At 43.1% G+C, this 144179-nt stretch overlaps 3 protein-coding genes, 1 long non-coding RNA gene and 2 pseudogenes across 13 annotated transcripts; 3 read left to right on the forward strand and 3 right to left on the reverse strand.

Moving 5' to 3' along the window:
* The first annotated feature begins 496 nt into the window (after positions 1–496).
* Positions 497–6939, forward strand: LOC108349560 (uncharacterized). 7 transcript variants are annotated; one of them, XR_010062981.1, is made up of 4 exons: positions 497–751; positions 2427–2504; positions 3184–3374; positions 6696–6939. It is a non-coding gene; the product is annotated as an uncharacterized LOC108349560 (long non-coding RNA). The 7 variants fall into 7 exon arrangements; XR_010062980.1 differs by lacking the exon at positions 6696–6939 and adding an exon at positions 3548–3804 and having other exon boundaries at positions 500–744; XR_010062979.1 differs by lacking the exon at positions 6696–6939 and adding an exon at positions 3548–3804 and having other exon boundaries at positions 502–935.
* A 1150-nt stretch (positions 6940–8089) lies between these two features.
* Abol1 (ABO, alpha 1-3-N-acetylgalactosaminyltransferase and alpha 1-3-galactosyltransferase like 1) lies at positions 8090–11411 on the reverse strand. 3 transcript variants are annotated; one of them, XR_350245.5, is made up of 2 exons: positions 9981–11411; positions 8090–8168 (listed from the first exon to the last, which is right to left on the reverse strand). XR_350245.5 is itself a non-coding variant. In XM_006228847.5 (2 exons), exons 1-2 carry the CDS (start codon positions 10871–10873, stop codon positions 8109–8111), a joined length of 657 nt encoding a protein of 218 aa, XP_006228909.1. In that variant the 5' UTR covers positions 10874–11397; the 3' UTR covers positions 8090–8108. The 3 variants fall into 3 exon arrangements, 2 of the variants coding, with proteins under 2 accessions (XP_006228909.1, XP_008757480.1); XM_006228847.5 differs by having other exon boundaries at positions 10277–11397; XM_008759258.4 differs by having other exon boundaries at positions 10144–11392.
* Positions 18469–19289, reverse strand: Setl2 (SET-like protein 2; annotated as a pseudogene).
* Znf599l-ps1 (zinc finger protein 599 like, pseudogene 1) lies at positions 22452–52994 on the forward strand (annotated as a pseudogene). The gene is made up of 3 exons (NR_175267.1): positions 22452–22573; positions 45207–45326; positions 52432–52994. The product of NR_175267.1 is annotated as a zinc finger protein 599 like, pseudogene 1 (transcript).
* A 37343-nt stretch (positions 52995–90337) lies between these two features.
* Scgb1b24 (secretoglobin, family 1B, member 24) lies at positions 90338–91488 on the reverse strand. Its single transcript, NM_001170400.1, has 3 exons — positions 91428–91488; positions 91116–91303; positions 90338–90367 (listed from the first exon to the last, which is right to left on the reverse strand). Exons 1-3 carry the CDS (start codon positions 91486–91488, stop codon positions 90338–90340), a joined length of 279 nt encoding a protein of 92 aa, NP_001163871.1.
* A 5521-nt stretch (positions 91489–97009) lies between these two features.
* Scgb2b2 (secretoglobin, family 2B, member 2) lies at positions 97010–99143 on the forward strand. Its single transcript, XM_008759299.3, has 3 exons — positions 97010–97085; positions 97726–97907; positions 98887–99143. Exons 1-3 carry the CDS (start codon positions 97025–97027, stop codon positions 99016–99018), a joined length of 375 nt encoding a protein of 124 aa, XP_008757521.2. The 5' UTR covers positions 97010–97024; the 3' UTR covers positions 99019–99143.
* Positions 99144–144179: the final 45036 nt, after the last annotated feature.

Consider the following 144179-nt stretch of genomic DNA (forward strand, 5'->3'; position numbering starts at 1 on the left):
TAATAAACAAAAAAGATGTTTTAAGGAATGTTGATTAAAACCATATGTACACGGCAAAGGCACTTTTCCTAATGTATGCTGAGCTGACCTCTAAGAATACTCGATTTCGATTTTATCATTTCCACAGAGGAATTTGTCCATAGTACCAGGTTCTACAGTTTGATATGAATATCTTCTTTTAGGGGCAATCATCAATAAAAAAAAAAAAACGTTAGATCAAATGTGTTGTTGTAGCAAAGACATTTTGCATATATTTAAGCACTGACTATGTATAGTTGAGGCAACCGAGCTAGCAGTTACTCCGGCTTCCTGTTCCACACCCGAAGTCCAGAGAGTTAAGATCTTGCAAGAGTCTGCACCCAGCTTGACTGCTGCAATAAACAGATGGCAATCAAAACCAAGGTGACGTGCAGGTGTTCCCCGAGCTGGGGACGTCTGCGGGGGCGGGGGTCGGGTGGAGAGGAGGGTTGGGAAAGCGTAGGAAACAGGCATCGGAACAGAAACAGGAGCCGGAAAAGCGTTTTGTGCGCTTTAGGTGCTCCGAGTGGGAATCTCAGAGCAGTACTCTTGGCCCGGAACTCCTCCACCTTGCCACAGTGGGAACAGTAGAGACAGAGCTCAGGAGCCCAGAGCAGGACATGGAACTGGAACCGGAACAGGAAACACAAACGGAAGCAAACAGTGAAGTCCAACTGCCAAACTCCAGCTTGGTCGCCCAGAGCTGGACTTCCCTGAGTCTTGCAGGTGCAGGGTATGGTCCCGGTGTGATGAGTTGAACCCCACAGCACTCGGAGATTATTCAGATCTGCAGGCTCTGTTGCCTGCCTGCTTGGGAGGGGAGCTTTTTTTCTTCCCACAGACTGTGCCCTAGCCCCACATTCCTCATAACAAAGTCTCAGAGCCAAGTTCATCAAGAGTTCCTGGGTTTTTCCAAGGTTGGACGCTAGTTTCAGCTGAGATTTGACCCAGACCTTCTAACCCAATAGATAGGCATTCCCTGTGTCACCCTTGCCTGTTTTCCATCACTATAACTTTAGGGTTTTCAACTTTTCTTTCAGCAGCATTTTATAATAGGATCAGCGAACTATGGCCTATGGCCGCACGTGTGCTCTATGTGTGTCTTGTGCATGTGTACTTGTGTGTGTATACATGTATAGGTGTGCTTATGTGTGTATGCGTGTGTGGTCTCTCTGTGTGCCCGCCCATGTGTATGCCCAAGCACTTATGTGTAGAGGAAAGTGGTTTACAATGGGTATCATGTTATTTTTCGTACCATTTTTTAGAGACTGTGTTGTCATGGACCCTACCCTGACTGGATAGACTGGCTGGCCAGTGAGGTGCCAGGACCCTCCTCTGCCTCCCAGTGCTAATTTTAGGCTTGTGCAGGGAGTGGATCCCAGAGCTTGCACATGCTAGACAAGCACCTCTTATGTGGGTGTTGGGAATCTGACCTCAGGAACCCATGCTTGCATAGCAAGCACTTTACCCACTGACCCATCTGTCAAGCCCCAAGGATGCTAAATTTCAACAGTTTGCTCAAAGCTCTTTGAGATAAAGAGCTTTACCTCCTAATTGTTATACATGATGAACTATATTATTTTAATTTTTCTAAGTCTACTTTTAATGATGGTTCTTAAATGCACTAACCTCCTCTTTAGCCCATCACCCACCAGAACTGGGTTACTCAAAGGCAGCCATGACCAGCAGGAGGCCCTCCTGGGTGACTTAGAAGCAGCGCCCAGAAAAGTCCCAGTCGGCAAATTGTTCACCTCTGAGAGAGCAGCAAGTGCAGTGTCAGAGACGGCAGTGACCTCTAGAAGGTCTCATAGATCTCACCCTGCCTCCAACATGGCAGGGTGAGAGGCCCCATCTCATGAGGGTCCTAGCTCTTGAGGCCCGATCTTCTCTAAGTTTTGAAATTTCCCTCTCTTCAATATCTTGGTGTGCTTAAGTCCTCAGAAGAAGTAGTTGACATTCCCAAACCCCTTCTTTTCTCCTTATACATTCCTATCAGTTTTGAGACCATCCAATAAGGGATCTTATTTAAAAGTCTTAATCAATCATGTCTTTAACCTTTTAAATAAGAAGGAATCATGGCTCTGTCTCCAAAGGATTGACACAGTTGTTCTGTTTATCATTCCCACTGGTCCTTGTCAAGTGGGGAAAGATTCCAAGGGGCCTTGACTCAAGGAGGTCATACACAGAACTTTTATACCAACATGGGCTGGAGACACGCTCTTCTCTTCTGTGAAGCCCCATCTTTGTAAGCTCCTAAGGTCTTGGGCTCTCTCTCAGTTTTAAGCAAGAATTGCAAAGGTGTAAAGACTTGTAAGATGGGCCAAGACACATGGAGGTGACTGCTTAGGTAGCACATGGTGAAAGCCACTTTGGCCTTCGCTTCTCCTGAGGGGCTGTACCTCTCTCAGGCATGTGCAGACTGTGCCATCGTTCATGTGCAACACCAAGGGAAGGAGAAGGGCGCCCATGTCCACCACACTCACCAGGTAAGCGCGAAGCTTGCCCACAGGGGTAATGCGAACTGTGGGTCAGAGAGTGTGCGTCAGGATTGAGGGGCCATTCAGTGGCAGCAGGGAGACATTTGCCAGAAGCAGAGACCTAGGGATACAGAGTAGATGAGGAAGAAGATGAATGGAGGAGACAAATGAGAGAGCTGTCCCAGAGGGCTGGTGTTTGTGTTGTCTGCTTCCAAGAGTGCAGTAAGATATTAGACGCCCCTTCACAGTCCCAAGTCCAAGGCAAACTGCACTCTTTGAAGGAAGCATGTGTGTGCATGCGTGCATATCTTTGTATGGGTCTCACTGTGCATGTATGTTTATGTGTGTGTGTGTGTGTGTGAGAGAGAGAGAGAGAGAGACAGAGAGACAGAGAGAGAGACAGAGAGAGAGAGACAGAGAGACAGAGAGAGAGTGTGTGTGAGAGAGAGAGACAGAGAGAGAGACAGAGAGAGAGACACAGAGAGAGACAGAGAGTGTGTGAGAGAGAGAGACAGAGAGAGAGAGACAGAGAGAGACAGAGAGAGAGAGAGAGTGTGTGTGTGTGTGTGTGTCTAGAACAAGTGTGCCAGGAAAGGAAGGGAGGGAAAGGGCGTCAAAGCAAAGGGTGAGAGCCCCGTGGCTCAGCCCCCGGATTTCCTAATGCTCATGCTCCTCTTGGTCTTTGCAGAGGGGTAGCACTTGGCGACAGCACAAGATGGCAGATCCCGGGAGCCTGAATAACTATCACCTCCCCACCCCATCATCAGGTCCAAGTACTCCTCAGCGCCTGAAGTCAGAGCCCATGACTCTCTGGGTCTTCTGTCCTGGGATCATCAGAGGTCAGAGCCAGGGCCGAGGCAAGGCTCATAGGAGGTTAAGGTAGGAGAGATGAGGATGGGGCAATGGGTCAGTTCTGGGTCCCACCATTACTGCTCTATCCAGGCAGCTGCCATGGCTGCAGCCAATGAGGCAGTATGCACTGAGGTCCGGGTTCCATTTCTGCTGCCTCCACGGAGGGCACCGCTTAACCATTTACATTCCCTTTCCTGCAGGGTAGCTCAGTACTATCACACATAGGTGCCCCTAGAACCTCCCAAAGTCTGAAGTGTCTTCTCCACGGCTGCCCTAGAAAGGCATAAGTTATGAGCCTGCCTGACCAAGACGTAAAGGATCCTGGACGGAGGCGGGCGCCGTGACGACTTGGTGCCATGATCGACCCAGATGCCATGTTCCACAACAGCCCGGCTGGGTGTTTATCATTGCTTCCTTTAGCAAGTTTAAGTAACTATAAAGAGCGAAATATAAATAATTATTAAGACTCCGAGGCTTGCTTGGGTCACCTGCGTGGCAGCGGCAGGGGCTGGAACTTGAGTTCAGATGCTCTGACCCCGTAGTTTGTACCTTCGCCACCTGACCCGTGGGGTCCCTGTTCCCATCACGCACATTGTCTTTTAAGATTTGTTAGCCGGGCGTGGTGGCACACACCTTTGATCCCAGCGTTTTGGGAGGGTAGAAGCTGTTTATCTCTGTGAGTTTGACACCAGCCTGGTGTAATAGGAAGGTTCAGGGCAGCCAGCCCTCCATCGTGAGACCCTGTCTCAGAAAATATTTTTGCTATGGTTCAAGTGTTGGGTATTACAGCACACAGCTGTAGGCCACACACACAAGCAGAAGGCATTTCTCTGCAAAGGGGGCCTCACAGTGACCAACAGCTGCCTTCTCCCAGGTACCAGACAGAATGATGTGTCTGTGTGTGCTGCATGTACCCCGTTTTAGAAGTGTGTGCTCCATGAGCTCCAGAATTCACTGTAATATTAGACTTACCTTCAGGATCCCCACTGAAGTGGGTCATTTACCAATCTGAAAAGTGTGCATTTCGCACCGGTTACGTGTGGAACTGTCACGGGGCAGGAATGCGCAACTCTCCTGAAAGAAAGCATGTGTCTGAGGCTCACGTTCTTTATCCATTATCATCCTGTCAGGAAGCACGGTAGCACACAGGCAGACATGGTGCTGGAGAAGGGGCTGAGAGTTCTACATCTTGGCAGGCAGCAGGAAGAGACAGTGAGCCAATGGACCTCGCTTGAACTTCCGAAACCTCAAAGCCCACCACCAGAGTGACACACTTCTTCAATGAGATCACACCTCCTAATGGTGCCATGCCCTGTGAGCCAGTAAGGGCTATTTTCATTCAAACTACCACATTCTACTCTCTGGCCCCTGAGAGTCTGTGGCCATATCATAGTGCAAAGTCCATCTGGTCTGACCAAAAGAGTCCCCATGGTCTATCACAGTCTCAACACGGCTTAAAAGTCCAAAGTTCGAAGTCTCTTCTGAGACTCATGCAATGTCTTAACTGTAATCACCTGTAACATCAAATGAAAGCAGATCACATACTTCCGACATGCAGCAGCACATACTGTTCTGAAAGGGAGGAAAGGGAACATACCGAGGAAGTACCAGACCAAAGCAAGATGGCAACCAACTGGGCAAACTCCAAACTCCTTATCTCCGCGTCTGATGTCAGAGCAGACTTCAGATCTCCAACTCCCTTCAGCTTTGTTGACTGCAACATACTTCTGAAGTGGAAACTTAAGGGCTCTTTAGAAAGTCAGTTGTGAGGCTGGAGAGATGGCTTAGTGGTTAAGAGCACTGACTGCTCTTCCAGAGGTCCTGAGTTCAATTCCCAGCAACCACATGGTGGCTCACGACCATCTGTAATGGGATGTGTTTCTGGTGTGTTTGAGGACAGCTATGGTGTACTTATATATAATAAATAAATCTTAAAAAAAAAAAGAAAGTCAGTTTTTGTGGTTTGCCCTGAAGTTACTGTATTTTGATGCTAATTCCACTGCCCCACGTTGGGCGCCATCTGTTGTTGTAAAAATATAAAAATAAAACGGTAATGTTGGTCTTTTACCCTGCTGGGTCTACACCTCGGTGCCCCAAGATATCTGCTAGATATCTTGGCGGAAACACATCCCAGCCACACACTTTCCTACACTCAGACCCTCACAAATTGTAGAATGGTTAAAATTGTACTCAATTTGTATGTTAGTGAAAAGGCTTTTTAACTGGACAAAAAGGGGGAAATGTTGTGGTTTGCCCTGGAATTACTGTATTTTGATGCTAATTCCACTGCCCCAAGGACAGCTGCCTAGTCAAGGACTCAGAATTCAGGTGACTTCACCAGAACCACCTCTCCATTGAATTTGTAAAGTACTGGTGAAGGGCAGGTACAGGATAGGAGGAGGCCTGTCATTGGAGGAGAAGGAAGGATGGGCGGGAGAGAAGTTTGAAGGAAAAGGAGGAGACGAGAAAAGAAAGAGAGACAGGAGGAGAGAGGGGAGAAGCCATGGCAGGTGACATTAAGATTCTGCTCTGTGTATTTACAGGTTGTTATTAATGCTCCTAAGGGATAGATGGTACCGGGCTTTGTATGTTTAAGTGGGCAATTATATCTTACCAATTGGGTCAAAGATTATTGTGTTGTGTGTTCTTTTATGTGAGGGTTTGAGTGTAGAAAAGTGTGTGGCTGGGCTGTGTTTCCGCCAAGATATCTATCAGATATCCTGGGGCACTGAGGTGTAGACCCAACGGGGTAAAAGACCAACATTACCATTTTATTTTTATATTTTTACAACAACAGTCAGTTGTATCATGTGGTGTTTTGCTGGGGCAAACATGTGAAGGAGTGTTTTCCTGAAGCAGACACAAGTGAAAGGATGTTCTGCTGAAGCAGACACAAGTTGAAAGGATGTTCTGCTATTGCAAATACAGGAAAGGACATGGGATGAAGGATTCTTTGCTAACAATATGCATGTATTGGTCCGCCTTACACTGAGTAGTCGAGCTCCATTTCTTGGGACTCCATAGAGAGAAAGGCACCAAAAACCTTCTGGTGGTGTGCTGCAGTTTCTTGAGGATTCTGCAGACTCGGGCTGATTGGCAGAGTGATGTCAGCTGAGACAGACACACGGGCTGAGGCCAGACCCGTAGAGGACACATGATGTTTGGAGGGATAAATAGGACTCAACAGACTGTGAGAGAGACTTGCTTGTAGGGTTAGCTCTGCAATGCTTCCTGGTCTCCCGTCTTCATGTCTTCGCTGATATTCGCTTAGCTGAGAAAGGTACACCAGAGAAATTCTCCTGGTGTCCATGTTGGTCCTGCTGACTTGTATCTGGCTGTCCCTGTTAGGTTATGTCACTGCTGCTGCTATCCGATACTACCAAACTGGACTGCTGGTGTATCCATCAAGTGTCTGCCAGTGGATCGAGCTGCCACTGCTGACCTGTGAACTGAAATGCCGATTTCCTGACAATCAAGATGGGATTTGCTCCAAAGAGCTTTTTCTAAATAGGTCCACTTCCCCTGTATCCTTTCTTCTCTACTGCCTGTGGGTGGTAATGGAGATTAAAGCATTTAAGAACCATCATTAAAAGTAGGGTTTGAAAAAAAATTAAAACTACAGGTGGCACCCCAACTCCACTGACACACTTCAAAAACCACCTCCGGTGACACACTTTCTCCCACAAGGCCACACCCCCTAACAGTGCCAATCCCTCAGAGCCTATGGGGCCCTTTCATTCAAACCACAACAAGGTCCATGTGCCAAATCCATCTACATCCCATTTGTTGCTATCGTTGGGTTTTGGGTCTCATGTTGTTAGGATGAGACAACTGATCTACCTACCATTCAGCAACACCTCCTCTCCCACAGCCCTATTTTGTAATGCCAGCACCCTCTAAATGTTTGTGATGTAATGCATTTGTACACAATGATTCAGAAGAGGCTGGAAAATGCTGTCAAATAGTCTCCTCACAGCTCTGAGTTAACATCACAGCTCGTCACACTAGTGTATTGCACCCATTGCTTTCTGATCATTAAACCAACCCACAAATGTGTTTCTGGCACAAATGTCACGGTAATGTTAAATCTCAGATACTGAATGTTTACTCTCAGGTATGGAACCTTGATATTGCAAATGCACAGACACACACACACACACACACACACACACACGTGCTCACGCACAGGCACATGTACATGCACATACACATGCATATATACACATACATACATGCCACATACACATATACACACATACATGTACACACACACACACACACACACACACACACACACACACACATATATATATATATATGTACCTGTGTACACACACACACAAATGTAGAAAGACTTGAGGTGACTATGCTCTGGAGAATGATAAGAGAAGCAGACAATAGGTAAATATTGCCAAAACATGTGCTATGGTTGACTGTAAATGCCACATGACTACTATGCATATCATTATGCGTATTGCATTATGTCACTTCACCCAACAGTGACAGGGCTGAGAATCATTCTAGCTCTGACTCTGATCCTCAGGCTAGGTCCAACCACACATGTCGCTTCTCACCTTCTCCCAAGATCTCTGTCCAGTCAACACACTCTCTGCACAGCATACAGACCCCAGATACTAAGGGCTGAGTCATGGCTTCTTTGGAGTCTCTATGATAAAGACTTATTTTAGTTACACTTTTAAAAGCAGAACAAAAAATGAAGAAGCCTCAGTTGCAAAGACTCATTACGTCAACAGTTTATTTTCAAAGGGACTCAACATGGAAGCGTATTGATCTTTTTACCATCCAGATGGTGGGTGTGCCCTGGAAGACAGCAAGATGAGCATTAGCATTCGATCTGAGATGCCCCACCTCACTCCGCCTTACCCCATCCCCACAATGCCTGTGTGCTTCAGGCTTGGACTTCAAGGATGCAGATCAGAGGTGGGGCTTTGGGAAAATGATTGGATGCTGAGAGCTCTGATGGATCACTCTAGTGATAAGTTCACGGTGGGGTGGGCTGTTAGAATGTGCTATAGACTTTAGTGTGCAGGGTTTAGTTGGAGGAAGGAGGTCATTGGGTTCCTGTGAGTGATAGTATTTTTCTACAGCCTTGCCCCTTCTCTCTTGGTCTTTGCTTTCTGGTGTCCAGCATCTAATCAGCTCTCCTCTGCCATGACCCACAGCCTTGAAACAATGAGGGCAAGCAATGATGGGATGAAGTCCCCAAGACTGTGAGCCAAGCTAGGTTTTCCAGGTCCTTTGTCAAAGTGACAGAAAGGTAATGAGGATTCGGGGGTCCTCACTGATAGGTGCTGGGGTTCCAAAAGGGCTTGTTAAGCTTGTTAAGGGTTCAGAAGGACAGCCATAGGTTCTTGACTTACATTCTGATTCTGTCCCTAAGATTTGAACACATTTTTTACCTAATAGGCAATGATATATAGAATATTATTTCCATATTCTTTCATGTAGAGAGAACCTCTTATGTACTGTATAAAGATATCACCTGTCAATAAAAAGCCGAGGCAGGAAATATCAGGTGGAGGTTCCAGTAGGGAGGGAGAATTCTGGGATGGTCAGGCATGGGAAGATGTTTGCCTGGCATTCTGAGGAAGGTAGTCACTTGAAACTGGAGGAAAGTTAAGCAGCCACGTGGCAAGGCATAGACTATTTTTTTTCTTTTTTTCAGAGCTGGGGACTGAACCCAGGGCCTTGCGTTTGCTAGGCAAGCGCTCTACCACTGAGCTAAATCCCCAACCCCGGCATAGACTATTTTAAATGGGATAATTGAGCCATGAGCTAGCAGAACTAAGCCAAAGCTATTGGTTTAGGCATTTATTCATACAAAAGAAGTTTCTGAGTCGTTAGTTTGGAGAACATGGGTACAGGTGGGAAAGCCTGCTGTTATACTTCCAAAATTAAAATATCCCCATGAGAAGCACTGCAGGGGAAGTCACATTTCTATAGGCCACATTCTGTTTAAACAGAGTCTTTTCTCTTTGTGGCACTGGGAATTGAACCCAGGGCTCCCACATGCTAAATGTACCTAGGAATTGCATTCTCCGGCCACAAATAGAGACCATGACTTGGAGAAGACAGTGCTTTGCATGTCTACTAAGAAGGGCAGCGCCATGTAAGACCCAACAGGAGAACCTAGAAAGGACACAAACTACACACTGTCTTCTTACAGCTCAACTGCAGGCATTAGGATGGCCCCTGCTGAGACAGAGGATGGCAAAGTCTGAGAAATGGCTCTACTGTGGTCCTGAAGTCCTAACATTTGCTTCAATGAGGAGTGGGGAGGGAATGATCCAGGCCTCGGGGCCTGCTCTGCTGCTGTGACTGGCCACCCTAATGACCAACATCTTTCTAACTTGTTCTTATGTAAGAGTAGGTTCTCACCATTTACATGGAATATATATACCTTACTGTCAGAACATTGTATAGGAACAGAGTCATGGGCAGAGAATTCTGAGTGCCTCTGAGAAGACACAGTATTACAACTCGTAAGCTGAAGTGAACCCTTCTTTCCCCAAGTGGGTCAGTGTTTTATCATAGCAACTTAAAGTGAACTAGGCCAGGTGAGCCCAGGAGTGTTTTCTCTCAATCCATTGGAAATGTGAAGCCCATGCTCACACTAGTAAAACGTGGTCATGACCTTGGGCAGCACTCGAAAAGACTGGACATCCCTGCAACTGACGCTGTCTGAGGTCTCTCTGGAGTCTTGGTTAGGGTCAGCCCAGGGATGGTTGCTGACTCCCACAAGCATTTCCCCATTAGTTGTTTATGCTGCACACACCCAGGAGAGAGGACCTTAGTGGGCTTGTGGTAAAGGAGACAGTTCAAGTAGCTTTCATCACTTCGATGTAATGAGCTTGGTCCATCATCACAGCCTGGTAATGGAACTTGGTGAGCCTGTAAATCTCCAGTACCTTTCCCCCAAAGAAGGCTCCCTCATCCTCAGAAATGTAGGCTTGTGGCTGAGGCTGCCTTTCATAGGCCAAGGATTTTCTCGGGAGTCCAAAGACGAGAGGATGCAGTGTGTCAAACAGGGAGGACAGGACCTTCACACCCACAGTGTGGCAGAAGATGATGTTCACACAGACACAGACCAGGTAGTCCACCTCCTTCACAAAGTGATGCTGGGAAAGATGGCTGATCATCTCCACTCTGCACACATAAGTGTCCAGCTGATGGGCAGAAGCCTGAATTTCCAGAATTACCATCTGCCTCCCCTTACAGGGCTTCAAGGTTGGAAGGCTAGCTGGCTGGCCATTGAAAGGGTAGTACTTTACTCGGTGTCCCTGCATGAAGTATGTCTCAGAGGTTTGCAGGAGCACTTTTAGGAAGGCTATGCATGCTCCTGTGGTGAACACAACTAACCCAATGGAGACATTCTGGAGCCAGAATTGCTGGTTCAAGATTCCAATTTGGAAAGTCCTGTCCCACACAATGGGAGCCAGCCAGGGAGTCTGTATGGCGATGTTTGCCCTGCTGGGAACAATTAATTTCGATGGATAATACAACATCCTGGGCACATTCACTATTTTCAGGAAGTGGTTCTCTAACTGCTATGCTGTCCTTGGCCAGAGTCTATATCTGCTTCTGCTTTCCCAGGATCAGGACAGCATAGGCAAAAAAGGCCAGCATGAGGGCTAGTAGGAAAACAAAGGCCACAGTAAGATGGGAATGATACTTGAATTTCTCAGATTTCTGCACTGGTTGGGTCATGGCTGTTGCTGTCTCCTCCATGGCATAAGGGTAACTTCTTCTGGGTACGATGGGCCCAATCCAAGGTTCTGTACTATCCAAGTCCCCAACACACAGCCTACTCCTCCAGCAGCCCTCCAAACTGCCCAACACTGGCGTGTCAGGCACCACGTGGTTCACATGAAGGAAGTCTCAAAAATGGCAGCAGAGATCCAAAAATGTGAGTTTCTGTTTCTCTGGTGCTCTCACAGACACCACATGGCAGGATTCACTCACCGGATCACAAAGAAGCAGCTGATAGGTCATAGCTCTGGATTCCTGAAACATGCTCAGGAGACTGGCTCAAAGGACATTATCACTGAGCGGGTCAAAAGGAGAGATTGTGATGAAACCAGGGCAGGGTAAGGGTTACGGGGTCTGCCTGGATACAACACAACTCAAACACCGTGCCGCGGAAGATGACAAAATTTGTTGTAAGCAATCAGCTACTGATCCATCCGGGTCACAGAGTAGACTGAGGAGCTGAACTGCACCCCCCACCCCCCCAACCCTTGCAGCCAAAATATTACAGAGCTTTGAAGATCGAAAACTACAAACATTTTTGACAAGATATAATTCTATTTTCCCCACCAATCAGGATTGAGAAATAGGGGCTTTCCTTAGGATCCCGTCTTTGTGCTACACCTAGTCGGTTCTCACTGGTGGTTTATTCAACTTGCTTCGCACACACGTCTTATAAGGATGTCAGGCACACATCTTTCTCTAGCCGAGCAGGATGTCAGCGACCCAGGGAGCTCTTGGGAACATAAACTTTAACCCCTACTCAAAATGGAGGCTCTCTTCAAAGTGGCTTCAGTTTGATTTTTTCTTACATTTTTTAGGGACTTTGGTGTATACAATCACACCTTCTGCAAATAGAGATTCTTGAATTTCTTCCTCTTCTCTTCGTATCACTTTTATTTTCTTATTGTTCCAATTAAGACTGCGTACATATATATTGAATAGGAAGCGAGAGAGTGGACCCCCTTGTCTTATTCTTGACCTTAGTGGAAATAATTTGAGTTTCTTTACATTTAGCATGGGGTTGCCTGTACGTTTGTCTCATATATATGAGTATATTGTTGAAATATATTCCCTCCATTCCTAGTTGGTTTTCTTTTTTTATCATGAAAAGACATTAGATTTTAGCAAAAGCCTCCCCTTCGCCTATTTGAATGCTCCCATGATTTATGCCTTTGAGTTTGTGATGACGCAGGGGGATTGAGCCATCTCTGGAATGATGTGTTCTTGAATTCAGTGCAACACCTTGTGGAGAATTTTGTGTCCTTGTGCATCGTGGAGCTTGTCTGTAATATTCTTTTCATGTTGTGTCTTTGTCTGATGTTGGTATTAGAGCAATACTGGCTTCACGGATTTGAGTTCTCCTTTTCTACTTCATGGAATAACTCAAGATTGATTCGTCTTAGTTCTTCTTCAAAGGCTTGGTAGAATTCAACACTGAACCCAGCTGACCCAGACAATTTGACCTGGGGAAATTTTCACTAAATTTTCATTTCTGTTGTAAGCTACATCTTAGTTATAAGTTCCATGGTAGTTATAAGTTTCCTATCTTGTCTTGGTTTAGCCTTGGTAGTTTGTATACATAAAATCCATTTCTTTTAGATTTTCCAATCTAGCGTGACATATGTTTTTAAGGTGTGTCTTTATGAGCTTTCTAATATTGTTGGTATTATTAATCCCAAGAATGGGAGGAGAAAGACCACCCACCCAAATCATCATGGCCAAATTAATGAAAACAAGCAGTTAATTAAACCGAGCTATTTATTCGTGTGCATGGGCTGCCTCTCCCTGAGGTGGGGTTTGAGAAGTCAGTATTGGATGTGAGGAAGACAAGCTCATGGGGAGGGAAGTTCCAGATGAGGGATTTGGCAGGCAAAATAGGCAGGGTTACAGGAGCAGGGCAAAAAAATTAGTCCTAGTAACCTTTAGAACCAAAGACATGGTTGTAAGGTGTGCATAACAAGATAGAGCAAGTGGGTCACAGGTGGTCTATAACCTTTTAGAACAAAGATAGGTTTACAAGATGGCCTCAAACAACTTTCTGAAACATAGACCTGATTGCCATTCCAAGAACAGGTAGTACAGAACATTTGTAACTAAGGTTACAGGTGGGGCATAGCCCAATCCTTGAGATACAGAGGAATGAACCTAGGTTGTTTGTGCTGTAAGATGACTTTTGGACCTAAGGTGGAGGCAGGCTGGTTCTTCATTGTCTGTGATATTATCCTCTTTTCCTCTCTACAATACTGCATTGGGTCTTCTCTTCCAGTTGCTTGATTTGGATTAGGAGTTTTTCAATCTCGTAACTTTCACCTGTTTATTTGCTGATTTTGTCTGTGGGTTGGGTGACGTGTTTCCAGAGGACATCTTCCAAAGGACTCCATTCTCTCTCCCATCATATGGACCCAGACATCACACATCACTAGGCTTGGTAGTCATATAAAGGGGGGGGGCATGACCACTCCAAGGTATGGCTGATGAGGAGGGTTTTTATTGTACGTATGAGGGCTAGTACAGCCAGGACTGGGCCATGAGACTCGGTGCTGGTGGGGAGGGTGAGAGGAAGAGAAGAGAGAGGAAGCCAAGGAGCCTGAGAGAAAGAACTGTGAATGTGAATGGACAAAATGGCAGGGTCATATAGGAGTGAGAAGCTGGGGAAAGGGATGCTCATGAGCTAGAGTTTGGGGTATGGAGCTGGGCAAGAGGAGCTGAGAGGATCCAGGATGCCAACATGGACTCTGTAACGAGAACTTGTGATGGGGAGAGAACTTGGAAGCCAGCACATGCTCCGGTATGATAATAGGCACCACAGTTAACCATTTTCCCTGGGCTCCTTTGGGACCGGACATTGACAAGTACCTTTGTCTTCTTTCCTAGTTAGGGTTTCTACTGTTGCTATGAAACACCTTGACAATGTGAGGAGGAAAGGGTTTGTTTGCCTTATGGTTCACTGTTCATCACTGAAGGAAGTCAAGACAGGAACTAAAGCAGGCAGGAACCTGGAGGCAGGAGCTGATGCAGGGGTCATAGAAGGGTGCTGCTTAGTGGCTTGCTCTACAGTGGTTTCCTCAGTCTGCTTTCTTATAGAATCCAGAACTATGAGCCCAGGAGTGGCTCCACTCACAATGGGCTAAATCCTTTCCCATCAAGCACTCATTAACAAAATGCCCAACAGGCTTGCCTATGGCTTAGTCATACTGAGACATTTTCTTAATTGGGGTTGCTCCTCTCAGATGACTTTAGCTTGTGTCAAATTGATATAAAACTATCTGGCACAATTGACCCAGGAGTAGATTTGCCACCTTGACAAACACATCATCACTAAACTATTACCCTTTCTTTCTTATTCATCCCCAAGGTCGCACATTCAAAACATAACATTAAAGTCTCATGGTCTTTACAAAGCCAAACACATTAAAAGTTCAGTCTCTTTAAAATATTCAGTCTTCTAAAAGATGTAAAATCTCTGTCAAAAGTTCAAAGCCAGATCACAGTTGTAATTAGATCCAAGTAAAACCAAACTCCCAACAGTGTACATAACATGACATCCAATAACCGGGATCCACTTATAGTCTTTTGGGCTCCTGCAAGGGGCTTGGGCCTCTTCTCCAGTGTAGCTCCCAGCTTGTCTTTAGGCTCTGCCTGGCTCCACTCCACCCCTGCTTCTGTTCTTGGTGGTCATTCCATGGTACTGGACTCTCCAGTGCTTAGGTCCCTGGCTGCAACTGGACTGCGCTTTTACCAGTATTCTTTCCTGGGGTTCTCTTCAGGGACTCCAGCCCTGCCATACAATGCCACGTCTCCACTGCTCTCCATGACACCTTCATGCCTTCACAACCAGAACCATATGAATGACTCTTACGCTGCTAAGTTCAGCTGCCAGCATGAGGTACAACCTTGGCTGCCTCTGGAATACAGTGTGTGTGTGTCGACATTGAGTAAACACTCCAGAACACTTCACCTCAGTGATACCCATCACTTCTTAGTTACAGCTGATTCTTTTTTTTCGGAGCTGGGGACCGAACCCAGGGCCTTGCGCTTGCTAGGCAAGCGCTCTACCACTGAGCTAAATCCCCAACCTCCAGCTGATTCTTAAGCCACAGCAGACCAGCATCTGTTGTTACAGCAAAGCGAACCTTTTACTTTGGGAGATCTGGTGTTTTGATAACCACACCTGATTCTTCAGCTCCAGATGACCAGCCACCACAGAGTCTTCATGCAAAAGGCCTGGCAGAGTCTTTGCTCCCCTCTGTCAAAACTCTTGACAGGACAGCCCACTTGATCACTCGGCACTCAATGGCTCTTCTAGACCCAAGTTCCCAAGACAAAGTGTTGTAGGATATTTGATCACACTGTGAACCCTGAGATTATGAACCGTTTCTCACTGTGGTATGGTTCAGCTCGAGAGCACACCTTTAATCCAAGAGCTAAGTAAAGTCAACTGTAGGTCTAGAGGCTGAATGATCAACCTGCTGAAGGGAGTGGACATAAGGGAAGTGAAAGGAGGGTCTTTGAGTTGGAAGGTATTTAAGACAATGTGAAGAAGAGTCTTTTCTTTCTGGGGCTTTGGTGGAGCCCCACTCCTGGAACCAACTTGTTGTCTAAGCTTCTCTTACCATTCCTCTGATGAGACACCATGACCAAAACAACTTGAGTTAGCTTAGTTAGCTTATACTTCCATAACACTGTTCATCATCGACAGAAATCAGGACAGGAATTCAAACAGGGCAGGAAACTGGGGCTAATGCAGAGGCCATGGAGGGGTGTTGCTTACCTGATTGCTCCTCAGGCCTTTTACAGCCTGCTTTCTTCTAGAACCCAGGACCACCAGCCCAAGGCTGGCCCCACCCACAGTGGGCTGGACCCACGCCTGTCAATCACTAAGACAATGCCCTATAGGCTTGCTTATGGCTGGATCCTATGCAGGCATTTTCTGAATTGAGGTTCCCTCCTCTTAGATGACTGTAGTTTGTGTTGTCAAGGTGACATAAAACTCTTCAGGACACCTTCTGAACCTTTTCACAGACTCCATGTTTATCTTTTCAAGAAACCCTCTTTTCTTTCCATAAACTCTGCATTTTTCCCCTTTTCCATTTCATTCATTTCTGTCTGGATCGTCATCCATGCTGTATATCCGCCACTTTTGAATGCCACTCGTTCTTTTCAAGGCCTTAAATGCACCATTAAGTTACTTAATTGAAATCTGATTAAAAAAAAAACATATTACTTTGCATATTGAGTGTTAAAACTGCATGCATCTCCGTGCACCACTCACGAGCCTGGGGCCTCGGTAGGCCAGACGAAGGTGTCTGATCCCCTGGAATGGGAGTCACAGTGGTTGTGAGCCACCGTGTTACTTGAACCTGGGGCCTCTACAAGAGTAGTCATTGCTCTTAACTGCTGAGGCAGGCCAAACCCTGATTGTTGAACCCATGGGTTTTTGCCATGCTGTGTGTTCATTTTCATTAAATCTTAGTTTTTAAAAATACATTCTTATTATGGTGGGAAACGTGTGCCTCGTTGTGTGTGGGGATCAGAGGCCAGGCTACTGCTGCAGAAGCCCACTCTTCCACCATGTGGGTTGTAGGGATCAACCTCAAGCTGGCAGAGCTGGCAGCATGTGCTTTGACTTACTGACCAGTATTGCATCCTGAGTTTTTAACCCAACTGACCTGGAACAGAGCGGCCACTCTTCAGTGACGGGTTCCTAAGAGGGAAGAGCCAAGGAATCAGAGAAGTTAGAACGGGTGGGCTCAAGAGGTCTTGCCTGAGCTGTGCCTTGTGCCACACAAGCTTAGATGTACAGCACCTTATATTCTACTTTTCAGGGGAGAAATGGGACGAAGTCAGCAGAAACTATCAAACTAGCAGGCGATGGGATGCAGTTACCAGGAAGCTAGTCAGGTAGCGAGTGCTGCTGAAGGAGGACAGCAGCACTCCAGCAGCACACTGAGTACACACACCCTTGGTTCTGATAACCATAGCCTCCAATAGTGGAAAGAGTTGGGTTCTCAGGATCCAACGTCACAGCTCCCCGAGGGCCCTGACCGCAGGCCATTATCAGCTCTGCTGAGCATATCCTGGTTTAGAGAAGGAACTGTGATTCCCCTTTCCCCCCAATACATCAGGGTCTCAGGAAAAGTCCTGCCCTCAGTGTCGTTAGAACGTTTAGTTGGAGAATGAGATCACTAATATTTAGCATTATTATAGAAAGACGTGTATTAATTCCCACTATTTTATCGGCTCTGGAGTATTTGGTGTTCTCCCAATCCTAGTTTGTTTAGTTGCTATGGTAGCATCTAGGCTTATCAATCTCTTCAACCCAAAAACTTCCTTCCAATACCTTTAGAACTGGCTTAGTGATCAAAACTCCTTAAGTCTGTTTTTAGCATGAAATACCTTTATTCCTCCATCTCCGGCTTTCTGGGTATAGTAGCCTAAGTTGGCAGTTGTAGTCTTTCAGAATTTGAAATTTCTCTATGCCCATCTTGGCTTTTTGTTTCTTTGTATACACATTAATTTTATTGTAACAAAGTAACTTGTACACATCAACATTTAGAGCAAGCATCTTTTTCCTTCCAGTGAAAACAGAAAAAGAAAAAAAAAGAAAAAGAAAAAAAATAAAGATAAAAGTTACAACAGAGAATGCCAACTCCAAGTAAAACCCTACAGCTCTACCCTACCCTACTGGTTCTCCCATTGAGTGGCAGGGCTCAAGTCTTCATCAGGAGAGAATTTTATTTTAAGTGTCACCTTAAACGGCAAGGATGTCTGTTAAACATCACAATGAAACATGCCAAAGGAGAAGCCATGTTGTCAGATACCTATCCCCCCCGGGACACCTCAATCCCACCCTTGCTCACTGTCTATGCCCCCCCTTTTTCCTTTTTATTAAACAAGAGAAAGTAGACAGTTACATGTTGGCAAATGCTAACGTCTGTATTCACATAGAGACACAATGTAATCTCTGAGCCCAATATACAGAGAAAAGAAAAAGCTAGAGCTCTATGCACTACTACACAGGGGCCTAGCACCCTCCAGCCTCCAGCAGAGCCAAGGGAACTGGAGGGCTTTTCTTTCTTCCCATAGAGCATGGTGGTGGCGTTGAATCCACAGTTTGAGACAAGGATAAAAATGAATTTAGAACAGAAACGTGAAGATTCTTTTCCTGTTGTATTTTGCTCAAGATATTTTCCCCCAAATTAGTTGAGAACCATGATGTTGAGACCTCAAAAACAGGGCTGAGCACAGAGGGACAGGGAGGAAAGGACTGCAACTCGCTCTCAGGGACTGGAGGAATTTAAATAATGAAAAGGAAATGAAAAAGAAGGTTGGATCCATCGGTCTTCTGTGCTAGTTATCCCCGCCTTTACCCTCCTCTCCTTCCTCCCCTTCCTCCTCATCGTCATCATCTTCATCCTCGTCTCCTTCATCAGTATCTTCCAACCCTTCTTCTTCGTCGTAATCATCATCATCATCTGCCTCTCCTTCTTCATTATCCATATTGGGAAACAAATAGTACTGCAAGGGATTTGGCCAAATATCATCTTTGATGGCCTCTCCTAAGTCGTCAGCATCTGCGTCAGAATGGTCAGTAAACCAGGTAAAGAAGCTCTCTGGCTCTTCGTGCTGCCTCTTCCTGCGGGCCTTAATCTGCGTTTGACTTGAGCGTTTTGTCAAATCCTTTCCAGATTTCCATTTGATTTCGGTGGACTTTGAAGACGGGTCACCGCTCTCATTCAGATGAAATTCTTTGGAGAGAACTTTATTTTCAAAGTAAGGATTTTCATCAAAATAAAAATCTATTCCGTAACCCGATTTAATGTCTTCAAATTCTCTCACTTCAACTCTGGTCAAATAATGCAGGGCCTCCTCGTCTTCCTCCGCAAGGAACGCAGACACTTGTGGATGGTTGATAAATGTTGTTACCCAAAATTTTGGGACTTTGGCGATCAATTCCGACCTCTTCTGAAAAAATGGTTGGCGGAGTTTGTTACATTTTTGTTCTACTTTCAAAACTTCCTCGCTGGCTTGTTCATTAAGTCTGTCTATTTCATTTTGTACTTTACCAATGTGTTCAATTGCTTCTTGCTGTTCTTTTTCTGAGGTCTTGTCGGCCCCGTCGTGATTGGAGTTGAGCTCCTTTTTACTGGCTTTGGCCGTCGGCGCAGACATGGTGCCCTCCTTGGTCCCGGCGGGGAGCAGGGAGGGGGAGCGAAGGGACGGCCAAGGGGGCGGCAGGCGGCTTCCCCTCACGCCTCGCCTCACGCGCGGCGCCCGCTTGCTCTGGCCGCCTCCTTCTGACGCTCACTTGCTTGCCCTCCCTGTGGCTGCTTGGCACTGACGCTGAGGCAGACCCTGGTACGTTGTGGTGAGCCCCTGGCGGGGCTCTCACTGAGGCGGCGGCTGCGGCGGCGGCTCGGCTGGGCTCCTCGACTCCTGGGCTCTTCTCGGTTCCCGTCTTGGCTTTTAAAGTTTCATTTGTGCTATCGGGTGTGATTCTCACAGTTCTGCCTTTGTTGTGAGAGCAGACAGGGATTACTCTGACATGGGTTCAAGCCAATTGGAAGTCCTGGCCAGCACCCACCCTGTGTGGTCGGGACCCCAGGGTTGTCCTGCTCCTTTCTCAGGGTGAAACTCAAGAATCTTATCTTGGGTTGACACACCTCACCAAGAACAGTTAGCCGGGAGTGGAATGATAGAAGCTGAAAGGCAGTATAGTGCACTTAGCGACTTTCCCACAACGTTGTATGCCAAATGGATTAGGACTTTGTTCTCACTTTGGTAGGTGTCGCTCACTGCCTACATGCTGGGTTGCAAGGCCTACACGGCGCTTCCATCATGGCGTCAGCTGAGCTAAGCTCTGGAGACCTATTAAGGCCTGGAGGCCAGTAATGCCCTTTTAGGTGACTTGATGTTCTTCTCTCATACCTTCTAATTCATCCTCTTTGTTTTATATGATTAGTATTTGTCTCCATTGGGGTTACCGCTGCTGCGATGAAACACCATGACCAAGAGCAACCTGGGGAGGGAAGGGTTTATTCCACTCACAGTCCCATAGAACGACAGTTCATCACCCAAAGCCTTGAAGGTGGGACCTCAAAAAGGGCAGGAACTTGGAAGCAGGAGCAGAGGCCATGGGGGTGGGGGAGGTGCTGCTTACTGGCTTGTTCCTCATGGCTTGCTCAGCTTGCTTTCTTATGGAACCCAGGACCCCACACCCCCACACCCCCAGGGGTGGCCACACCCACAATGGACTGGCCCCCCCCCATCAATCACTAGTTAAGAAAATGCTCTACAGATCTTTTCCCTCTTTATAAACTTATTAGTTAAATTATTCATTTATAATCCCATTACAGCTTCTGCTCCTTCCTCTCTTCTCAGTCCCTCCCTCCCACGTGCACCCAGCTCCAGGCAGATCTTTATAGGAGTAATTTTCTCAACTGAGGTTCCCTCCTTTCCAGTGACTCTGTCCTGTCTCCCGTTGATATAAAACTAGCCATACAAATGAAACATGCAAGCTCTCTGGGACATCTTGAAAAAGACCAATTCTGAGAACAGAGAAAAGAAGTATTCCACACTAAGAGATATGAAGTATTTTCAATAAAATCATGGCAGAAAATTTCCAGAATCCATAGAAAGAGAGGCCTGTACAATTACAAGAGACACACAGAACACCAACAAGGCAGAAACACAAAAGCAACCCACATCATAGTCAGGGTCAGGGTCAGGGTCAGGGTCGGGGTCAGTATTTTCTGGTTCTTAGGTCTTTTTTTATCTTAAGAGTTGCACATATGGGCTCACACAGATTTGAAAAAATGTAGCAAGATAATTTTATTCAGAGTACTGATAAAAAGGGTTACATTGTCAAGACTGATAGTGAGCCTCCTGGGTGAGGGTACTCAGGGGCCCGATTATGATGGAAGGATTTATCTTATGAGGTTTATCTTCAGAGGAGGAGGAAGAGGTTTTTGCTAAGGGATGCAGTTCACTAAAGGGTGGGTCTCTATTTTTATGGGTGGATTAGGTCACATGTCCATTTTTGTTTGCAACGTTGAGAAGGAACCACACCACAATGTAGTTGCTTCCCTCTGTCTAGGGCAGCAGCTTTATCCTCAGCTACCCAGGGGCAGACACAACACAAAAGCAGAGTCATAGCCTGTTACACAATTGCCCCTCTAAAGGGAGTAAAGGAACTCGGGCAGCACTGGGTGTGCCAGCATGTTAGTTATTGTGAGCATAAGTGGAAGAAGAGAGGACACGGTGATTCTAGTGGCTAGTGTCAGCATTCTAGAAGGAAGAGAAGGAGAAAACTCTGGATAAAAGCAGCCAGAGTAAAGATAGGTTAATGTCTAATGTCTGACAATCTGTCTCTTGGGAGGCTGAGGCACAGGGATGCTGCAATAGGGGTCAAACTGTGTTCTTTGTGAGGAAAAAGAAAGTGCAAGACAAGATTATGGAGAGAGGAGAGAAGAAAGAAGGAAAGAGAGGTGAAGGACTCAAACCAATGGCTTTGGGGTTGAGCAGAGAGGCTGGGTGGAGACCCAGGATGTGACAACTGACAGGCCTGGTGCCTGCTCACATCTCTACTCTCTGATGTTCCTTTGCCAGTGCCAGTAGGCCCCCAGTGAACAGTCAGTTCTTCACTAATCACCAAGTTTTGAAGAAACCACGGAAGAAGTTTAAAATGTCACAGAGTCAATTGAAAAGGAAGACACAGAGATTGTTGAGACACAGCAAAGGCAGTTAGTTATGGGGGACGTTTACGACCTGTGTGTTTACATTTCAGAGTCGAGAACAAAAAATGATGATGCACATCAAGAACCTATGGGGGAGGGCGGGGGAACAGCCATAGCAGCCATGCACCGAATCAGTAGGTGGGAAGACTTAATGAAGCCGTGCAAAAAATAACGAGATGGAATGAGATCAGAAATACAAAGAATCCGCGTAACAAAGAGCTGGTTCTCTGACAGACTATTTGCCAAAATAACCAAAAGAAAGAGAAGCATTAAATTTATAAAAATTTGAGATCAGATGGAGATGTTATAACTAACACCAATAAAATTCAGCGGATCATTAGGGAACCCTGTCTCGAAAAACCAAATTGAACCAAAACGAGACAAAAAAAAAAAAAACCAAAGCAAAACAAAAAACCCAAAACCAACCAACCAACCAAACAAGACCCCACCACCACCACAACAACAATGAAATCGAACCAAACCAAACTGAACCGAAACAAAAGAAAAACTACATTTCCCAGAAGGCAGAGCGGCAAGCTGGAAAAGAAGCGCCTTCTTGGGGAACCCCGGGGGCGGGACTTCCGACGTTCTGGATCTCATTCTTGCTTCACAGACCATCTTTCCAATGGTTCACCGTTCTGGGCAGAAACAGGCTCCTGTGAATCGAGGGGCGCGAACCAGAAGGACTTCGAGGACAGAGGACCAACTCCCACCTTCTGCGTAAGCCGTGCTCTCCTTCGCGGCTTAGCAGCGCTCCCTGACGCACGCTTCTCCCGGCCTCAGCACCAGTGGTTCCCATGGCGACGCCTGCACCGATGAGTGGAGGTTCCCCGCTGTCTAGCCATCTGCTGGAGGATCTTGGATCCCGGAACTCTAACTCTACAGGAGTTAGTGTCCTGGGATCTGGAAACAGCAGTTTCCTCAGGAGGCTCCTGTGGCCTTGGGCTCCGCGCCTCACCGCTCTTGGCCTTCCTCTTATTAGGTCTGTAATGGAATGTCCGTTATAATTCCCTCCGGAGAGAATTGGACCTGGTGCGTGCGAGGCTTGGGTCTTGTGCTCAGTTGGACCCAGACAGCAACACTGTGGGCAATTTCGGGGGCATCCCTGCGGTGTGCTAATCTGTTCCTTGGGCATTCACTTGCTTCCCTGTAGCCTTGAGATTTCAGAGTCTAGATGTCTGAGGTAGCTTTGAGTTGCTACAAGTAGAAAGCTCCTATGCTGGCAGGAAAAAAGGACTGGGTTTGTCTTCACAGCGTGTTTGGTTTATTCCTGAACAGCGATGAATCCGTTTTCCTGTCAACCCTTTTTTTTTTTTTTAAAAGAAACACTAAATCTTTATTTGTGAGCAAAAGTAGCAATGGACCCCCTACATTAAATTAATTATATATATATATATATATATATATATATATATATATATATATATCAGTTTTTACTGCTATCTTTGTAGAATTATGGAATGAGGAAAAAAGAGGTGACACCATTTGACCAAAATCACAAAAGAGGTGATGCCTAAGTTACGTAGTAAGGACTTTCACTTAAATTCCTAAACCCAGAACAGCAAGGTCTTTTGCAGTTCACCTTAATGATATGTGAATACCATATTCATACCAGCTTACAATGGAATTCATGTATAACTAGCTAATAAAAGGTAAGTTTATTAGAATGACGAAGGCCTGTTTTTCTTTGATTTGGTAGTCATCGAGAACTCTCCCATTTATGAACATTATCAACGAAGACTAGATAACAGCTTTCATATGTCTGACTTTCTTAACTGTACACAAGGATTGTGGAGACAGGCTGCTGCAATAGAGGAAGGTATACCATTCCCTCTCAGCAACAACACACTCAATAGGCTTGTCATGAAGCTTGACCGTGAGACAGTGCACTCCATCTAAGTGGTTCTCATACCATACTCTGAACTTTTTTTTCCCTCCATCTTTATTAAATTGGGTATTTCTTATTTACATTTCAATTGTTATCACCTTTCCCGGTTTCCAGGCAAACATCCCCCTAACTTCTCCCCATCCCCTTCTTTTTTTTTTTTTTTTTTTTTTTTTTTTTTTTTTTTCTTTTTTTTTTTCTTTTTTTTTTTTTTTTTATTAACTTGAGTATTTCTTATATACATTTCGAGTGTTATTCCCTTTCCTGGTTTCCGGGCAAACATCCCCCTCCCCCTTCCCCTTCCTTATGGGTGTTCCCCTCCCAACCCTCCCCCCATTGCCGCCCTCCCCCCATAGACTAGTTCACTGGGGGTTCAGTCTTAGCAGGACCCAGGGCTTCCCCTTCCACTGGTGCTCTTACTAGGATATTCATTGCTACCTATGGGGTCAGAGTCCAGGGTCAGTCCATGTATAGTCTTTAGGTAGTGGCTTAGTCCCTGGAAGCTCTGGTTGCTTGGCATTGTTGTACTTTTGGGGTCTCGAGCCCCTTCAAGCTCTTCCAGTTCTTTCTCTGATTCCTTCAATAGGGGACCTATTCTCAGTTCAGTGGTTTGCTGCTGGCATTCGCCTCTATATTTGATGTATTCTGGCTGTGTCTCTCAGGAGCGATCTACATCCGGCTCCTGTCGGTCTGCACTTCTTTGCTTCATCCATCTTGTCTAATTGGGTGGCTGTATATGTATGGGCCACATGTGGGGCAGGCTCTGAATGGGTGTTCCTTCAGTCTCTGTTTTAATCTTTGCCTCTCCCTTCCCTGCCAAGGGTATTCTTTTTCCTCATTTAAAGAAGGAGTGAAGCATTCACATTTTGATCATCCGTCTTGAGTTTCGTTTGTTCTAGGGATCTAGGGTAATTCTTCCAACCATTTGCCTACGAATTTCATAAACTCGTTGTTTTTGATAGCTGAGTAATATTCCATTGTGTAGATGTACCACATTTTCTGTATCCATTCCTCTGTTGAAGGGCATCTGGGTTCTTTCCATTTTCTGGCTATTATAAATAAGGCTGCGATGAACATAGTGGAGCACGTGTCTCTTTTATATGTTGAGGCATCTTTTGGGTATATGCCCAAGAGAGGTATAGCTGGATCCTCAGGCAGTTCAATGTCCAATTTTCTGAGGAACCTCCAGACTGATTTCCAGAATGGTTTTACCAGTCTGCAATCCCACCAACAATGGAGGAGTGTTCCTCTTTCTCCACATCCTCGCCAGCATCTGCTGTCACCTGAGTTTTTGATCTTAGCCAATCGCACTGGTGTGAGGTGAAATCTCAGGGTTGTTTTGATTTGCATTTCCCTTATGACTAAAGATGTTGAACATTTCTTTAGGTGTTTCTCAGCCATTCGGCATTCCTCAGCTGTGAATTCTTTGTTTAGCTCTGAACCCCATTTTTTAATAGGGTTATTTGTTTCCCTGCGGTCTAACTTCTTGAGTTCTTTGTATATTTTGGAAATAAGGCCTCTATCTGTTGTAGGATTGGTAAAGATCTTTTCCCAATCTGTTGGTTGCCGTTTTGTCCTAACCACAGTGTCCTTTGCCTTACAGAAACTTTGCAGTTTTATGAGATCCCATTTGTCGATTCTTGATCTTAGAGCATAAGCCATTGGTGTTTTGTTCAGGAAATTTTTTCCAGTGCCCATGTGTTCCAGATGCTTCCCTAGTTTTTCTTCTATTAGTTTGAGTGTGTCTGGTTTGATGTGGAGGTCCTTGATCCACTTGGACTTAAGCTTTGTACAGGGTGATAAGGATGGATCGATCTGCATTCTTCTACATGTTGCCCTCCAGTTGAACCAGCACCATTTGCTGAAAATGCTATCTTTTTTCCATTGGATGGTTTTGGCTCCTTTGTCAAAAATCAAGTGACCATAGGTGTGTGGGTTCATTTCTGGGTCTTCAATTCTATTCCATTGGTCTATCTGTCTGTCTCTGTACCAATACCATGCAGTTTTTATCACTATTGCTCTGTAATACTGCTTGAGTTCAGGGATAGTGATTCCCCCTGAAGTCCTTTTATTGTTGAGGATAGCTTTAGCTATCCTGGGTTTTTTGTTATTCCAGATGAATTTGCAAATTGTTCTGTCTAACTCTTTGAAGAATTGGATTGGTATTTTGATGGGGATTGCATTGAATCTGTAGATTGCTTTTGGTAAAATGGCCATTTTTACCATATTAATCCTGCCAATCCATGAGCATGGGAGATCTTTCCATCTTCTGAGGTCTTCTTCAATTTCTTTCCTCAGTGTCTTGAAGTTCTTATTGTACAGATCTTTTACTTGCTTGGTTAAAGTCACACCGAGGTACTTTATATTATTTGGGTCTATTATGAAGGGTGTCCTTTCCCTAATTTCTTTCTCGGCTTGTTTCTCTTTTGTATAGAGGAAGGCAACTGATTTATTTGAGTTAATTTTATACCCAGCCACTTTGCTGAAGTTGTTTATCAGCTTTAGTAGTTCTCTGGTGGAACTTTTGGGATCACTTAAATATACTATCATGTCATCTGCAAATAGTGATATTTTGACCTCTTCTTTTCCGATCTGTATCCCTTTGATCTCCTTTTGTTGTCTGATTGCTCTGGCTAGAACTTCAAGAACTATATTGAATAAGTAGGGAGAGAGTGGGCAGCCTTGTCTAGTCCCTGATTTTAGTGGGATTGCTTCAAGTTTCTCTCCATTTAGTTTAATGTTAGCAACTGGTTTGCTGTATATGGTTTTTACTATGTTTAGGTATGGGCCTTGAATTCCTATTCTTTCCAGGACTTTTATCATGAAGGGGTGTTGAATTTTGTCAAATGCTTTCTCAGCATCTAATGAAATGATCATGTGGTTCTGTTCTTTCAGTTTGTTTATATAATGGATCACGTTGATGGTTTTCCGTATATTAAACCATCCCTGCATGCCTGGGATGAAGCCTACTTGATCATGGTGGATGATTGTTTTGATGTGCTCTTGAATTCGGTTTGCCAGAATTTTATTGAGTATTTTTGCGTCAATATTCATAAGGGAAATTGGTCTGAAGTTCTCTTTCTTTGTTGTGTCTTTGTGTGGTTTAGGTATAAGAGTAATTGTGGCTTCGTAGAAGGAATTCGGTAGGGCTCCATCTGTTTCAATTTTGTGGAATAGTTTGGATAATATTGGTATGAGGTCTTCTATGAAGGTTTGATAGAATTCTGCACTAAACCCGTCTGGACCTGGGCTCTTTTTGGTTGGGAGACCTTTAATGACTGCTTCTATTTCCTTAGGAGTTATGGGGTTGTTTAACTGGTTTATCTGTTCCTGATTTAACTTCGATACCTGGTATCTGTCTAGGAAATTGTCCATTTCCTGAAGATTTTCAAATTTTGTTGAATATAGGTTTTTATAGTAAGATCTGATGATATTTTGAATTTCCTCCGAATCTGTAGTTATGTCTCCCTTTTCATTTCTGATTTTGTTAATTTGGACACACTCTCTGTGTCCTCTCGTTAGTCTGGCTAAGGGTTTATCTATCTTGTTGATTTTCTCAAAGAACCAACTTTTGGTTCTGTTGATTCTTTCTATGGTCCTTTTTGTTTCTACTTGGTTGATTTCAGCTCTGAGTTTGATTATTTCCTGCCTTCTACTCCTCCTGGGTGTATTTGCTTCTTTTTGTTCTAGAGCTTTTAGGTGTGCTGTCAAGCTGCTGACATATGCTCTTTCCTGTTTCTTTCTGCAGGCACTCAGCGCTATGAGTTTTCCTCTTAGCACAGCTTTCATTGTGTCCCATAAGTTTGAGTATGTTGTATCTTCATTTTCATTAAATTCTAAAAAGTTTTTAATTTCTTTCTTTATTTCTTCCTTGACCAGGTTATCATTGAGTAGAGCATTGTTCAATTTCCACGTATATGTGGGCATTCTTCCCTTATTGTTATTGAAGACCAGTTTTAGGCCGTGGTGGTCCGATAGCACGCATGGGATTATTTCTATCTTTCTGTACCTGTTGAGGCCCGTTTTTTGACCAATTATATGGTCAATTTTGGAGAAAGTACCATGAGGAGCTGAGAAGAAGGTATATCCTTTTGCTTTAGGATAGAATGTTCTATAAATATCCGTTAAGTCCATTTGGCTCATGACTTCTCTTAGTCTGTCTACATCACTGTTTAATTTCTGTTTCCATGATCTGTCCATTGATGAGAGTGGGGTGTTGAAATCTCCCACTATTATTGTGTGAGGTGCAATATGTGTTTTGAGCTTTAGTAAGGTTTCTTTTACGTATGTAGGTGCCCTTGTATTTGGGGCATAGATATTCAGGATTGAGAGTTCATCTTGGTTGATTTTTCCTTTGATGAATATGAAGTGTCCTTCCTTATCTTTTTTGATGACTTTTAGTTGAAAATTGATTTTATTTGATATTAGAATGGCTACTCCAGCTTGCTTCTTCTGACCATTTGCTTGGAAAGTTGTTTTCCAGCCTTTCACTCTGAGGTAGTGTCTGTCTTTGTCTCTGAGGTGTGTTTCCTGTAGGCAGCAGAATGCAGGGTCCTCGTTGCGTATCCAGTTTGTTAATCTATGTCTTTTTATTGGGGAGTTGAGGCCATTGATATTGAGAGATATTAAGGAATAGTGATTATTGCTTCCCTTTATATTCATACTTGATGTGAGGTTATGTTTGTGTGCTTTCATTCTCTTTGTTTTGTTGCCAAGACGATTAGTTTCTTGCTTCTTCTAGGGTATAGCTTGCCTCCTTATGTTGGGCTTTACCATTTATTATCCTTTGTAGTGCTGGATTTGTAGAAAGATATTGTGTAAATTTGGTTTTGTCATGGAATATCTTGGTTTCTCCATCAATGTTAATTGAGAGTTTTGCTGGATACAGTAATCTGGGCTGGCATTTGTGTTCTCTTAGGGTCTGTATAACATCAGTCCAGGATCTTCTGGCCTTCATAGTTTCTGGCGAGAAGTCTGGTGTGATTCTGATAGGTCTCCCTTTATATGTTACTTGACCTTTTTCCCTTACTGCTTTTAATATTCTTTCTTTATTTTGTGCGTTTGGTGTTTTGACAATTATGTGACGGGAGGTGTTTCTTTTCTGGTCCAATCTATTTGGAGTTCTGTAGGCTTCCTGTATGTCTATGGGTATCTCTTTTTTTAGGTTAGGGAAGTTTTCTTCTATGATTTTGTTGAAGATATTTACTGGTCCTTTGAGCTGGGAGTCTTCACTCTCTTCTATACCTATTATCCTTAGGTTTGATCTTCTCATTGAGTCCTGGATTTCCTGTATGTTTTGGACCAGTAGCTTTTTCCGCTTTACATTATCTTTGACAGTTGAGTCAATGATTTCTATGGAATCTTCTGCTCCTGAGATTCTCTCTTCCATCTCTTGTATTCTGTTGGTGAAGCTTGTATCTACAGCTCCTTGTCTCTTCTTTTGGTTTTCTATATCCAGGGTTGTTTCCATGTGTTCTTTCTTGATTGCTTCTATATCCATTTTTAATTCCTTCAACTGTTTGATTGTGTTTTCCTGGAATTCTTTCAGGGATTTTTGCGATTCCTCTCTGTAGGCTTTTACTTGTTTATTAATGTTTTCCTGTGCTTCCCTAAGTGTGTTCAGGTCTTTCCTGAAGTCCTCCAGCATCATGATCAAATATGATTTTGAAACTAGATCTTGCTTTTCTGGTGTGTTTGGATATTCCATGTTTGTTTTGGTGGGAGAATTGGGCTCCGATGATGGCATGTAGTCTTGGTTTCTGTTGCTTGGGTTCCTGCGCTTGCCTCTCGCCATCAGATTATCTCTAGTGTTACTTTGTTCTGCTATTTCTGACAGTGGCTAGACTGTCCTATAAGCCTGTGTGTCAGGAGTGCTGTAGACCTGTTTTCCTCTCTTTCAGTCAGTTATGGGGACAGAGTGTTCTGCTTTCGGGCGTGTAGTTTTTCCTCTCTACAGGTCTTCAGCTGTTCCTGTGGGCCTGTGTCTTGAGTTCACCAGGCAGCTTTCTTGCAGCAGAAAATTTGGTCTTACCTGTGGTCCCGAGGCTCAAGTTCGCTCGTGGGGTGCTGCCCAGGGGCTCTCTGCAGCGGCAGCAACCAGGAAGACCTGTGCCGCCCCTTCCGGGAGCTTCAGTGCACCAGGGTTCCAGATGGTCTTTGGCTTTTTCCTCTGGCGTCCGAGATGTGTGTGCAGGGAGCAGTCTCTTCTGGTTTCCCAGGCCTGTCTGCCTCTCTGAAGGTTTAGCTCTCCCTCCCACGGGATTTGGGTGCAGAGAACTGTTTATCCGGTCTGTTTCCTTCAGGGTCCGGCGGTGTCTCTGGCAGGGGTCCTGCCGCTCCTGGGCCCTCCCCCACGGGAGCCCAGAGGCCTTATACAGTTTCCTCTTGGGCCAGGGATGTGGGCAGGGGTGAGCAGTGTTGGTGGTCTCTTCCGCTCTGCAGCCTCAGGAGTGCCCACCTGACCAGGCGGTTGGGTCTCTCTCTCACCGGGTCTGGGAGCAGAGAGCTGCTGCGGGCCGGGATCCGCGGGTGTGGGACTTCCGGTAAACACAGAACGTGCCCGGTTCTAGAGAAATTCTGCTTCCGTGTGTCCCAAGCTCACCAGGCAGCTTTCTTGCAGCAGAAAATTTGGTCTTACCTGTGGTCCCGAGGCTCAAGTTCGCTCGTGGGGTGCTGCCCAGGGGCTCTCTGCAGCGGCAGCAACCAGGAAGACCTGTGCCGCCCCTTCCGGGAGCTTCAGTGCACCAGGGTTCCAGATGGTCTTTGGCTTTTTCCTCTGGCGTCCGAGATGTGTGTGCAGGGAGCAGTCTCTTCTGGTTTCCCAGGCCTGTCTGCCTCTCTGAAGGTTTAGCTCTCCCTCCCACGGGATTTGGGTGCAGAGAACTGTTTATCCGGTCTGTTTCCTTCAGGGTCCGGCGGTGTCTCTGGCAGGGGTCCTGCCGCTCCTGGGCCCTCCCCCACGGGAGCCCAGAGGCCTTATACAGTTTCCTCTTGGGCCAGGGATGTGGGCAGGGGTGAGCAGTGTTGGTGGTCTCTTCCGCTCTGCAGCCTCAGGAGTGCCCACCTGACCAGGCGGTTGGGTCTCTCTCTCACCGGGTCTGGGAGCAGAGAGCTGCTGCGGGCCGGGATCCGCGGGTGTGGGACTTCCGGTAAACACAGAACGTGCCCGGTTCTAGAGAAATTCTGCTTCCGTGTGTCCCAAGCTCACCAGGCAGCTTTCTTGCAGCAGAAAATTTGGTCTTACCTGTGGTCCCGAGGCTCAAGTTCGCTCGTGGGGTGCTGCCCAGGGGCTCTCTGCAGCGGCAGCAACCAGGAAGACCTGTGCCGCCCCTTCCGGGAGCTTCAGTGCACCAGGGTTCCAGATGGTCTTTGGCTTTTTCCTCTGGCGTCCGAGATGTGTGTGCAGGGAGCAGTCTCTTCTAGTTTCCCAGGCCTGTCTGCCTCTCTGAAGGTTTAGCTCTCCCTCCCACGGGATTTGGGTGCAGAGAACTGTTTATCCGGTCTGTTTCCTTCAGGGTCCGGCGGTGTCTCTGGCAGGGGTCCTGCCGCTCCCCATCCCCTTCTATATGGTTGTTCCCCTCCCCATCCTCCTCCCATTACCGCCCTCCCCACAACAATCCCATTCACTGGGGGTTCAGTCTTGGCAGGACCAAGGGCTTCCCCTTACACTGGTGCCCTTACTAGGCTATTCATTGCTACCTATGCAGTTGGAGCCCAGGGTCAGTGTTGTTGTAAAAATATAAAAAATAAAAAAGGTATAGTTGTCTTTTACCCCACTAGGTCCACACCGCGGTGCCCCAAGATATCTGCTAGATATCTTGGTGGAAACACATCCCAGCCTCACACTTTCCTACACTCAAACCCTCACATAAAAGAACACACAACACAATAATCTTTGACCCAATTGGTAAGATATAATTGCCCACTTTAAACATACAAAGCCGGGTACCATCCATCCCTTGAGAATATTAATAACAACCTGTAAATACACAGAGCAGAATCTTAACATCATCTGCCATGGCTTCTCACCCTCTCCCCCTCTCCTGTCTCTCCTTTCTCTCACAGTCTCCTCCTCTTCCTTCAAACTTCTCTCCTGCCCATCTTTCCTTCTCCTCCAATAATAGGCCTCCTTCTATCCTGTACCTGCCCCTCACCTGTGCTTTACAAATTCAATGGGGAGGTGGTTCTGGTGAAGTCACCTGAGTTCTGAGTATGTGACTAGGCAGCTGTCCTTGGGGCAGTGGAATTAGCATCAAAATACAGGGCAAACCACAACAGGTCAGTCCATGAAGGGTCTTTGGGTAGTGGCTTAGTCCCTGGAAGCTCTGGTTAGTTGGCATTGTTGTTCATATGGGGTCTCAAGTCCCTTCAAGCTCTTTCAGTCCTTTCTCTGATTCCTTCAACAGGGGTCCCATTCTCAGTTCAGTGGTTTGCTGCTGGCATTCGCCTATGTATTTGCCATATTCTGGCTGTGTCTCTCAGGAGAGATCTACATCCAGTTCCTGTCAGTCTGCCCTTCTTTGCTTCATCCATCTTATCTAGTTTGGTGACTGTATATGTATGGGCCACATGTGGGGCTAGCTCTGAATGGGTGTTCCTTATGCCTCTGTTCTAAACATTGGCTCCCTATTCCCTGCCAAGGGTATTCTTGTTCCCCTTTTAAAGAAGGAGTGAAGCATTTGCATTTTGGTCATCCTTCTTGAGTTTCATGTGTTCTGTGCATCTATGGTAATTCGAGTATTTGGGCTAATAGCCACTTCTTTTTTTTTTTTTTTAAAGAAGTCACAGAAGTTTATTTATTTACTTTTTTTTTTTTTTTCAGAGCTGAGGACTGAACCCAGGGCCTTGCGCTTGCTAGGCAAGTGCTCTACCACTGAGCTAAATCCCCAACCCCTAATAGCCACTTCTTATCAATGAGTGCATACCATGTGTGTTTTTCTGTGAGTGGGTTACCTCACTCAGGATGATATTTTCCAGTTCCATCCATTTGCCTATGAATTTCATAAAGTCATTGTTTTTAATAGCTGAGTAGTATTCCATTGTGTAGATGTACCACATTTTCTGTATCCATTCCTCTGTTGAAGGGCATCTGGGTTCTTTTTAGCTTCTGGCTATTATAAGTAAGGCTGCTATGAACATAGTGGAGCATGTGTCTTTGTTATATGTTGGAGGATCTTTTGGGTATATGCCTGAGAGAGGTATAGCTGGGTCCTCAGGTAGTTCAATGTCCAATTTTCTGAGGAACCTCCAGACTGATTTCCAGAATGTTGTACCAGTCTGCAATCCCACCAACAATGGAGGAATGTTCCTTTCTCCACATCCTCTCGAGCATTTGCTGTCACCTGGGCTTTTGATCTTGGCCATTCTCACTGGAGTGAGGTGAAATCTCAGGGTTGTTTTGATTTGCATTTCCCTTATGACTAAAGATGTTGAACATTTTTTAGGTGCTTCTCAGCCATTTGGCATTCCTCAAGCTGTGAATTCTTTGTTTAGCTCTGAACCCCATTTTTTAATAGGGTTATTTGTCTCCCTGCAGTCTAACTTCTTGAGTTCTTTGTGTAGTTTGGATATAAGGCCTCTATCTGTTATTGGATTGGGAAAGATCTTATCCCAATTTGTTGGTTGCTGTTTTGTCCTAACCACAGTGTCCTTTGCCTTACAGAAGCTTTGCAGTTTTATGAGATCCCATTTGTCGATTCTTGATCTTAGAGCGTAAGCCATTGGTGTTTTGTTCAGGAAATTTTTTCCAGTGCCCATGTGTTCGAGATGCTGCCCTAGTTTTTCTTCTATTTGAGTGTGTCTGGTTTGATGTGGAGGTCCTTGATCCACTTGGACTTAAGCTTTGTACAGGGTAATAAGCATGGATCGATCTGCATTCTTCTACATGCTGACCTCCAGTTGAACCAGCATCATTTGCTGAAAATGCTATCTTTTTTCCATTGGATGGTTTTGGCTCCTTTGTCAAAAATCAAGTGATCATATGTGTGTGTGGGTTCATTTCTGGGTCTTCAATTCTGTTCCACTGGTCTATCTGTCTGTCTCTGTACCTATTGCTCTGTAATACTGCTTGAGTTCAGGGATAGTGATTCCTGTCTCGACCAACCTCGACCAACAAGGAAAACACGACCAGAGGAGATCTTCTTCGAGCACTTTATTCAGGAACCTTGATACAATCTTCTTCCCCAGGGAACGCCCTACATCAGCTTAAGTACCCAACGCCAACCAACCCCAACGTGCCACGTGGGGCTTGCCAATAGGCTGTCTCTATGAGGAAGCAACCAGGCCAAGCAGGAACAGCCAAATAAGGACTTGTTTTTCACAAGGAGCGCTCACCATCGGGAGGGTGGAAGGCAGAAACCGGCGCCATCTTTGGGGCTCGGGACTTTGCAGCTCCCTACAGATTCCCCTGGAAGTCCTTTTATTGTTGAGGATAGTTTTAGCTATCCTGGGTTTTTTGTTATTCCAGATGAATTTGCAAATTGTTCTGTCTAACTCTTTGAAGAATTGGATTGGTATTTTGAGAATTGGGGATTGCATTGAATCTGTAGATCGCTTTTGGTAAAATGGCCATTTTTACTATATTAATCCTGCCAATCCATGAGCATGGGAGATCTTTCCATCTTCTGAGATCTTCAATTTCTTCTTCAGAGGCTTGAAGTTCTTATCATACAGATCTTTTACTTGGTTAAAGTCACACCGAGGTATTTTATATTATTGGGGATTATTATGAAGGGTGTCATTTCCCTAATTTCTTTCTCGGCTTGTTTCTCTTTTGTGTAGAGGAAGGCTACTGATTTATTTGAGTTAATTTTATACCCAGCCACTTTGCTGAAGGTGTTTATCAGGTTTAGTAGTTCTCTGGTGGAACTTTTGGGATCACTTAAATATACTATCATATCATCTGCAAATAGTGACATCTTGACTTCTTCTTTTCTAATCTGTATCCCTTTGATCTCCCTTTGTTGTCTGATTGCTCTGGCTAGAACTTCAAGAGTTATATTGAATAAGTAGGGAGAGAGTGGGCAGCCTTGTCTAGTCCCTGATTTTAGTGGGATTGCTTCAAGTTTCTCTCCATTTACTTTAATATTAGCTACTGGTTTGCTGTATATGGCTTTTACAATGTTTAGGTATGGGTGTTGAATTACTATTCTTTCCAGGACTTTTATCATGAAGGGGTGTTGAGTTTTGTCAAATGCTTTCTCAGCATCTAATGAAATGATCATGTGGGGTTTTTTTTCTTTTTCTTTTTTTTCGGAGCTGGGGACTGAACCCAGGGCCTTGCATTTGCTAGGCAAACGCTCTACCACTGAGCTAAATCCCCAACCCCTTATCATGTGGTTTTTATATTTCAGTTTGTTTATATAGTGGATTACATTGATGGTTTTCCATATGTTAATCCATCTCTGCATGCCTGGGATGAAGCCTATTTGATCGTGATGGATGATTGTTTTGATGTGCTCTTGGATTCGTTTTGCAAAAATTTTATTGAGTATTTTTGCGTTGATATTCATAAGGGAAATTGGTCTGAAGTTCTCTTTCTTTGTTAGGTCTTTGTGTTTTTTAGGTATAAGAGTAATTGTGGCTTCATAGAAGGAATTCGGTAGTGCTCCATCTGTTTCAATTTTGAGGAATAGTTTGGATAGTATTGGTATGAGGTCTTCTATGGAGGTCTGATAGAATTCTGCACTGAACCCATCTGGACCTGGGCTCTTTTTGGGTGGGAGACTTTTGATGACTTCTTCTATTTCTTTAGAAGTAATGGGGTTGTTTAAATGGTTTATCTGTTCCTGATTTAACTTTGGTACCTGGTATCTGTCTAGGAAATTGTCTATTTCCTGCAGATTTTCAAGTTTTGTTGAATATAGGCTTTTGTAGTAGGATCTGATGATTTTTTGAATTTCCTCTGATTCTGTAGTTATGTCTCCCTTTTCATTTCTGATTTTGTTAATTTTGACACAATCTCTGTGTCCTCTCATTAGTCTGGCTAAGGGTTTATCTATCTTGTTGATTTTCTCAAAGAACCAACTTTTGGTTCTGTTGATTCTTTGTACATTCCTTTTTGTTTCTACTTGGTTGATTTCAGCTCTGAGTTTGATTATTTCCTGCCTTCTACTCCTTCTGGGTGTATTTGCTTCTTTTTGTTCTAGAGCTTTTAGGTGTGCCGTCAAGCTGCTGATATATTTTCTCTCCTGTTTCTTTCTGCAGGCACTCAGAGCTATGAGTTTTCCTCTTAGCACAGCTTTCATTGTGTCCCATAAGTTTGGGTATGTTGTACCTTCATTTTCATTAAATTCTAAGAAGTCTTTAATTTCTTTCTTTATTTCTTCCTTGACCAGGTTATCATTGAGTAGAGCATTGTTCAATTTCCAAGTATATGTGGGCATTCTTCCTTGATTGTTATTGAAGACCAACTTTAGCCTGTGGTGATCTGATAGGATGCATGGGATTATTTCTATCTTTCTGTATCTATTGAGGCCTGTCTTATGACTGATTATATGGTCAGTTTTGGAGAAAGTACCATGAGGTGGTGAGAAGAAGGTATATCCTTTTGTTTTAGGATAGAATGTTCTATAAATATCTGTTGTGTCCATTTGGTTCATGACTTCTCTTAGTTTGTCTATTTCTCTGTTTAATTTCTGTTTCCATGATCTGTCCATTGATGAGAATCTGGTGTTGAAATCTCCTACTATTATTGATTGAGGTGTAATGTGTGCTTTGAGCTTTAGTAAGGTTTCTTTTATGTATGTAGGTGCCCTTGTATTTGGAGCATAGATATTTAGGATTGAGAGTTCATCTTGGTGGATTTTTCCTTTGATGAATATGAAGTGTCCTTCCTTATCTTTTTTGATGACTTTTGGTTGAAAATCGATTTTATTAGATATTAGAATGGCTACTGCAGATTGCTTCTTCAGAACATTTGCTTGGAAAGTTGTTTTCCAGCCTTTTACTCTGAGGTAGTGTCTGTCTTTGTCTCTGAGGTGTGTTTCCTGTAGGCAGCAGAATGCTGGGTCTTCATTGTGTATCCAGTTTGTTAATCTGTTCTTTTTATTGGGGAATTGAGTCCATTGATGTTTAGAGATATTAAGGAATAGATTGCTGCTTCCTGTTATATTCATATTTGGATGTGAGATTATGTTTATGTTTGTCTTCTCTTTGTTTTGTTGCAAGATGATTAGTTTCTTGCTTTTTCTAGGGTATAGCTTTCCTCCTTATGTTGGGCTTTACCATCTATTATCCTTTGTAGGGCTGGATTTGTAGAAAAACATTGTGTATATTTGGTTTTGTTATGGAATATATTTGTTTCTCCATCTATGTTAATTGAGAGTTTTGCTGGATACAGTAACCTGGGCTGGCGTCTGTTTTTTTCTTAGGGTCTGTATGACATCTGCCCAGGATCTTCTGGCTTTCATAGTATCTGGTCAGAATTCTGCTGTAATTCTGATAGGTTTGCCTCTATATGTTACTTGATCTTTTCCCCTTACTGCTTTTAATATTCTTTTGTTGTTTTGACTATTATGTGATAGGAGGAGTTCCTTCTCTGCTTCAGTCTATTTGGAGTTCTGTAGGCTTCTTGTATGTTTATGGGCATCTCTTTCTTTAGGTTAGGCAAGTTTTCTTCTATGATTTTGTTGAAGATATTCACTGGTCCTTTGAGCTGGGAGTCTTCACTCTCTTCTATACCTATTATCCTTAGGTTTGATCTTCTCATTGAGTCCTGGATTTCCTGTATGTTTTGGACCAGTAGCTTTTTCCGTTTTACATTTTCTTTGACTGTTGTGTCGATGATTTCTATGGAATTTTCTGCTCCTGAGATTCTCTCTTCTATCTCTTGTATTCTTTTTGTGATGCTTGTATCTATGGCTCCTTGTCTCTTCCTTTGATTTTCTATATCCAGGGTTGTCTCCCTGTGTGCTTTCTTTATTGCTTCTATTTCCATTTTTAATTCCTTCACCTGTTTGATTGTGTTTTCCTGTAATTCTTTCAGGGATTTTTGTGATTCCTCTCTATAGGCTTCTACTTGTTCATTTGTTTTCCTGCGTTTTTCTAAGGGAGTTCTTTATGTCTTTCTTGAAGTCCTCCATCATCATGATCAAATGTGATTTAAAATCTAGATCTTGCTTTTATAGTGTGTTTGGATATTCAGTGTTTGCTTTGGTGGGAAAATTGGGCTCCGAGGATGCCATGTAGTCTTGGTTTCTGTTGCTTGGGTTCCTGTGCTTGCCTCTTGCCATCAGGTTGTTTCTTGTGTTACCTTGTTCTGCTATTTCTGACAGTGGTTAGACAGTCTTATAGGCCTGTGTGTCAGGAGTGCTGTAGACCTGTTTTCTTGTTTTCTTTCAGCCAGTTATGGGAACAGAATGTTCTGCTTTCGGGTGTGTAGTCTTTCCTGTCTACTGGTCTTCAGCTGTTCCTGTGGGCGTGTGTCCTGAGTCCACCAGGCAGGTCACTTGGAGCAGAAAAGTTGGTCTTACCTCTGGTCCTGGGCCTGAAATTGCTCTTCGGGGGCTGTGTTTCAGCTCTCCGTGAGGGCAGCAACCAGAAGGGCCTGCCCTGCCTTTTCTCAGGTCCCTGTGCACAGGGGGCCCAGATGGCACTAGGTGTTTTCCTCTAGAGTCAGAAATGTGGGCAGAGTGTAGTCTCTTCTGGCTTCCCAGGCGTATCTGCCCCTCTGAAGGTTTAGCTCTCCCTCCCACGGGGTTTGGGTGCAGGGAACTGTTTGATCAGATCCCTTCAGATCCTCAACAATTTTTTTTTAACCTGTAAAAAAATTGTTAAAATATTTGTTAATAATTGTGCTTTTGGAGTGCCCATACGCAGCAGACTCAGCTACTCTCCAGCATGCCAAACTGTTCACTACCAGCAGTATGGTAATGAACCATACCTGCTCATTTTTAAGACTCATGTTTTCTGGTGTGTTCGTGTGTGTGTGTGTGTGTGTGTGTGTGTGTGTGTGTGTACACACATACACATCTACATGGGTGTGTGCCCGTGCAATGTGCACTGGTATACATGTATGTGAGAGCAGGTACACTTTTGTGGGCATGCATAAGCAAGCTCAAGTTTGATACCCAGAGTCATTTGTCAACACTCTTCTATGGTCTCTTCATCAAACTTAGAGCTTGTGGATGTGGCCAGTCTTGCTAATTAACTTGCTCTGGACTTTCCTCTTTCTCCTTTTAAAGCTGGACTCATAGCTCCTTAGGCCCAACCAGAGTTTCCATGGATTTGGGGGCTCTGGACTCTCAGTTACCTGCCATGCATTTTAACTTCTGACCCTTCTTGGGCATCCAGGGCTTGACAACCTTACTTTTCCTCACTTAGCTTGCAGGATTGGATCATTACTGTCTTGCTCTGTTAGCATCTTGAGGGTACAAAGAAGCACAGCTTCCCTGCTGTCATCCATATCAGTCTAAGGAGTTCTCTTAGAGATTTTAGGGACTTCATACTCATGCCAACCCAGGACCTACAACTTCAGTGCTGAAAAGAATTTCAGCATTAACCTGGTTTGAAGCAGAGCTAGGGTTTTAATGAAAACATTTTAATAGAAACTTAAGGTCTAAGGGGCCCTCAAAAATATCAGACACATCAGAAAGCATGGATATAGGTTTCACACACACACACACACACACACACACACACACACACACACACACACACAGAGAGAGAGAGAGAGAGAGAGAGAGAGAGGAGAGACAGAGACACAGAGAGAGACACAGAGAGACACACAGAGAGACAGAGAGAGAGGAGAGAGAGACAGAGATAGAGACACACAGAGAGAGACAGAGACAGAGAATGATGTCATTTATTGTTTTTTGCAAAAGTCATATAGGATTTTGGTGGGGTTGATGTTACTGTTATCAAAGGCTTGCTAATAAATCTAAATGAGATAACTGAGGGATACCTGGTAGTACTACAGTCTATCAGGTGAAAATCTGGTTCACAAGGATACAGGACAATGAGCTAGCTTTACTGTAAACAGAGTTAGTCGATGTGTTTTAGGTTTTGAGGCAGTGGGTAGGGAAAGGAGGGAGGTCCTACCCAAGGTCACACATATATCGGCATTATAGCCTGGCTTATTCCCTTAACATAAAATACTTCTATGTAGGAGGACTAACTGTGCCGAAGGCTTTCACAGCAAGTATCAATTATGCTAAATTCTTTTAATATATTCATGTCATTTTATGTGTATGAATGTTTTGTCTCTGTGTACTTATGTGTACATGTGTATAGTTGGTACCTGTGGAGGCCAGAAGTAGGAATCAGATTCCCTGAAACTGGAGTTACAGTTGTGAAGTGCCATGTGGGTGCTGGGAATTGAACCTGGGTTCTCAGCAAGAACAGCAAGTACTCTTAACCCCTGAGCCCTGTCCTGCATTCTTGATTCTCACCTGGTGAGGAGCTTCAGTCAGACTCTAGGGTAATGAGTGTCTTTCCCTCCCCAAGTCCCTACAATGTTCCTGTAATTATGTCCTGCCTCAGTTTCAGGGTCATTTCAGAAAGTCCTTTCCCAGTTGCTTCATCTGAAGTTTCTCCCAATCTTCCTCATATCACCCCATTTTGTTTAGGAACCCTGATCACCATCTCACTTCATTTAGCACATATATTGAAGCACAACCTCTGCTCTAGTGCTGGAGATCACACCTGCAAGGCAAGTGCTCTGCCACTGTGCTATGCTGCAGGTCTGTAACTTTAATTTTTTTAAAGCCCATTTTTAATAATGGCTCTTAAACGTTTTAACCTCCCTTTTAACCCACCACCCACAGGGTATATGGAGGAAGTGGACCTATTTAGAAAGATTCTTTCTTTGGAGCAACTTGCATCTGTGTTGTCTGGAAATCGGCAGTTCAGTTCACAGGTCAGCATCAACAGCTTGATCCACTCACAAATACTTCACAGATATATCAGCAGTCTAATTTGGTAGAGTCGGCACAGCAAATAGGAATCAGCAGTCATGGTGGCACTACCTAGCAGAGACAGCCAGGCCTCAACCTCAGTGTGAGTCAGCACGAGGGACCAGGAGGGGTGCTAGAAGTGCCTCTTTCAGGGAAGGGAAGATCAGCAAAGACTCAAGACCAACAAGCGTTGCACAGCTAGCTCTATAAACAAGCCAAACTCAGTCTCCATCACTGTCCATTAAGTCCTATTTATACTCTTTCTTTCTTTTTTTCTTTTTAAGATTTATTTATTACATATAAGCACACTGTAATTGTCTTCAGACACACCAGAAGAGGGCATCAAATCCCATTACAGATGGTTGTGAGCCACCGTGTGGTTGCTGGGAATTGAACTCAGGACCTCTGGAAGAGCAGTCAGTGCTCTTAACCACTGAGCCATCTCTCCAGCCCCATACTCTTTCTAAACATTACATGTCCTCCATGGGTCTTGCCTCTGCACATGCATCTGTCTCAGCTGACATCACTCTGCCAATCAGCCCAAATCTTCTGAAGGGGTAAGAAACTGCAGCACACCACCACAAGTTTTTTGGTGTGTTTCTCTCTATGGAGTCTCAACAAATGCCACTCAACTACTCAGTGTAAGGTGGACCAATACATGGTGTGCTGTTAGCAAAGAATCCTGCATCAGGTGTCCTTTCCTCTGTTTTAGCAGAACATTCTTTCACCTGTGTCTGCTTCAGCCAAACATCCCTTCATATGTTTGCCCAGCAAAACACCATCCAACACAACTGACTTTCCAAAGAACCCTTAAGTTTCCACTTCACAGGCCCGTTTGCAACCCTGGAATATGAGTTCCTCCAAAGGGCGGGGTTTGTGTTATTTCTTTAAGAAGTGGTTAGTGAATGAAAGACTCTACCCTCTGAGGCTGCTGTCACCCTCAGATTGAATCTCAACCTGCCACCATGGTTACAGTCTTCAAGTCACAATCCCACTCAGTTCACTTCCTGCCCTCAGGCCAAAGCACCCCAAGCTGTTTACCCCCTTTTGTCACTTTAAACCTGTTGTGTGACACCATTCCTGGAGAGAAGGGAGCAAATGTCTCCTCACCTTACATAGGGAACTGACAATCGACCAAAGTAAAGATAGTACCAAAACCCAACTTGGGGTACCAATAGACTTATTGGAGTTATTTACAGGAACACGGGTAATGGTTACTTACTGGGACACAATTACTGCAGACAGCTGTATCTGTAACCTCACTTTTGACTACTTTGTGGGTTCTTTTTTCTCCCACTCTTCTCCACCCTTTTTCTTCCATCCTTTCAAACCCCTAACACTAGGTAGGAGAGAGAAAGTGGTCAGAGAGAAAGGGGGCAACAATATTGTTAGACTAATTCCTGGTGATTAGGGGTTTTGAGTTCCTTGGACAATTTTTATCTCAGCCTTCAGTATATCTAATTTCTTCTTCTTGACTCTTTGCTCATGACTACTTGATAAACCACAACAAGCAGCAGCCAACACCATCCAACCAGCAACCAGCCAACCAGCCCCTTCCATTGGGACATTTATATACTTCTGAAAAGTCCCCAGAATTCCAAATATCACATCCTGCAGCTAGCAAAGAAACTATCAGCAGCTGGCAAAACCATGCCCCTGCTAGAGCACGAGGCAAATCATAGTCACCTGCTATGAAGCATCCCCATCTCCCACACCTGGGATTAAAATGAAAATACATAATATTTCTGTGTTTTTAAAGAAACCATAATATTTCACATGTCACCACAGCCTACCATAGCATGGGTGACAGCTCCCAAAAGCTGGCAACCCAGGGCACACTGCACTACCTGCAAGCATCTGAACAGTCAGGAGTGTAGCTCTATCAGACATTGATGATCTGAGCCTCTCCAAGGTAGCCTCTCTCAACTGGTCTATGTTTCTTGGCAGACCTTGTAGCTTATGTATGCTTTGCAGAAGAGGAGTAGCACGGATCTAGTCAGTCCCAGGACTTTCTGAAGCCTTTGAGTTGTTTACTTCCTGAGTGTAGGGAGCTTCCCTGCAGTGTGGAGTGTTGTGTCCTGGAGAAAATGTCCACAGCAGTCCTCAGAGCTACTCCTAAGCTGCCCTTTGAATAGATGCTGATTTGCACTTTCCCAGTGTGCTTCATGATTACACAAAACTGTTTCAACAAGTAACCCACAGTAGAGTAGTGAAGCCAATGGGTGATACTCAAAGAACACTTTGCAGGTTTTCACGGGTGAAAATGGGAATGAAGGGATCTTCAGGGATCTTTCCAGGATGAAAAAGTTAGTCTTTATTCAATAAGGCATGAAAGGACCCTGGGCATCATGGGCTTTCATAAGTGTGTTCGTGTTTCTAAGAAAGGTGAGATTGAGTGGCTGGCAGACCCTTACCTATACTTCCTCCTTGCCCAAGACAGACATCATGCTCCAGGTTGCTACCCATGCTCATGGTGCCATGGTGGCCATTGTCCCTTGGTCACTTGGTTACCAGATACTTAAGTAATCTTAGGGAACAGTGTGAATGATGGCTCATTTAAAAATAAAACAAAAAGTGTGAGCCAGTCATGATATCTTAAGTTCCTGTTGCCATGATAGAACCCCATGACCAGAAGCATCTTGGGAAGGAAGGGGTTATGTCACCTTACAGCTTGTATCCATCATCCAGGGAAGTCAGGGTGAGAGCTCAAGGCAGAGACCTGGAGGTAGGAGCTGATGCAGAGACCATGAAGGGGGGCTGCTTATTTGCTTGCTCATTTTGTTTTCTTATATACTCCAGGACCACCTACCCAGGGATAGTAACAAACTGTGGTTGGTTAGGCCCTCCTACATAAGTCATCAATCAAGAAAATGCCCCACAAACTTACCTACAGACTGATTCTATGGAGGCATTTTCTCAGTTGAGGTTCTGTCTTCTAAGATGACTCTAGCCAGCACACATAGTGACTCATGCCTTTAATCCTAGCAATCAGAAGGCAGAGGCAGGTGTGTGTGTGTGTGTGTGTGTTGTTTCACACATTGAAATGTGTGAGTAATGCCTTATTCTGATGTCTTACATCAACTGCTGTACACCTAATTTATGGAGGCAATGTCTCTCAGTTGAATCCAGTGCTTACTTTTCAGCTCATCAAGTTAGCCATCTTGCTTTGGAGATCCTTTGCTATCCAGCATATACATGGGTACTGGGAAACTGAAATCCTGTCTTTATGCCACAAGCTCTTCACCCACAGCCATCTTCCCAAGCTGTTGGAACATGACCCAAAAATGGAGCCATGTGAGGAGATTTCTGAGCTCTTGTGAGAAAACCCCAAGAAACCAAGTCAAGAGTCTTGTGGCTGTGGTTTCTTCAAAACACAGAACTGTTCTTGGAATGTGTTTTGATGTTTCTCCCAGGTATAGCAGATAGGAATGAGTTTACTCCAGCCATTCTTCTATATGCCTCCATGGAAAACTGTTGCAAGTATCTTTTTGCTACCCTGCTTTAGCTCTGGGAAGTGGCTATGCTACCAGCCCCCTCCCAGCTTCCCTCAAATCCATGGATAAAACACACACACACACACACACACACACACACACACACACGAAGTTGTTCATTTTCAACTTGCCTTCTTGGCACAATTGCTGGACACTAATACTCTTAGCTCTGCTCCTTCCACCTGCCCTAACATTAGTCAGTTGAATCTAGTCCTTCCTAAACATCTCTGACCACTGGCCTATAGGTAGTCACAGCCCACTGCTCCTCCTGAGACCCACTTGTTTCTCCTCTTTCCAAAAAATGGTGAACTCCCTCTCTTTCCTTGCTTCTCCCTTTTCCTCCAGGGACCCGGAAGTCCCGCCTGTACCTCCTGCCCAGCAATTAGCCCATGGTTTTCTTTGCTGACAGATCAAGAACCAATTGGGAAACAGGACCTTAGCACCAGCCCAGTCCCTACAGAACATATGTTTTGCCATGGGTGGCATGTCCTTATAATTGTACACTACTAAGGTGACTCAACTCTTTAGAGGATAAATTGTCTGATACTCTGAATAAAGATATTGCATGAAACTTTAGACTGCCTCATTTTTAGGCCCTGCTCTCCCAAGTTCATACATACACACATCCCTGCCTTTAATTACATTTTGCTTTGTTTGTTTGACAGGATTTCTCTGTGTGTAGCCCTGGCTGTTTTAGATACTTTAAGTCAGCTTATGATGGGCTCTAGTCAACAAGCTGTGCCGACCAGTGAGGCTCAGCTGCAGTGATGGTCATGTTTGAATCAGTGTCCTCATACCCTTCCTAAGCCCAGCTCCATGGCCACTGTCTGTTCCTCTACAGTCACACACTGTTTTGTTTCACTTTCCAGTGGCTTCCCACACAGGAGGCTTCTCTCCCACATACCTTTGGATTCCATCAAAGGCACCTCCATCTTGGCCTCCATGCTAGAGTAGGTCCTTAGCAGATGACCAGCAGCTCAGGTCTCGTTTCTGCATTCTTGCCCACAACCAGGGAAGAGGCTCCCATCTTACTTACACATGTTCTACATAGCAATGCAAAAACCCTCTATTTATTATCCCAGGCCTTGATTTCATTTGATGATGTGGCTGTGACCTTCACTGTGGAGGAATGGGAAGATCTGGACCTGGCTCAGAGGACCCTGTACCAGGAAGTGATGATGGAGACCTTCTGCTTTCACTGAGTAAGGATCCATTTCTCTTCTGGTTGCAGAGTTTAAAGCCACCTTTATTGCACCCTCTGTAGGCAACTCTCTGCTGGTTGAGGCCATTGCACAACTCATAGCCTTAGTTACTGTGATAGGACAGCTGTGTGCTTGGTTTCTCAGTATCTACATGGTTATTATGTAAGAAACATAGTCCTCAATACTGTCATTCAATCACGTATTGTTCCACATCTCCAGAGAAGGGAAGGTAACCTGCTAAGCATGATGGAGAGAGATGTCTTCACAGCAGAGCCAATAGGATCAGCCAGGAAAGGAGGTTCTCAAGAGACTAATTCAGGTTGTAATCCAGGGGAGACCAAGGCTTGAGGATCAAAAGCTCAAGGGCAGCTTGGGCTATGTGTAGAGTTCAAGACATAAAGGTTATCCCTCCCTGACCCACAAAAGGACAGCAGGGTTATTCAGACATGTATGAAGGTGCTTGTCCTCAGCACTGCTGGTGTTTGGAAGCAACACAGCCTCAGTTAAGTGACTCCTTTAGCTTCTCTCACTTCCATTAATGACACATATATCCTAAGGCCTGAGCAAAGTGGCCACTTAGTGAGAGTCCTCCACTCTTCACAGCATTGTTGGCTAACCTCTGAAATCACCTCACAGACCCAACTTTGATCAGGGAGTATGAGCTTGCTGACATTCATTTTTAGTGTAACGTTTTAGTAACACCTGCATTAGTAACTGAACTAATACCTCAAATGAGCTTAGAACAGAAGTGGGACCAGTGCCACAGTGTCCCTCATAATAGACAAATCCCAAATATCTTCCACCTTCCTGCATTGCTCTGAGTGGGAATTTATTGAACAGCCAAGGTCTCTCTATCCCACAATGTTCAGGTGGTTTGGTGACTCTGCTAGCCTGTGTCCACAGTAGAGTAAACACAGTGTTGTTTTGTGTTTAATATTGGGAGGAAGGGTACAGGGAACAGCACTCTGGATGTGGGAAACAGCAAAGCAGAGTCCCTGAAGATAGGGAGCTCAATGAAGGGAGAATCAGGGCTCTGCCCTCATGGTCCTGCCCATAAGCTCAGAATGGAAAAATATAAAATATATGGCTCAAGTAATAAAGGGGCACCAGGAAATGAAATGGAGCTGAATCCTGTAGTATTCAGGGACTTATCAAGATGATCAAGATCTTGAGCCTACTTCCTTGTCCTAGCCCAAATTCAAATTGTTGCCTGAGCCAACTTCTGTGTCCTGGCCCAATGTCAAATTCTTGCCAAATTCCTAGAAGGTGGCCCCAAGAGCTCTCCACACCTCCCCCTTTTTTATTTCATAAACAAGATGTTGTCTGTCTTAGGTTGTTCTGACAAGAATGCCTTCATTACCCGTCATGGAATATGCATTATCAAAAGCAACACATTTCTGTCTTAGGTTGGTAAGGCTTGTGCAGAAACTAACCCATTCTGACTGCCAGACTGTTAAATTAATAACTCTGCTGGGAGTCCGTTTTTAATTTTGAGCCATTTATTTTGGCTACAAACATGTTGATATTGTTAAAGGCAGATTTTGTTTCAATGGGCAGAAGTAAAAGTATTCCCAGGACAAGAAGGGCTAGCATGATCAAGGTATTAACAGCAGCTTCATAATAGGATGCAGAACTTTACTTGGAGATGAAGAAAGATGAATCCACATTAATGGTTCTGCCAAAGAATTGCTGTGGGTGCATGAGAAGAGAAGTAGCAAGAATGCAAACAGCCCATAATTGATCATAGTCTATATAATGTATCTGTAGTTGGCAATAGCTTCCTTTACTTTCTGCAAAGCTATTCGTCCCTCATCAGTTAGTTGTCGAGATTAATTAGTATTTGTGTCCCCTTGAGAATATCAAACAGAGGTTTAAGTTCTCTTGTGGTAAGCTTAGGATGAGGTCTTAGCCAATTAACATCTCCTAGCAGCTTTTGAAAATAATTACAAGTTAGTAAATTTTCTTATTTGAATTTTCTATGCTACAATTTGTTTAGGATATGACTGATGTCCTAAATATTGAAAAGGATATTGCCTTTGAATCTTTTCTGGAGTAACAACTAATCCCCCAGCATTTAAAGCTTGTTGTATAAGAGCAAAGGCTTGTAGTAAAACTTCGGAGGGATCAGCTAATAAAATATCATCTATATATTAAATAACATACACAGAAGGATATAAAGTCCTAACTTCTTGTATTGAAGCAACAACAAATTTTTGACATAAAGTAGGCCTATTAGCCATTCTCTGCAGCAAAAAACTTTCCAATATCACTTCATGGGTTCTTTAAAATTACAAGCAGGCTCACTAAATGCAAACCTTTTACAATCATCAGGATTCAGATGAATAGTATAAAAACAATGTTCTAAATCTATGATAATTTTATATGTATCTTTTGGAATGGGAGCCGGGATAGGTAAGCCAGGTTGTAATACTCTTATAAGTTCCATAGTTCCATTATCCTTTTCTAAATCTCCAAGTACCTGATTTTTTTTTCTTATTTATGAATATGGGTGAGTTCCAAGGGGAATTAAAATCTTGAGCTTGTGATTGAGTTGTAAACTGCAGCTGATGGAATAGTGGCAGTCTAACCATACATTTTAAGTTTCTTTTGCATTATCAGAGCATAACCATAAGTTTGGAATGCAAAACTCAATTTTTAACAGTGTAAACAATCCATTGTGTAAAATCAATGCCAAGTGCATTACTTTATGTTACAAAGTTTGGCTGCCAGTTTTTGTATACGAGTACATGATGGTGCAGCTTTTTAATACCTCATTAAAGAGACAGTGTTTTAAATCTTATCTTTTATAAGTCTGGTTTCTAGGATAAGTTTTACTTAAAATATTATCCCAATTTAGAGGTATCTTTAAAGACCTGTTTCCCTGGGTTGGCTCATACCTTGCATTGTTGTCTAGAATGACTCCAACCCTGAGGTACCAGTTTTAAGCTAACTTTCTGTTACCAATGTTACAATTTTTTTCTTCTTTTTCTTTTTTTCTTTTTCTTTTTTCTTTTTTTCAGAGCTGGGGACCGAACCCAGGGCCTTGCGCCTGCTAGGCAAGCGCTCTACCACTGAGCTAAATCCCCAACCCCACAAATTTTTAATCATATCTAATAACTTATAAGCCAATAATCTATAACCAAAACATGCCAAGTAAATTTAAGACCAGTCAGAAATGAACACGAAGTGGCTACACAAATTTACTTATTTAGACCAGACAAAATTTTCATACTATTTTTCTAGCTGTAATTTCAAGGGAGGAGCACCTTATCACCTGCTGAACCCAATAAACACAATCACAGAGATTTTTATATGAAAAACAGCCATTAGCTCCCTTACCATATAAGCTGAGAAGCCACTGGCCCCTTTAAGAGCAGCTTGTGCAAACAATCAGCCCCTGGCAGGGCTTTCCCAGCTGTTTTAGACTCCTAACAACAGGTGCAGGGCTCCAAAGGCAGTTTATCAGTTTTTGTGGTGTCGATTGAGATTGCCTTTTTTTTTTTTAAATTGAGTTAAGACTAAATCAAGTAGTGAACACCCAGCAGATAAAGTTTTACCTGTTTTTTCTTTTGAGCATGAAACCCAAGGCAATAATCAACAACCAAACAAAAACACAGACATAAACTGACAGATATGGACAAGTTGACATGCCAAGGACAGATAATAGACAGGGAAGAGAACCTGATGCGCCACCAAGGGGATCCAGATATCGTAAGGGACCCAGAACCAGAACTAAGCATCCCCCCAATGGGAACCAGAGAGGAAGCAGAATGTCTTGTGACCTCTTCTTTCCATAGGAGAGCTCTGAAACAGCTTATGCTCACAAAATTCCTTCTCTTTCACCAGAGCATCCCAGATAGGCGGGGAGGACTGCTTTTTTGCAACCCATTCTCTCTCTCATGTCTAGGGTCCAAACTACTCTAATCAGGGCCGAAAGACTAAAAACATCTATGAGAATTACCTTCACTCCTCTAGATTTTAGTATAACTCTAAACACATGCACAGAAAGCATTGTATTATTACCTTGTCCATTTTTACAGGGTTTACTCACCACTGGCTCAAATCTCCTTTATTTTCCTTTGCTTGAGTGTCCTTCACTGTATACCTCATACTTGAGCTCTAACATTGAGGCGCCACCTGACCAAGCCAGCTCAGTCAGCCAACAGGTTCTCCAGGGAGGGAGTGAGGATTATAAAGAAAAGACAATTAGATAACACTGTAGCATAACCCCAGACAGTTCCGAAGCTGAAGCAGGTTATTTTTTTTCCAGTCCACTTTTATACCATTCTAAATACATGCAAAGAATAAGGTCAGTTGTAGGTCAAGGAACAAACCAAGGCAATAAAGTCCCATGGTATTCAGGGATTTATCAAGATGATCAAGATCTTGAGCTACTTCCTTGTCCTAGCCCAAAGTAAAATTCTTCCCTGAGCCTACTTCTGTGTCTTGGCCCAATGTCAAATTCCTGCCAAGTTCCTAGAAGGGGGCCCCAAGAGCTCTCCACAGATAGGCATGCAGATCTCTGAGTTCAAGGTCAATCTACAGAGCAAGTTCCAGGACAGCCAAACTTAGGCAGTGAAGGAGCTGGAAAATAAAAAGCTGGTGATAATGTAATAGAACAAGGGGCCCTTGTTCCAGCTCCAGCAAGAGCAGAACTCTGCAACTTTGGCCATGTGGCTCTGGCTTTAGAGTCAAAAATAGAAGGGATTACTGAGACAATTGATGCTAGTTAGCAGAAGCTAAGAATTTAGTGGTGATTAAGAAGAGACCAGCATCACTGAGATGAAATCTCCTGGAAACTGTTTTCTTTGAGCACAAAGAAGTTGTGTTCCAGAGATAGCCAAGGTTATATCTTGTGCTACAGCTGCACTTGGTAATGTGTAAAAATCACCCAGGTGGTACTGCTTTTGAATATGTGAAGGGGTCATGAAGAGCAGTTGAGACTTGGCACCATGAGAAACCAGAGAAGGTCATTGATGGAGGTGCAGCCTCAGTTGTAGTTGATGGCCCAGGACTGCAGGAGCCATGCAAAGAAATTGAAGCTTGGCACCATAAAGAGAGCCCACGAGAGGCTATTGGTGAAGCCTAGTTGCAGTGGAGCACTTAAGTGAATTAGAGATGTCAGTATCATGGGATTATCAAGAACAGCAGCAGCAGTAGATTGGAGTCAGAACCTAGAGTGCTACAGAGAGCAGAGTTGGAGAAATGATGCAAGCCCTTTGGAGGACTTGGTCATGGTGTCTCCTCACACCAATGAAACTCTTTACAGACAGAAGAATCCCAGTCTGATTTTCACAGACACTGGAATAAGAAGCTGTAAAGTTGAAGTTGCCTTGGAGACCCCAAAATGTTAGAGATGCCTGAGCTGTGGGATACCTGCCAAGGAAAGCTGCTAACAGGGAGTGGAACCAGCCCAAGAAAATGAAGTTTGTTGCTGTTGAATGCCAGATGTGCCAGCAGCAGTCAGCTAGTATGAAAGGAGTTGGAGATCTGAAGAGCAATTTGACATCAGACATGGAGATGTGGAGTTTGGAGTTTACCCAGCTGGTTTTCAGTCTTGCTTTGGTCCAATATTTTGGAGTTTATATGGGATTATAGTTAAGAGACTGCATGAACCCCAGAAGAGACTTTGAACTTTGGACTTTTAACATTGTTGAGGCTACTGTAGACTATGGGGACTTTTGAAGTTGGATTAAATGTATTTTGCTTTATGCTGTGGCGAGGTCTGGCCCACATAGACTCATGTGTTTGAACAAGCCTATGTGGGGAGGGGGTGCAAGGAGTGGAATGTGGTGGTTTGAATATGCTTAGCCCAGGGAATGGCTCTATTAGGAGCTGTGGCCTTGTTGGAGGAAGTATGTCATTGTGGGCATGGGCTATAATACCCTTGTCTTATCTGCCTAGAATCCAGTCTTCTCTTACTTGCTTTCAGAACAAGAGGTAGAATACTCAGTTCCTCCAGAACCATATCTGCCTGGACGCTTCCATGTTTCCTGTCATAATGATAATGGACTGAAACTCTGAACCTGCAAGCAAGCCCCAATTAAATGTTCTCCTAGATAAGAGTTGCTATGGTCATGGTATCTCCTCACACCAATGAAACCCTTTACAGACAGAAGAAACCCAGTCTGATTTTCACAGTGGAGGTACTGCTTTATATCTCAACTAGCATTGTGTTAACCAAGTCCTCATAAGCATCTGCAATTGTTTGTAGTTTTGAGGATAGCTATTCTCCTGGGATCAGATGGAATTTTATTGCACTTAGAGAGGCATTTGAGGAAAATTAATGATGTATTTTTAACCTCTTTTCCTTTGGATTCTTACTGTTGTTCCTACTGTCAAGATTTGCCTACATGTTGTGTCATTGACTTTGTGTAGGTACTGTTAGCTTTGTGACTGTTCTGTTCACTTAGTCCCTGATTCCCTGGGGCAGACCTGGTGTGTCTGTCCTTCTTACTCTCCTTCACTTTTTCACCTGCCAGAATCCTGACAGTGAGTGTTCTCGTCCTACCTGTCCCTCTTCATCGCCATAGTTACCAGCTTCTTCTTCACCTTTTGCTTGGTAGCCAGGACTCTCTGGCCAGCCTTTGTACATTATCCTCATTTATACAGCATTCATTTGTATCATTTCCCCCACCCACCCTTCTCTTCTCTTACCTGGTAACTCTTACTCTTCTTACAAATAAGATCACACATCAGTATTTCTGTACTCTCTGCTGATCCAGACCAAGTCAGGGCCAGTCTCTCTCTGTTGTCATAGCATCGTGACACTTCCTTATGCCACATTGAGTGCTCACATTATATCCATTGCTTTGCTCAACTCCACTTTCTGGAACTTGGAGTGACCTCTTTGCTTGTGGTTCTCTCTTCTATATCCCAGCTTTTCTTCCTATGTTTCCACTGAAAGATGTTAAGAGCCCAAGCATTAGCAAAAACAAAAACAAAACACAAACAAAATGTACACACATGGTTTTAAGACACAAATGGATGTAATAATAAAGAGCCTTCAGGGGCAACATTTTCTTCTTTTGCTACAGTGGGGTTTGTTTGGTTCTCTTTGCATCACTAGTAAATCACTAACACGTTCTTGCTGGATTTCCTTTAGGTGACGAAGCAAAATTGGATGATGCCTCAAAATCCACTGCTTCTAAGTTGACTTTTTACCTCCAAGAACAACTGTCACAGAGATCCTCAGAGGACTCCAGGTTAGGGCAGATCAAGGAGAAAGAAACATGGTCAGAAATACAAAATGGGAACACAAGGACAACAGACTCCTCCAAAGAGACATTCCCTGGAAAGCTGAGGCAAAAACATGGTACTTTGGAGACAGATAATAGTTTCTGTTTACAGGTCTTACAGGAGCAAACTACTCCATAGGATTCTGCTCATGAACACAATTCCCAAGAACCAGAAAAAGAGCATGTGGTCAATACAGGGAGCAGCCATTATCCATGTGAAAAATGTGGGAAAGTGTTTAGGAATAATTGGGCCTTTGTATGGCATCAGCAGGTTCATGCTGGAATAAAGCTCTCTGAATGTAAGAAGTGTGGGAAGATCTGTCGGTACATGGCCGACTTTATTCAGCATATGAGGATTCATATGAGGGAGAAACCACACCAGTGCATGGAGTGCGGGAAGGCCTTCAAACGCAGCTCTCACCTCACTGAGCACCAGCAGATACACACTGGTGACAAACCCTATGAGTGCATCGAATGAGGGAGAGCCTTCTCCCATCGCTCCACATTCATCCAGCACAAGATGACCCACTCGGCAGAAAAGCCTTTCCTCTGCAAAGACTGTGGGAAAGCTTTTTTCTTTTCCTTTTTTTTTTTTCGGAGCTGGGGACTGAACCCAGGGCCTTGCGCTTGCTAGGCAAGTGCTCTACCACTGAGCTAAATCCCCAACCCATGTGGGAAAGCTTTTTACTACAGCTCTTCCTTTGCACAGCATACGAGGATTCACACTGGGAAGCAGCTGTATGAGTGCAGCCAGTGTAGTAAGGCCTTTACACACTCCTCCACTTTTGTGAAACATAAGAGACCCACACTGGGGAGAAGCCCTACGTGTGCAAGGACTGTGGCAAGGCCTTCATGCACCACTCCACGTTTCTCCACCACAACATGACTCACACTGGAGAAAAGCCCTTTGTGTGCAAAGAATGTGGAAGGCTTTCTGTGTCAATTCCTCCTTCACTCAGCATATGAGGGTCCACACTGGGGAGAAGCCATACGAGTGCAGTGAGTGTGGGAAGGCCTTTGCCCAGCGATCAACGTTCATCAGGCATCAGAGGACACACACTGGAGAAAGACCCTTTGAGTGAAAGAGTTCGGAAGGGCCTTTTGTGATATGTCTTCTCTAATCCAGCATGTGCGGCTTCACACTGGCGAGAAACCCTATGAGTGCAATGAGTGTGGCAAGGCTTTCACCCACCACTCTGTCTTCCTCTGACACACTCAAACCCACAGTGGTGTGAAACCCCTGGAGTGCAAAGAGTGTGCAAAAGCCTTTTACTATAGCTTTTCCTTCATCCGGCACATGAGAAAGAAGTCGTATGTGTGTAGAGAATGTGGGAAAGCCTTCACACAGCCTGCAAATTTCCTTCAGCACAGTAGGATCCATACAGAGGAGAAACCCTTTGAATGCACAGTGTGTGAGAAGGCCTTTTATGACACCTTTGCCTTAGTTAGGCACATGAGAACTCACACAGGACACAAGCCCTTTGAGTGCAGTGACTGTGAGAAAACATTTAGCGACAACTCATCCTTCCTTCAGCACCGAAAGATCCATTCCAGGGCTTAAAAGATACATGGCAGTCTTTTGCAGGTGTGTTCACCTCAGTCCACTTGAACAAGCACACACTAGCAAAATACTTCTAAGTGTTACTATCAGGGAAGATCTAGTGGCTGAAGAAATAACTTAGTTTCTGGAAATTCATACTAAAGAGACACACATGATTGCCATCTCTATAATAGCTTCTTGTCGCAGGTCACCATGTGTCATCTGAACAATTATATATTAGACATCAGCCCAGCCTAAGTTTTGCACATGATCTGAGAATCATGGAGTAAAACCCAGTTGTATTATGTTTAGGTCAAATGTCAGCAACAACCATCCTTTTACTTATACTGCAAATCTACCTCAGATATTTTAAGGCATCAAGGGGCAGTAGAGACAGAGGACAAAAGTGAAAAAAAGCTTGCAAGACTTCTCTCTGAGTTCCCTGTGAAGCAATGAAAATCTGTCATTGAATCATGATGGGAGATTTAAAAGACCTCCACTGTTATGTCTCCACACTCCCACAGTGCTTCACTATTAAAGGCACTGTGCCAGTTTTTTCTTTTTGAATATTTTTTTTTGAGACAGCATTTCTCTGTGTAGCCCTGGCTGTCCTGGAACTCACTCTGTAGACCAAGCTGGCCTTGAACTCACAGATCTGCCAGCCTATGCCTCCTGAGTGCTGAGATTAAAGGTGTGTGGCACTACTTCCATACATTAATAAAAAATTTTCATACAATATATTTAAATCACATTATTTCCCCTTTTCCAAACATTTTTTTCTTCTGTGGTTTTGGTTACATACAGTTTGGGGATTTTGTTTGTTTGTGTGCCACTGTGAACTTGTGGAAGTCAGATGACAATTGTCAGGAAATTGAACTTGAACCATCATACTTGGGTGTCAGTATGATTACCCCAAGCCATGTCACTGGCCATCCTGCCAGCATTTATTATAAGTACACCCTGTTTTGTGCCCTTGAGAAGTTCAAGTAATGTGACAATAAAAAAAAGACCCATTCATAAATACATATATCTTAATATTTGCAGTGAATTGTTGTTATAGGTGGTAGTTCTGGTTTTTGAATTTATGACACACCCGATTCAGTATGGAACCATTGTTGCTAGGGAAAATCGAGGTTGCATCCTGCTTTTGTTTTGTTTTGTTTTTTGAGACAGGGTTTATCTGTGTAACTCTGACTGTCCTGGACCTTGCTCTGTAGTTGGGATTAAAGACCATGTCCCACCACCACCCAACTGAGGCTGTATGCTTTGCTTATACACCTCAGCCAATAAATACATAAGCCTTTTCTTTCAAGCTCATCCTACTAGTATATACATGTTAGTAATTTATAATTGCTGTCTTTATAATAAAGATAATTGTGCTTGATGTAATGGACCCAAGTGTATCATGTGCTATATACACGCATGGTCAGTACATATGTTTGGCGTTTATGAACAGGAAACTGTACTGGTTACAAGGTTATACTGTACAATACAGCCACACAAATATACTCTTGAAACTCAGAGCCAAAGCGAATAACTCAGGTTAAAACTCTAATTTATTGGAGCTGCAGGGTGTGTGGTTGGAAAGTGTTGCATGTGATTAAACCTCTTTCCCTTGGCTTGCTTTAAGAGAGGGGACCATACTGGTACATAAAAGAAAGATAGTTGGGAGAATGTCACATTCATGTGCTTTAGGAACTTGTTGGCACTTGTGGAGAGTGTCATCTATTTTCCTTTACTAGCTTGAAAATGACCAGCCATGTCTGTCTGGCTTTTCCCCTCAAATGTTGTGTGTGGTCAATCATATGGGAGACAGGTTGGGGTCACAGTTTGGGGCTGCATTCAGTCATGGGGTTTTATTTTTTTCCTATATGGAAAGGTAGCTAAGACAGCATCCCATGCTGATCTAACACCTTAGCTGCTGTGAGAGGAAGGACTCATGGACTCAGGCTTGGTTTGACTTCTGTACTTTACTTTCTATCCCATCCAGGTCTTTGCTAGTGGATTCTTGTACTTTCTCTGCTCAAAGGCCTTCTTCTGCATGCTGCTGACATCTTGTAGGGCGCCCTCCTGTGGTGAACAACGGTACTGCGCATGCGCGGGTTTTGCACCTGGCATCAGTTGGCTGGTAATATGCTAATGAGGGGGCGGTACCATGCTAATGAGGTGATTCGTGCTCCGCCAATCCCTGAAGGACAATTAGCATAGCCACAGCCTGCTGTGTATATAAGGAAAGTGCTTTTGCTGCTCGAAGTCCCCGTATCAGCAAAGAGGTGGTCCTGCAATAAAGGCTGTTGAGAAGAATCCGACCGTGTTGCGTCTTCCTTGCCAGACAAGGTGGGCGCAACAACTGGTGGCCCGTAAGGGGAACCGAGGACATTCTCGTGGATTCAGAACTTATTCTAATTCAGGACGGCGATGTCGGTAAATTCCCGGATAAGGGACGATAAAGTTCTCTGGAGGTAAGCAGAGATGATGAAAGAAAGTTCCCGGATAAGGGACGTTAAGGTTCTCTGGAGGTAAGCAGAGAAGATGAAAGCGTTGGTATAGAGGCGGAAAGGTTTGTGAACTATGGCAATGTTGTTTCCAATGGATCCTTTGTGGGTAGGGCTTGTAATTTTGTTTCTTTTTCTCTTTGTGTGGGATAGAGAAGCCACAGAGGGCAGGCTTAAAGCTTACACCTGGAAATCTGGAGAGTTTTTTTGCATTACTGCAGCCATTGTTACTGTTAATAGCAGTTTCTGCCACCGCAGCCATTGCTGTGGCCATATCCCTTACCTCTGTAGTACAGACTGCGGTAGCTGTACGTAATTTATCCACAGGTGTTGCAGAAGCTTAAGATGTTCAGGGTAATATTAATAGTCAGTTGAAAGCGGGAATTTTGCTGCTGTATCAAAGGGTCGATTTGCTCCAGGAACAAGTGGATATTATGATGGGTGTGACTTTGAGTTTTATGGTTATATTATTACTCTGGGAGAGAGTACAAGATACAAGCTTTTCTGGTTTCAGACTAAGGAACACAGTATTTTCAGAGAAAGATTTTGTCTTTGTGCTTGTAAAAGGTGTGATTAGGCTCTGGAAACCTCACAGAGTCATACTGAACAGATTTGATAGAGGTAGACTGCCTGAAAAATTTATTCAGGAGCAGCGAACCAAAAGTAAAGTTCGCGATAGCAGGGAACCGAAAGCAAAGTTCGCAGTAACAGCGAACCGAAAGTAAGTTTGAGGTAGTAGCGAACCAAAAGTAAAGTTCGCGGTAGCAGCGAACCGAAAGTAGCAAGACGTGCAGTGAATTTAGCCGTAGCAGCGTAGAAAGTTTTTGTCAAGGGGACTTCACAGTCTCATCCAATTTTTCTGGCTCTTCAAGAGCTGTTTGAGTGAAAGAAACTAAAAATAAAAAGGAGCACCATAGAGAGATTTTTGAGCGAATGCGATGCCATTGCACCCTGGTTCGCAGCATCTGGTAATCTTACTGTGGCAAGTTGGGAAAATTTAGGGAAAGACCTTGACTTTGCCTGGGAACAGGGGACTCTAAGACCTGGGGTCTGTCCAGTGTGGCGCTTAGTGCGTAGTTGCCTTGAGGATCAAAAATGTTGTCAGGTAGCTATAGAGAAGGGGCAAGTTGCCCTAAGAAATGCTTCAAGAGGAGAGGTCAGAAAAGCAGGGAAGCACAAAGGAGACAGATTCAGAAAACACAGATACAGAGGAGGAAACAGACGAAACAGATTCAGAGGAAGAGTTACAAGAGTTGATAGATCAAATTCGGAAACAGTCTCTAAGGAATAGACAGAAGAAGAAAAGGAAAAAGTCTAAAATGGTGGGGGAACTTCCTGGGCGGTTCCCTTCGGCTCCTCCTCCCTGCAATGTTGTAGAGGGAGGAAGTAGAAATTTGGGTAGTAATTTTGCCCTTAAGTGTGGAAGGCAGAACTACATCTGGCCTATCCTGTCTTGAGCAATGTACCCATTTGGCATCTGGCCTTCTATTAGCTAATCAAAGGATAGATTTAGTTCAAGAACAAATTGAATCACTGTATCATATGACGCAGCTGTCCTGCGTTTCCTCCTTTAGAGTTTATACATTATTCCTTTGAGAGCTAACTTTTCTCAGCATTCTCAACAGAGCAAAGAAATCTCGAATTATCTGAAGGGAAACTGGTCCATGAAAGCAGAGCAACTATCGAGACACTTGCTGATGCAGATTGCTGTCCTCAACAGCACTAGGTTGGATCCCATCACAGTTGAAGATTTTGCCTCATGGATTACCAATGCTTTCTCCCTTTTTAAGGAGTGGGCGGGCATGTTTGCCTGGGGAGCTATTGTCCTCCTGGGATGCGGAGTAGGTCTCTGGCTTATTGGCCGTTTAAAAAGAGAACATGCCAGACACAAAGTGGTTGTTTACCAGGCTATGACTGCCATTAAAAAGGGTCCTTCTCCCAACATATGGCTGGCCTCTTTGAAAGATTAAGAGTTCGCCCTAGATCATTTTTGTCACTGTCATGTGGAGTCATTGTATCCAGAGACAGGCAACTTTCCTTGAGCTCAGACCAACCTAAGACATGGGGCCCGGTGGCGATAGGGTAACCCTATGACGGGTAAGGCCGAGTTTGGATGAGAAAGACCTAAGACAGGAGCAATGACAAGATTGACGTGAGACCCAGATCTAGACCAGTAATTTTATTAAACAAAAAAGGGGGAGATGTAGGGCACCCTCCTGTGGTGAACAACGGTACTGCGCATGCGCAGGTTTTGCACCTGGCATCAGTTGGCCGACAATATGCTAATGAGGGGGCGGTACCATGCTAATGAGGTGATTCGTGCTCCGCCAATCCCTGAAGGACAATTAGCATAGCCACAGCCTGCTGTGTATATAAGGAAAGCACTTTTGCTGCTTGAAGTCCCTGTATCAGCAAAGAGGTGGTCCTGCAATAAAGGCTGTTGAGAAGAATCTGACTGTGTTGCGTCTTCCTTGCCGGACGAGGTGAGCGTGACAACATCTTTCTGCTTAATTATGAGTGGTGTGCCATCTGATAATCGTTGAGTTTCCTGCAACTCTTTAAACAGCTCTCATGTAGTATAGGCACACATTTTCCAGTAGTCAGGTGTATTTGCTTAACAGTGACCCAAGGTGCCACAACTCAGAATATTTCATACAGTGACTATCTTCTATTAGTCTGATATGGTGGGCTTGGGTTGGTGTTGAGAGTCTGGCTATAAAGTTTCCTCATGGTGAAGCATCTTGCAAACTTATAACCGATGAAGAAATTGGATAATAAATACTGAATTAGAAGTAATGAAAACACCTTAGTTGAGCTGTGAATTTTCATATCTTGGTGACCATGGAATTGAGCACCATTCAACCTGAAAGGCAGGGTTTTTGCCTTGGAGCTAGCACTCAGTGTGAGTAGGGCAGCTTTCAGAACAATGCCACAGACTTTCTAAGATCACCTGCCCTTTTTTGATTTCTTAGATTTACAAGTAACTGACTTTAAAGATCAAGGCTTCCTTTTTTATATGCCCAGGAATTTGAGATTCCTTATACTTATAGAGAGTTGCCTTTAAAATTACCTTTGGTACTGCCTGACACAAGAACAATGTGTGGTTCTTCGGACATGGAAGTGGAGGACATTTTAAGAGTGAATAAACGGTATCATAAGACACAATACTTGAGTCTGCAGCACTGGGAAACAAGCTTCCCTCACTTCCTGCCTCTCTACATTCCTTCACCCTAAATGTTAAAAGGGCAGGGTTGTCTGACATTTAGGAAACACATACAGCAAGTGACGAGCTCTTGACTTCCGGCTCCACATCCAACTGAGTAACCAAACAATTGATGGAGTGTCTCATTCCTGGAACAAAAGGCTATACAAGGACTGTTTTACTCCCCTTTCCTCCCATTCGTCTACTGGAATATGAAGTAATTACTATAAGGTAGTGATTGAACAACTCCAGAGGCTGATCTCTGGAATTCTTCATGTATATAAATCAGAGAAACTGAATAGGTTAAAAAAAAGTCTTTCAGTCACTTACAGGCTTCATGCGGCCTGCAAAGATCCTCTCTGATAGGGAAGGGTTTGAGTTATCACTGTTCTTCAGATGTGAAGACATGTGGACAGAACCTCTCATTAAATATGCTTTTCATGCTTGGCTTTATTTTTTTAAAAACTAATGGGCTTTATGACATTTTCATATGTGCAAAGAAGATGTACTTTATTCATGCCTACTAGTCATTGTCCTCTCAAAATGTCACTATCTGTGTAGCCTTTCTAAACTTTTCCTTTTGTGTCTTTTATTCCTGTGAGAGAACTCATGACGCTCATCATTTTGTAGTCATAACTGGCAGTTAGTCAGAAGGTATCTTAGGGTTTTATTGCTGTGAAGAGACACCATGACCACAGCAAATCTTATAAAGGAAAACATTTAATTGTGGCTGGCTTGCATTCCTGTCCTGGAAAATGTGACCACATTCCTCCCATAGGATTGTGATCAGTGGTCACATAGATCAGTAGAGTTCTCCATGCTAATGAGGTATCTAGATGGGGCCCTAGCCAATAAGCTTCACCTCCCAGACATTCCTTCCTGCAAAAGGTATTTAGTCTCTGGTCCACTCTGAGGAAGTGATATGCACCCATTTTCCATGATGAAAAAAATCAATGAATAGTTTGGAAGCAAGGACTGTTTCTCTCATCAAGAACCACTGTGAGGAGCTCCCAGGAAGCCTTTGTCTATAGAGTCACACTGTCTAAATTTCTTGCAGAAGGCCCCTCCACACTCCCAGACAATTGCTAAGCTAAGGACATTTGTTGGTGAGATAAAGTTCTTCCCCCTGACCCCTGGCTTGTCCCCAGCCTGCAGGCTTCTTCCATTCCAAACTCCCTGGGACTTCCAGTAGTGTCTGAATGTCCATGAGTTTGGGAACCCTGGCCCCAGGCTCCTCAGGTCCATGGGCCCCCTTCGTTTCTGACTCTCCACAGTTTCCATCTGTAGCTGAATGCCCAGGCATCAGAGAACCCCAGCTTTGACCTCATACTGCATTGATTCTCATCTGAGTGGAGGTCCACATCTTAGGCTGTGTTCTCCCACCCCGAGTGGTGTTATTAGCACTTCCAACAGGCCCAGCACCCATTGGTGGTGCAGAGTAAATGCAGTCTAGTGTTCTGCATTTCATCTGCTCAGTGGAGTTCCCACACTCCAGTGGTGAGGCCAAACTCCCACGCACCCATCTGTTACATGAGCAGCAGGAAACTCAACATAGAGAAGAGGATACCAGCCCCTGGGTTTCCCCCTCTATTTGTTAGAAAAACAAAAAACAACAAAGGACAAAATAGGGAAAATGGAGGACATTAACACATTTAAGACAGATGGATGGAATACCTCAAAACATGGGTCTGTTATAGCCTGGAATTCTTTTCCCCTTCGTTTGTTTTTTTTTTTTTTTTGTTTTTAATCTAAGGTATGGTCTATAATAGAAATTGATTTAAAAGATTCCTTTTTAATTTTATTTTTTAGATCATCCCCTTGAATCAACAGGAAAGGTTTGCTATCACAGTCCTACTTACAATAATGCTGATTCTGTAAACAGACATCAGTGCCTTCACAGGGAATGTTGAGTAGTTCAAATTCATGTTGATATTTTTGTGCAGCAATCATTAGAAATTATTTATAGGTGATTTTGTAATTCCATTATTTATCATTACCGAGGTTTACCAACAATCACACAGAACAGACAGTTGTAGAAAAATCTATTCACACCTTAAAAGAAATGCTTATAAAACAAAATGGAAGGATAAAGTCCTCCAGGGACACACCAAATAGTGCTCTGCTAACTTTAAAAGTTTTTGAATGTTAACGAGAAAGGAACAACAGTGTGGAGAGACAATGGGTTATAGAAAAGACTGTGGAATTAAAGCATTCTATAAGGATGTGTCAACATCAGAATGAAATTCCTCAAACGTTTTGTACTGGGGACACAAATGTGTTTACGTTTCTTCAGGAAATGAAAAGCTGTGGATGCCATCAAAGCTGATAAAAAGTAGAACTGAGCAGGGGAGGGCTCCTTGAAAAGCTTGGCCACTAAACCAAAAGAGTGCTTATTTCAGTGAAAATGTCTCTGTTTATAATTTCTTGCTAAACACAAGACAATGGGTTAAAACAGGAAGAAGAAAACATATAGAGATTTTCAGAATTCTTGGTTTCCTTAAAAAACACAGAAATAATATGGGAATTTTCAATCCTAGGTGTAGGATATGGGGCTGCTTCAGATTTTCCACAGCAGCTGACTATGATTTGCCTCGTGCTCTAGCAAGGGCATGACTTTGCCAGCCACAGATAGTTTCTGTGATTTGTAGACTTTGGAATTCTGGGGACCTTTTAGGGTGATCTTCAGAGAAAGGAAAGCCCTTTACCTGCCTATGAACACTGACACTACTTCATTTTTTGGGGTAGATAAAGCCTGACACTTAACTTATTTATAATTTGTTATAATTATTTTATAACATAATATTATAGCATAGTGTAATATAAATTATAATATACTTTATACGTATATTTAACACATATACATGTTGTAGTGGGTTTGGCCTAATGCTGCTTGTATTCTAATGTTAATTTGGGTCCCCAATACTGCTTACGCAAGTTTCGGCAGGTAGCTTCTGGGAATCTGCTTCCATTTGGTTCTGATTGGTAAATAAAAGTGCCAACAGCTAATAGTTGGGAAGGACAGATCAAGGCCAGGTTTTGGAATTTTAGCCTGTGACCAGGAGAGAGGAAAATGGAGAAGAGATCCACCATGCTGGTAGAGTGTGGAGGAGAGAAGAGATGCCACACCTGAGAATAGTGCAGGACAGAGAGGAATGGCTGCCATAGCAGAGAGGCAGGAAAGCATGGCCCATAGTGCAGCCTAGCTGGGCAGTCCTCTGGGTTCAGAGCAGCCAACATAGAATATAAAGTTTAGTAAGTAATAACTCAGGATTATTGGCAGCATATGGATTAACCACATGGAGGTTAGGTGTGGCCCAGCTATTTAGCTGATTAAGCCATATTAAAATATAAAGTCTGTATGTGTGTGTCTTTCATTTGAAACTTAAACCACTGAGGTAGGTATGGAAACCACCACTGAGATTTATTTATTAAATATTTATTTCAATGTTTTATTTAACTCTCGGGCCAGAAATGTAGCTATATGAAGTGCTTGTCTATCATGCATAAGGCCCTGGGTTTAATGATCAGCACTGCACAAAACTGTAATGGTGTCATACACTTGAATAACCAGCACTTGTGGGTGGAGATAGGAAGATCAGAAGTTCAAAGCCATCCTCAGCCATAGCAATTTTGAAACCATGCTGGGCAACATAACAACTTGTCTTTAAAAAATAGTAATTCTTATAAAGCTCACTTTAAGAAGTTGAAGAGATGGACTATTTGTTAAGAGCACTGGCTGCTCTTTTAGGACCCAGGTTGAGCCCCAGCTCCCACACAGCAGCTCACAACCTGCTTTGATAAAGTTGACATAGTACATCATAATGCATCATACATAATTGTGACACCCCCTGCCCTCAGGGATCATAGGCCACTGAGCTTGAATGAATAGACGGCCTGGATAGAAGTCCACACAACTATTGCCACCCCATATTTAATAAAGAGGCCCAAAGTACACATTGGAGTAAAGACAGCCTCTTCAAAAGGGTCATTTTCTTTATTAATGATTGGTATGGGTGAACCCAGCCCCCTGTGGGTAGTACCGCCCTTGGGCAGGTGGTTCTAGGCTGTCTGTAAAAGCAGGATGAACAAGACCCAAGGAGCAAGCCATTTGCTATCTTTCCTCCACGGTCTCTGCTTCAATTCTTCCCCCTACTTCCTTTACCTGAAGGTGAGCTAGCTGTAAGGTGAAATAAATCCGTTAACCCCAAGTTGCTTTTGGTCATGTTTATATCACTGTAATAGGAAGAAAACTAAGATTAAAGTATATCTCACAAATTGGGAATCCCTTTGACTTCGACTTCACTCATTGTTGAAATAGATATGGAGCCTGGACCATTCCAAGGATGGGTTTTTTTAAACAGGGTAGCATTCACTTGGGTTGATGACTGAACAAGATAATGCTAGTCATATTCAGCACCCTAACTCTTGTGATGTAAGGCCTGTTGTCAAACCAAATCCTTCATTGGTTCCACGTGGCATTAGAACAACAACAACAACAACAACAACAACAACAACAAAGGACATGGATGCGCCAAGGGCAGGAGCTCAGAGACCACAGAGGAACAAAGCCTGTTGGATTGCTCCTTTTGGCTTGCTCAACTTTCTTTCTTATACACCCCAGGGCCACATGGATGAATAGCACTGCCCACAGTGGGCTGGGCCCTCCCACACCAACTGTCAATTAAGGAATTGCCTGCCCCACAAAACAATGATGGAGACGTTTCCTCCATTCATGTCCACTCTCCTTAGGTGATTCTGGAATGTGTCAAATTGACACCTGAATCTATGACACCGCCCTCCGATGAAACTTTGTCAGACACGAAGGCACCCTACCTCCTGTTACTGTTGCCAATCAATTTCTTCTCTAACTGACCCAGCTTTGGTAGCTGCAACAGCACGAGTTCCTCCCTACCTGTCCCACTGTTCTGGATTCCTGAATGAAAGACCTACACACGCAGCCTTTTATTTTAGATATGCCTTAAACAGCTCATTGGTTGGGCCACTCCAAACCTCTGGGTGTCAACACACTCCTTCTGTATTCCCGATTTATTACTAAAATACATACTCCATTTCTGTTGCCCTAGACCAAGTTGGGGGGGCCCTGGGGCTGCTCTTCCCCAGCTCTTTCATGTTGGCCGTCTGTCTGTCCTTTACTTCTCAGCTGTGGCAGCTATGCCTTTCATGGCACGGCAGCTAACTCCTTCTCCTTCTCAATCCCTTGTGGGGAAATCCTAAAAGTCTCACCTCTGTTGCCCTGCACAGCCATTGGCCACTGGCAACTTTATTTATCAATCTAATCGAATTGGGAGCAGGGTCCCCCAGCATTTTACATGTAATAGTGTATGCATGTAATTTTGAGCAACAAATTAACATGAATAGAATTAGACCAAATCTACAATGTTTCTCCCTCTTTCACCCATTAAAAAGGCCTTTTCTCTCAGATATGCATTGAACATAGTTATAAGAGTTCTATAAACTATAAGGTATAATATATACTAATAACGTCTAATCTATCAATTTTGTCAAGTTAGGTACATCATTCCACCTTCTTCCTAACTTAAAGAGTGTGCAATTCTAGACCTGAATTATGATTTGGTTTTAACCTGCATTACTATCTAAAAACCATCCTTTCAAGATCACCTTCCTTAATGCTAAACAACTTAAATGTGATTATGAGATTAAAACTAGTTTTCAACATGGTCAGAGATCCAAGAGTGAATTAAACATTACCTGAGTATATACGAAGCACAGAAACATAGCTTCCAAAACTGAACCAATTTTCAGACAGCAGACTACCTGGACAGTCTCCCATTCCTTGAAACATTGGAAGATCTGTTTCAACCTTTTGGCCCAGAACCATCTGAAAGACCTTTAACAAAGCAGGGATTATGAAGGACTGCTTACCCTGAATTGGCAGAGCTAAGCTGTCAAGTATCCCTCATCATGTGCCATTTCCTGGATAGTATTTTTTGTCTGTAAATGAATTAGGGCAATATCTTCTTTGCTCTGTGAAAGGGGTACTGTCAGGAGCAGACATGTCTTCTAGTCAAAAATTCTATTAATAGTGAAATCATTTTAAATGTCATATTTCTGATGTTTTTGAAGACTGTCTGTCTATATAAAGTATATCTGAACTGTTAAACCCTGACTACTCTCAGCCATTTCTAATTGAATAATATTGAAAACACTTCATTATAATTAAATCAGATCTAATATAGCCATGAGTTCACTAACTGGACCTTAACTTGCATTACTTAATCATTCTAAACAGTCTGTGACAGCAGCTGTAAAAGGACTGGGTCTAATCCTTGCATTCTTTTTCTTTTTTTCTTTTTTTAAACATTTTTTATTTTTTATTTTATTTTATTTTAAATTTTTATTAGAGTTATTTCTTTACTTACATTTCAAACGCTTGCTAGGCAAGCGCTCTACCACTGAGCTAAATCCCCAACCCCTATTTCTTACATTTCAAATGTTATTCCCCTACCCGGTTTCCTGTCCATAGGCCCCCAGCCGCTCCCCTCCCCCTCCCCCATACTGGTATTCCTCCCATCCATCCCCCTTACTGGCCCCCTCCTATTCCCCTGCACTGGGGGTCCAACCTTGGTAGGACCAAGGACTTCCCCTTCCACTGGTGCCCCAACAAGGTTATTTTCTGCTACATATGCAGTTGGAGCCCAGGGTCAGTCCATGTATAGTCTTTCAGTAGTGGTTTAGTCCCTGGAAGCTCTGGCTGGTTGGCATTGTTGTTCTTATGGGATTGCAAGCTCCTTCAACTCTTTCAATACTTCCTCTAATTCCCTCCAAGAGGTCCTGTTCTCAGTTCAGTGGTTTGCTGCTAACCTTCAAGCAGTATTACAGAGCAATAGTGATAAAAAGTGTATGGTATTGGTACAGAGGCAGGCAGATAGATCAGTGGAACAGAATTGAAGACTCAGAAATGAACCCACACACCTATGGTCAGTTGATCTTTGACAAAGGAGCTAAAATTCTTGCATTCTTAAATGAGTTGCATTGGGCACAATATCTATCTTAGAGTAACAAAATTAATTTTAAACTTTGAATCAATATACAAATATTTACACCAATGAAAACCTTAAACCTGTATCAATATATAAATTCTGTACCAATGTAAGAAATTATAACTTCAATTTTACATCAGTTATAAAGATTTCTACAAATGTAAGATTATGGCTATGAAATTCTTTGTTTAAGAATAAAATTAATGGGTTGGGGATTTAGCTCAGTGGTAGAGCGCTTGCCTAGCAAGTGCAAGGCCCTGGGTTCGGTCCCCAGCTCTGAAAAAAAAAAGAAAAGAAAAGAAAAAAAAAGAATATAATTAATAATCCAGCCTATATATCTAAGTTCTTATAATATTATTCTATTCCCCTTTCAACCTCCTTCCTTTTACCTAGGAAAGAAAGGATAGAGAAGAGGAAGGAAATCTAGAAACCCCCAAGTTAAACTCTCCATTAAGTTTCCTCCTTGTTCAGAATTATGATCATTTCTAAATTATCCTGTAAAATGACAACCTATTTATAATTTGATTTATAAAATAACCATAATCAGACACCCAAACCCAAGAAATAGGGATGACGAGTCTCCATGGCTTCTTCCTGTTGAATGGGGTGATGATAAGAAAATATATATGGTTTTTTTAAAAGAGTTGGGAGGGGTAGGAAAATTGGAAAAAATCAGTTAGACTTAAGAAAGCTAGCTTTAGTATCTGTTGTCCAGTCTCTGTCTGCTTAGAAAGCTCAGGACTTGACTGAAGCTCTGACTGGATCTGTCTGAAAGGCTGCATGCACCAAGGTCATCAGGAATGGCCAGCTATTCCTGAAGCTGTTCTGGGAACAAGTCTCTGCAAACAGCTTCGGGAGGCAGGGAGCTGGAACAGCAGGTCATTTCAGCATCCTTGAGGATGAATCTTGTCAGCTGCACATTCTGCAACAGAAGAGTCTTAACAACCAACATTTTAGTACTATTAAGATATTCGTATGGATTGCGCAAGGTGCACAGGTCAGTTAAGGATGAGTTTTGTTTCTCGTTTGCGTAGGTGAGAGACAACTATCCTTTTTTAGGAGTCAATTTGATCAATAACCAATTGTAATAAATCTTTATGCCATGTGAAGGATGGCATGGTGAATCTTAATGACAACCAACACTGTTTATTGTTTAATCTTAGCTGAAGCTTTGTCTAGAGACATTTTTATGTCTAAGCCAGTTACAGGGCTGTTCCCATGCGGACGAATCAGCACATGGCTACATTTACCTGGCTTGTTTGATCTTCTCGAATTTTTCTTGTATGTAGGAAGATCTTCAGGGGGACTTCCCCTATCATATCTGATCCATATCACTTTGGAAGGGATCCAAAGCCTTTTCTTCTTTCCCATTATCACAAATACAGAGCCTCTCTCCCAAAATAGCATGTCCTTGGTCCAGTAACCCAGAATCATCAAAGGTATAGATTGATTCAAGTTGGCGGCTTCCTTTCTATTTAGGCCTGCTTTATTTTGACCTCTGTCACAGTGGATTTTAAATACCATAACCATCAAATTTATAACCACCCACATTTTGATCATTAAAACAATTCGAAGCAATTAAAGCAATCTAAACAGTTATCACTCCCTGTTGAGACAGTGCCCCTTTACTATCCCCTGCATTGTCCATATACAAGATCAAAGCAAACATTTCTACTATCTCTCTGAGATAAGGTTTTTCTCCCTAACCCCTGCCCTGCCCTACATGAGATGAAGGGCCTCAATTCATTTATTCATCTATGCATACTTAAATTCTCCTTTCTGTTGTGATTAATATCTCTATGGGAATATATATATATATACATATATATACATATATATGTATATGTATATATCACCTTTCTCTTTATGAGTTAAATTAATATCCTTTCTTATTTAACTTCAATTAAATTCCCTTCTACTTAGTGTATAAGCCTATTTCCAGGCTATTAATTTGTCATACCAGGCTAAGCAATCCCAGTATTCTCATGGAGACGATGTTCAAAGAACCCAGCTATCTGCAGTGGCATAGACTTTTCAAATTTCCTTGAAAGCAATTACCATTATTTCACCTTTCCATCCTTAACAGCAATTAAATCAATTTTAACTCATTCTCCCTTCTGTGGAGAGTAATATCTCATTTCTATTATTTGTTGAGATAGGGTTTCTCTCCATCTCCCCGCCTTTGTTTCTTACATCTGAGATAATTTCTTTACTTCATGTATACTTAATAGTGCTTAAACAATTACCACAATATCACTCTTCTATCCTTAAAACAGTGCAGTTTTCCTTTATTCCTACCTTATGCAGGCCTGCTATCTTCAGCCTGCCTTTTCCCAGCAGGGGCTCTCAGCATCCACAGCTTAATGGCCCCTCAGGAGCCCAGAACACAAGAGAGCTGAATCCTTAGCCTGCCAGCCATTTCCCTGAGTTGCCCTAGTGTGTCCTAAACTTAACCCTAAAATCATGCAGGCCAAACTAGCGTGAACTTCTATCCTAGTTCCAAACCTGTGTGGTTTGGGGCGGAACCACATGGCTCAGGTCAGCTTGGCCTAGAAACAAATTCTTCTTGTCTCTTAATCTCAAAGGGAAGGCATGTGTATGCTATTCAGGAATCTCCAATTAATTTTTAAACGTGAGTACAAACCCAACGTGTTGGACACAATCTGCTGCTGATGTCAATTAATCTTTTCTCTAATTGACCTGGCAGCAGCAGCCTGAGTTCCTCACTACCTGCCCCAATGTTCTGGATTCTGGAAAGAAAGACACACACACACACACAGACACACACACATTGCCTTACATTTTAATATGCCTTAAACAGCTCAATGTTGGTCCACTTCCAAACCTCCATGTTGCTAACACACCCCTCTGATATTCTCAAGTTATTACTTACTAAAATCTATATTCCATTTTTGTTGCCCTAGACCCAGTGTGTGTGTGTGTGTGTGTGTGTGTGTGTGTGTGTGTGTGTGTGTCTGAGGAAGGGTAGTTGGTAGAAATCTTAGATTTTTGTGACTTTGTTTTAGTTTTTCTCTCTTCCCTATCCAGTGCAAAAGAGGTGGGTGTCACATAATAGCTGCCTTGGTTTTCTTTTGTCCATGAAAAACGTCTTAATTACTGGTGCTTTCTCTCTTAAGGCTCCAAATTTAAGATCTGATTTTCTTTTGTTGTTGTCATTATTGCTGTCTTTTGTTGTTGTTGTTGTTATTGTGAGACAGGATGTCACTACCTAGCCCTGGCTGTCTTGGAACTCCCTCTGAAGATCAGGCTGGCCTCAAACTCAGAGAGCTCCTCATACTTCAGTCTCCTGAGTGTTGGGGTGAAGGCCATGCCCAACCATGCTTAGGCCTGTAAATTGTTTGGTTCTCTAGGGGCAGTGGGACCTGGGAGAATGGAGCTGAGAAATCAGATGGACCAAAGTCTCATGCAATAGCCAACATTATCAGAGCATTAGATAATTTACTAGGGTTAAGAAGAGCCATGAGCATTGTGCACAAACACAGGGGTGAGCTGTGTGGTGCTAAAACATAGTTTTCCATAGAGGCATATAAACTAATAACAATATTCAGTTGTAATGAACAATCTGAAGTAAACTCACTCCTATTTGTTACACCTGGGGTGGGCATAGAAGTACAATCTAAGAACAATTCAATTCTATGTTTTGGAAGAAACTAAGGTCATAAGATTCTTGTCTTCTTTTTTTCTGGGGTTTTCTCATACTCACTACACGACTCTATTCTTGGACTGTGTTCTGATGTATATATATATATATATATATATATTTCAGAAATCTTAGATTTTTGTGGCTTTGTTTTAGTTTTTCTCTTTTTTTCATATATATTATGTCAATAATGTGAAGTTATTTTTACAAAAGTACAGTTAAGCAAAAATATTGCTTCCTTCCCTTTTCAGTTTTTGAGACAGGGTTTCTTTTTGTTTTTCTATTGTATTTATTTATTTATTTTCTTTCTTTCTTTCTTTCTTCCTTTCTTCTTTTCCATCTTTATTAAATTGGGTATTTCTTTTGTTTTAATATTTATTTATTAGTTTTATGTATGTGAGTACACTATCACTGTCTTCAGACACACCAGAAGAGGGCATCAGATCCCATTACAGATGGTTGTGAGTCACCATGTGGTTGCTGGGAATTGAACTCAGGACCTCAGGAAGAGCAGTCAGTGCTCTTAACCACTGAGTCATCTCCCCAGCCCAAGTTGGGTATTTCTTATTTACATTTCAAATGTTATTCCCTTTCCTGGTTTCCAGGCCAACATCCCCCTAACCCCTCCCCTCCCCTTCTATATGGGTCTTCCCCTCCCCATTCTCCCCCCCATTACCGCCCTCCCCCAAGAATCCCATTCACTGGGGGTCCAGCCTTGGCAGGACCAAGGACTTCCCATTCCACTGGTGCTCTTACTAGAATATTCATTGCTACCTATGCAGTTGGAGCCCAGGGTCAGTCCATGTATAGTCTTTGGGTAGTGGCTTAGTCCCTGGAAGCTCTGGTTGGTTGGCATTGTTGTTCATATGGGGTCTCAAGCCCATTCAAGCTCTTTCAGTCCTTTCTCTGATTCCTTCAACGGGGGTTCTGTTTTCAGTTCAGTAGTTTGCTGCTGGCATTCGTCTCTGTATTTGCCGTATTCTGGCTGTGTCTCTCAGGAGAGATCTACATCTAGTTCCTGTCAGCCTGCACTTTTTGCTTCATCCATCTTATCTAGTTTGGTGGCTGTATATGTATGAGCCACATGTGGGGCAGGCTCTGAATGGGCATTCCTTCAGCCTCTGTTCTAAACTTTGCCTCCTTATTCCCTCCTAAGGGTATTCTTGTTCCCCTTTTAAAGAAGGAGTGAAGCATTCACATTTTGATCATCCTTCCTGAGTTTCATGTGTTCATCTAGGGTAATTCGAGCATTTGGGCTAATATCCACTTATCAATGAGTGCATACCATGTGTGTTTTTCTGTGATTGGGTTACCTCACTCAGGATGATATTTTCCAGCTCCATCCATTTGCCTATGAATTTCATAAAGTCATTGTTTTTGATAGCTGAGTAGTATTCCATTGTGTAGATGTACCACATTTTCTGTATCTGTTCCTCTGTTGAAGGGCATCTGTGTTCTTTCCAGCTTCTGGCTATTATAAATAAGGCTGCTATAAACATAGTGGAGTCCCAACCCAAGCCACAAGGACACCACAAAGACTGAGTGATGACAGCCCTGACACCTTCTGGAGCATGTTGGTCCAGTTCTTTCAGGCCATCAATGCCTTCAGACCCAAGTTATGCTGGCTATGCTATGAGATAAGAAACCACTAACGAAAGACTATACATGGACTGACCCAGGGCTCCAACTGCATATGTAGCAGAAAATAGCCTTGTTGTGGTACCAGTGTAAGGGGAAGCCTTTGGTCCTGCCAAGGTTGGACCCCCAGTGCAGGGGAATATGGGGGGCAGTAAGGGGGATATATGGGGAGAATACCAGTATGGGGGAGGGGGAGGGGAGAGGCTGGAAGCCTATGGACAGGAAACCGGGTAGGGGAATAACATTTGAAATGTAAGAAATAGGGGTTGGGGATTTAGCTCAGTGGAAGAGCACTTGCTAGGCCCTGGGTTCAGTCCCCAGCTCTGAAAAAAAAAAGAAATGTAAGAAATATATCTAATAAAAAAATACAGCCTGTACAAATGTAACTTCCCCCTGTCATGCTTCTCCTGGGATGTTTTAATTTGGAAGCACGTGGGCCTAATGTTCTGCACATCATTGCCTATTAGATCAAAGTTGTGTTAAAATTTTAGGGACAGGAGAATGAGAAGGTGAGTCAAGGACCTATCGCTGTGCTTCTGAGAGAATTGAGAAGCCCTGAGAGGTGGAACCCCAGCACCTATCAGGGAAGGCCCCAGAAACCTCATTATCTTTCTATCATTTCTACAAAGTACCAAGAAAAACCAACTTATTTTAGCAGAGTCTTGGGGACTTCATCCCATGATTGCTTGGCCCCATTGTTTCAGGGCTGTGGGTCATGGCAGAGGAGAGCTGATTAGATGCTGGACAACAGGAGGAAAAGACCAAAAGAGAAGGGGCAAGGCTGTGGAAAAATACCATCACTCACAGGAACCCAGTGACCTCCTTCTTCCAACTAAACCCTGCACACTAAAGTCTATAGCACATTCTAACAGCCCACCCCACCGTGAACTTATCACTAGAGTGATCCATCAGAGCTCTCAGCATCCAATCATTTTCCCAAAGCCCCACCTCTGATCTGCATCCTTGAAGTCCAAGCCTGAAGCACACAGGCATTGTGGGGATGGGGTAAGGCGGAGTGAGGTGGGGCATCTCAGATCGAATGCTAATGCTCTTCTTGCTGTCTTCCAGGGCACACCCACCATCTGGATGGTAAAAAGATCAATACGCTTCCATGTTGAGTCCCTTTGAAAATAAACTGTTGACGTAATGAGTCTTTGCAACTGAGGCTTCTTCATTTTTTGTTCTGCTTTTAAAAGTGTAACTAAAATAAGTCTTTATCATAGAGATTCCAAAGAAGCCATGACTCAGCCCTTCGTATCTGGGGTCTGTATGCTGTGCAGAGTGTGTGTGTTGACTGGACAGAGATCTTGGGAGAAGGTGAGAAGCGACATGTGTGGTTGGACCTAGCCTGAGGATCAGAGTCAGAGCTAGTATGATTCTCAGCCCTGTCACTGTTGGGTGAAGTGACATAATGCAATGCGCATAATGATATGCATAGTAGTCATGTGGCATTTACAGTCAACCATAGCACATGTTTTGGCAATATTTACCTATTGTCTGCTTCTCTTACCATTCTCCAGAGCATAGTCACCCCTATTCTCTCTCTCTCTCTCTCTCTCTCTCTCTCTCTCTCTCTCTGTGTGTGTGTGTGTGTGTGTGTGTGTGTGTGTGTGTGCTTGCAATGTCAAGTTCCATACCTGAGAGAAAACATTCAGTATTTGTCTTTCTGACCAAGCCAGCTCAGTCAGTCAACAGGTACTCCAGGAAGGGAATGAGGATTAAAAGGAAAAAGGCAATTAGGCAACACTGTCTAATTGATCCCAGTCAGTTCTGAGGCTGAAGCAGGTTCATTTTTTTTCTAGTCTGCTTTTGTACCATTTTAATTATGTGCAAGTAATAAGGTCAGTTCAGATTAAGGAACTAAAAAGGCAATAAACACAAATAATCAAGGAACAAATAAGGCAATGAACAAAGTTCTGTGATCACTGTTACTAGAGGCTTATCAGGATGACCAAGATATCTGAGCCTACTGCCCTGTTCTGGTCCAATGTCAAATTCTTGCCTGAAGCCTACTTCTTTGTCCTGGTCCAATGTCAAATTCCTGCCAAGTTTCTAGAAGCATCCCCAAAGCTCTCCACAGCACACTCCTTTTTATTTTATAAATAAGACTGTGTCTTAGGTTGTTCTGACAAGAATGCCTGACTTACCCGTCATGTAATATGCATTATCAAAAGCAATGCATTTCTGTCTTAGGTTGGTAAGGGTCTGTGCTGAAACTTGCCCATTTCTGACTGCCAGTCTGATAAATTAATAACTCTGCTTGGGGTCCATTTTTAGTTTTGAGCCATGTATTTTGGCTGCCAACATGTTGATATTGTTAAGGGCAAGTTTTGTCACAATGGGCAGGAGTAAAAGTATTCCCAGGACAAGAAGGGCTAGCATGACCAAGCTATGTATGCCATTCTTGAAGCTCAACCGAGGTGGAAATGCTGACCTCAGGCGATGAATAATTTTATCACCAGTATCCACAGCGTCAAAGCTCAGCGGAGCAACAGTCTTTAAATTAATAATCTTGTTATGCAACGTTAAACATCCAGAGAGGTGTTAGAATTATTCAAAATACTCTGCAAGTGTCTTTGAATTTTTTCCCAATTACAATAACTGACATTGCAAAATTTAAAAGTGACACAAATTCATTGGTCTTTAGGATGACACTCAAGATGGCTTCTTACTCTTAAACTCTGAACCTCCTCTCCAATAATTTGAATAGTATGATAAAAGAGCATCAATCCATTGTTCCAAACACTTATCTAAATCCACTTGACTACCCAGAACATCAGTAACATTTTTTTTTTTTGCTAAATGATTAACAAAGTAGCCCTCTTAACTTCTTGTGTCAAAGCAATTATAGAAGCAGTGGTGCTAGCTATTAATGTAATCGAAGCTGCTGTACCAGCAATAATCAAGCCCACTACCCTCTTCTGCTTGTAGCCTGACTCATTTCTTCTAGTATATTCAAGATTTTCTTTCAGAATAACAAGGTCCTGTAATCCTCACAGTCAATAGAACAAAAGTTGGTTGATAGATCATCATAACAGATGTTGGAAGCTTTTGGTGTCACTTATAGAAATTTGGCATTTGTCTTTGGGCTCAGACAAGGACGTGGGCTCAGATAAGAATATTAGAAAGAGTGATCACTGGGATTTACTACTTTGCCTAATTACTACCTTGTGTAATCCTTTTTCTTACTACTTTACTTAATTCCTATCTTGTGAGATTTTCCTTGTTTACTACTTCGCTTGATTACTTTGTCTTTTTTTTTTTTTTTTTTTTTTGGAGCTGGGGACCGAACCCGGGGCCTTGCGCTTCCTAGGTAAGCGCTCTACCACTGAGCTAAATCCCCAGCCCCGATTACTTTGTCTTTGATCTAAGAATTGACCCTGTGTTTTGGATATATCTGGAATGATATAAAAACAGGCTGGGGAGAGATAAAGCTGCTTCAGCCTCAGTATGGGCTGGAGTCATGGTACAGTTTTGTCTGTTTTTCTTTTTCAATCCCCACTCCCTTGCTTGAGACTCTGTTGACTGACTGAGCTGGCTTGGTCAAACAGACATGCCAGATTTCAATACACTAACATAATTGGGAAACATGCAATCAATACAACTTACATTAAATACTGTAGAAGAAACAAAAGTAATTTTAACATGACCAATTAGTGAAAGATTAGGAGCTTTAACAATGCATTAACATTTGCTCAAAATCCAGATCCTTTCCCAATTTTAATCCACTGCACACATATCATAAAGCTGCAGCTCACTTCCTGATGTCTCTGACAGTGTCCAGAGCCAGTACTCCAAATGTTCACTGTCTTTTCTCTTTTTCCAATATTGGATTGTTTTCCAGAACAGTCCATGATTGAGTCAGAATAACTGGTCACATTAAAGGAAAGAGATGGGTCTTTATGGCTTCTCTATTTGATTAATGTTTTGAAGGCAGTTTACACAGTCTCCATGGTCTCTGTCCCACAAGGTCTAAATGCGTGAGGCAAGGCAGCTTGTCCAGTCTGGGATATAGGTAAGCAAAGTGGGTCAGGAACATATATCCAATACACCTTCCCTGTCATCATTGTCAGGGCCCTCAGCAAGCTCACAATCAGCATCATTCTTTGTCCCGGCATTAGCATCACCAATCACTCTGGCAGCTGGCATGGTCCTTCAGGATCCTGCATAAAAAAACACAAGCATGCCTTCTTCCCCATATTAGTACCTGATTGGGACCATACCATATGCTAGTAAGTAGGCATTTCCGTTTCACTGAATCATATGTAGTGGAAGTGTGAGGATGCCAAAAACACTCAGCAGCTGAATGTCCATGAACATCCAAATTTTAAAAAATTTAAATAAAAAGAGCACGATTTAAATAGTTTTGTGGTGTATGGGGATATAATTTCACTTTTTTGTTTTAGGAAGATATTGTTTTAAAGCTCCATGGGTCTGTTCCACAATACCTTGTCCTTGAGGATTATAGGGCATCCCAGTAATATGGGTAATATTAAATTGTCGACAAAGTGTCTGAAATACTTGATTGCAATAGCCAGTTCCATTATCTGTTTTAATTTGATTTGGAACATTCCATATAGAAAAATAACATAGCAATGGCTAATTACATTTTTAGTTGCTTCTCCTGTAAAAGCAGTTGCAACCACAAAGCCTGAGAAAAAAATCAATAGTCACATGTACATATTTTAATTTTCCAAAATCAGAAATGTGAGTAGCATCCATTTGACCCATTTGCTATAATCACTTAGGTACAAGTCCTTGAGGATTAACACCATTTATGTGTTGTTGTAAAAATATAAAAAATAAAGTATCAGTCTTTTATCCCCACTAGGTTTGGCACCTCAGTGCCCCAAGATATCTGCTGGATATCTTAATTCTCAGTCAGCAAAGCATCTCCCCTGCTCTGCTCCGTCCCATATCACAATGCCGAAGGCCTCTTTCTGAGCCTGGCAGCAATATCTCTATCTATCTAGTTCCCAAGGCAGGTTTCTATGCCAGAAGCACACATTCCAACTCAGTGGTGGCCTAGATTAGCCACCACACACTTTCTTACACTTAAATCACTACACGAAAGAACACACAACACAATAACCTTTGGCCCAATTGATAAGATATAATTGCCCACTTAAACATACAAAACCCAATACACATCCATCCCTTAAAAACATTTGTAACACTCTGTAAAGGTACAGCATGGAATCTTAACGTCACCTGATATATTGTCCCATCATGGCTTCTCTCCCTTTCCCTCCTGTCTCTTCCTCCTTTCCACTCCAGTCTCCTCCTCTTCCTTCAAACTCCTCTCTCGCCCATCCTTCCTTCTCCTCCCATGACAGGCTTCCTTCTATCCTGTACCTGCCCCTCACCTGTATTTTACAAATTCAATGGGGAGAAGGTTCTGGTGAAGTCACCTGATTCCTGAGTACTGACTAGGCAGTGGTCCTAGGGGCAGTGGAATTAGCATCAAAATACAGATAACTCCAGGGCAAACCACAACAATTATGTAGTAGGGGGGGGGGAAATTGAGGACATTCAGGACAAGTCTTTACCATTTGTTGTGCACGGTCTTTAGGAATACCAAATTGTTGTCTCAAGCTATTACTATTTTGAGGATGTAAAGTCTGAGATTGTTTGGCCAATTGTTCCCGCGTAAGGCCTATAATCTGCCTGGTATGCAAATCTGCTGTGGCATTGCCCTCACTAAGGAGTTGGGGCAATCCCTTGCGGGTTCTTAAATGTCCTAAAAAGCAAGGAACGGTATGTTCTCTTAAATTTAGTTGTAGTTGCATACATAATTTTAAAATTTGAGAATTAGCATTATATAAAAAAGGGACAATTTCAAGCAACTGTAAACCATGAGCTATATATTGGCTATTAGTATACAAAGTAAAAGCTTGATTTTTCAGCATTTCAAAAACAGCAGCTACAGCACATAGTTCAATTATCTGTGCGGAAGCAGCAGGAAGCTCAAGAGAATGAACATGTGATCCAATTACATACGCTGGCTTCCCATTAGAGGATCCGTCTGTAAATACAGTAGGCACATTTTCTATGGGCTGCATGAACAAATTTACAGGACATACAAAAGCATGCATAGAGGCCAATTTTAGCAACTTGTCTTTAGGGTAATGATTATCAATTTTGCCTGAAAATTTTGCACATACAATAGGCCAAATATCAGTATTCCTGCAATAACCAATTTAATTGCTGTTTGGAGTAAGGTATAAACATTTCTCAAAATACTTTCATGACTCTATCCTACAATTCTGTATTAACACAGCAACAGCTTCATAATAAGTTGTTAAAACTACTTGGAGACAAAGAACGATGAATCCAAAGAACTGCTGTGGGTGCATGAGAGGTTGCAATAACACAAACAGCCAACTGATGATTCATAGTCTATTTAATGTAACTGTTGTTGGCTAGTAGCTTCCTTACTTTCTGCAAAGCTATGTTCCCTCATCAGTTAATTGTTGAGGGCGATTAGGATTTGTTCCCCCTTGAGAATAGCAAACAGAGGTTAAAGTTCTCCTGTGGTAAGCTTAAGAAGATGAGGTCTTAGCTAATTAACATCTAAGAACTTTTGAAAATCATTTAAAGTAAGTTAACTTATCTTTTCTTATTTCAATTTTCTGTGCCACAATTTGTTTAGGATATAACTGATGTGCCAAACATTGAAAAGGATATTGGCTTTGACTCTTTTCTGGAGCAACAACGAATCTCCAAGATTTTAAAGCTTTTTGTGTAGGAGCAAAGGTACATCTACACAATGGAATATTACTCAGCTATCAAAAACAATGACTTTATGAAATTCATAGGCAAATGGATGGAACTGGAAAATATCCTGAGTGAGGTAACCCAATCACAGAAAAACACACATGGTATGCACTCATTGATAAGTGGATATTAGCCCAAATGCTCGAATTACCCTAGATGCACAGAATACATGAAACTCAAGGATAACCAAAATGCAAATGCTTCTTTAAAAATGCACTCCTTCTTTAAAAGGGGAACAAGAATACCCTTGGCAGGGATTAGGGAGGCAAAGTTTATAACAGAGACAGAAGGAACACCCATTCAGAGCCTGGCCCACATGTGGCCCATAAATATACAGCCACCCAATTAGATAAAATGGATGAAGCAAAGAAGTGCAGACCGACAGGAACCGGATGTAGATCTCTCCTGAGAGACACAGCCAGAATACAGCAAATACAGAGGCGAATGCCAGTAGCAAACCACTGAACTGAGAACAGGACCCCCGTTGAAGGAATCAGAGAAAGGACTGGAAGAGCTTGAAGGGGCTCGAGACCCCATATGAACAACAATGCCAACCAACCAGAACTTTCAGGGACTGAGCCACTACCCAAAGACTAACCCTGGGCTCCAACCTCATAGGTAGCAATGAATAGCCTAGTAAGAGCACCAGTGGAAGGGGAAGCCCTTGGTCCTGCCAAGACTGAACCCCCAGTGAAGGTGATTGTTTGGGGGAAGGTGGTAATGGGGGGAGGATGGGGAGGGGAACAACCATAGAGAAGGGGGGGAGGGGTTAGGGGGATGCTGGCCCGGAAAACGGGAATAACAATCGAAATGTAAATAAGAAATACTCAAGTTAATAAAGATGGGAAAAAAAACTCCTTCAGAATGATCAGCTAATTAAAGTATCATTCATATAATGAAAAATATACACAGAAGGATGCAAAGTCCTAACTTCTTATATTGAAGCAGCAACAGACTTTTGACACACTGTAGGGCTAATGACCATTCCTTGAGGTAAAACTTTCCAATGACATCGCTTCATGGGTTCTTTAAAATTACAAGCAAGCTCACTAAATGCAAACCTCCCACAGTCACCAGGATGCAAAGGAACAGTGTATAAAAACAACCTTCCAAATCCATAACAATTCTATATGTATTTCTTGGAACGGCAACTCGAGTAGGTAAGCCAGGCTGCAATGGCCCCCACAGGTCCCATAGCCTCATTAACCCTTCGCAAATCCTGCAACAGTCTCCACCTGCCCAACCCCTCCTCCTAATTACAAGTATGTGTGAGTTAGAACCCTGAGCCTGGGATCGAACTGTAAACTCCAGCCCATGAACATTGGCAGTTCAACCACAATCTTCAAGTTTCCCTTGCAACACCAGAGCACAACCACAACTTTGGAAAGGAAAACTCAACCTCCAACGAACAATCCAGTCTCTCCAAAATCAGCATGACACCCATGCTACAAAGTTTGGCTGCCAGTTCCTGCACATGAACACATGATGGTGGAGGCTCCAATATCTCACCAACGAGACACTGCCTTAAATCCTACATTTTATAAGTCTGGTTTCTAGGGTAAGAATTATGTAAATTATAATCCAGTTTAGAGGTATCTTTAGAGACCTGTTTCCCTGGGTTGGCTCAGGCCATATGTTGCTGTTCTGGATGACTCCAATCCTTAGTTACCAGGTTTAAGTCAACTTCCTGTTACCAATATTACAAAAATTTTAATCATACCCAATAATTTATAAGCCAACAACATATAACCAAGACATGCAGAACATATTTATAGTTTTAAAACCGGTCAAATAAAATTGAAGTAGCAACACACATTCACTTATTTAGACCAAGCAAAATTGTCTACTTTTTCTAGCTGTAATTCCAAGAGAGGAGCACCTTGTCACTTGCTGAACCCAATAGTCAGTCACCGAGGTTTTTTGTTTTTGTTCTTGTTTTTTTTTAAGATACAGCCATCAGCCTCCTTAACATAGGCGCCAAGAAGCTGCTAGAGAGGCTTTAAAATCAGCTCCTGGCAGGGCTTCTCCACCTGTGCTAGACTCCTAGCCACAGGGGCAGGGCTCCAAAAGGCAATTTGGACTGATGGTTTGATAGTTTGTTTGTTGTTGCGAAGAGTTAAAACTAATCTAAGGAAGAACAACCAGCAGATAAAGTTTTAACTGTTATTTTCTTTTGAACAGGAAGCACAAGGCAATGAACAATCATGAAGCAAAGCAAAAACATGGACATAAGCTGACAGATGTGGACAGATTGGTGTGCCAAGGACACACAATAGACAGGGAGGGAAGAGAGCTAGATGTCCTGAAGGGACTCAGATCTCTTACCTAAGGAACACAGGACCAGAACTAAACATTTCTCCAGTAGGAGTGAGAGAGGAAGCAGGATGTTTCACAGCCTTCTCCTGTCCCTAGGAGACCTCTGGTACAGCTTAAGTTAATTTTCCTTCTCTTTCACCAAACCATCCCCAGATAGTCAGGGAGGACTGCTTTTCTCAAACCCAACCTCTCTCCCGTCTAGGGTGTAAACTGTCTCTAGTCAGGCCCAAAAGACTGAAATCTGTTGTGGTTTACCCTGGAGTTATCTGTATTTTGATGCTAATTCCACTGCCCCAAGGACAGCTGCCTAGTCACATACTCAGGACTCAGGTGACTTCACCAGAACCTTCTCCCCACTGAATTTGCAAAATACAGGTGAGGGGCAGGTACAGGATAGAAGGAGGCCTGTCTTTGAAGGAGAAGGAAGGATGGGTGGGAGAGAAGTTTGAAGGGAGAGGAGGAGATGGAGAGGGAGAGGAACAGAAAAGGAGGAGAGGAGAGGGAGAGAGAGAAGCTGTAGCAGGACAATATGGCGGGTGACGTTAAGATTCCATGCTGCACCTTTACAGGTTGTTACAAATGTTCTTAAGGGATGGGTGGTACTGGGCTTCGTATGTTTAGGTGGGCAATTATATCTTATCAATTGGGTCAAAGGTTATTGTGTTCTGTGCTCTTTCATGTGTAGATTTAAGTGTAGTGGAGTGTGGGTCGGCTGGTCTGGGCCAACACGGAATTGGAATGTGTGCTTCTGGCAAGATATCCAGCAGATATCTTGGGACACTGTGGTATGGACCTAGTGGGATAAAAGACACCTATACTTCTTTATTTTTATATTTTTACAACAACAGAAATCAAATATGAGAGTTATCTTTACTTCTTTAGATTTTAGCATAACTCTAAACACATACACAAAGAACACTTTACCATTACCTTGTCCCTTCTTTACAAGGTTTATTCACCCCCAGCCCAAATCTTTCATACTTTCCTTTGCACGTGCTTCTAATTGCTGAGGCATCCATCACTATATCCCACTTACTGGGGCTCCAACACTGAGGCACCATCTGACCAAGACAGCTCAGTCAATCAACAGGTTCTTCAGGACAAGAGTGAGGATGAAAAATAAAAAAAGACAATTAGACAATACTGTAGCATGACCTCAGCCAGTCCTGAGGCTGAAGCAGGTTTATTTTTTCCCAGTCTTCTTTTATACCACTTTAATTATGTGCAAGTAATAAGGTCAGTTCTAGGTTAAGGATCAAACAAGGAAATACACACAAATAATCAAGGAACAAGCAAGGCAATAAACAAATTTCTGTGATCACTGTTTCTAGGGGCTTATTGGGACAACCAAGATATCTTGAAAGACTTCCGGAGAGGACCTTTCCCTCAGGAGGAGACCCCAAGCGCCCAATGACCGAGCCAAGGCCACTCGGATGCAATCAGCAAGAGGGTTTATTGGAAAACACAGGTACCTGTGGGCACACAGTCTCTTCGGAGGACTTGCACGCCCAGCAGCTCCAGCATGGGGCTTTTATAGGGTTTGGGGAAGCAGAAGCGGGCGTACAGAAGCAGATGCATAGCTACGGGGATTGGTGGATTTAAACGAGGCATATAGACATGTTCACATATGATTGGTTATTTCACATGATGAGGTAATAAGGTATAGCTACACACATTGGCAGGTTTGAATCATATTCGAATGAGGTTGTAACATGGTAAAAGAGTACGTGCGGGCTGGGACGTCCTGAATGTCGGGGGCTAGGGGCTTATCCCTTCCTGCCAGATCCGGTACTCCTAGTCTGTTCTGTATTCCTTTCCTTTTATGGTCTGTTAGTTTTAACGGTGACTCGGCCCTAGGTATCTGGGCGTGCCTGGGCTCCTTCAAGCCTGTTGCAGCTCTGAGTTAAGACTCATGGGGTGGGTCTTTCAATCTGAGCCTATTTTCCTGTCCCATCCCAAAGCCAGATTCTTGCCTGAAACATACACCTTTGTTCTAGTCCCAAATCAGATTCCTGCCCGAGCTTACTTCTACGTCCTGGCCCAAGGTCAAATTCCTGCCAAGTTTCTAGAAGCGTGCCCCAAAAGCTCTCCACATTTTTTTGAGTCTGACATATGCACTGGTAAAGCATGGCATGCATATGTAATAGACTTTTGTATAATCATAAAGAAGAAAAATTTCTGGTTTGCAGGAAATGGGTGAGAGTAGAGAACACACTGAATCTGGAAAGCTGTTTTATCTGTCTAGGCTGGTGACTCATTTGTAAAGAAGGCTTTTGCAGTTTTGTCTTTATTATTCCTTAATTTATCTTAATGTATGGGTGTTTTTCCTGCATGTATGGAGTTACACCATTTGATGCTGGGTGCCTGTGGAGGTCAGAAGGAGCCATCAGATTCCCAGGAACTGGAGTTACAGTTGGATTAGTATATGTTGCTCTGCTAATTAAGGTAAAAAAAAAACTATCAATTTCTGGATGACATTCTGGGGCTTGGTGCAAGATGGAGGACTCCCTTCATTGGCAGGGCTTCCCCTTCTCTGACCTTGTCTGGGGGATTCAAACCTCACCCATACCTCTACTTGTTGAATACCACATAACCATGGTTAAGATTGCAAGTTCAACTTCCTTCTGATAAGAACTTATTCAGCTGGCAACTGAGATTCCTGAAATTATTCTCCATGCTATTGAAAGACGCCCAGAGCGGGGAGACCCTCACTCAAGTCCAGGATGGTGCAACCTCCCCAAGAACTCACGTGAGACTGTCCTTGCTGTAATAAACATGAGGTTTATTGATAGGAACCAGTGCACTGGGGTCGAGACTCATATCCCACGCAGGGGCAGTGGAGTTCGACCCCGAGAGGCGGGGAGAAAGGGTATTTAAAGGAAGAAGCCACAACCCAACGGGGCAGGGATGGCGTCATTGGAAAATCACTAGGAGAAGCTTCCTTTCTCTCAAGATTGCTTAACTTTATGGTCCGCTAGTTCCTAGAAGCTTCCTGCTTCTCAAGGTTGTTCTCTAAGATTTTAATCTAACTTTATGGTCAGCTAGTTTCTGGAAGAAGCTTCCTCTTATCTTTACTAGGTCGGGATCACCTATCTAAGGGCCTTATCTTAAACCCTTTTATCTGGATCCTCTGAGAGCAGGCTCAAGAAATGTGACCCTTTACTTACAGGTAGAGGGCAGGGTCTGGAATTTGAGGTATTTAGGGTTTCTTAGGGGTGAGACAGCATTCCTAAACTTCTGACTTTTTGGCTGTATTTTTTATTCTTTTGCTATGAGGCATTTTAGTACCTTCAGCCTTTCCCCATCCTGGAAGTTTCTGCCCCCTCTCTTCTAAAACTATATGTAAGCCTTAAATCATCCCAAAGAATGTTGATCTATATCCCAGTAGCTGGTCCTGGTATTTTTTTCATTACCAAACATACTCACAGGGCATCTGAACACCTCAGTCTGTCACATCTGTTTCTTTTACCCTCATGGACCAATATCAGCCTAAATCCCCAAGGGCCAAGAGAACCAAAATAATATATTATGTATTTTGTCGCATTTTGTCACCTTTATCACAGCAGGTTGTGCGATGCCATGTGGGAATTGGGACTGAGCCTGGGTCCTCTAAAGCAACACCTAGTGCTGTTATCCATGAATCCATCTCTTTAACTCCACAAAACGAACTTTTTAAGAATTACTAACTTTTTAAAGACAAGTTGTTATGTTGCCCAGGGTGGTTTCAAAATTGCTATGGCTGAGGATGACTTTTGTTGTTGTAAAATATAAAAAATAAAAAAAGTATCAGTCTTTTATCCTCCACTAGGTCCAGTTGATTTAGTTGATTTCTGTTGTAAAAATATAAAAAATAAGAAAGTATAGGTATCTTTTATCCCTCTAGGTCCACACCTCAGTGCCTCAAGATATCTGCTGGAAATCTTGCCAGAAGCACACATTCCAATTCTGTGCCAGCCCAGACCAGCCAACCCACACTCCATTACACTTAAATCTACACATGAAAGAACACACAACACAATAACCTTTGATCCAATTGATAAGATATAGTTGCCCACTTAAACATACAAAGCCCAGTACCATCCATCCTTTAAGAACATTAATAACAACCTGTAAATACACAGAGTGGAATCTTAACGTCACCTGCCATATTGTCCTGCCTCGACTTCTCTCCCTCTCTCCTCCTTTTCCGTTCCAGTCTCCTCCTTTTCCCTCAAACTTCTCTCCTGCCCATCCTTCCTTCTCATCCAATGACAGGCCTTCTTCTATCTTGTACCTGCCTAACCTGTGACATCATCCCACAGGCTTTGAACTCCCGATCTTCCTATCTCCACCTCCAAGTGCTGATTACTCAGGCGTGTGCCACCATCACAGTTTTGTGCACTGCTGAGCGTCAAATCCTGGGTCTTGTGCATGCTAGTCAAGCACTCTATCCACATAGCTATATGTCTAGCCCAAGAGTTAAATTACATATATATGTTTAATACATTTATATAATAAAATATGTTCCAATTTATTTTATATTATAGTTAAATTTTATATATATGTATGTGTGTGTGTGTGTGTGTGTGTGTGTGTGTGTGTGTGTGTGTGTGTTCGTATATATATGGAGCTTCAGTATTTATCTGCCCCAAACCACAGAGTAGTGCAAAAATGTTCTTAGGCATTTTGGGGCTTTCCTTTTTCTGAAGGCTGCCCAACAATTCAGGGGGTTCTAGCTTGACTCATCTCAATAACCATCAATATACACGTGGCATTTGCCATTTTCTTCTGCTTCCTGAGAATGCATCTCAGCATCATGGCTGCTTTTGCAGAGGTGGAGGAGAACTCATAGGGCTAAAGCTTGCCCAGCGACAGTAGAGCTCTAGCAATGGATTCTTTCTGGCAGAGGATGAGGTCTATGGAAAAAGATCTGATCCTCCTAAGGTGACTTTCAAGACATTTAAGAAAAAATATAAATCTTCTTGTAGGATGTGGCAACAGAAGCTACAGTGGAACACCAGGACTTTCTCCAGATGTGGCTTCAATGCCTCATGTCTCCTTGAAACTTTCCATACAAAGTCACCTCTAATGCAGCAGTGTTAGGAGATGGGACTTTTGGGAGATGATAGGGGCCCACTGTAGTTTTCATTAACTCCTTGTGGGTTCTTTCTTCTACTCTTCTCTACCTCTTTTCTTTCACCATTTCAACCTGCTAAGACTAGATAAGAGTTTTTTTTAAATGTAGCATAGAGGGGAGAGGAAAGAGATCCTTGGATAAAGTCAGGAGTCAGAAAGGGGACAACATTATCATTAGACTACTTCCTGCTGATTTGGGCATTGAGTTCCTTGGGGCAAATTTGATCTTTGCTGTCAGGATATCTAATTTCTTCTTGTTGTTTCTATTTCATGCATAACTACTTAACAAACCATGACCAAAAACAACCAACCAACAACCCATCTCAGGGTCATAGCATTTATAGAGCTCTAAAAAGTTCCCAGAATTCTACACATCACAAATTACAGAAACTATCTGCAGCTGGTAAAATTATGCCCGTGCTAGAGCGTGAGACAAATCATAATCAGCTGCTGTAGAAAATCTGAAGCCCTCCCCGATATCCTAGTGCTTTGATTAAAACAAATCCATAGTCCCATAATACTTCTGTGTTCTTAAAGAAACCAAAATTCCAAAATTCTCCCATCTCCCTGTATCTGTTTTAAGTCATTAATTGTGCTGTATTTAGCAGGAAATTATAAATAGAAACATTTTCACTGAAATAGGCACTTTTTTGGTTTCCTGGCCAAGATTTTCAGGACACCTCCCCTGCTCAATTCTAGTCTTTATGAGTTTTGATTGTATCCAAATTGTTTTCATTTCCTGAAGAGATATAAACAAATATCTATCACCAGTGCAAACCTTTTGAGGTATTCCATTCTCATGTTGAAACATCCTTGCAGTATATATGATGATTTAATTCACAGCCTTTTTTGTAACTCATAGTCTCTAGGCTGCTGTCTTACCTTTCCCATTAACACTCAAAAAATGTAAAGCCATCAGAGCACTTTCAGAAAGGAGAGAGCAGAGTGGATGGACCCTTTTGTTTTCCCATTTCAGCCATGTTTTGTTTCTGAGACACCCATCTCCATTTCCACCAGCATTTTTCCAGTTGCATAATTATTCCCACAATCTTTTTTGACATAGATTTAGGAAGAAGAAAAAGAAAAAACAAACGAACAATCAAAAACAAAATCACTCTGGGAGCAGTAGTTGTGGCTGCAATAAATTTTTAATGGCGTCTTGAAAAAAAAAATCCATCCCTTCATCCCATGCTTCTTTATCTACTGCAGTTAAAGCCTCACTTACCTTTCTGCCTTAGCTCCATGGTGGGCACCACGTGTAGCTGTTTTTTTTTGCTACTTTCTGGGTTCTTCTTTATTTCACTCTTTCCGTTTCATCTTCTTCCACTGTTTCAACGCCATAACAGTAGATAAGAGGAAAAAATAGGAGAGAGAAAAGAAGATATCCCCAAATAAAGTCGGGGTTTTGAAATGTGATGATATTATAGTTTGCCTACTTCCTGCTGCTTGTGAGTGTCATGTTCCTTGAAGCAAGTTTTTCTTTGTGGCACAAGTCTGAGCTCTTACTATATTTCCTGGTCTTAAACAGTCCTTGGTGCCAAGTGAGTATCATCTGTGGACTCTACGTTCATAACTCTGATAAAACTGTAGTAAGCTTGATCAAGATATTAAAAGAGGAGCTGAGCAAAGGAGTGAATTACTTTAATCCCAACACTCATCAGATAGATGCACGTGTATCTTAGTGAGTTCAAGGCCAACCTGATCTACACAGCAAGTTCAAGGCTAGCCAAGACTAAATAGTGAAACTGTATCTCAAAAGAAGAAAGAAAAGAGAAAAACAGACAGGGAGAAACAAGAAAAAGAAGAAGAAAGAGGAGAAAGAAGAAGAGGGGGAGGAAGAAGAAGAAGAAATTTGAATGGGTGAGTCATGGTAGTTCATTTCTTAAATCCTAGAACAAAGGGACAGAGAAGGCAGCTCTCTCTACCTTTGAGCCTAGCCCATATAGTGAGATCCTGCCTCAAACAAAACAAAGAAAAGTTTGAAATGGGAAGCATCAAATAACATCAGGAGTGAAAGCAGGAGCCTCATTGCAATCTCAACAGTCAAAGAATAGCAAGTGAGTATATATACCTTTCTGTGGTGGAAATGAACACAGGCCAATCAAGTGCATAAGAACAATATTTCACTAGTATTAAAGTCTCTCAATGAGTGAAGAGAGGAAGTTTCCCTCTTAATTGTCTCTGGGAGGCGAGAGTTACCTCATCCCACAATACACTTATATGTAGATGAGTACCTTTATGAAATTATACACAAAAGGCCATTAGGATTTTAGAACATCCCAGCTAACCAAGTAGAGCTGTGCCTGATATGGAGAAGATCTGAGCTTTTTGAATCTGCAGAAAGAAGCATAGGAGAATAGTCTCCTGTGTCCCACATGTGTATCAGGGAGAGTTAAGTCACAATATCTTCAGATCACCCTTAGCTCACAGAAGGCAGGAGACATTCTTAAGAAGCAAGCTCTGGCTAGACAGTGCTAAGTTGGAGGCCTGGGTCACAGACATAAGGTCTCAGTCTATACCAGATGGCCTCCTAGTGTAATGTTTGGTTTGAATCTGGTTTCCTGTGTTTCCTAAGAGTTCCTCTGCTGGAAACTTAGTTCCAATCGTAGGATCTCAAGATATGAGATGATGGAAAAGCAGGAGACAACCAGAAGGTGATTAGGTCTCAGGTGTTGCCCTTGGAAGGGACAAATGCTATGGACTGGCTCAGAAGGTCCCTTTGTATGAGAGCTGGAGACCAACCATACACTGACTTGGCCACGAGAGCGGTGCCATTTTCTGTCTCCATGCTGGTGAGTGGGCTCTCGATAAAGGCTAAAAAATGAGGGTGCAGGACTTTGAACCTGAAGCCTTCAAAATGATGAGAATTTTTTATATATATACTCATCCTTGGTTATTTTATCACAACCTTATGTAAAAGAATAGTACACTTTACTCTTTTCAGAGCATACCCTAGTGTGAGAGAGTCTACAGCACACCTTGGGGCTTCCATAAACCCCTTCATCATGATATCTATATCTGTATCTGTATCTGTATCTGTATCTGTATCTGTATCTGTATCTGTATCTATCTATCTATCTATCTATCTATCTATCTATCTATCTATCTATCTATCTTCTTCTTGGTTTGCCTGGTGTTGTGAAGCCTGGGATCCATGTAAGGACATGGATCATTGATGGTGCAGTAAGGACCATGACCTGAGGACTGGCCACAGGGCAACTATTTGACAACTGGTGTAGGAAAGAACTTCGAGCCATGGCCACAGAGCAGAGCCACAGGACAGGTCCTGAAGTTCTAGGACCCTGAGTGCCTACTCTTTGTAACACCTGATGGGGAGGTAACTGGGTTCAGAACGGGGTAGCTGATATTAGGATAAACTGAGTTCTGGCTCAGGCCAGGTCCCACATAGAGTTCCAGGTTGAACTGTTCTCTGTGAGGGGCAGGAAGCCTCATGAAAGCCTCGGAGGAAGGTAGTTTTATTTTTGTCTCCTAGATAGGACACAGAGGCCCAGAGAAGTTTTGTGATACACACACATTGACGAATTGGCACATGTCCTAAACCCTGAGGAGCAGGGACAGATTCTGCTACTTAGAGCCTGTGTGGTCCTCAGCAGACCCTCGGTCTCCCTGGCCCTACTCCGTTCCATGATGCTGGGGAGTTCAGTCTGGGAGGTCATGTATGTGCCCTGGGGACCCTGTCTGATGATGGTGACAGAGACTCCGGTGTAGTGACTATGGTCTCTTAGCATTCTCCAATGCATTCTGCAGGGCATTTTGGCAGCCACACAACTGATCAGTGGCACATCAATGTCCCACTGATTGTCTCTGCAATATCCTTCAACCCCATCAGACGCAAGCTTGAATCCAAAAATCCAGGCTCTGCTGTGAATTGCAAGGCTTTTATTGTTGGATTCCTGTTTTTAGACACCTGGGGGGAAGGAGTAGCGATTGCTGCATCTATGCAGAGAAGCTGGTAAGAGGCTTCCTTGTGGTCAAAGACGTACCCATCAACACAAGGGGTTGGCTTTTACTTTTTCCTGCAAAGAGAAAGTGAAGTGAGGCCACAGAGGGCCCTCATGGCCCACTGACCAGGCATAGGGACACCTCCTGGGAGGACCTGCAGCCAGTTTGTAATTGCTCATGGGTCTGACCAGGACCAGGAAGCCTTGTCCCCAGCCGGTTGAGACAAGCTTTGTAAAGAGCCTCAGTCAGAGGGGAGGAGCCACCTTGTGGGACACCATAGGTACAAGTGGGACAGAATGGGGAGGAGCTGACAGGGCTCCAGGTGAGCCTGTGGACAGCTGGGACCCCACAAGGGAACTGACTCCTGTCACATGATCATGGTGACCCTCAGATATCTGCAGCTGAGGCAATGACTTATCCAACCAGTTAAAGGGACAAGGGCAAGGGGGTTCATTTTACTTCTCCCCTTAGATGTCCCAGGCCTGGCATCCACACAGTGGCCTTGGAGGTGAAGAGAACAAGGACACACATGAGTGTTTTGTCACTTGAAAAGTTAGGATAAAAGCCCGAGGCTGGAGAAGGGTGCCAGGCCCTGTGCCTGTGTGACTAGACTTGGGAGTCTGGGCCAGAAAGGCTGATGGAGGGTCCACTCCGGCTGGGATCTACTCTAGCTTGGCTGAGCTCAGGCAGCCTGAGAGTCCCTTCCTGCCCCATCCTCCTGACATCCTCAATCAGGTGTGTCCCATTTCTGGGTTCACAGAGAAGCTTCAGTGTTGGGGAGAAGCACAAGCCCCGCCCCTCGCCAGACACACAGGGACTCACGATGACAGCAGCTGCGTTTTGCTTGTCTTCGTCTGTCAAGGTGCTATCGACACATTGCTTGATGCTTTCAGTACTTTCCAATACTTCAGGGTCATCTTCGTATTCTGCCACATAGTCAACATACTCTTCCGGGGTCCCGAACAGAAATAGGCCAACATCCTTTTCTATAACTGGGCAAATGCCACAGTCTGGAACAGAAAGACAAGGCGACCCTCCCTTGAAAGACATGCATCAGAACTCTCTTCCCCTCAGGAGAGAGGGTGAGAGAGCCCAGAGGGCCTGTATCCCTGACCCCCACACAGTAATACCCACCTCCCCCTGAAGTGAGGAGCAGGGCAGCCCCGAGCAGCACCAGAGCACCAGCGAGCTTCATGGTAATGGTGTCAGGTGCTCCTGCCTAGCTTGGTCCCCTTTTATAACTGCTCTGGGAAGCTCAGTGGTCAGGGAGGGGCCCTGTGTGAGCCTCTCCAGTCTCCTCCCAGGACATGTCCTGGAACATCCTGAGGCTGTGTGTTTGTGTCAGGGGGAGGTGTGTATTTTGGCAAGAGGATAAGATCTTGGCCAACAACCTGGCGCAGGTTGGTCCCCTTCTTAGTGAGTTTCTTAAGGTCAACATGTCATGTGATGGCCAAAGGAAAAGATGACTAGAGCAAGGGTCAAGTGACCCTTAATCAGACCTCCAGAGTGAGGCTTTGTCACCCTGTCTCACTGGGGACCTCAATGTTTAGTTACAAGCCTTACTCATAGTCAGTGCCTAAACAAGCCAGACCTCAGATCACTGACCATTGTGCTGCCCTGTCTGTATCCCTACACCTGTCTTTCATTTGCTTTGTGGCTTCTCTTGAACCAATCTCTTCAACCCAACCTTCTACTGTTGTAGGCATCCTTCAGCCTGACCCTTTTCTGCTAGGCAAGCGCTCTTCCACTGAGCTAAATCCCCAATCCCGTGACCCTTTTCTGTTGTTTGTTGTTTTTTATTTGTTTGTCTGGTTTTAGTTTTGACGTAGGGCCTCTCTATACAGCCCTGCCTGTCCTGGAACTCTTTAGACCAGGTTATCCTTGACTCAAAGAGGTCTTTGTGCCTCTCTCCCATGTGAGTGCTGGAATTCAAGGCATGTACTGCCACATCTGCCTAAATTTGACCTCCTAAACCGCTGATTGGGTTTTTTTTTTTTTTTCGTTTTGTTTTTGAGATAGGCTCTTGCCCAGGTTAGTCTTGAGTTCATAACTCTGCCGAGAAAGGAGTGTGTGTGTGTGTGTGTGTGTGTGTGTGTGTGTGTGTCTGTGTGTGTCTGTGTGTGTCTGTGTGTGTCTGTGTGGTGGATCCAGGTCTCCTAAGGACTGTTAACATCTGTTAGCATTGACCAGGTATAGCGACTTTCACCTTCGATCCCAACTCTTAGAAGGGAGAGCCATGTTAATTTCTGTGAGTTAGAGGTCAGCCTACACAGAGAGTTGCAGGCCATCCAGAATTACAGGAGAGCCTGTTAGTAATCCTCATTAATGTGTTCATTAAGTTCACATTGCATGTACCTCCTGTTCATTGTCTCATGACTAAGCAAGGATGTTTCACTTCAGAGGGGCCTGGTCCCTTAGGTGGCCACTGCCAGAGAATGCATTGTTGATTTACCTAATTTCACTACTTGTGAAAGAGTCGGTGTGATGGCCATTTTGAACATTCCACAGCTACCCTGGAAAAACTATAGTCCAATCTCAGCTGGTTACCCCAGTTCCTGAATGTTTAGTGTCAGTCCATCTGTGCCAGTGTGTCTAGTCGAGTTTTGTTACCACAGAATTTTAGATGACTCTTCAACCATCACTACCTGGGACAGAGGGGGAGCATCCCCCACTGCTGGGGTGCAGCAGAGGGATTGTTAGAAAGGGTGCTGAAAGGCAAGACCGTGGTAGTCTCCATGCCACTCCCACCTATGGAAACAGACTGTTTAGGCCCTTTCCCTCAGCCAGAAGTCACACTCAAGCTGTCTACCAAGGTCTTGCCATTTAAGTCTCATGAAAGACTTCTCTTGAGAGCTCTTTTGTCCTCCTTTCAGAAGTTTGGGCCAAACAGTCAGTCAGTGATGGAGGAGAATGAAGACAGCAGAGTAAAGCCTGAGGGGTTCTGATGGCTGAGGTGTCAGCAGGTTGAGCTGTGAAACAGGCCTAGAGCTTCTTTGCAGTGTGGTAGCTGAAGCATTTGACAGGGTCAGGGCAGGAGACAGTAGGGGCATGGAATGAAGAGAGGGCAGATGCAGACTCTGAGGAAGCATAGAAGGGATCCGGAGGACAGAAAGTTTAGGCCCTGTTTGCCAGAGGAGATCCAGGGAGCTGTGGAGACTTTGGAGACTCCACCAGGGCCTAGAGCCACCTCACTGCAGAGTGGCAGCGAGGCTCAGCTTCCCGTCCATGTTGTGGAGAAGGCTGAGGTAGGCATCTGGGTCCCATGCTAATGTGAGGACTGCTCTCCAGAGGGTACCTCTGCTGCCTCTAACACCTGCCCACTGTTGGGCTTGGTCTCCTGCTGCTGTGTATTCAATGCTAAGTACTGGACCCCAGACCTGGAAGTCCCTCCCCCAAGTCCAGATTCTGTGGTAAACTGGTAAGCCAATTCTCACATACATCAAATGCTGCTTTGTAAACTTTGCTCATCTTATTCTCTGACTGATTAAATAAATGAGGGAGAAGGGAGGTAGGGTGGGCTTGGATCACTGGACAGGGGTCATAGGTAGGAACCAGTAGGAGAGAGAAGAGGGAAGAGGAGGAGAAAGTAGATGGAGAGAGAATGAGGCCGACATGATGCCTGATGGCTCATGAGCTCGTGGCCCAGAAAGTGGACCAGGAGGACAGGATGATGGAGCAGAAATAGTCCTTGTTGTGACCTAAACAGCAAGTAACTTGGGGCCTATAGATTGGCTGTAAGTTGGAATAGCTGAAAACCTGCCCAATCTAGGCTTACAGCTCTTCGAATAAAATTCCAGCCTTTGTGCTTTTTATAGAGGCTAGCTAAGATATATACTTCCTTTACAGCCAGCCTGTGCTAGCTGCTGCCACACAGGAAGTGCAAATAAGGAAGCCAAAGCCAGCCCCGGAGAGCATGTCCTACCCCAGCACATTTTCTATCTTTGCGATTAAGGGGATCCGAGACAGATAACAGGAGCATACTTGCCTCAGCCCCCCATAAGTGGGGGTCACGGGTGGGAAGCACCATCTTCACCTCATTTCTTTGGATTCTGGCAGTCACCTGACTGCTCTGCGTGCACCTGAATTTGGAATTTACCATTTACCTAGTGCATTTGTCATTTGCACTGTACCTGTAGGAGGTAGGACACAATTTCTCCATTAAGTATGACCCAGATGAGAACCAGGGCTTTCATGTGCTCTGCCCTCATGGCCTGAAATGCTTTTCCTTCACCCGCCTGGGAGATTTGTCACCTAAATCCCCACACTACATCGAAAAAACCAACATATCAGAGGGAGAGGCAGCTATGGTCTTTGTAGCATCCCCTGTGGCCCTTCTGCTGTGCACCCCGTGTTCAGACAGCACAAGGCCATGGCTATCTGAGGCTGCACTATCTTGGACTTTCACAGTTCCAGACCATGAAGCAAATTAGCTTCTTTCCACACACATTACCTAGTCTTGGTCCTTTTGTCGTAGCAACACAACACAGATTACAGCCTTGTAGTGCGCATGGATCCATTGTGTATAAGAACACACCCGGCCTCCACCATAGCCAAGGCTCTAAACCCCACTTCCTCTTCCCTAGCTCCCCTTGCATTGGCTGCCTTTTGGTGTTTTTTAGATGTCTGAAGGCTCAGGAGAGCAAGACCTTCATCTTTCCCAGGGTCAATACATAGGAGGTCTTCACAAATGCTGGTTGGACTGACTGAAGGGCTATCTCACTCCTCTCAAGTCTATAAACAATCTTCCCAAGTAACTCAGGCTTGGCTTAAACCCCTCCACCGGCCTCTGTTATGTAACTGTGTAAGGTTATGTAATTTGACTGGAATTTAATCTTAAGAGTAAAGATTGCAAGTGTTTTGATAAGTCAGAATTAAGTAGTTTGTTGTGCAAGTCACTTGATTGTCACTTTCTCTACATCAGCTAGTGACACAGTGAAGTTTACTGAAGACTCAGAGAATTCTAAGCCTTTGACTCTTACTGGTTAGCTGAGCCAAACAGGATTTGCATCTGGTAACTGGGCTATTAGGTGCCAAATGCTAAGATCTACTTCTGAGCTCTCTGTTGAGCCCACTGGTCTCTGTTTTTATGAGCTTGCAGGCCCTGAGGGCAGAGACCTGTAGAATGTGCCCACTGGGGGCTTTTCTCTTCTATATAGGGTTGGAAATGGAGACAGGGACACAGTGTGGCTAAGTAAGTGTCTACTTCCAGGCGACCCTACACTACTCTGCTTTTGGTCATGGTGTCTTCTCACAGCAACAGTCATCTTAACCAAGACACAGGGCATACATGTGTGTATGCACAAGGTGGCCATGGAAAGACAGTGAGGTGCCTTCAGCTGCTCTCCACCATATAGATATGTGTGTAAGCACTGTTATATACGTATATGTATATGTATATATACATATATAAATATATATGAGCATATATCTGAATTTTTTTGTCATGTTATTTAGTTTTATTTTGTGTGTATGGGGATTTTGCCTGCATGAGTGTCCCATGCAGTCACATTTGCTTTCCCTGTGGAGGTCACAGGAGAGCACTGGATCCTCTGGAAATGGAGTTACAGAAGGTTGTTAGTGCTCTGTGGGTGCTGGGAAGCGATTCTCGGTCCTCTTTACAGCTGAGACCACCTTATGTTTTTTGAGACAGGGCTTCTTCCTGAGCCTGAAAGTTGCTAATTTGGATAGACTTGCTGTCCGGGGAGCCCTAGGTAGTCCATGGTGCTACATGAAATTCAGTCTACCCACATCACTTGGCCTAGCCTAAAACCTCCCACACAGGGCTTTGTTTCCATGGCAACTCTCAATCCAGTCGGGGTGGTCGTCAAGATGAACCATCACACACTGCAAGCAGGGTGAGCTTGAATTTAACAGCTTCCTGTCTCGAGAAAGGTGTAGTACAACACCCAGCTGACAATCATTCGTGCTGAACATGTCTTCCCTAAGGTAAGTAGGTTGATCTGAACTCGAGACTGTGTACACACACAGCACCGCCTGTGGCCTGTGGAGCACTGTGGTTTACAGACAGGCAGTCTACAGTAGCCTGAGGATTGTAGACAACTGAGAGCTCATGTACAGGGGTGAATCCCTTTCTCTCACGCTCACAGCTCTGACCATATGGACTCTCCTGTTCAAACCTCTTTGAGGCATGATTACTGACAGAGCTGAGAGGGGATAAGATGAGCAGGACCACAGGAATGAGCTACCATGGAGTGAAGCAGTATTAGTGGTAAGAATTCATCACTAACCTCCAAGGATACCCACATGGCCAAACAGCTGGGGCTACCCTGGCTGAGAGTCACTGAGAGCCTCTATGTCCCCAGGTTCTAATCCAAAGGCCTCAGCAGCTTAGATGATTGGAGCAAGGAGAGGTGAAGAGTGGGACCAGGAAGAAGAGGTGACAAGTAGAACAGGACCACAGGGCATTGGCTCAGCACTCGGGCTGCTTAGAAAGGTCAGCTCTAACCCCTCTTTGCCAAAGGTACAAACAACTTCTCTCCAGAAACTGATGACATCAGGCTGTCTCAGGCTGTTTGTTCTTCAGAGTGGGAGGGGCTCCATATTCCCTCCCCCATGCCAGTGGGAAGGGGATCCACAGGTGCCAGGTTCTTGTCCAAGGCTATTTGGAGCTCCTGGGAGGGAGGGTAGAGGTGGGCGTGGCAGGGTTAAGGGAGATAATAGTTTATAAGGAAGAAGATCTACTCGGAGAAGAGCATTTAGCACTCTCCACCATGAAGGGGACACTTCTTCTGCTGACCTTGCTGGTGATTGGAGAGCTGGGCTTCCAGACAAGTGAGAGCTCACCCCATCCCATGTAGATCTCTAAGTGGGGCCCTGAGACAGATCTAGAGTCCTCAGGAGGCCACTGACAAGGAGCTACAGGAGACCTTTGATTCTTTCTGCTCTGGGTTACAACAGTTGGGGTGGGAAGGACGGGGAGATGGAGGTGTGCTGGTGATACTGATGAGGAAGGGCCCTTAGATGCACAGTTGCCATGGCAAGTGTAGGGCTTCTGTGAAGCAGGCCTGTCCACTCATGTTATTTTCTTTCTGCTAGAAGTATGTGTCTCGTGGAAACCATGTTGTATTTGGGAGGCTGCAGCCTTTGGGAGGGCAGGACAATGGGAAAGGTCAGTTAAGGCCTGTGTAAATGCAGCAAAGAAACTTGAGTCTCAGCTTCTGCCAGCCCGAGCTTGCTCTTTCTGGCTCTCCCCCTGTTATCCATGATGTAGCCATTCGTTTTTACATATATGAGGACACTGTTGCTGTCTTCAGATACACCAGAAGAAGGCATTGTATCCCATTACAGATGGTTTAAGGTACAATGTAGTTTCTGGGACTTGAAGTCAGGACCTCTGACTCTTAACCACTGAGTCATCTCTGCAGTTCCCAGCCTGTGGTGTTTTATGATGTTTTTCTGTCTGTGTTTGCAGCGGAAGCATGCTTTCCTTTCTTTGGTCTCTATTTGGGCACTGTCTCTGGATCCAAGCTGTGGTTGCAGCATGAACTTTCCTACTTCAATCCTACTCCCGGGGAGACTGACGCCTATGAAAAAATCCAGAACTGCTTCAATGAGGCAGGATCACTTGGCAAATTTCGGGATATCAAAGTCATGGTAATGTCCTTCCTACAGCTACTCTCCCATGCAGCAAATAGGGGAAGGTTGTGTACGAATGATCAGTGCAACCATTAGTATATGTCAGGTGACCTGCAACCAAGAACTAAAACTCTTGCCCACCCTAGCACAGGTTAAAGCAGCATGCCATGTATACATCCAGCCTGCTCCATGCACTTTCCAGGATTCACTCCCACAGGATGGGTAAATGTTATGTTCTCATCCACAGTAGGACTCCTTGATCTGTCCTCTGCATGGGTATGGTACCCCCAGCTCTACTCTAAAATGCTTGGAACTTCTGTCTACTGTCCAGTGTCTGCTTTGGAACTCCTCCCTGCCTCAGACAGAGCCACCTTCTACTGGCATCATCTGAGCTACAGTCAAACCCCCCATGTCTGAAATGCCGCCCCCACACCCAGAGAGAGTCTGCAGCTCTTCACTACAGCTGTCTCCTTATGCCTCCTGTTTCAAGCATAACTGGATGGCAGAGATATATATTTGGAACAATGCCTCTCTCACCTTGTTTCTCAAAGTAATTTTATTTGAGTGTCAGGTCCTGAAAAACCAGTGCTATCCAAAAGGGAGTTTCTTCTAATAAGCCCAAATTGGGGATGTATTTTTAACTTTGTTATATAGCCAAAGTGATTGGATAGATGTCCTCAGGTATGGGAGACATCACCAAAACTCATACTCAGCTGTCTCGTCTCTCTCTAGACCTAGTCCCCATCATGCCTTACAGAACCTTCGCCCCTTCTCCCCTGCCTGGCTATGACAGCTTTCAGGCTTCCTCCTGAAGGCTGTGTGTGGGGTCCAACTCCCCTGAGGCAGAGTCTGTTGCTGGAGACTTGAATCACTGCAGGGATTTTTTTTTTTCCTGTGGATGAGGAGCGGTCTCATCATGGGTGGCTGGGGAGCCCTGCTGAGGTCCTGCATCTTGCCTATAGCCACCTCTGTCCCTGGCTGTCTTTTTGTTTTCCAGGCAACCTTGCTCTTCAGCTCAAAATGCAAGACATACTATAGCAAGGAAGTGCTAACGAAAATTAAGGCTCAATTTACCCAAGCGTTGAAAGCATTAGGATATGATGGACTTTTGGACAACTCATCTTCATAACATGTCCGATCCGAGCGCCATCTTGCTGTCCCATCCTCTTTCTTTCCTGAAGTTGGATTCCTGACACCTGTGCCCTCATCCTTCAGTCTCTTAGGCTGATTCTATTAAATGCCTGCAGCTCTGTTCTGTGCCTGGTGTCTGTGTGCTGAAGGGGATTCATATGAGGGCTTCAGAGGATCCAGGAGGCAGTGAGAGGAATGACCTGTGTGGTCACTCAGAGCAGGGTTACTTGTCCCTGCCTAGCCAGGTGATCATGGGAGACCCATTGCAGCCTTCTTCTTCTTTTTTTTTTTTTTTTTTTTTTTTTTTTTTTTTTTGTCATTGTGTAGACGATGCTGAACTGGAACTCACAGAGATCCATGTGTCTCTGCCTCCCAAGTTCTGGGATTATAGGTGTGAACCCCCATGTTCAGTTACTGCAGCTGTGTGAGACTGCAGAGACTGGGATTGTCTGAGGGTAAATAGCATGTAAGCAGTCACAGGCTTCACCAGGCTGGCAGGACGAAAAGAAAGGGCACAGACACTCTCGTCATGTGTGGTCTCCAGACTTTATCACAGGTCTGTGAGTTCCTTTTGTCCAGTTATAACAGTGGAGGAACTCAGGGGATGACAATGGTGCGCTTCTCAGATTCTCTTGGTTTGCTAGTAAGAGTCACCATTTGCACAGCCTGGTTGACATAGCAAGTTCCAGGACAGCCAGGTCTACATAGAGAGATTCTACCTCAAAAAACAAACAAACAAACAAACAAACAGACAGATAAACAAGGGGCTAAAGAGATGGCTCAGCAGTTAAGAGATGTCTACTCTTCCAGAGGCTCTGAGTTCAGTTCCCACCAACCACATAATGACTCACAATTATCTGTGGTGCATTCTTCTGGTATGTCTGAAGACAAGGACAGTATACTCATATTCATAAAATAAAAAATAAACCTTTAAACAAAAACAAAACTTAATAATAAACAAAACACTTTAATGGGGAAAGAGATAGGAATCGATGCCCACTGAAAGGAAACAGAGAGAAGGGCTGGAAAGAAGGTTCAATATGTAGACTGCTTCTGTGTGTTATCGGGGACCTGAGTTCGACTCTCAGAACCCGAGTGAAGCCAGACTTGGTCCCATGTGTGTATCGTCCTAGTGCTCCTGTCGAGAGATGGGTGAAAACAGGTGAATTCCCAGAAGAGTCTAGGCCACCTAGCCTGGCAGTTCCCACTGTCAGACTGCAAGAAACCTGTCCTAAACCATGGTGAGTATTGTCCTCTGATCTCCATGCACACACTGTGCTCTGTGCGCGCCCGCTCTCCCTCATGCACTCAAACCCAAAACAGCAGAGAAACAGCTAAAAGGGAGAGAATGGTAAGCAGCATAAGAAAAACGATGAACTCCGTTAGCTATAGTGGACTTACAGCATCACAGCACAGCGCCTATCCTGTATAATGGCAAAAATGGAGAAGACTCGTTGAACAGAGCAAGTGCTGGTGAGCAGGCAGAGGGACTGAACATCACACAAACAGGACACACTGCTCAGTGTGTAAGATTGACACTCATGGAGCCTTTGCTCTGTTCATGTTTCCTGATGTGACATGACAACATCTAAGGCTTCCTCGGGAAGACCAAATGGGCTCCCCAGGGACAAAGCACTCACAGGCAAACCAATGACTCCTGAGCACACAGACCCTCTCCAACTTTTAACATCCGAATCAGTATTTTTCCAAAACACCATCTCAGGACCAGGCAGGGTCTGAAACTGAAACCTGTTGGGATTATTCAGTAAATCCTAGAATCACCAAGCAAAGGGTGAGGCCTCCTTGTGTTTCTCTGTCTTCTGATCAACACTGGTCTCTCTCACAAAGCTCCGTGTGGCATGACCTGTGTGTCTTCTCTTGGGACATGTAAGTAGTATGTTCCTTTGTTGTCGACCTTCCTGTGTCATCATGTCTAGAAGGGAAAGTCTCACATGTAGAAGTGAGACCTGCAGGCCTTTGACACACGGAGGCGAGGAACAGGTGAATGGTCCCATTGCAAATGAGGCAGTGATGGAAAGGAATGAGTCAGAGAGGTTTGATCGGTCGAAGCTGATGAGTTATTTCTCTGCTGGTGAAATGAGCCCATTCAAGCCACATTCCATCATCTTAAATGCAGGTTTATTGGGAAGCTGCTCTCAGGCAAGCTCACTGGCCCCAAGGACTGAGGCCAGGTTAGTCACCATGGGGAGAGAGCAGGGCACAAGGAGAGAAAGGGATCCTGTGTGTATAGAGAGAAAAGAGAAGAAGAGGAGAGAGAAGCAGAAAGGAGGAGATAAAAATGTCTGGGTTATGTAGGGAGGAGCCTCTGGGGTAGGGCAGCACAGCTGGAAAGTTCAGGGTTTGGGTCAGGGTATGCCAGCAAGGGATACTGAGAGGACCTGGAGGACAGGCCTATTTGATACGTTAAATATGCACCTCAGTTCTTTGTCCCGGGGTCAGAGATGGAAGGGGCAAGACAACAAAAAGTCCTTAAACGGGGGATGAAGGAGCGGAGTGAGTTATGGCCCCCGTCCTCGGAAAGAACACGCCTGTGGGCAGCAGGGACGTTCCTGGTACCAATCACAGCCCAGCCCTGACCCAGAGCCACCCCCACTCTTCTCTTGCCAGAGCTAGTCCCTGTGTGTCACAGCTGCCCTGTCAGTCACCCCTGCTTGTTCCTTCAGCTCCAGCTGGACGAGTAGTACAAGACCTACCCAGAAGATAACGCAGCAGCACAGGGTGACCCTTCCCCTCCCAACACTGTACATAAGACAAGAAATAGTACTGTCAAAGGAGCTTAAGGCTTGGGGGTCATCTCCGTAATACAATGCTTGCCTAGGCCATGCTTGGATAGGGAAAGAGGGATACCTTAATGGTTTCTGAAACCAGGCAAGAGAAAATGTCAGTGGGAGGGGATTGGCAGCATGTGGCAGAAGGACAATTCCAGGCTGTGTGCCTGCCATGATGAAGCTTTGCCCTGTAGGATCTCGGGCTTGTGGGAAGACTCCTGTCCTGTGTCATTCCCTGTCAGGCTTCTGAGTCCCGGCTTGAGGGGCTACATGATGATACAGGCAGATGCTCAGGCAGCCCACTGCACCTTTGCTGGAAAACCAAGAAGGAAGCAGGATCTACGGATGGCCACGAGCATCAGAGTAGCTTCTGGAAAAAGGGAAAGAGCCCAGCCCAGGAGGCAGGAGAAGCCAGCTGGGCTGCCAGGGCAAAGTCCTCCAGCACCACACATGGTACCGAGTCTCTATGTCTCGGCTAGAAGTGCACAGTTACATGCTGAAAGGTCACACTCCCTACCAGAAGGAAAAAAACAACAGTGTCCTTCAGCGGGCGTCCATCCCCAGTCTATCCCAAATGTGCAATGCAGGTACCTGCCTCCACCCACCCCATGTCACCGGAGAGCATGAGGCTGGAGAGAGGCTGCCCTGATCTTTCTTCTCCTATTGATCATCCCGTTGTCCATATCCAGGAAGTCACACACACATATAAATGCCATCTTAAGCTCTGGGTCTGACCTAAAGGCCCCATCCCACCCCCTGCCTTACACTCAATCCCAATCTGCTTCCCCTCCTCCCACACAGACCCTGGCTTGCTTTTCTCTTGGTCCTGGGAACATCAGTTTACGCCCCTTCGAGGCCATCACACTACAGATCATCTCTCTTCCATTTTTCTCTCCTCCCACTTCATAGCAACCCTGTGGCTCACAGCAAAGGCACCCTGATTACCTGGGCCGTGTAGCCACGCAGGTCATCCTGTTGTGCCTCCCAGTCCTCGGGGAAGCTTTGCCTTGTTCCTAGCTTTAACCTCAGCCATCTGCTGTACTTGCAGCAGGTACCTAAGCCTTTGCCCACTCTACTGCACAGGCTATCCATCAACGTCTCAGCCATCAAGTCCTGTAGACCTAATGCTTTGTGCACTGTACAAAGACCACCCTTGTGCTATTCAAGTGCCGATTCCTCTGCTCCCATATCTGGTTCTAATCCACACCTGGCCTTGTGGTGCTTACTCTACGGATCTCCTGTTTCAATGCTGTATAAACATTGTTCTCCATTCTCGCTCCGATTTGTTAATAAAAGTGGATGCACCAATGGCTGGGCAGAGGAGTAACCAGGGCTGCACTTCCACCAGGCAGGGGAGGGCAGAAAAAAAAAAGAGAGAATTCAGCCAACAGGGAAAGATCTTAAGGAAAACATTTGGAGCAGAGATAGCTAGACCAGTAGTAAAATGTAAGCATCTCTGGGATTTCACTGGGAGGAGGCCAGATTAGCTAAGAGGATTAGAACAGATCAATGGCTGCTCACTCAGTCTGCCATAAAGCTTGATTAAATAAATATAATAGTCCCTGTCTCATTTATTTGGAAGCTAGCTGACATCAACAAGAAAATGCCACTTTTAAAATTGCCTTTACCAAAGCCCGCGTTCCTTGTTCCTGCAGTCTTCAGTAATTCTCTTGTTTACCCATCAGCTTATCTACTGGCCCCAGTGCAGATCTCCATGTCCTTCCTTGGGTCACCACAGTAGTCCAGGGGATGTTGACAGGTCCTGCTTCACAGTTAGTCACCTGCCTCACTGTCACCAACCTTTACCATTGTTCTGATTTCATACTCATCCCATGGCCAGTGTCTCTTGGCAGCCTTGATCTGCTGCCAGACACTGTTCTAACCCATGAACATGGCCTAACTTCATCTCTTTGTGACGGCCATTTCAAGTGTCTTTAATCCCCTCATTGACCATTTACTACCAGCTTTATCCATATCTGCCTTAGTATCTTTGCCACTTCTAGAACAGGTGTTGTCTCTCAGATCACTAGCTTCCCTTAATCCTGATGCTAAGGTGGTTCCATTTGTCCCCTGCTGCTGCATCCCACATATCTTCCTTACCCCACAACTCTCCTCTGGTTTGTAGGTATAAAACGATAAAGGGATGGCTCAGTGGTTAAGGGATTGGCTACTCTTCCAGGTGCTCAGTTCCATTCCCAGCACCCATATCACAGCTCACAACCATCTAACCTCCAGGCTCTGGGGACTGAGGCCCTTTTCTTGTCTTCTGGTGCCATCAAACATCATGTGCACAGACATATATATCGGAGCAAAACATATACATCCATATGCCCATAAAAATATCTCATACCTATATTAATAATAAAAAAATGTATCAGTAAAGGTCATGAAACTCCTTCCACAGTGGAGCCCTCCCTTGTGCTCAATTCCAAGTCCTTTTTCCCTTTGAGCAACCTCTAGGGACATTTTCTAGTCCTGTCTAGGGAGGAGTCTCCTTCGCTCACTACGATGGCACCAGCACCCTCAGAATCAAAATCCCTCTTCTTGAGAAAACTGTTCAGTTTCCCATCTCTCCCCAAGCGCATCTTCAAGCCTCTCCACATGTGGGTCTCCCTGTTGAGAAAACTCCAGCCCTCCTGGCCCTTGGTGACAGAAACAGAAACTCACTCAAGGAAGACTCCCTGATCCTGATCATCTGGGCAGGGCTGAAAAAAAAAGTGAGTGGGATACGGAGATCGTCCATTACCGTTTTTTCATGACTTACCTGACTCATGTCTGTCAATGCTTGTTGTATGCTGCTATGGGCCCTGATGTAGGATATATGATATATATTCATGCATCTTTTTTTTTCTTTGACCCAATTGGTAAGATATAATTGTCCATTTAAACATACAAAGCCCAGTACAATCCATCCCTTGAGAACATTAATAACAACCTGTAAATACACAGAGCAGAATCTTAACATCACCTACCATGGCTTCTCCCCTCTTTTCCTCCCCCTTTCTCTTCCAGTCTCCTCCTCCTCCTCCTTCAGACTTCTCCCCGGCCCATCCTTCCTTCTCTTCCAATGACAGGCCTCCTTCTATCCTGTACCGCCCCTCACCTATACTTTACAAATTCAATGGGGAAAAGGTTCTGGTGAAGTCACCTGATTCCTGAGTACGTGACTAGGCAGCTGTCTTTGGGGCAGTGGAATTAGCATCAAAATACAGTAACTTCAGGGAAAACCACCACATTTCCCCCTTTTTGTCCAGTTTAAAAGCCTTTTCACTTATATATAAATTGAGTACAATTATTACCATTCTACAATTTATAAAGCATATGATATTCTCAACATCCAGTCCATCACTATGTCAGTTAGACAGAACATTTAGTTATTCATTCCAGCTTAAGAAAGGCTTAAAATCTATATTATATCTTGGCTACCTTGTATACTATCTGATAACTATCCAATAAAATATGTATATTTAGAGTTAAACAGCCTGATAGGCTATGAGACTGTAATGTCTTCAACCCCATCAGAAATTTGGGAATGACCAAATATCTATACACATAGGAAGCCTAACACGGCTTCCAGAACTGAGAGGTTGTAGAGACAAATCTCCACTAGCACAGTCCCCTGTTAGCAACATGTGAGCACCAAGTCTTCAGCCTTATGACCCAACATCAACTGACAGACTCTTGAAAGGTTTTGAAGGGCTGATCACCCTGTCTTGGCAGAGTTTATCAGTCGACTATTCTGCATAATTTGTCCTTTTTGGACAGTATTAGTCTGTAGATGAAACAGGCAGTTTTGTGCAGTGGCTGCCTAGCCACACAGTATTGCCTCACCTGGAGGTAGAGATGTTTAAATTCTTCGTTAAATCCACCAAAAGGGAACTGTTAGGAGCAGATATGCTCAACAAAAGATAAATAACTTTAAATCTCAAATTTTGTGGATTTTTGACGTTTTTGAAAACCATCTATCTATATAAGACAATCTGGACTGTTGTCTACATAGTCTACATAGTATCTTGAAAGTATTCTCATAAACTCAGAGCCATGACTTTGCTATTTGAATCTTAACTCACAGGTGTAATCAACTCGGAAGTTTGTAATGACAACAATAGAAGGACTGGCTCTAAACCTTGTACTTTTAAACTTTTTTGACAAATAAAATCTATACCCAAACAAAGATATGATTTAAGCTTAGTTACCAAATGAGATTATGACTGTATAACTCAATCTACCTAATTCCTCCCTATTAAATTACTCAATTTTAAATTCCTCATAAAAACAACTTTAGAATAACCACTTTCAGCCCCCCAAAGTCCAGGGAATTGGGGCGACGACTCCTCTATAACTTCTTCAAGCTGTACATGGGCATTGAGATATCCTTGGGGGTAAGGGGGTAGGAAGAATGAAGCAAATGCTGTAGCCAATGTGTCCTGACTGGACCCAGCTGAAAGTCCTTGAGACCAGGATTCCAAGTAGGCACACTCTGTAAAATACAACTCTCAAGACAAAAGTTTAGAATCGAGATATCTTTTTGTTTGATTCTCCTGAATAAATTTTTCAGGTGGTCTACCGCTGTCAAATCTGATTAGTATGACTCCGTGAGGTTTCCAGAGCCTAATCACACTTTTTAAAAGCACAAAGACAAAATCTTTCTCCCAAAATACTGTGTTCCTTAGTCTGAAACCAGAAAAGCTTGTATCTTGCACTCTCTCCCAGAGTAATAATATAACCATAAAACTCAAAGTCACACCTATCATGAAGACTAAACAATTTTTTAAAAAGGAAGTAAGCTAAACAATGAGCCTGATAGGCTTTTGTACTCTATGATATTAGGAAATGAACCCAAAGTTCCTGTGGAGCCCACGTTAAGAGAATTTGAGCTTTCTATTGTGGTAAATATCAAAAGTAACCACAAACCCTCGCTAACCGGCATCAACGAGCCATATGGCCTTTAGCGGGGTAATTCATAAAACCAAATGCCTTCTATCAATTCCAATATCAATAAGCAACACATCAAACCAGGACTTTTGCCCAAAATATCTCAATCTGTTAAGCTCTCTACCCGGAGCCACAGATTTTTCTTTATCCTTAATAACTTCTATAATATATGTCTGCATTCACTCTCCCCGGTGTTACAGACATTCATCACAACTCTCTACTTGGAGTCAGTGACCAATTTTTCCCTAAGTTCTAAACCATAGATGAAAATCACCACGTGATTCGGGTACTCTCTTTACTCTCCTTAAAACAAACACCTTTTATCAATTCTAAAACCAACAAACAACTTAAAACTCAGGACTTTAGCCCAAAATATATCCATCTGTTAAGCTCTCTACCCGGAGCCACAGATTTTTCTTTAACCTCAATAACTTTACAACATATGTCTGCATTCACTCTCCCTGGTGTTACAGACATTTTATCACAACTCTCTACTTGGAGGTAGTGACTAATTTTTCCCTATCTAAGTTCTGAACCATGGATGAAAATCCCCACCTGATTCAGGTAATTTCTTTACTCTCTTCTTTCTAAAAACAAACTCAATCACCTTTTAATAATACCTTTAATTAAGAAGTAGCTTGCTAACTAGGATTTTAACCCAAAATTCCTGTGGAGCCCACGTTAAAAAGAATATGAGTATCCTGAAAGACTTTCTAAACAACTTTCTTTAAAAAGCAGCTTTTAATCTCTAATTCTCTGAGCTGCCATTGTTTATCACACAGTAGGGGACCTACAGCCTGTCAGCCCAGGTGGCTTCCCGGTTTTTTTTGTTTGAATTCCCGAGCTTAAGATATCACATGATTTAACATGGCGCCAGCCTCCTCTTACTTAGAAAATAAAAACTTTCTCTCAACTCTTATGATTATTAGTGGATTCTTGCCCATCACCTTGGTTTGCCATCTGTTGTTGTAAAAATATAAAAATAAAAAAGTAAAGTTTTCTTTTACCCCGCTAGCTCTGGCACCATAGTATCCCAAGATATCTGCTAGATATCTTGGCGAAAACACATCCCAACTCTGTTGCGGCCCAGACCAGTCGCACCACACTCCATTACATTACTTAAATCTACACATTAAAAAACACACAACACAATAATCTTTGACCCAATTGGTAAGATATAATTGTCCATTTAAACAAACAAAGCCCGGTACCATCCATCCCTTGAGAACATTAATAACAACCTGTAAATACACAGAGCAGAATCTTAACATCACCTGCCATGGCTTCTCCCCTCTCTTCCTCCTCCTTTCTCTTTCCATATTCATGCATCTTAAACTTGAGGTTTTCCTCCTTCTTTAGAGTGTTGGGATTATGAGCATGTACATGATACACAGCCTGAAAAGATATACACTTGAAAAGATTGAATGCAGGGGCTTGAGGGATGGCTCAGTGGCTAAGAACACTGGTTGTGAGGTTGGGGCTCAGTGGTAGAGCACTTGCCTAGCAAGCGCAAGGCCCTGGGTTCGGTCCCCAGCTCCGAAAAAAAGAAAGAAAGAAAGAAAGAAAAAAAAAAAAACACTGGTTGTTCTTCCTGAGAACCTGGGTTTGATTCCCAGCACCCACTTGCTGACTCACAACCTTTTTCTACTCCACTTCTAGAGGATCTCACACCCTCTTCTGGCCTCTGTAGGCACCACACATGAAAGTGAGGAAATGGCATACATACACATGGGTGAGGCACCCATACACACAAAATAAAATAACTTAAAAAACAGCCTATACCAAGGCACTAGCACATTTTTCCACACATATACACTAACCAGATGTCCGACCTCTCCTAACCACCATTGGCTTTTTCAGAGGATTGTGGGATTTGGTAAAATGAAGATTCAGTCAGTATGATTTGGAAGGAAAAAATGGTCACATTAACCTATTGACATACCACCTCATAAAAAACACACAGCTAAAAGTCACTGTGCTGTTTCTCAGTCCTGTCCTGGGTGCCTGTTCCAATCTCTCTGTGAAGTTCTTGCTTTGCCAAGTTAATGTGTGCTTCACTTTTTTACAGCCTCGATGTGGGGGGGGGTCTCTTCTTTAAGACAAATGTGAAAAGAAAACCTCCCTTGCTTCTCAGGCTGACTATCCACTGACTAAAATTTTGAGATTTGAACATTTTAATGATATACAGGTGTTTCCCCAGAGCTATGTTGACTCTACTTAAATAAGTAAATAGTCATTATACTTTTAGTTATTAAGTACTTCATAACCAAATTTCTAAGTTCAGTGCTAGTCTTTCCTTTTTTGTTGTTTGTTTTTTCGAGACAGGGTTTCTCTGTATAGCCCTGGCTGTCCTGGAACTTGCTCTGTAGCCGAGGCTGGCCTTGAACTCAGAGGTCTGAGCTTAGATTCTGGACACCCTTGCACCATTCAAATTACTGTTAGAAAAGATCCTGGGGCTTGTTCACAGGAAAGCAGACAGAAGATCCTGGAGCTGGAGTTGGAGATGGTAATAAGATGGTTGGTTTGAGTGTTGGGAACAGAACTCTGGTCCTCTGCATTCATAACCTGCTGTGTTCTGACCCCCCTAGCATAGCTGTAGCCATTCTGTTCCATGTCTGCCAGCTATATCATGTTGTTGCTGTAACATGCCTGCCAGTCATTGACACAGAGAAGCAACTTGATTCAGAGCAGGATCATGCTGACCACACCCCCTGTTATGTTCTGAATGTTCTGAGGTTTGTTAATTTTACGAAATTACACAAAGTTTACATAGGACCCATCAAATCAATGTGAACTATTATGCCTAAAATATCTTGAGTCAGAGCTGACCATCAGGCAGCACTTCCTGCACTTGTATATAAGCTCATTGTGTTTTTGTTTTTCCTTTAAAAGCTGACAGAAAAAGGTGTCCACTGTCATAGTTCAGATAATTCTGAACTATACCTCTGGTCTTACCAGTATTAGTGTATTCATTCAAGAAACAATCCTTGTCTGACTAAGGTCAGTGCTCATGTGGTTTGTGGAGTGACTCTTAGACCACAACATTTGATGCACTGGCCAGGAAGGAAGCTCCCACCTTTGAGTCACACCTCAGTTACCAACAGTGAATACCACCAAGCCAGCTGGACCCTCTGGAAAAAGGGAAGTTTTTTCTGTAACTGTGTAGTTTTTTTTCTTTTTCTTTATTTGATCTTGTTTGTGGTTCCTTCTAAAGAGATTCAAGAATATAAATCTGAATGCAGAATTTCATGAGTCTGGGGTTGAGGGGGATGCTCCTATTTCTCTTGGTTAGGGGTTTGGAGTACAATCCACTCCTTTGGATTTGGATTTGGTCAGTCGGGACTCTCATCCAAGAGACAGTGTTCAGAGTTGCATTGAAACTTGGGTTTGTTTGTTTTTGTCTTCCACTTTGACTTTGTTCTACTCTCTCCTCTGTCTTTAACTCCTTCACTATGGGACACCTGGGCCCATTTAGTGGGATATCTGAACCCCTTTGGTGGACATCTGGGCCCCTTCCCTTTCTTTTCCATCTCTGTTGATTGTCCTCGGTGCTCTGGTCTGTCCATGTCTGTTGGTTTATATTTGTAATTTTATTTCATCCCTGGTTGTTGCTCTGTGATTTCCATTCAGAGAAAACGTGGGTAAAACTTATCTGTTGTCCCTTTGACTCAGTTTTTCTCATTTCAAGGATTCTTAGAAAGAAAAAAGGAGCCAAATTGGGACAACAAAATCCAATAAGTTGCCGTTGGAGCTCATCACAACTGGAGAAGCCCTGCCAGGAGCTCCTTGGCTATACAAACCACTTTTAAGGGGGTCATCAGCTTCCTGGGTTCTCTGGTAAGAAAGCTGATGGCTATGAGAACTGTATCTGGCAGGTGGCAAGGTGCTCCCCCTTGAAATTACAGCTATTCTAAAGTACAAATGTATGTGGCTGTTGTATGTTTGTTTCTGACTGGTCTTAAATGTATGTTTACTATGTTCTGCATGTCTTGATTTTAGATTAATTAGCTTATAAGTTATTGTGTATGGTTAAAAATCTGTAACATGGGGTTGGGGATTTAGCTCAGCGGTACAGCGCTTGCCTAGCGAGCGCAAGGCCCTGGGTTCAGTCCCCGGCTCCGAAAAAAAAAAAAATCTGTAACATGTTTAACATCTGTAACAAAGGGTTAACTTAAAACAAGTAACTCAGCATTGACAATACTCTGGGTAACAACACACAGCATAAGCCAATATATTTAGGCTTTATGACTTTACTCTTTAAAAAAGATTATTTTGATATTGCCAAAGAAATCTTTAAAGTTATGGGATATTTTAAATTTTATTAATTTTTTATTAATATATAATGGTTACAATAGAGAAGGAAATTTTAATGGAATTTAGAATGTGTTTAGAAATTATAATGGGCAATAGCAATCAAATTATGGACCCATGAAGGGGATCAATTTTGGTAAGAGAAGCTCAGGCAGTCCTTATGGTGGTAGCTAAGGATCTGGGGATAGAAATGATAGTTTTGGTAGCATAAGGTTTTAAAATAAAAAGAAACAGGATACAGTTCCTAAAGGAGAGAGAGAGAGAGAGAGAGAGAGAGAGAGAGAGAGAGAGAGCAAGAAATTGTCAGGAAGGCTGCAGGTTACTTTGAGACAGCCATCACAAATGGATTAGAAGAACTTTAAAAATCTGCCACAGAAGGAATGATGATCCATAGTCAGAAAACTTACTGCAGCCTAAACAGGCCTGTCATAGCCACAGTTTACAAAAATATAGCTATTAATTAATATAATATGATGTCAGATATACAGTCACAAAGTTTTTTTTATTGGTTATAGCTTTGCCTTTTTTCTTTTTCATTATGTCGAATATATTGCTCTATAAATTATGATAATGATACCAGTAATTTTTATTTGTGGTATCATTAAGGAATTTGTTAATTTAATCTTTTTAGAAGTATACAATATCAAAAAGAATAAGAATCACTGGCTCTTGGAATCCATTCCCTTTTCTTTCAGTTTGTCCCTGTATTGGTTATAAGAAAATAAGAGAAAGAAAGGAAGAAAGACAGAGGGAAAATGGAGGGCATTGACAGATTTAAGAGCAGTAAATGGAATAATTGAATTCATGGGTCAGTTACAGCCTGGAATTCCATTACCTTCTTTTTTTGTTACCTAAGGCATTGTCTATGATAGAAATTGATTTAAAAGATTCTCTTCTGATTATCTCCTTGAATCAGTGGGATAGGGAAAAGTTTGCTATTACAATACCCACTTATAATAATGCTCAATCTGTAAAAAGACATCAGTTAAAGGTTCTTCCATAGGGAATGTTATATAGTCCAACTTCATGTTAATATTTTGTACAACAATCACTGGAAATAATTTTTATATAAATTTCTAAACCCATTATTTATTATTACATGGATGATAGTTTGTTGGCCGATACTGACACAGGTACTTTAGAGAAAAGGTTTAAGGAAACACAAAGAATTTTGGCATGCTGGGGTTTACAGATTGCTCCTGGAAAACTACAGAGAGAAGATTCTATTAACTATTTGGGTTATAAAATAAGCCAACAAAAATTCAAGCATAGATCAGAAGAGATCATTTGCAAACTCATGATTTTCAAAAATTGGAGTTATTAGTTCGCTATGGTCTATCATTGGATTAACTACTCAAGAGTTAAGTAATTTGTTTCTAACATTTAAAGGAAATTCAGACTTAAACAGTCCATGATGGTTAACAATTGAAGCAGAGAGAGCATTAACTCTGTTAGAAAAGAGACTGCAAGATGCAAATGTGGTTGGCACAGATCCCAAACTTGATTGTACTTTGGTTATTCTGCCTTCAATTCATTCTTCTTCTGAGCTCATTATGCAAAGAAAAGATAGTATTATGAAATAGATTTTCTTAGCACATGAACAAAGTAAAAAAATAAAGACTTACACTGAAAAAAGTATCTGATTGATTCATAAGAGCAAGAATAAGAGCACATCAATTGTCAGGAATGAATCCAGCAGAAATTGTAGTACATTAGACTAATGATGGGATTGTGTCATTATAAGCAGTTAATGAAGACTGGAAAAGAGCTTGAAGCAAGTATTTGGGAGAAATTGCAATGTATTTCCTAAAAGCAAGTATATTCAGTTTGAAAAAAAAAAACAACTAAATTTACCACATATTGGAAAAGAAATTCCAATTCCTGAAGCACCTACATTCTATATGGATGCAAGTAAATTGGGAATGGCAGGCTATACATCAAGCAAAAAACCAGGGCAAAGTAGTTCAAAGCCTATATACTTAAGTTCAAAAATCAGAGTTGTATGCAATTCTTATGGTATTACTAGATTTCCCCGAATCTCCTAATATAATTGCTGACTTCCAGTATGCAGAAAGAGTTGCTTTCCATATAAAAACTGCTGAATTTATTCCTGATAACTCAGAATTAACCTTGTAATTTATGCAACTGCAATCAGAAATAGGAACTACCCATTATATATCCCTCACATTCAATCATGTATAGGCTTGTCAGATCCATAAGCACAAGGAAATGAAGAAATTGACCCATTATTAATCAGAAATGTGTTAGAAGCCTCAAATGTTCAAGAAAAACATCTTATTAACAGTCAATAATTCAAGAAAAAATTCTATCAAAGTACAAGCAACAAGCCAGGGCAATTATAAGAGAATGTCCTACTTCTACTTGTACAACCAAAATACATTATCAGCCAGGAGTAACTGAGTAACCATACAGGTACCAAAAGAAACCAAATCTGGCAGATGGATATGTTTTATTTTTCAGGATTTGGAAAACTAAAGTTTTTTTGTGTACCATTGATACATATTCAGTCTTTGAGTGGGCAAGTGTTTTGGGTTCTGAGAAGGCTGATTCTATAATTACACATTTACAGGAAGTAAGGCTACTATGAGAATACATGTACAGATTAAGGCTGACATATATTTGCAGTAGGATGAAACAATTCATTGCTTATTATAATATAAAGCATAATGGGAGTTTAATCACACAAGCACACAGGTCAGGTACTTGTAGAAAGATCTACTCACACCTTAAAAGAAATGGTTATAAAACAAAAAGGAAGAATAAAGTTCCCCAGAGACACACCAAATAGTACACTCTTAACTTTAAATTTTTTGAATGTTAATGAGAAAGGAACAATAACATCCAAGAGACAATGAGTTATAGAAAACACTGTGGAATTAAATTATCCTATACACTATAATGATGTATTAACATCAGAATGAAATCCCTTAAAAGTTTTGCAAGGGGACACAGATGTGTTTATATTTCTTCAAGAAATGAAAAACTGTAGATACCATCAAAACTCGTAAAGACTATAACTGAGCAGGGGAGGTCTCCTGAAAACCTTGGCCACTAAACCAAAAAAGTGCTTATTTCAGTGAAAATGTCTGTTTATAATTTTTTGTTTGTTTAAGCACAGTCAATGACTTAAAACAGATAGAAGAAAACATAGTGAGAATTTCAGGATTTTTGGATCCTTTAAAAACACAGAAATATTATGGGAATATTCTTTTGTTTAATCCCAGGTGTAGGATTTGGGGCTACTTCATATTTTCCCCAGCAACTCAGTATGATTTGCCTCGTGCTCTAGCAAGGACATAATTTTTCCAGCTGCAAATAGCTTCAGTGATTTATGGTATGTGGAATTTGGGGAACTTTTTAGAGCTACATAAAAGCTAATGTTGTGAGAGAGAGGGGCTGTTGGTTGGTTGTTGTTGGTTGTGGTTTGTTAAGTAATCATTCACAAAGAGAAACAAGAAGAAATTAGATATTCTGACAGCAAAGATCAAACTTTCCCCAAAGGAACCCAATGCCCAAGTCAGCAGGAAGTAGAATAATCATAATGTCACTCCCTTTCTGACTCCTGACTTCATTCAAGGATCTCTTTCCATTTTTCTTTCCTATCTATCCCCTTTCTCCTCTTTTATAGTGTTAGGAGGTTGAAATGGTGAAAGAAAAGGGGTAGAGAAGAGTAGAAGAAAGAACCCACAAGGAGATAATGAAAACTACAGTGGGCCCCTATCATCTCCCAAAAGTCCCATCTCCTAACACTGCTGCATTAGAGGTGACTTTGTATGGAAAGTTTCAAGGAGACATGAAACACTGAAGCCACATCTGGAGAAAGTCCTGGTGTTCCACTGTAGCTTCTGTTGCCACATCCTACAAGAAGATTTATATTTTTTCTTAAATGTCTTGAAAGTCACCTTAGGAGGATCAGATCTTTTTCCATAGACCTCATCCTCTGCCAGAGAGAATCCATTGCTAGAGCTCTACTGTTGCTGGGCAAGCTTTAGCCCTATGAATCCTTATCTACCTCTGCAAAAAGCAGCCATGATGCTGAGCTATACAAATGGGTCAGCATCCTCAAGATGCAGAAGAAAATGGCAAATGCCACCTGTATATTGATGGATATTAAGATGAGCCAAATTAGAAACCCCAGAATTATCAGGCGACCTTCAGAGAAAATCACACCCCTTTCCTGCCTATGGACATTGACACTCTTTTGTGTTTTGGGGAAGATAAAGCCTGAAGGTCCATATTCACACACACACACACACACACACACACACACACACACACACACACACACGATACTCTGGAGAATGCCCTTCCCAGTTGTAGCAGATAGGAGTGAGTTTTACTTCAGATTGTTCATTACAACTGGATATTGTTATTCATTTATATGCCTCAATGGAAAACATGTTTTAGCACCACACAGCTCACCACTGTGTTTGTACACAATGCTCATAATTCTACTAAACCATGATAAATTATCTGATGCTCTGAATAAGGTTGGCCATTGTATGAGACTTTGGTCCATCTGATTTCTCAGCTCCATTCTACCAGGTCCCACTGCCTCTAGGGAATTAAACAATTTACAGGCCTAGGCCTGGTGGGGCATGGGCTTATCCCAGCACTCAGAGGACAGAAGTATGAGAACAGCTCTCTTTGTTTGAGGCCAACCTCATCTCCAGAGGGAATTCCATGCCAGCCAGGGCTAGGTAGTGACACCCTGTCTCACCACCACCACCACCACCACCACCACCACCACCACCACCACCACCACCACCACCACCACACCACCACCACCACCACCACCACCACCACCACCACCACCACCACCACCACAACAACAACAACAACAACAACAGAAAAAGAGCTCTTAAATTTGGAGCCTTAAGAGAGAAATCAACAGAAATTCAGACATTTTTTTCCATGAACAGAAGAAAACCAAAGCTGCTTCTATGTGTCAGGGAAGAGAGAAAAACTAAAACAAAGCTCCACAAATCTAAGATTCCTACCAACAACTACCCTTCCTAAAGAGCACAGAAATAATTTCTAAGTAAAAGAGAGACAAAGGCTTCTTGTTCTCTGGAGGTCATCTTCATCCACTAGGAAATCCTGGAGAAGCTGAAAACAGGGGTTACGAGCAGTTAGCAGGCATACACACTGTTGTCAGTCAACTGAGTGTTCTGAGATCGACAAGGTGGATGGGGAAAGATGACTCTGATCTGATATCATGTCTCTAGTCCAAGTCAAAATTCAAGGGAACACTTCTACTGCTACAACCAATTTGAAGAGGAAATGACTTGGCTTAAAGCTAACCTTGACTGAAGATACATGTAGGTCCTGTATGAATATGTCATGAAAGGTAGGAGCCATGTGAATGAGAAGCTCGTTCCTTCTTAAAAAGGTCTTTCTAGGCTACTGTGTTCATCAGAATAATATGAAGCCACTAGCCTCATTGAACCTGAGGCAGTGTTAAAAGAAGACCAACTCGGGACTAAGAAATCATTCCCCTAATGTAGGTTGATGTCTTTATGCAAGAAGGCAGGTACAGGATAGAACGAGGCCTGTCATTGGAAGAGAAGGAAGGATGAGCTGGAACAAAGTTTTAGAAAGAGGGGAATGAGCTGGAACTAGCAGGAAGGAGTGGGGGGAACATGGTGTCAGATGTTAAGATTCTTCTATGTGCATAGATACAGGTTGTTATGAATATTTTTAAGGGATGGGTGTGTACAGGATTTTGTGTTGTCTAGATGGACAAATTATATCTTATCAATTGTATCAGAGGTTATTGTGTGGTGTGTTCTTTCATGTGGTGACTTAGTTGAGTTCAAGAGAAGATGTGGTGGTGGGGTGCACCAAGCCCGCCATGGAATTGGGATGCATATGCCTGGCATGGTAACAACCCACCAAGGGAATTGTGAGTGAAGACAGCATGGCATGGCAAGGTGCCATGCTGGAATGGCTCATGGACTGCCTGGGTTAGAGAGTACCTTGGGGGCAGCATGGAGCCGCTGTGTGGCCCCACAGGTGCCAGCACTATCACTGGATAAAAGGTTACCAGTTTTTAAAATATTTACCCCAACATTCTAATATGTGTTGGAAGTGGGGTTCTGTTTTGTCTGATGAAGTTGTGGTGGCTTCAGCTGTCCATTTGACACATTCCAGAGTCACCTAGGAAGAGTGGACATCAGAGGAGGAATTGTCTCCACCATTGTTCTGTGGAGCAGGTAATTCCTTAATTGACAGTTGATGTAGGAGGGCCCAGCCCACTGTGGGCAGTGCCATCCATCCATGCTGCCCTGGGGTGTATAAGAAAGAAAGTTGAACAAGCCAAAGGGAGTAATCTATCAGGCTGTGTTCCTCTGTGGTCTCTTCTTGAGTTCCTGCCCTGGCTTCTCCCTGGTGAGGGAAGATTGTAATCTTCAAGCAGAAATAAATGCTTTCGTCCAAAACTGGGAGTAGTGCATGTTTAATCAAAGCATCAGAATGTTAAATGGGAAGTCTGTGCTCACACATGTAAAAAATGGTTGTGATATCAGACAACACATGAAAATACTGAACATCCCTGCCACTAACCCTGTCTGAGGTCTCTGGAAGACTTGGTTAGTGTCAGCCCAAGGATGTCTGATGACTGTTCCATGCATATCCCAGAATCAATGTGTCTTGGAAAATTTGTCCATTCAGAAGTTGTTTATGCCATGTGTACTCAGGAGAGAAAACCTTAGTGGGCTGTGGTAAAGGAGACAGTTTTTCAAGTAGCTTTCATCACCTAGATGTAATAAACTTGGTCCATCATCACAGCCTGGTAATGGAACTTGGTGAGCCTGTAAATCTCCAGTACCTTTCCCCTAAAGAAGGCCCCTGAATAGTAAGTCTCCCTCATCCTCAGAAATGTAGGCTTGTGACTGAGGCTGTCTTTCCCAGGCTAAGGATTTTCTTAGGAGTCCAAAGAAGAGAGGATGCAGTGTGCCAAACAGGGAGGACAGGACCTTCACACCCACAGTGTGGCAGAAGATGATGTTCACACAGACACAGACCAGGTAGTCCACCTCCTTCACAAAGTGATGCTGGGGAAAATGGCTGATATCTTTCATTCTTTACTCATAAGTCTCTGGCTGGTGGGCAGAGGCCTGGGTTTCCAGAATTATCATCTACCTTCTCCTATAGGGCTTCAAGATTGGAATGCTATTTGCCTTGTCAGTGAAAATGTAGTACTTCATTCTATGTCACAGAAACCACATGGCAGGATTCAGTCATTGGAGCTCAAAGAAGCAGCTGGTAAGACAGAACTCAGGACTCTTGCAACATGCTCAGGAGACTGGCTCAAGGAACATCACTAAGCAGGTTAAAAGAAGGATTATATTGAAATCAGGCAAGGGCAGACACCACCAGGAGGGACTGGATAATCAGGATGCTCATGGCCCACCTTGCCCTTACTTATGAAACATAGAAGAAGGCTTAGAAGACTATCTCTAACACCACACTTAAATGGGTGATGTAGATCCTCACTTAGAAACCCCAATTCAGTAGCTATGGTAGAGAGTGTGATGTATGTGTTTCTGAAAGGATGGGAGGGTGTCCTGGGACTAGAAGCCTGGGAGCCATACAGCTCCAAAGGGAAATCTTATCCCAGTAGAAGGGCATCCTGAGACATGTGAGCTCAGGAACCACACAGCTCTAAAATGAACTCTCCTCAGAATAGGAGTTGCAACTCCCAGGGGAGGGAATCTTCAACTGAGCTGAGGAACTCAAGAACCTCAGCCCCGCTCTTTGTCTCTTTTTTTCTTTGCTGTTATTCTTCTTGCTTTCTTCTGATGAGAGTAATACCAGGCAGTAAATATCATAAAAGAGACTTATTGGAGGGTCCAGAGTGTGGAGGGATGAATTCTGGATGGCTGCCCTCTGCTCTAGGCAAAGGACAAAGGGACAGTGCTTATATAGTATTTCTGAGGTGGTGGATCTTATCAGGGCAGAGGTTTTCAGAGTGAGGTTTGGTGGGATTTCAAGTCCTGGGCTTGGGTAGCTCAGGGATTTGTGGGTTTTCTGGTAAGAGGTTTGAAGTTGTCCTGTTCAGGGATTGGTGAGTTTTGTGGGAAGTTCAGGGATTGGTGGGTTTATTTTCACCCCCTTTCCCTGCATCAGGCCCATGGGTTAGAGTGGGAAGTTCTTCCTTGCAGCAAGCCTCTTTGTCTGAGGTGCCATCTCTGTGGGGTTTTGGGGGGAATGGGGAGGCTGTAGAGGAGAAGCTTCCACTGTGCACAGCTCTTATGGGACAACTCCTGCAAAGGCATTTCTTGAAAGCTGGAGGCTGAGCCATGAAAGAAGTTGTCACCACCATGGACAGCTCCTGTGTGGCTGCTCTTGCTGAAGTGGGAAAGTTGGTGTGCCACTTGTTTGTGGACAGTTCCTGCAGCTCCTGTGAAGGCTGCAAGGTGAGGGAATGGTATGGTGGCTCAATTTTAACAAAAGCCACCACGTGGGACAGCTCCTGTGAGAAATTTTACTGAGGTGACTGGATGACCGGGTTTGAAGGAGGGATATGCCCCCATGTCGAAGGTTTCTGCTCCCTGGTGGCTCTTGTGGTATGGAGCTGAAGTACTACAACATATGCATCAATGTTTTTCTTTATTCTCCTAATACCATATGGAACCCATCGAGGATTTGTTTTGATAGCAGGCCTTACATTTTTAGAAATGCTAAAATCTGATTAGCATTATCTTGTTTGATCATCAACCTGAGTGAATGCTACCCTATTGGAAAACTATCCTTGGAATGGTTCAGGGGATTACATATCTATTTCAATGTTGGACCTCAAAGAAGCAGCTGGTAGGACAGAACTCAAGACTCTTGCAGCATGATCAGGAGACTGGCTCAAAGGACATCACTAAGCAGGTTAAAAAGAAAATTAAGATTAAAAGATAGCCCATGAATTTGGAATCTCTTAATTTTCTTTTTATTGCAGCGATACAGACGATAACCAAAAGCAACTCGGGGTTAAAGGAGTTATTTCAACTTGCAGCTGGCTTACATTCGGGTAGAGGAAGTGAGGGCACGAGCCAGGAGGTATTTTTCCTTTACACCCTCCACATGGCTTCTTAAGCCTACATTTTTGTACAGCCTAGGACCACCTGCCTAAGGGTGGCACCACCCACCCACAGTGGGCTGGACCCACCCATATCAACCTTTAATCAAGCAGATGCCCTTGTCGAAGAGGATGTTTTTCCTCAGATGTGTATTATGGCATCTTAATTAAATATGGGGTGTCTATAGTTGTGCGGTCTTTTATCTACATCCTCTGTGCCTATCCTCTAGCTCAGAGCCCTACATGTCTATTTCTCCAGTAGTAGCAGGCTGTTCTTATCACTATGGCTCTGCGGTATAATTTGAGATCAGGAATAGTGGTACCTCCAGCCTTATCATTAGCTCTCAGACCTTCATTGTCTTTTATGTTTCTATTGGAATTTTATGGTGTTTCCTTTTAGTTTTTGTGAAGAATAATGTAGCCATTACGGTAACAGTTGCATTTGCACTGAAAGATTTATTCTTTCAGTCCCTGAGCATGGGAGGCCTTTTTCAGCTTCTACTGTCCTCCACAATTTTGTTGTTTTAAAGCTTGTATTGTAAGCTCATATTTCACCTCCTTAGTCTGGTTTATTCCAAGGCATTTTGATAGTCCTGATGGGACTTTGAATATGACAACTTCTCTGTTTCCTCCCTCCCCTCAGTATGTCTTTCATTGGTATAATAAGAAATTTACTGATTTTTTTTGTATGTTTATTTTATATTCTGCCACTTTGAAAAGTATTTATTATCTCTCTGTGCTTCTGTTGGAGTCCAGGCCTTGCCTCACAAAACACACAAACACTGATCTCAATCAGACAGGGATAGTTTATTGAGCTTTCACCCCAGGATTGATTGATCAGGAACACAGACCAGACTCAGGCGCTGACTGGGACCATAAGCCAGGATTCTACAGAGCTTTTAAGCCTTGAAATCCATAAAAATCTGTGCCAACTAGTTCCACCATTCAGGATTAAGGGATAGGGTACTTCCTTGGGGACATGTCTTTGTTGTGTGTTTATTTATTCTGCTCTCATTGCTCGGGGTGTGCAAATATGGCAGGGGGCTTGCCTTGCCTAATGTTCATGTTTAAACATGGCAACCAGGATGTATTTACCCACATACATGTCTCTTTCTGCTGAGTAGTAGAATGTCAATTCCCAGGGAGGTCTTAGGACCTTCACAATGGAAGTCTTATTCCAATTACCTTTATATGTTGGTGCAGGTGTCTCTCTTATGTTGTGGTCCACCCCAGGGGCAGGGTCTAAAAGCAAGACTAAAAAGGTGCATAACTGGGTACAGAAAGTGCTGCCAGGTGGTTGGTTGCAGTCCAAGCTTATTGGGGTTAACTGTACAAAGCAATTCTAACTGACTCCTGCTGTGATGGGTTTCCAAGAACAGACCAGAATAGAATATGCAGTCAACTCAGGCATGAGAAAATTTCCTTGTAATAGCACACGAGAAGTTTCTTTATAACATTAGTAACAGCACAGAAAGGCTGCCTACGCAGGCAAGAGTTACCTAGGTCTTAACAGTTTCCTGGTATAAAATCACACCATCTGCAAATAGAGATTCTTAGGTTTCTTCCTCTTTTCTTTTTGTTCCTTTTATTTTCTTCCCTTGCCTTACCGCGCCAACTAAGACTCCATACATGATATCAAATAGAAGTGGAGAATGGAGACCCTCTTGTCTTATTCTTGACCTTAGTCGAAATAATTTGAGTTTTTGTGCATTAGTATGAGCTGGGCTGTATGTTTTTCATATATTTATGTATATATTGTTAAATATATTCCATCCATTCCTAGTCAGTTTCGATCGTGATTAACTGGAGTTTTCATGGATTCCACTGGACTTTATCTACTGGAAAAACATTAGATTTTAACAAACCTCTATGCTTGTTTAAACACTCCTATGGTTTCTGCCTTTGAGTCCATGATGACGCACAGGGATGTGCATATGTTGAGCCACCTCTGGAATGATGTGTTCTTGACTTCAGTCCAACACAACTTTACTGAGAATGTTGTATCTACTTTCGTCATAAAGAGTATCTTATACTTTTCTTCTCATGTTGTGCCTTTGTCTGACTTTGGTATCAGGGCAATACTGACTTCACTAATTGAGTTCTCCTACTGTACTTTATAGAATAACTTGAGACTCACTAATCTTCGTTCTTTAAAGGCTTGGTAGAATGGATGATCAAAATGTGAATGCTTCACTCCTTCTTTAAAAGGGGGAGCAAGAATACCCTTGGCAGGGAATAGAGAGGCAATGATTAAAACAGAAACCGAAGGAACACCCATTCAGAGCCTGCCCCACATGTGGCCCATACATATACAGCCACCCAATTAGACAAGATGGATGACGCAAAGAAGTGCAGGCTGACAGGAGCCGGATGTAGATCTCTCCTGAGAGACACAGCCAGAATACAGCAAATGCAGAGGCGAATGCCAGCAGCAAACCACTGAACTGAGAATAGGACCCCTGTTGAAGGAATCAGAGAAAGAACTGGAAGAGCTTGAAGGGGCTCGAGATCCCTTATGAACAACAATGGCAAGCAACTAGAGCTTCCAGGGCCTACCTAAGGACTATACCACTACCTAAAGACTATACGTGGACTGACCCTGGACTCTGACCCCATGGGTAGCAATGAACAGCCTAGTAAGAGCACCCATGGAAAGGGAAGCCCTTGGTCCTGCCAAGACTGAACCCCCAGTGAACGTGATTGTTGGGGGGAAGGCGGCAATGGAGGGAGGGTGGGGAGGGGAACATGCATAAAGAAGGGGAGGGGGATGGATTAGGGGGATGTTTGCCCAGAAACCGGGAAAGGGAATAACATTTGAAATGTAAATAAGAAATACTCAAGTTAATAAAAAAAAAAAGAAACCTGGAAAAGAATATTCGTTTGTACGTTAAGAGATGAATCATACTTTCTTCTCTTCTTATTTGTCTGCTTTGTTTACACAGTAAAATCATAACAGATGGAGTTAAACATACGTAGTATTACATTTTATAGAGAACTTGAGAGAATTAAAATGCATAGCTATATTTTCACACTCTTTATCTTTGGTTAATTGTGCTTTATATGCTTTTTTGTTTTATTTTCTTCTTTTTTTCTCCATCTTTATGAAATTGAGTATTTCTTACTCACATTTTAATTGTTATTCCCTTTCCCAGTTTCTAGGTCAACATCCCCCTAACCCCTCCCCGTCCCCTTCTATATGGATGTTCCCCTCTCCAGCCTCCCCCCATTACTGCCCTCCCTGCAACAATCCTGTTCACTGGGGGTTCAGTCTTGGCAGGACCAAGGGCTTCCTTGTACACTGGTGCAATTACGAGGCTATTCATTGCTACCTATGCAGTGGTCCCCAGGGTCAATCCATGTATAGTCTTTGGGTAGTGGCTTAGTCTGGTTGGTTGGCATTGTTGTTCATATGGGGTCTCAAGCCCATTCAAGCTCTTTCAGTGCTTTCTCTGATTCTTTCAATGGGGGTCCTGTTCTCAGTTCAGTGGTTTGCTGCTGGCATTCGCCTATGTATTTGCTGTATTCTGGCTGTGTCTCTCAGGAGCGATCTACATCCGGCTCCTGTCAGCCTGCACTTCTTTGCTTCATCCATCTTATCTAGTTTGGTGGCTCTATATATATGGGCCACATGTGGGGCAGGCTCTGAATGACTGTTCCTTCTGGCTCTGTTCTAAACTTTGCCTCCCTATCCCCACCAAGGGTATTCTTGTTCCCCTTTTAAAGAAGGAGTGAAGCATCTGCATTTTGGTCATCCTTCTTGAGTTTCATGTGTTTTGTGCATCTAGGGTAATTCAAATATTTGGGCTAGTACCAATTATCAGTGGGTGCACACCATGTAGGTTTTTCTGTGATTCGGTTACCTCACTCAGGATAATATTTTCCAGTTCCATCCATTTGCCTATGAATTTCATAAAGTCATTGGGTTTTTTGACCCAATTGGTAAGATTATAATTGCCCACCTAAACATACAAAGCCCGGTACCAACTATCCCTTGAGAACATTAATAACAACCTGTAAATACACAGAGAGAGATCTTTACCTCAGCTTCCATTGTTCTGCCATGGCTTCTCCCCAAAGTCATTGTTTTTGATAGCAGAATAGTATTCCATTGTGTAGATGTAACACATTTTCTGTATCCATTCCTCTGTTGAAGGGCATCTGGGTTCTTTCCAGCTTCTGGCTATTACCAATAAAGCTACTATGAGCATGTGTCTTTGTTGTATGTTGGAGCATCAATTGGGTATATAGCCCAGGAGTGATCGTTATAGCTGGGTCCTCAGGTAGTGCAATGTCCAATCTTCTGAGGAACCTCCAGATTGGTTTCCAGAGTGGTTGTACCTGTTTGCAATCCCACCAACAATAGAGGAGTGTTCCTCTTTCTCCACATCCTCGCCAGCATCTGCTGTTGCCGGAGTCTTTGGTTTTAGCCATTTTCACTGCTGTGAGGAGGAATCTCAGGGTTGTTTGATTTGCATTTCTCTATGACTAAAGATGTTGAACATTTCTTTAGGTGCTTCCCAGCCATATGGCATTCCTCAGCTGTGAATTCTTTGTTTAGCTCTGAACCCCACTTTTTTTTTATTAACTTGAGTATTTCTTATTTACATTTCGAGTGTTATTCCCTTTCCCGGTTTACGGGCCAACATCCCCCTAACCCTTCCCCCTCCCCTTCTCTATGGGTGTTCCCCTCTCCATCCTCCCCCATTGCTGCCCTCCCCCCAACAATCATGTTCACTGGGGGTTCAGTCTTAGCAGGACCAAGGGCTTCCCCTTCCACTGGTGCTCTTACTAGGCTATTCATTGCTACGTATGAGGTCAGAGTCCAGGGTCAGTGCATTTATAGTCTTTTGAACCCCACTTGATTCACTAAATTTATTTTAAAAATCATAAAATGTTTCTTACAAAAGAGCATTACATTCTGCACACTGCTCTGAACAAATGCCAGGGACATGTGGACTATTACTTTCCTCCCTGTCCCACCCCCCAATGTTACAGTGACCACAAAGCAAGGTGTTCACAATAATTACACGGGGGGGATTTTTAAAACCACCAACAATGAACAAAAAATAAAAGTCACTCACTCTGCTGCCATTTCAAAATTTCAATGTTAGTTTTTTTTGCATGCCCTCCCCCCAACCCCGTTTGTAAGGAACTAAAACATTACATCTGGTGAACAGCAAAGATTTCACTACTCCTCAAATGCAGAACACCTAGGAAGCAGAGGAATGTTGGCTTTTTAAACAGAAGCAGATAAAAAAAAAAGATGCAGGACTCCTTCAGTTCTTCACTAGTCTTAGAAAAACTTTCCAGAATACTGGTTCACACTGTTCTGCAGCAAATACTGTGTGTTCTGTATCTGGTCCTGTGTTCCCATAATGGTAATGATCCGATCTTCAGATCCTTCTAAAGTGAACCCCAATCTTTAATAGGGTTATTTGTCTCCCTGCTGTCTAACTTCGTGAGTTCTTTGTATATTTTGGATATAAGGCCTCTATCAGTTGTAGGATTGGTAAAGATCTTTTCCGAATTTGTTGGTTGCCGTTTTGTCCTAGCAACAATGCCTTTGCCTTACACAAGCTTTGTAGTTTTATGAGATCCCATTTGTCGATTCTTGATCTTAGAGCATAAGCCATTGGTGTTTTGTTCAGGAAATTTTTTCCAGTGCCCATGTGTTGGAGATGCTTCCCCACTTTTTCTTCTATTAGTTTGAGTGTATCTGGTTTGATGTGGAGGTCCTTGATCCACTTGGACTTAAGCTTTGTACAGGGTGATAAGCATGGATCGATCTGCATTCTTCTACATGTTGACCTCCAGTTGAACCAGCACCATTTGCTAAAAATGCTATCTTTTTTCCATTGGATGGTTTGGCTCCTTTGTCAAAAATCAAGTGACCATAGGTGTGTGTGTTCATTTCTGGGTCTTCAATTCTATTCCACTGGTCTATCTGTCTGTCTCTGTACCAATACCATGCAGTTTTTATCACTATTGCTCTGTAATACTGCTTGAGTTCAGGGATAGTGAATCCGCCAGAAGTCCTTTTATTGTTGAGGATAGTTTTAGCTATCCTGGGTTTTTTGTTATTCCAGATGAATTTCCAAATTGTTCTGTCTAACTCTTTGAAGAATTGGATTGGTATTTGATGGGGATTGCATTGAATCTGTAGATTGCTTTAGGTAAAATGGCCATTTTTACTATATTAATCCTGCCAATCCATGAGCATGGGAGATCTTTCCATCTTCTGAGGTCTTCTTCAATTTCTTTCTTCAGAGGCTTGAAGTTCTTATCATAGAGATCTTTCACTTGCTTGGTTAAAGTCACACCGACATATTTTATATTATTTGGGACTGTTATGAAGAGTGTCATTTCCCTAATTTCTTTCTCGGCTTGTTTCTCTTTTGTGTAGAGGAAGGCAACTGATTTATTTGAGTTAATTTTATACCCAGCCACTTTGCTGAAGTTTTTTATCAGGTTTAGTAGTTCTCTGGTAGAACTTTTGGGATCACTTTTGTATAAAATCATATCTTGGCCAATAGTGATTTTTGACTTCTTTCTTTCCAATCTGGATCCCTTTGATATCCTTTTGTTGTCTGATTGCTTTAGCTAGGACTTCGAGAACTATATTGAATAAGTAGGGAGAGAGTGGGGAGCCTTGTCTAGTCCCTGATTTTAGTGGGATTGTTTCAAATATCTCTCCATTTAGTTAAATATTAGCTACTTGTTTGCTGTATATGGCTTTTACTATGTTTAGGTATGGGCCTTGAATTCCTGTTCTTTCCAGTATTTTTATCATGAAGTGGTGTTGAAGTCTGTCAAATGCTTTCTCAGCATCTAATAAAATGATATGTAGTTTTTATCTTTCAGTTTGTTTGTATAGTGGATTCCTTTGATGGTTTTCTGTATATTAAACCATCCCTGCATCCCTGGAATGAAGCCTACTTGATCATGATGGATGATTGTTTTGATGTGCTCTTAGTTTTGGTTTGCAAGAGTTTTATTGAGAATCTTTGCATCAGTGTTCATAAGGGAAATTGGCCTGAAGTTCTCTTCTTTGTTGGTTCTTTGTGTGGTTTAGTTATAAGAGTAATTGTGGCTTCATAGAAAGTATTCGGTAGTGCTCCATCTGTTTCAATTTTGAGGAATAGTTTGGATAGTATTGGTATGAAGTCTTCTATGAAGGTCTGATAGAATTCTGCACTGAACCCATCTGGACCTGGGCTCTTTTTGGCTGGGAGACTTTTAATTACTGCTTCTATTTCTTTAGGAGTTATGGAATTGTTTAAATGGTTTATGTGTTCCTGATTTAACTTTGGTACCTGATATCTGTCTAGCAAATTATCCATTTCTTCCAGATTTTCAAGTTTTGTTGAATATAGGCTTTTGTAATAGGATCTGATGATTTTTTTAAATTTACTCTGGCTCTGTTGTTATGTATCCCTTTTCATTTCTGATTTTGTTAATTTGGGCACACTCTCTGTGTCTTCTGGTTAGCCTGGCCATGGGTTTATCTATCTTGTTGATTTTCTCAAAGAACCAGCTTGCTTCTTCAGACCATTTGCTTGGAAAGTTGTTTTCCAGCCATTTACTCTTGAGGTAGTATCTGTCTTTTTCTCTGAGGTGTGTTTCCTGTAGGCAGCAAAATATTGTTTCCCATTGTGTGTCCAGTTTGTTAGTCTGTGTCTTTTTATTGGGGAATTGAATCCATTGATGTTGAGACATATTAAGGAATAGTGTTTGTTGCTCCCTGTTGTATTTGAGTTTGGATGTGAGATTATGTTTGTATTTGTCTTCTCTTTGTTTTGTTGCAAAACGATTAGTTTCTTGCTTTGTCTAGGGTGTAGCTTGCCTCCTTGTGTTGACCTTTTCCAATTATTATCCTTTGTAGGACTGGATTTGTAGAAAGATATTGTGTAAATTTGGTTTTGTCATGGAATATCTTGGTTTCTCCATCTATGTTAATTGAGAGTTTTGCTGGATACATTATCCTGGGATGGCATTTGTGTCCTCTTAGGGTCTGTATTACATCTGTCCAGGATCTTCTGACTTTCATAGTCTCTGGTGAGAAGTCTGATGTAATTCTAATAGGTCTGCATTTATATGTTAATTGACCTTTTTCCCTTACTGCTTTTAATATTCTATCTTTTTTTTTGTGCATTTGGCATTTTGACTATTATGTGATAGGAGGAGTTTCTTTTCTGGTCCAATCTAATTGGAGTTCTGTAGGCTTCTTGTATGTTTATGGGCATCTCTTTCTTTAGGTTAGGGAAGTTTTCTTCTATGTTTTGTTGAAGGTATTTACTGGTCCTTTGAGTTAGCAGCCTTCCCTCTCTTTTATACCTATTATCCTTAGGTTAGATCTTCTCATTGTGTCCTGGATTTCCTGTATGTTTTGGGCAAGTAGTGTTTTCCGTTTTACATTATCTTTGACAGTTGTGTCGATGATTTCTATGGAATCTTCTGCTCCTGAAATTCTCTCTTCTATCCCTTGTTTCAGTTGGTGATGCTTGTATCTATGGTTCCTTGTCTCTTCCTTTGGTTTTCTATATCCAGGGTTGTCTCCCTTTGTGCTTTCTTTATTGCTTCTATTTCCATTTTTAATTCTGTCACCTGTTTGATTGTGTTTCCTGTAATTCTTTCAGGGATTTTTTGTTTCCTCTCTATAAGCTTCTACTTGTTTATTTGTGTTTTCCTGTTTTTCTCTAAGGAAGTTCTTTATGTCTTTCTTGAAGTCCTCCATCATCATGATTGAATGTGATTTTCAATCTAGATCTTGCTTTTCTGGTGTGTTTGGAGAGTCAGTGTTTGTTTTGGTGAGAGAATTGGTCTCCGATGATGCCATGTAGTCTTGGTTTCTCTTGCTTGGGTTCCTGCGCTTGCCTCTTGCCATCAGGTTATTTCTGGTGTTTCCCTGTTCTGCTATTTTTAGCAGTGGCTTGACCATCCTATAGGCCTGTGTGTCAGGAGTGCTGTAGACCTGTTTTCTTTCAGCCATTTATGTTAACAGAGTGTTCTGCTTTCTGGCGTGTATTCGTTCCTGTGTACTGGTCTTCAGTTGTTCCAGTGGGCATGTGTCCTGAGTCCACCAGGCAGTTCACTTGAAGCAGAAAAGTTGGTCTTACCTCCGGTCTCGGGCCTGAAGTCACTCCTCAGGTTTGGGTTTGAGCTCTCCTTGAGGGCAGCAACCAGAAGGGACTGCCCCGCCTTCTCTCGGGTCCCTTGCACAGGGGGCTCAGATGGTGCTAAGTGTTTTCCTCTAGAGTCAGAAATGTGGGCAGAGAGTTGTCTCCTCTGGCCTCCCAGGTGTGTCTGCCCCTCTGAAGGTATAGCTCTCCCTTCCACGGGATTTGGGTGCAGGGACGGTTTGACAGTGTCCCTTCAGATCTGGGCACAGTCTGGACCACAGCACCCCTGCAGCTTGAGTGCCCCTATCTTCCTGTTCCCAGAGGCTCTCTATGTATATACTTTTTTATTGGATATTTTTTATTTACATTTCAAATGGTATTCCCTTTCTTGGCCATAAAGCCTCTAAGCCCTCCCCCTCCCCTTCTTCTATAAGGATGTTCTTGGACCCTCCCCAACCACCCCCCAATTTCCTCCACCCCCCCCCCACATTCTCCTACACTGGGAGATCCATCCAGCCTTGGCAGGACCAAGAGCTTCTCCTTCCATTGGTGCCCAAGAAGCCCATCCTCTGCTACATATGCAGCTGAGGCCATGGGTCTGTCCATGTATATTCTTTGGGTAGTGATTTATTCCCTGGGAGCTCTGGTTGGTTGATATTGTTGTTCTTATGGGGTTGAAAGCCCAATTGCCTCCTTCAATCCTTTCCCCAATTCCTCCGATGGGGACCCTATTCTCAGTTCAGTGGTTTGTTGCTAACATTTGAGTCTGTATTTGACATGCTCTGGCTGAGCCTCTCAGGAGACAGCTATATCAGGCTCCTTGCATCGTGTATTCTTGGCTTCATGAGCATGATCTAGCATATATATATATATTGTATCCCCAGGTAAGACAGGCTCTGAATGGCCATTCTTTCAGTCTCTGCTCCAAACCTTGTCTCCATATCCCCTGCTATGAATATTTTCCTCCATTTAAGAAGGACTGAAGGGATGCCCTTCAACAGAGGAATGGATACAGAAAATGTGGTACAACTACACAATGGAATATTACTCAGCTATCAAAAACAATGACTTTATGAAATTCGTAGGCAAATGGTCGGAACTGGAAAATATCATCCTGAGTGAGGTAACCCAATCACAGAAAAACACACATGGTATGCACTCATTGATAAGTGGCTATTAGCCCAAATGCTTGAATTACCCTAGATGCCTAGAACACATGAAACTCAAGACGGATGACCAAAATGTGAATGCTTCACTCCTTCTTTAAAAGGGGAACAAGAGGGGAGGGAGAGCTAAACCTTCAGAGAGGCAGACAAGCCTGGGAAACCAGAAGTGACTGCTCCCTGCACACACATCTCGGACGCCAGAGGAAAAAGCCAAAGACCATCTGGAACCCTGGTGCACTGAAGCTCCCGGAAGGGGCGGCACAGGTCTTCCTGGTTGCTGCCGCTGCAGAGAGCCCGTGGGGAGCACCCCACGAGCGAACCTGAGCCTCGGGACCACAGGTAAGACCAAATTTTCTGCTGCAAGAAAGCTGCCTGGTGAGCTTGGGACACAGGAAAGCAGAATTTCTCTAGGACCGGCACGTTCTGTGTTTACCGGAAGTCCCACACCCGCGGATCCCGGCCCGCAGCAGCTCTCTGCTCCCAGACCCGGTGAGAGAGAGACCCAACCACCTGGTCAGGTGTGCACTCCTGAGGCTGCAGAGCGGAAGAGACCACCAACTCTGCTCACCCCTGCCCACATCCCTGGCCCAAGAGGAAACTGTATAAGGCCTCTGGGCTCCCGTGGGGAAGGGCCCAGGAGCGGCAGGACCCCTGTGCCTGAGACACCGCCGGAACCTGAAAGAAACAGACCGGATAAACAGTTCTCTGCACCCAAATCCCGTGGGAGGGAGAGCTAAACCTTCAGAGAGGCAGACAAGCCTGGGAAACCAGAAGTGACTGCTCCCTGCACACACATCTCGGACGCCAGAGGAAAAAGCCAAAGACCATCTGGAACCCTGGTGCACTGAAGTTCCCGGAAGGGGCGGCACAGGTCTTCCTGGTTGCTGCCGCTGCAGAGAGCCCGTGGGCAGCAACCCACGAGCGAACCTGAGCCTCGGGACCACAGGTAAGACCAAATTTTCTGCTGCAAGAAAGCTGCCTGGTGAACTCAAGACACAGGCCCACAGGAACAGCTGAAGACCTGTAGAGAGGAAAAACTACACGCCAGAAAGCAGAACACTCTGTCCCCATAACTGACTGAAAGAGAGGAAAACAGGTCTACAGCACTCCTGACACACAGGCTTATAGGACAGTCTAGCCACTGTCAGAAATAGCAGAACAAAGTAACACTAGAGATAATCTGATGGCGAGAGGCAAGCACAGGAACCCAAGCAACAGAAACCAAGACTACATGCCATCATCGGAGCCCAATTCTCCCACCAAAACAAACATGGAATATCCAAACACACCAGAAAAGCAAGATCTAGTTACAAAATCATATTTGATCATGATGCTGGAGGACTTCAAGAAAGACATGAACACACTTAGGGAAGCACAGGAAAACATTAATAAACAAGTAAAAGCCTACAGAGAGGAATCGCAAAAATCCCTGAAAGAATTCCAGGAAAACACAATCAAACAGTTGAAGGAATTAAAAATGGAAATAGAAGCAATCAAGAAAGAACACATGGAAACAACCCTGGATATAGAAAACCAAAAGAAGAGACAAGGAGCTGTAGATACAAGCCTCACCAACAGAATACAAGAGATGGAAGAGAGAATCTCAGGAGCAGAAGATTCCATAGAAATCATTGACTCAACTGTCAAAGATAATGTAAAGCGGAAAAAGCTACTGGTCCAAAACATACAGGAAATCCAGGACTCAATGAGAAGATCAAACCTAAGGATAATAGGTATAGAAGAGAGTGAAGACTCCCAGCTCAAAGGACCAGTAAATATCTTCAACAAAATCATAGAAGAAAACTTCCCTAACCTAAAAAAAGAGATACCCATAGACATACAAGAAGCCTACAGAACTCCAAATAGATTGGACCAGAAAAGAAACACCTCCCGTCACATAATTGTCAAAACACCAAACGCACAAAATAAAGAAAGAATATTAAAAGCAGTAAGGGAAAAAGGTCAAGTAACATATAAAGGGAGACCTATCAGAATCACACCAGACTTCTCGCCAGAAACTATGAAGGCCAGAAGATCCTGGACTGATGTCATACAGACCCTAAGAGAACACAAATGCCAGCCCAGGTTACTGTATCCAGCAAAACTCTCAATTAACATTGATGGAGAAACCAAGATATTCCATGACAAAACCAAATTTACACAATATCTTTCTACAAATCCAGCACTACAAAGGATAATAAATGGTAAAGCCCAACATAAGGAGGCAAGCTATACCCTAGAAGAAGCAAGAAACTAATCGTCTTGGCAACAAAACAAAGAGAATGAAAGCACACAAACATAACCTCACATCCAAATATGAATATAAAGGGAAGCAATAATCACTATTCCTTAATATCTCTCAATATCAATGGCCTCAACTCCCCAATAAAAAGACATAGATTAACAAACTGGATACGCAATGAGGACCCTGCATTCTGCTGCCTACAGGAAACACACCTCAGAGACAAAGACAGACACTACCTCAGAGTGAAAGGCTGGAAAACAACTTTCCAAGCAAATGGTCAGAAGAAGCAAGCTGGAGTAGCCATTCTAATATCAAATAAAATCAATTTCCAACTAAAAGTCATCAAAAAAGATAAGGAAGGACACTTCATATTCATCAAAGGAAAAATCCACCAAGATGAACTCTCAATCCTAAATATCTATGCCCCAAATACAAGGGCACCTACATACGTAAAAGAAACCTTACTAAAGCTCAAAGCACACATTGCACCTCACACAATAATAGTGGGAGACTTCAACACCCCACTCTCATCAATGGACAGATCATGGAAACAGAAATTAAACAGTGATGTCGACAGACTAAGAGAAGTCATGAGCCAAATGGACTTAACGGATATTTATAGAACATTCTATCCTAAAGCAAAAGGATATACCTTCTTCTCAGCTCCTCATGGTACTTTCTCCAAAATTGACCATATAATTGGTCAAAAAACGGGCCTCAACAGGTACAGAAAGATAGAGATAATCCCATGCATGCTATCGGACCACCACGGCCTAAAACTGGTCTTCAATAACAATAAGGGAAGAATGCCCACATATACGTGGAAATTGAACAATGCTCTACTCAATGATAACCTGGTCAAGGAAGAAATAAAGAAAGAAATTAAAAACTTTTTAGAATTTAATGAAAATGAAGATACAACATACCCAAACTTATGGGACACAATGAAAGCTGTGCTAAGAGGAAAACTCATAGCGCTGAGTGCCTGCAGAAAGAAACAGGAAAGAGCATATGTCAGCAGCTTGACAGCACACCTAAAAGCTCTAGAACAAAAAGAAGCAAATACACCCAGGAGGAGTAGAAGGCAGGAAATAATCAAACTCAGAGCTGAAATCAACCAAGTAGAAACAAAAAGGACCATAGAAAGAATCAACAGAACCAAAAGTTGGTTCTTTGAGAAAATCAACAAGATAGATAAACCCTTAGCCAGACTAACGAGAGGACACAGAGAGTGCGTCCAAATTAACAAAATTAGAAATGAAAAGGGAGACATAACTACAGATTCAGAGGAAATTCAAAAAATCATCAGATCTTACTATAAAAACCTATATTCAACAAAATTTGAAAATCTTCAGGAAATGGACAATTTCCTAGACAGATACCAGGTATCGAAGTTAAATCAGGAACAGATAAACCAGTTAAACAACCCCATAACTCCTAAGGAAATAGAAGCAGTCATTAAAGGTCTTCCAACCAAAAAGAGCCCAGGTCCAGACGGGTTTAGTGCAGAATTCTATCAAACCTTCATAGAAGACCTCATACCAATATTATCCAAACTATTCCACAAAATTGAAACAGATGGAGCACTACCGAATTCCTTCTACGAAGCCACGATTACTCTTATACCTAAACCACACAAAGACACAACAAAGAAAGAGAACTTCAGACCAATTTCCCTTATGAATATCGACGCAAAAATACTCAATAAAATTCTGGCAAACCGAATTCAAGAGCACATCAAAACAATCATCCACCATGATCAAGTAGGCTTCATCCCAGGCATGCAGGGATGGTTTAATATACGGAAAACCATCAACGTGATCCATCATATAAACAAACTGAAAGAACAAAACCACATGATCATTTCATTAGATGCTGAGAAAGCATTTGACAAAATTCAACACCCCTTCATGATAAAAGTCCTGGAAAGAATAGGAATTCAAGGCCCATACCTAAACATAGTAAAAGCCATATACAGCAAACCAGTTGCTAACATTAAACTAAATGGAGAGAAACTCGAAGCAATCCCACTAAAATCAGGGACTAGACAAGGCTGCCCACTCTCTCCCTACTTATTCAATATAGTTCTTGAAGTTCTAGCCAGAGCAATCAGACAACAAAAGGAGATCAAGGGGATACAGATCGGAAAAGAAGAAGTCAAAATATCACTATTTGCAGATGACATGATAGTATATTTAAGTGATCCCAAAAGTTCCACCAGAGAACTACTAAAGCTGATAAACAACTTCAGCAAAGTGGCTGGGTATAAAATTAACTCAAATAAATCAGTTGCCTTCCTCTATACAAAAGAGAAACAAGCCGAGAAAGAAATTAGGGAAACGACACCCTTCATAATAGACCCAAATAATATAAAGTACCTCGGTGTGACTTTAACCAAGCAAGTAAAAGATCTGTACAATAAGAACTTCAAGACACTGAGGAAAGAAATTGAAGAAGACCTCAGAAGATGGAAAGATCTCCCATGCTCATGGATTGGCAGGATTAATATAGTAAAAATGGCCATTTTACCAAAAGCAATCTACAGATTCAATGCAATCCCCATCAAAATACCAATCCAATTCTTCAAAGAGTTAGACAGAACAATTTGCAAATTCATCTGGAATAACAAAAACCCCAGGATAGCTAAAGCTATCCTCAACAATAAGAGGACTTCAGGGGGAATCACTATCCCTGAACTCAAGCAGTATTACAGAGCAATAGTGATAAAAACTGCATGGTATTGGTACAGAGACAGACAGATAGACCAATGGAATAGAATTGAAGACCCAGAAATGAACCCACACACCTATGGTCACTTGATTTTTGACAAAGGAGCCAAAACCATCCAATGGAAAAAAGATAGCATTTTCAGCAAATGGTGCTGGTTCAACTGGAGGGCAACATGTAGAAGAATGCAGATCGATCCATGCTTATCACCCTGTACAAAGCTTAAGTCCAAGTGGATCAAGGACCTCCACATCAAACCAGACACACTCAAACTAATAGAAGAAAAACTAGGGAAGCATCTGGAACACATGGGCACTGGAAAAAATTTCCTGAACAAAACACCAATGGCTTATGCTCTAAGATCAAGAATCGACAAATGGGATCTCATAAAACTGCAAAGCTTCTGTAAGGCAAAGGACACGGTGGTTAGGACAAAACGGCAACCAACAGATTGGGAAAAGATCTTTACCAATCCTACAACAGATAGAGGCCTTATATCCAAAATATACAAAGAACTCAAGAAGTTAGACCGCAGGGAAACAAATAACCCTATTAAAAAATGGGGTTCAGAGCTAAACAAAGAATTCACAGCTGAGGAATGCCGAATGGCTGAGAAACACCTAAAGAAATGTTCAACATCTTTAGTCATAAGGGAAATGCAAATCAAAACAACCCTGAGATTTCACCTCACACCAGTGAGAATGGCTAAGATCAAAAACTCAGGTGACAGCAGATGCTGGCGAGGATGTGGAGAAAGAGGAACACTCCTCCATTGTTGGTGGGATTGCAGACTGGTAAAACCATTCTGGAAATCAGTCTGGAGGTTCCTCAGAAAATTGGACATTGAACTGCCTGAGGATCCAGCTATACCTCTCTTGGGCATATACCCAAAAGATGCCTCAACATATAAAAGAGACACGTGCTCCACTATGTTCATCGCAGCCTTATTTATAATAGCCAGAAACTGGAAAGAACCCAGATGCCCTTCAACAGAGGAATGGATACAGAAAATGTGGTACATCTACACAATGGAATATTACTCAGCTATCAAAAACAACGAGTCTATGAAATTCGTAGGCAAATGGTTGGAACTGGAAAATATCATCCTGAGTGAGCTAACCCAATCACAGAAAGACATACATGGTATGCACTCATTGATAAGTGGCTATTAGCCCAAATGCTTGAATTACCCTAGATGCTTAGAACAAACGAAACTCAAGACGGATGATCAAAATGTGAATGCTTCACTCCTTCTTTAAATGAGGAAAAAGAATACCCTTGGCTGGGAAGGGAGAGGCAAAGATTAAAACAGAGACTGAAGGAACACCCATTCAGAGCCTGCCCCACAGGTGGCCCATACATATACAGCCACCCAATTGGACAAGATGGATGAAGCAAAGAAGTGCAGACTGACAGGAGCCGGATGTAGATCGCTCCTGAGAGACACAGCCAGAATACAGCAAATGCAGAGGCGAATGCCAGCAGCAAACCACTGAGCTGAGAATAGGTCCCCCGTTGAAGGAATCAGAGAAAGAACTGGAAGAGCTTGAAGGGGCTCGAGACCCCAAAAGTACAACAATGTCAAGCAACCAGAGCTTCCAGGGACTAAGCCACTACCTAAAGACTGTATATGGACTGACCCTGGACTCTGACCCCATAGGTAGCAATGAATATCCTAGTAAGAGCACCAGTGGAAGGGGAAGCCCTGGGTCCTGCTAAGACTGAACCCCCAGTGAACTAGACTATGGGGGGAGGGCGGCAATGGGGGGAGGGTTGGGAGGGGAACACCCATAAGGAAGGGGAGGGGGGAGGGGGATTTTGCCCAGAAACCGGGAAAGGGAATAACACTTGAAATGTATATAAGAAATACTCAAGTTAATAAAAAAAAAAAGGGGGGGAACAAGAATACCCTTGGCAGGGAATAGAGAGGCAAAGATTAAAACAGAGACAGAAGGAACACCCATTCAGAGCCTTCCCCACATGTGGCCCATACATATACAGCCACCCAATTAGACAAGATGGATGAAGCAAAGAAGTACAGGCAGACAGGAGCTGGATGTAGATCTCTCCTGAGAGACACAGCCAGAAAAAAAAAAGAAGGACTGGAGTATCCATACTTTGGTCATCCTTCTTGAGCTTCATGTGGTTTGTGGATTGTATCTTGGGTATTTCGAGTTTTGGGGCTAATATCCATTTATCAGTGAATGAATAGCATGTGTGTTTTTCTATTACTGGTTACCTCACTCAGGATGATATTTTCTAGTTCATTCCATTTGCCTATGAATTTCATGAAGTCATTGTTTTTAATAGCTGGGTAGTATTCCATTGTGTAGATGTAACACATTTTCTGTATCCATTCCTCTGTTGAAGGGCATCTGGGTTCTTTCCAGCTTCTGGCTATTACCAAAAAAGCTACTATGAGCATGTGTCTTTGTTGTATGTTGGAGCATCAATTGGGTATATAGCCCAGGAGTGGTCGTTATAGATGGGTCCTCAGGTAGTGCAATGTCCAATCTTCTGAGGAACCTCCAGATTGGTTTCCAGAGTGGTTGTACCTGTTTGCAATCCCACCAACAATAGAGGAGTATTCCTCTTTCTCCACATCCTTGCTAGCATCTGTTGTCAGTTGAATTTTTGATCTTCACCATTCTGATTGGTGTGAGGTGGAATCTCAAGGTCTTTTTGATTTGCATTCCCCTGTTGACTAAGGATTTCTTTAGGTACATCTCAACTATTCAATATTCCTCAGCTAAGAAATCTTTGTTTAGCTCTGTATCCCATTTTTAAAGGGTTTTTGATTCTCTGGAGTCTAACTTCTTGAGTTCTTTGTATATTTTGGATATTAGCCTTCTATTGGATGTAGGACTGGTAAAGATTTTTTTCCCATTCTGTTGGTTGTTGTTTTGTCCTAATGACAGTGTCCTTTGCCTTATGGAATTTTTGCAGTTTTATGAGGTCCCATTTGTCAATTCTTGATCTTAGAGCATTAGCCATTTGTGTTTTGCTCAGGAAATTTCTACCAGTGCCCATGTGTTCGACATGCTTCCACACTTTTTCTTCTATTAGTTTGAGTGTATCTGGTTTGATATGGAGGTCCTTGATCCACTTGGACTTAAGCTTTGTACAGGGTGATAAGAATGGATCGATCTGCATTCTTCTACATGCTGACCTCTAGTTGAACCAGCACCATTTGCTGAAAAAGCTATCTTTTTTCCACTGGATAGTTTTAGCTCCTTTGTCAAAGATCAAGTGACTATAGGTATGTGTGTTCATTTCTGGGTCTTCAATTCTATTCCACTGATCTACCTGACTGTATTTGAAACAATACCATACAGTTTTTATCACTATTGTTCTGTAATACTGCTTGAGGTCAGGGATGGTGATTCCCCATGAAGTTCTTTTATTTTTGAGTATAGTTTTAGCTGTCCTGGGTTTTTTGATATTCCAAATGTATTTGCAAATTGCTCTAAGTCTATGAAGAATTGAGTTGGAATTTTGCTGGAGATTACATTGAATCTGTAGATTGCTTTTGGCAAAATGGCCATTTTTACTATATTAATCCATGAGCATGAAAGGTATTTCCATCTTCTGAGATCTTCTTCAACTTCAGAGACTTGAAGTTTTTATCATACAGATCTTTCACCTGTTTGGTTAGAGTCACACCAAGATATTATCTTTGCCAGTTGTGTCAATGTTTTCTATGGTATCTTCTGCCCCTGAGATTTTCTCTTTTATCTCTTGCATTCTCTTGGTGATGCTTGCATTTATGTCTCCTGATCTCTTTCCTAGGTTTCTATCTTCAGGGTTGTTTCCCTTTGTGATTTCTTTATTGTTTCTATTTCCATTTTTAAATCCTGGATGATTTTGTTCAATTCCTTCACCTCTTTTCTTGTGTTTTCCTGTAATTCTTTCCGGTATTTCTGTGTTTCCTCTTTACTTGTTTAGCCGTGTTATCTTGTATTTCTCTGTGAGTTCTTTATGTCCTTCTTTTTTTTTTTCTTTTTTTTTTCTTTTTTTTTTTTCGGAGCCGAGGACCAAACCCAGGGCCTTGCGCTTGCTAGGCAAGCGCTCTACCACTGAGCTAAATCCCCAACCCCTATTTATGTCCTTCTTAAAGTCCTCTACCATCATCACATGATGTGATTTTAAATCCAAATCTTGTTTTTCCGGTGTGTTAGGTTATTCAGTATTTGCTTTGGTGGAAGAACTGGGCTCTGATGATGCCAAGTTGTCTCGGTTTCTGTTGCTTAGGTTCCTGCACTTGCCTCTTGCCATCAGGTTGTCTCTGGTGTTAGCTTGTCTTGCTGTCTCTGATAGTCACTTGACTCTCCCTGTAAGCCTGTGTGTCAGCACTCCTGTAGACCTGTTTGCTTTTAGTGGGATCTGGGAATAGAGAGCTGCTCCTGGGTTTGTGTGTCCTAAAGCCTCCAGGTGGGTTGCTTGGAGCAAAAGAGTTGGTCTTACCTCTGCTCTCATGTGTGTCAGTGCTCCAGGCAAATGGCTTTCAGCTCTGGGATAGGGCAGAAATGGGAAGGGTCCTGCCTGGTCTGCTCCTAGGTTCCCATATCCAGAGGGCACTAGGCAGGTTCCTCTTTGGCCAGGTATGTGAGCAGAAGTTCTGGTCCCCCTGAGCTCTTAGGATTTTCTGTGCTCCTGAGAGTCAAGCTCTCTCCCCGCTGGGATTGGGGTACAGAGGGCTGTGGGAGTGGTTCAGCTCTGGGCGCAGCCAGAAACTGGAAGTTGCCACCAGATTTTAAAAGCCAGTTTATTTATTCTGTTTTCTTCTCTTTGGTTGTAAATGTGCTTGGAAGCTAATCACAAATTAACATTCCACCTAGTGCAGCTTATAAAACAAACTTCTAATAGTCCAGAACAAAATTTGATTAGTAGAAGCAGAAAGCAGCTGAAAAGGAGGGCAGTCCCGCCCAAATCCTTCATACTAATACTAGTGTAGTCTAAAACTTATCTCCGCAGGTGCTCACATGAATCATCAAAGTAAAGACTAGAGAGATGGCTCAGGGGGTTTGTATCGGTCTAAGAGTCAGTTCACAAACCACGTGAACACCAATCTCAGTCAGACAGGGATTGTATATTAAACTCACATCCTAATTCTGATCAGACCAGGTACATAGTTTAGAATTTTCTGAACTATGACAATGGACATCTTTTTCTCTCAGCTTTTATTGGAAAAAAACCAACGAGTTCATACTCAGGTGCAGGAAGTACTATCTGGTGGTCTCCAAGAGGATGAGGAGGAGGAAGAGGAGGAGGGAGAGGAGGGGGAGGAGGAGGGAGAGGAGGGGGAGGAGGAGGGAGAGGAGGGGGAGGAGGAAGAAGAGGACGAGGAGAAGGAGATCCACCATGCTTTAAGAGAGTGTGAGGAGAGAGAGAGAGACAGAGACAGAGACAGAGACAGAGACAGAGAGACAGAGGCCACCATGGAGTTGAGAAGCAAGGGCAATGAAATTGCAGCCCAGGGGCCTGCACAAATACAGCCAGTGCAGTCCTGAATAAACTTGGGAATTAGTTAAGTAGCAACTCAGAATTATCAGCAGGAAGCAAGCCCCACAGGAGGAATATTTGTTAACTAATACTACATTGAAACCAAACCCAAAACTTGGGTGTGTGAGTTCGAGTGTGAGCACATCCTTCCACCAGTGCATGCTCATGTGGAGGCCAGAAGTTGATATTGGCATAATTTACTCTATCTTGTTTGAGAAGAGAGAATCTCTTCCTGAATCTGAAATTCAGCTTTACTGCTGGTCACCAAAGCCCCAGGATCTGCCTGTCTCCCTCATACACACACCCAACACTGGGGGTCACAGAAGCACACCATACCCTGTGTGGTGCTGCCAATCCAAACTCAGGATTTCTATTTCAGCAAGCATTTTATCCACTAATCCATTTCCCCAGCTCCTAAAACTTTTAAGTTCCCTGAAGAGGTTGTTTTGTTTGTTTGTTTGTTTGTTTGTTTGTTTGTTTGTTTTTCAGACCTTTTTCCATGGTAAATCTAAATTGCATAAAACCCACCAAAGCACTGACAGGTTTCTGTTTTATGCCAGTAAGGCTTACTCAGTTGAGACCCATGGAGCCCATGCCAAAAAGATATTCTTCTTTAACCAAAGTGATTGCTACCATAAAAAAAAAGAGAAGGGAGGAACCTTGAGGGAAGATAGAGCCAGGTAGCTTCCAGGAGAGTCCCTCAAGAATCCTTAGGGCTGCCAAGAACCTTCCACACATGGTGACGATGTAAACAGTCAAGCCATGGCAATTCTGAGGCCTCTCATGTGTGTCCTGGACACAAGTCTGAAAGCTATTACCCAGAAAACACTCTTTGCAGACAGAGTGGGGAAGATAACAGAAAGACTTTCTTCAGTGGTCAAAAACCAACTTTTTAACCAGAGGCTAAGTCACCCTGAGGAATTAGATGAGAGCGAGAGAAACTAAAACGTAGAAGGATAGTCATGTTTTTGTTTTGTTTTGTTTTGTTTTGTTTTGTTTTGTTTTGTTTCTGAAAATAGACAGAGACCTTCCAGGAAATGGGTACCACACATTCCTCCTCTCATGTCTAAGGTTTCCATGGAGTCACGGTGGCTAACAGGCAGAGACGTTAAGCCCTTTCACCTCATTCCTGTCCTTCATGGCACATCTGCCGGTCAGCAGAATCAGATAAATCCCTGCTAACTAATCTTGGCAGCCTTTGTCACAGCCCAAACAAGAGAGGTGTTCTCACGCACTAGGGAGAAATTGAAAACAAGCACCAGCTCCATGGCTTCCCAAATGAGGGATCTTAAAGTCTACTATGAAGAAGTGAAGCTAAGAGAGTTTAGCTATGTTTACCCTTAGTGACACAAAGGAAAAGACAGTTTCATGTGGAAGGTAGTGTGGTCCTAGGTTTCTATCTCAGTTGACCCCCATTGCAAAAGCCCCACCATATCTGTAAGTCTGGTTCCATGGGATCTGACTCCCTCTCCCAGCCTCAGTGGACACCAGGCAATGTGGTGTACAGACATATGTGCAGGCAGACATGGATACATATAAAATTTAAAAATAGGTAAGTCTTTCAAAAGCGCATTGTATGCCTTAAACATACACAGTAATTAATAAGTTAAACCGGTTTCCGTAGAATGTGGTTGGCTCTATGGAGGAAAACAAACGATTGCACGGAGCTACATTTAAAGTCTATCATTTGTTCCATAAAATAAAACTGGTTCTTCACTAACACAACTCTCGGGAAGCAGAGACAGGTGGATCTCTGTGAGTTCCATGACAGCTAGGAATTCATAGAGAGATCTGGTCTCACCAAAACCCAATCCAAAACCAAAACAACAACAAAAAAGGGGAAGGGCTGTCCTTCCTGGGTGAACCTGGAGGAAAATCTGCTAGAGATATAAATCAGTATGGCAGGGTGTGAATTTATCTACTCTTGTGTGGGAAAAGCTGTTGTGGGAATTTTTAATCTCAACCCGGGGTTTCCACCGGCCTTTGACCATTTAGTTCCTGGATAAAAGGCACACACATACCTTATATTTACAATAAGCCTTAAGCAACACAAGAGCTGGACAGACAACTACCCTTTATATATTTTACTAGAATCTACTTTCCTGTCAATAACCCCAAATTATTATTACCTACTATGTTTCATCTGGGCTCTCCTATTGGTCAGCCCTGAGGCCCACATTTTTATAGTACACTTAACCCATAGTGGCTTCTCCCTCCTTCTCCAGTACCTTCTTCCCATAATCCTATTCCAACTCCAAGCCCTGGAAACCTAAACCCCACCTATGTCCCATGCCCAGCTATTGGCTGTTGGCATATTTATTAACCCATTGGAAATAACTTAGGGACAGAGTCACAGATCTATGTGCACTCTCTAGGTCTTGGGGGGGGCACCCTAAGCATTACAATAGACAGGAAGACCAAACCTCAGCAAAACTCCCACATCTAAACCAACGCAGAAGGCTCATGGAATATACAGCACTACATTATCTGCTCACAGAATTGGGGGTAGAAGGTACATTTTCATGTATTTTTGCAAATATATATCTCAGCGTGCTTCATGAGAGTAAAATAGAGAAACTATGAGGGGTGAGTATCTCTCAGGAAGAAAAGTGGAGCTCAGAACTCACTTGTACTGTCACTCATAGCAAGTTATCACATCTAAGGTTGAGTTCGAATTTAGTGAAGACCAACCTAAGAATGGGGGTCATCAAACATGAATCTATGTAATGTGGCATGGGAAAAAAGATCATTTTTTTCTTTTAACCTGCAACTCAGAGGACAAACTCAACAGTTATTTGTTTGAAGATTCGTTTTACTATTAATTACATCCATATGATGTGGAAGGGTTATGGGCTTGAGTAGGTAGGTCCCCTGAATGCCAGAAGAGGACATGTGTTACAGCCATTGCAAGCTACCCAAGGTTCACCCATGTATCACCAATATCTCTCTCACATTCCCTATATCAGATCCCCTTGATCACAAAATGGACATTCTAGATTTTTATACATCTCACCAATAATGTTCTCTCAGGACCATATTGGGCATAATTGAGTGAATAACTGTGTTTCTAGTTACTTTGTATTTCACAACTGATTTTCTAAGATAATCTTTATTCTTGATGTAGATTGCCAGTAATTAAAGAGTCAATTTCTAGTGGGGGAAACAACCTGGGATACAGAGATGATTCAGTGGTTAAGACCTCTTCCAGAGGACAAGTGTTCTCAGTGCCTATGACAGCTTACAACTGTCTATATCTCTAGTTCCAGTGGACCCA

This window comes from Rattus norvegicus, chromosome 1, assembly GCF_036323735.1.
Source record: "Rattus norvegicus strain BN/NHsdMcwi chromosome 1, GRCr8, whole genome shotgun sequence".
Lineage (NCBI taxonomy): Eukaryota > Metazoa > Chordata > Mammalia > Rodentia > Muridae > Rattus > Rattus norvegicus.

Coding starts and splice junctions, on each gene's coding strand:
- Abol1 (XM_008759258.4), bottom strand. CDS start 10,873: ATGTTGTATTATCCATCGAAATTAATTGTTCCCAGCAGGGCAAACATC.
- Scgb1b24 (NM_001170400.1), bottom strand. CDS start 91,488: ATGAAGCTCGCTGGTGCTCTGGTGCTGCTCGGGGCTGCCCTGCTCCTC. Junction 91,304..91,427: donor GCTCCTCACTTCAGGGGGAG/GTGGGTATTACT, acceptor TTTCTGTTCCAG/ACTGTGGCATTTGCCCAGTT. Junction 90,368..91,115: donor AAAACGCAGCTGCTGTCATC/GTGAGTCCCTGT, acceptor TTCTCTTTGCAG/GAAAAAGTAAAAGCCAACCC.
- Scgb2b2 (XM_008759299.3), top strand. CDS start 97,025: ATGAAGGGGACACTTCTTCTGCTGACCTTGCTGGTGATTGGAGAGCTG. Junction 97,086..97,725: donor AGAGCTGGGCTTCCAGACAA/GTGAGAGCTCAC, acceptor CTGTGTTTGCAG/CGGAAGCATGCTTTCCTTTC. Junction 97,908..98,886: donor TTCGGGATATCAAAGTCATG/GTAATGTCCTTC, acceptor TTTGTTTTCCAG/GCAACCTTGCTCTTCAGCTC.